At 33.9% G+C, this 144179-nt stretch overlaps 2 protein-coding genes across 2 annotated transcripts; both read left to right on the forward strand.

The window, feature by feature from the left end:
• The first annotated feature begins 5483 nt into the window (after positions 1–5483).
• LOC123557805 (platelet endothelial aggregation receptor 1-like) lies at positions 5484–38343 on the forward strand. Its single transcript, XM_053544736.1, has 22 exons — positions 5484–5614; positions 10117–10272; positions 15104–15313; positions 15665–15892; positions 16550–16696; positions 20506–20643; positions 21221–21370; positions 21803–21940; positions 22254–22400; positions 23903–24040; positions 24233–24364; positions 26825–26968; positions 27294–27425; positions 28529–28655; positions 29459–29607; positions 31464–31600; positions 32453–32540; positions 32749–32825; positions 33771–33807; positions 34143–34240; positions 35611–35668; positions 38336–38343. The coding sequence occupies exons 1-22, from the start codon at positions 5563–5565 to the stop codon at positions 38341–38343; spliced, it is 2691 nt and encodes an 896-aa protein (XP_053400711.1). The 5' UTR covers positions 5484–5562.
• A 972-nt stretch (positions 38344–39315) lies between these two features.
• On the forward strand, positions 39316–81675 carry LOC123557810 (multiple epidermal growth factor-like domains protein 10). Its single transcript, XM_053544739.1, has 31 exons — positions 39316–39320; positions 39828–40003; positions 45142–45363; positions 45692–45823; positions 47583–47834; positions 52447–52584; positions 55990–56130; positions 56341–56481; positions 58377–58517; positions 58898–59038; positions 60842–60982; positions 62887–63027; positions 63350–63490; positions 64823–64952; positions 65646–65848; positions 66039–66244; positions 66457–66544; positions 67068–67144; positions 67697–67733; positions 67881–67978; positions 68405–68530; positions 71010–71164; positions 71646–71781; positions 72181–72330; positions 72831–72948; positions 73378–73451; positions 74181–74309; positions 75060–75173; positions 76510–76670; positions 77559–77694; positions 78394–81675. Exons 1-31 carry the CDS (start codon positions 39316–39318, stop codon positions 78463–78465), a joined length of 4122 nt encoding a protein of 1373 aa, XP_053400714.1. The 3' UTR covers positions 78466–81675.
• The last annotated feature ends 62504 nt before the right edge of the window (positions 81676–144179 follow it).

Here is a 144179-nt window from a genome sequence, read left to right on the forward strand (position 1 = left end):
AAATTGAGAAAATACTGAAGTCGTTATTTACCTTAAGCAAGTCTTAACTGACCTTTGAAATTGCATTTAGGTAATACACGGTGTGCTTAGAACATTAGACTGACGTATATCTACATACCTGAATGATATACATTGGAGAGGGGCGAGAAATTGAGTAGTTGAGTCATAGTCCCCATTGAATAATAAATGGCGAGAAGGGGAGAACTAGGTTGTATGTTATATCTACATACGAGAATAATAAACGGCGGAGGGAAACAAAATTTAGTAGTATATTGATACCCGATATTAATTACATATCTGCATGATAGACAGTAAAGCGGAAACACTAAACTAATTTGTCCTTTCTCCCTAATTGTATATATCACCTTAATATGCACCTACTCTTTTATTTGTATCAGGTCTATATGGTCTATATATTTTTAAAAAATTCCTGTTTGCACACAAATTTTGTGGCAAGGTATATCTATGCACCTAAACGGCTCTGCTATTACTCTGACTAGACCTAAACATGTGTGCGGATACTATCTAATATATGTGCATGTTCAGAACACATATTTCTTGTACAGTTTAACTAATTTGTTAATAAAAAAATTGAGTACATTAATTACATCAAGATTAAACAAAACATAGACAATCATCCAGTAACGTCTCTTTCATTTAAATTACCACAGACAAACATGTAGATTAGAGAAGAAAGTATATGTACTTATAGAGTTTGGGACAATAAAGGCTCGACAACTCTTACTAAATTAATGTACAACATAAGTTTAGGTACAGTAGTGTCCCTTCCGATTAAACGTTTTTCTTAAAATAAAGTGTATCGACTTTTCTGTGTAAAAACACGTGCCCCCACCTCGAGCGCTAAGCACTTTCCGCGTCACATGTAGTCCATGGGCAAGTGTTTCCTATATCTACATCACTATAATCGACTATTTACTTAATATCCTCCACTTACACTTACTTGAATGATAGATGTGTACGGTGAATCAGTTAAATAGGTGGTTATCCTTCCCCTTTTTATACATCTACATACTTGTTAAATAGGTGGTGAATGGGTAATTTTATGGTACTGACTAGTTGTTTGTTCTTTCTTCACTATTTATATACCTGAATAATAATGCATTTCTTCCCGTTGAGTATATTTATAAATGCATACCTGAATAGTAGACAGTGGAGAGAGAAAGTAGCTTCTATATCTCAAAATATGCACATTTCTACTTACATGTTACTGATTAGTGGGGTAGCAACTTAATCCAGTTGTATGTATCAACATAGCTTAAAAAATAAAATGGAAATTTAATAAGTTCCCCTAGTATCTATATATCTACAAAACTGATAGTAGAAAGGAAAAAGAAAGAGTCTATGATTCACTCACTTGTATATATACATATTTACAAATCTGAATTAAGGAGAGTGAAGAGGGAAGAAACCAGCTTCTTAGTTCTGTCCCAGCCTCTAAAAGGCATTCAGCTGTTGCTGGTGACAGTTGAAGTAACTGACTCATTTGATTATGTCAACTCTAGTTTATACAAATGTACATACACCATGTACCTCTATATCTGTATAAAAGACTGTGAAAGTAAAAGAAACAAACTATTTTCTAGTTGTAAGTGGTGGTGGTTGTGTTAGAAATAATTGAAAATCTGAATAACGTATGAAGGCAGACGGTCCATGTACAGTCAGTGACAATTTACAACAAGGAATTATGCCTAGGAGTGTAAAATCTGGAACCAGGCCGGCTATAGGTAGACGGCACATTGTTCTGTTTCCACGAAGGGAAAATACATGATGCCACCTAAAATGTTTCATAAAATATATTATGGCCATGGACTGACGTATGCGTCGAGACAAATAGCTTCAACATCTGTTGCAATTGGAAAGTGCTTCCCTAATTAAAATACGATATGCAGCTTTCAGGTTTAAGTGCCTCAGTTTGAAACTTTCAATCATGACGGAGTTGTCCATATATGTAACTGATAATTGTAAAAATTCTAAAGGGCAGCTGTTCAAACACCAAATGGGGTGATTCTTTTTAGGCTTATGTTTTTTGACTACTAAACGAATTATATGCTTGCCAGGAACGATAACTGTGCGATGGTGATGTTTTTGTCAGAATTATGACCCTTTTAGTGCTTAGAAAGTAAGTATTTCATGGTTCTTACATTTTTAGAACAATTTTTCTTTTAAGTTATTACTTTAACAGCTTACGCTTTGAAATTTTACAAAAGTGTTTATTATCAGCAAGTGAGTAAGACTGATCAAGACCCATAGTCCGTTCATGTCCCTTGTAAGAATTTTGCGCTTAAATGTTTTGAAAATAGTTAGCGGTTTTCATGGAAATTTCACGTCTCATGTTATGTATCACATTTATCTATATATCTATCAATAAAATCTATAAAAATATCCATTGGGGGCATAGAATACAACAACATAAAATGAAAGCAGACTCTGTTTAACCGAGCATGTTCATGAGAGGAAATCGTAAGTGCAGCCCCCATGACCCCTCTCATCGCCTTAAGAAAAATACCTTTAAAATAGTAAATGAGTTTTCTTTAAATTTAGCTTAATATTAGTCACATTGTAAATAGTGTATGAAACTTTCAAAATAGCAAAACACGAAAATATAACTTTTATTCATCTAAGTAAGTCACAAAAATACGCATAATAATTATGTCTTTGGAAAACGAACAAAAGTGTAGGTATTAATTAATTCTTAATAGAAAATTGTAAAATACTTCACAACTACAAAAGGCTCTTTTCAGACGTTCATTTGTAATGTTATGTCAATGTATTTATCTTATCAGAATGGAAACCTAGTTCTACAACGATTTTGTCTGCTCGTCCGAACATTTCAGGTTGTGCATACATTTAAGACACATTTAGATAGTCAGCATTATTTTGTATTCTGTCATCCCTAATTGTATCATACCTTACATAATTCGGAATGTTTAACTCCTAAACTATACATATATTACTGCAGAATTGCACTTCAAATCATGTACTCTATAAACATGTTGAAAATATATATACAGATCAGCTCACGCGGAAACCCCACTTTCCGTTTTTCCTCGAAGGAAAAATCTTGTATAGCGAGGAATTCCTCCGAGTACTGCCTAATTCTGACTCGGAGTACCGACTGTTATAGTTTTATTACTTTAGCGGAATTTCGTCGAGTCACTCCGAGAAATTACTTGACGGAACTCCGAGTCGAAATTATACAGATAACACTATAATGATTTCCGGTATTTTATGGCCACTCCGCGCGACTCCGAGTCTGTAATAAACAATAATTCTGTCATTTCGAGTGCCGCGAGATGATTTGACGAAACTTCGAGGCAGTATTTCCTGACTTGGACGGATTTTTTTTTATATATAATTAGCTTGTTCTTTTAATTGTATGAAATTGGTGTGAATTTTGATATTGAAATAGTTTCTGATCATGCGAATTAGATTAAGAAGTACATTTATGTATAATAAACTAAATTATTAATCATACGAAATTAAACAAACTTTCATATCACCGCCGTTAAAGGAAAGTGATTTGTTAAATTTTGATATTTAAATAATTTCTGACTTTGCGAATTAAATTTAGGAAAAAAGTCGTGTAATAATTTATGCACTAAATTAAGAATAATTCATAACTAGATAAACTTTGAAATAACACTCGCTAAAAGTAAATTGTTTAGTATGATATTGAAATATATGCGAATTAGATTTAGAAGTAAATTTATGTAGAACGGACTAATTATTAATCATATATGATTAAACAAACTTCCAAATGACCGCCGTTAAAGGAAACTGCTTCGTTAAATTTTGATATAGGATTAATTTCTGATTTCGCGAATTTAATTTAGAAATAAACTCATAAAAAATGCACTAAATTACTTAATTATGAATATTTTATAACTAGATAAACTTTAAAAATACACCCGCTAGAAAGTATTAAGAATTATATAAAACTAAACAAACTTTCAAATAACTGCCGTTAAAGAATAGTGATTTGTTAAATATTATGTTGAAATAGTTTCTGACAGTGCAAATTAAATTTAGAAATAAACTGATGTAAAATGGACAAAATTATAAACTATATAAAACTAGATAAACGTTAAGATAATGGCCGTTGAAGAAAAGTTACTTTTATAAATTAATAAAAATTATAGGAGAAATGATCTATTTTATTCATTTTGAAGGAATTATAAATGGGATAAGAAATACTACTGCCGTATAAAGTGATAAAATATCATAAGTAAACAAAAAAATTTAGTTTATTTTAAAGTAAGATAAAAATACTACAGTATTATTTTTATTTACAAATACTGTGTTATTTCGCGTATCACTATCATAATGTAAAATATAATCACCCTGGTCCGAGTAATCTGAAATCTGTCCTCGAAGTTACTCGAAGGCCCATTAAAATTTGTATAGGTAATTATTTATTCGTCTCGGAGTGGAATTCCATTTTTGTTTTTTTGATATGCAATAATCACATTTCGGGGAGCATCGATTTTACCGATATTTTCTAGTTTTAATATTGATGTGAGTGTCATTATTTCCGCCGAATAAAATTGAAATGTCTTAAAATTTTGAAATAAGTGCTAAATAAGAGCTAGATAAAACGTTTTATACGATTGATATAAGGTTTCAAAATTAAATACATGATTTTTATTTTGTGAATTCAATTAAATGGCATCGCTATTTGAAATGCAGTGGTGTCAATGCAATGCCACATGTCCGCACAAAAATTATCTCCATATCATGAATAAAAGTGTTATATAAAAGACATAAGAATAATAACGTTTATTATGTCATATCATTTCTGGTATTATTATCAAATGTCAGCATTTAGTCTGATTACACTTTGATGAAAAGAAAACAGTTTAGTGAAAATATAAGCTGCAAAATAATACAGACCGCATTCTACATTTATAAAATGATACAAATGATACTGATACATCTTTAGTTTTTGTTGCGAAAGTGTAGTAAAAGTTCTATTTATAACTTTATACACTTGGTAAAATGAATGAAACGAGGACAAGATTTAATAGCACAAGCCATCTGCCAAGGACTCAACCATTCCTATCCCAAAATCCTGCAAAAGTGTATACAGGGATGTATAAAGGTTCGGATCTAAAACGTTTCAACGCAGCCTTCCCGATATGAAAACCAACATCAGTGCGTGCATTGATGTATAAAGGTTCGGTTTAAGATCTAAACAAATTTTAAAAGAAAGTAAGGACAGAATGTAACTTTTTTTCTTTTCGTTCTTAAACTGGTAATATCTGATAATAGTAACTAAATTCATTGTATCACATAATAATAGTAAAATTGTTGAAAGGAAGAGCTTTGAGAATATCAAATCTTCACTTGTGCACCATAATAAAGATGTTTATTGTATAAAATAACCAATACAGTGAAATGTTCTCACGTTCAATGCATCAGTAAGTTATCGACTATACATGACAAACTTGTTCATTAAATGCATTCTTTTACTTCCTCTTTCAAATAAGGAAAATCTGCACATGACTCTATGAAAAGAATGTGCTTTTGTTTGAAATAAAAAAGATGTATGGATTTATCATTTGTTTAAATATATGTAGTTTCATTTTTAAATCGAGTATGTATACGTTTAATTAATAACAAAATGTTAAAAACATCAAACGTGGATTATTGAAGAATTTCACAGCTGGAAAGAAAGGTACTGCTATTCCATTCACATGAATTATATCAAATGGGCGTAACTCATTTTTCGCTGCTCCTGTCACTTTAATACCTCGTTAAGGGCAAACATAATATAATTCAATAATATAAACTATCCGTATAACTGGAAAATATGCTGAAAGAAATCGATCAATGATAGGCGTCTTATGTAGAGGTACTTCTCTCAAACCTTTTTGAAATGTTTATTAATTAAGTTAAACCATACTAAAAATGACGTACGCTTGATAATTATATTCGCATGGCTATCGTGTAGTTACTTATTTCCGATCCATGTGCACAACAGAAACATAGCTGTTCGGACATTAAAATCAGTGGTTGTCGAACCTTATATACAGAAACGTGAAATTTTCACGTACCTTTTGCGTTAAATACGTAAGCTATACGTATGTTTACGAACTTTTAACTTTATATTTGCCCACCGACTTTCTTCTGTATAATTATGCAAACACCTTTCTTTGCACTAAACATTAATCGATATGATTTAAACTAACATAATACCTAACATCAATCGGTACTACCTTGCGAATAAAAATACCGGATTTCTGACGAAACATGTGGATTTCTTCGCACTTCTTCACAGTCCTGTCAAATGTGTAGTTTCGTAGATAGTTTCTTAAGTATACTAAAATATACACACTCAGTTGTGGTTGGTGAAATATCAGTGTGATTTAGTTAAATCAGAATATCAATATGCATTAGGATGAAGCTTGCTTACGGCTGGTCGGTGGTTCCACTCCAGTCCCAGCCATTTTCGGAAATAATGCGCAAAGGAGCACCTGAGGGTTTCCTTCACCATGAGAAAGTTGCCATATGACTTAAAACGCTGCGATAACCCCACCCATCCCACTCCCACCCCACGTCTAATCCACAACCAAACACTAATAAATAGAATGTCCATCACTCTGACAGAAATCATTAACAGACAGAAATTGTCACTTTAAATCTTAACATGCTACCAATGGAATAATTCATCAAATAGTTAAAGTATCATTATATAATATGATAAGGGTTTATTGTTAGCTTGTATCACAATGTATCTTGAAATAAATTGACGAGATATATACGTTTAAAATACTAAAATTATTGTGATATTCGTTAAAATGGACCTAAATCATTGTTATCGTAACTTCATAGTTGTTTAAGTGTCAAATTGAGAGTGGCTGTAAAAGCATTATAATTTTCTGAAAGCTCTTAATATACTGGTCAAAATGTCCCCCTCCCTTCCCCACCCCCTTCATAATATCATACATATTTGTAAAAACCAGTAATGCACGAAACAAGTATGACTAACTATTGCTGAAAGAAAACTTTTTTGTCATTCGAATGTTATTAGGTCTTACTAATAATTTTAATTGCAAAGGGGAATTTATTCTGCTAGTAAATCGTAAAAAGACGTATCACTCGCTGTGATTACAAAGTAGAGTGTCAAATTATTATCTTCTCGATACAATTAAAATGTACTTCATTTGCGACTATATTTTACACGTATTAGCTGACCTTCACAGAAACAATTACAGATCGCATTTCTGTTAGGGAAATGAAAAGAAGTAGATTCATGATAACTGTGTAAGTATCATCACAACATCTGTATATTATTCAATTTTAAATCAGGAAAGAGTTATTTTTATGCATGGATCATGTCTTAACTTAATGTAAACCATATGATGCCATCTAAATGACGCATGCGGTAAAAAGCTTTAATTTTGTCCAATAATACTTGGTAAAGTTAATAACTTAAAAGTTACTTCCTCGTTCAATATACAACAAATATCACTTGACAAGTTATATGGAGATGGCACAACATTGCTTTAAATTGAAATTGATATTATATGGATTGATTTTATGTAATACTATATATTCTTGTAGTTTTATTTCAAAATCGGGTATGTGCTTTCTAATTATTTGTAAATAGATAAAAACAAATCAATAAACACGGAAAATGTTTATTTCACGCTCATATTTTGGCAGACACATTCTTGTCTGTTCATTTTCACAGGTGATAAAAAAAAATGTAAAGCTAACAAACAAAAAGCAAACAGCGGTAAAATGTTTATTCATTTTGTATATTTTTAAAGCTTCCTGGATGTTTTACATGGAAATATACCAAAATGTGAAAATTGAAGGATTTGCTCTATAGCATTGTAAGGGAAAGTACATACGTTTCTTTTATAGCTTTGTAATAAAAGGATTCTCCGCTGTCAAACGAATTTTGACAGCTGATTTCTTTTGTACCGATTCTCTTGTTTATGCCCTTTTAGATACTACTAAATCGTGGGTGCATATATATTGGAATGCTCCAGCTGTAAAAAAAAGAATGTACTATGTCCCAACGATAATTTGATATTTACAAACATGACTATAAATAGGTTAAAATGGAACATAGGGAATTCAACATTTTTTCTAACATGTTACAATCTAAATATTTCTAGATTTTGTACCAAAATTAAAAATTAAATGCATGCACTTTAGCCATGCAAAATATGAACATACTTAATGTGTTATATAAAGACATATATACAAAAACAAACCATCAAAGAAAGAAACAAAAATACGGAAGCAAAAATGAAAACGAATAGGAAAAATCAAAAATAAAAACGAATAGGAAAACAAACAAAAAATCTGGAAAAAAAAACTCATGAGGATTCGAACCCACACAACGATTCGCTTATATCCAATTCTTGTCTGCATTTTACCCAACTGAGCTATGTTGCCATATACTAAGTGGATATTTAAAATGGAAGAAATACTAATATATTTGCTTGTCAAGTAATGTGAAAGCATTATGAATTGTTATTTCATCAGTTATCATGAATTAGACTCGTCCTCGCGTTTCGGCGGGAGTCACGTTATCATTGGGGATTAGTAATCTAATTATTGTTTGTACCTTTCTGCGCAAACATGGCGGGGTTTATAATATGCGATTTAACTTTGGGTGATACTACATGTTCGTGATGTATGCTTTATTTGATTACATTGTCCCGTAGCTTATGTTTATTACATGACATGCCGGTCAATAGTCAAACTATTGCCTAGGTATACTGTTAACTAATAACCGACAAGTCCTTCAAGAATATTTTATTACATACATGTAATACCATAAATAAGTTTCATATTTTTCTTCATGTTTTGACTTTAGCTTTAAGTTAGCAAAATTGAGTGTTGAACTATAGACAAGTCAACACGACAAACTATGGGCTGGCCATTTAAATAAGAAATCATGTAATAATATACACTTGTCTTGTCAGTCAGTAGTAAAAACTTTTGTCCCAGGTTCGAAAGAAAATGTATTGGCACAGTGACACAGTGTTGTAAGGCTGACTTTAATTTGAATTTAAACAAATAATGAGATAGCGCTTATTTTTGAACCATGCTAACTTAAAACATAAAAATAGAATAGTTACATAGATCAATAAGTGAAGTCTGCTTTTACTGATGATAAATTTGTTGAAAGTCACCCTTGCAATTCATAAAAATAACGCCTTAGTTTAATCAGCTGCTTACAAATTCCAGTTTGTAACTCTTTTTTCCGCACCTAAAGTGAATATTATTATTGACGAGGATGGTCAATTAATATGTAAGTTAGATTCTTGGACCTGTGAATATTTTCATATTCAATGATGGAGATTGCAAATGTTGACGAAAGGATAATGTTAATTCTTAAATTGAACAGATATCATTTAAGTTACGTTTCATGGGTATCATGTAGTCACTAGGTCGGGAAATTTAAGTTGTCTTACATATTTTTGTTATTTCATAGGTATTTTGTTATCATGAACAAATGTACAATTTCGCCCGCCGAACGTCGCTTCGACAAATGACTCCCTGCTAAAAGTAGTTATGGCGCCCCGCCGAAAGTCACCAAGCGTTGTCCTGGAGCGACAGTTAGCGGGGCGACGTTCGGCGAGGCGATTTTAGCGGGCTACCATACCGATGTTTGGCGAAGCGATGTTCGGCGGGTCGACGTTTGGCCGGGCGCCATACCAATGTTCATTGTTGTTTCGCTGCGACAGAATGAAATGGCACTAAACAGCCATCATAGATTGAGTTAGGCTTGGCATCTGTTTGCTACTCCTGCGATTTTATTTTTGTAGTCATATGTGTTTATTTAAACATGCGCTTAGTCACGTTGTACATGCATCCAAACTATACTGTTTCCCTGTTGCTTTCTTTGACTGTCGTTTTCCCGTTTAATGTCTTTTTGGTTTTATTGGGGTTTTTTTTCATGTCGAGACAAAATTAGTTCATAGGACAGAATGTGAATAATTCCGAGTTTAAATCAATGCCAGATGAGTACTTTTCAATTCAAAAATGTTTGCTCCTTCTTTATGATAATAACAAATTTCGGTAAATGCTTTGGTGACTGAAAAGTCTTTAATTATTGCAATACTCTTTTTCTAGATGCTCTATGTAGTACAACTTCAAATGGCACCAAGCGTTACGGAACAGACTGCAAATATAACTGTCACTGCATTAACAATGAACAATGTGACGCTGTAACTGGAGACTGTTCATCAGGGTGTGACTTTGAATGGGTAGGACCTGGTTGCCAGTTCAGTAAGTATGATAAGACTTGATGCAATTATATCATTATAATTAACTTATGATAAAGTTAAGCTTTCTGCGACGGAAAGAGAAATGTAGTCCTTGGAATCACGAACTATTCAAGACTTAGTGTTTCTGCCCTTTTATGTATCACTCCGATTTGGGTTCTTTCAAATTATGTCTGTAATCATGATCTAAATTCACAGATCTGATTTTGTTCCCATACAATTAGAAAATAAATAAGAAACAAAACTGAAAGGTACAAACTATCACAAACCAATGAAATAAAATAAATAAGTTCGTCTCTCGGACGGATGTATTGATCACCGGTATTGTCGCCTCGATCAAATGTATGCTTGACTTCCTATTTTATTTTATTGCCTACAATTCATATGATGAGCAAGTATATGAACAATTTATGTAAATTGTACGTTTCTTAAAGAAGTCTCTCATGTTCATGAGAGCATTTTCTTCCTTACATTATATTTTGCATTTCACACCAGGGTTTTATTTGCGTTTCCAAAGGTGTTTTTCTATCAATTTTAGCTCACACACGAACCGAAGCTTTAGGATGAAATATAAATGCAGGTAGATAATCTGTTGTCCAGCATCCACAGTTGGTTTAATTATAATGAAGATGTCACAGTTTGGGTCAATCGTAATGCAACTTAGTTAGATTTTGTATCTTAATAACAATCGCGGAAAAATACTTGAAACATGGTCGGTTTATGGAATCTAGGCCAAATTTGAGACTGGGTTATCTCAGGTCAAAATCTAGGTCAGTGGGTCAAGTCATAAAAAAAATAGTGTTAATACTCTAGAAATCGTACTTTCCAATTGATCTGTATAAAGATGAGAATCGTTGTCTTTGATAATTCAAGGTTGAAACTAAATCATCTTAAGTAAATTGAACTTTGCAAGATCATGAAAAAGCATTGTTAACATTCTTGAAGCCATATTTACTACTGGTAGACGGATTTTTTGTCTTTATGAAAACTAGGCTTAATGTGAAACTGGATTATCCTTGGTCAAAAATTGTGTCAAATGATATGAAAACCTTGTAAAAATTCAAGAGGCTATATAATCTACCTGATGTATCAGAATCTTGGTTTGGTCAGAATGTCTGTCTTTCTATAATCTAGGTGTCGACTATAAACTCACGTCATAGGAGGTCATAAACTAGATCATTGAGTCTAATAACAAATACTCATTTGTTTGTCTTTCATGTAGGCGAAGTTCGTTGAAACTTGGTCATCTGTGTGAATATATTGTTAATCTGTTTTCGTCAAGACATATATTCAAGGTTAAACAGTGAAGCGCTAGTGCCACTAAACATTTACCTTATTAATAACGTTAGTTTCCTAAAGTTGGCTAATTTTTCCTTACTTCTTAACATTTGTCTACTCTTTTGTCAAATGCCATTTTTACTCTAGCATCGTCATTCAATATTAGTATCTTTTTATTGAGCTATACTTTTAAAAATATTAAGATTGATAAGATTGATTTTCCATCATGACTTTTTTTAGTACTAACCGATTTTCATGTACCAATCAATAATGCTCTATACAGTTTGCGACTTTTTATTTGAGAGAACAGAGTATCGTTTTGCTCTTCACATTTCTTTGTTTAAACTAACGGGAAGTACAACGTACGCGTCTCTCAAAAGTAAAGTCTACTTTTATAAGTGACGGCATAAAAAAGTTATTTGTTATTTGTATGTCGTTTAGATTTCTGTTATTTTCATCAAAATATCTACAAATGTAAAACGCTACATTTCACGGTTTTTGTTAATATGCAGACGAACTGTCTATTATGTTTTGGCGTATTTATCATCTTTGGTGTTTTGTAAAGTTACAACTATATATGTCATACGCTATTGCTGTTTATCTGCTTATTTTCATGTCCTTTTGATAAACTATAACATTTTGTTGTTTCATTGCAAAGCATTTGAAGCAGACATAACGTTTATGTCTAAAGCTGTTCTTACGACTGGGCATGATTTGTGAATTACAAATTATTATTTATGGAACAAAATGGTCATAACGTTTAAAACGATTACATTGGAAAAGTAAGAAGAGAACAAGTAATTTCCGTGGTCGAGACAGCCTATGGCTCGAATATTCTTTGCATTTACTTTAAAATAATCTAAATAGGATATGTTTATACTGAGTATTCATTGCCCTTTGCTCCAAAAATAGTGTGTTATTAAGTCTTTATTCCAATATGTGTTTTTATAACTGAAAATCTGTTACTTTATAATTGCTTGCAATATTAATTAAAAATCAATGTTTAGCAATGGAACCAGGCTTAGCTTTTTTTTTTCAAAGCCTGAATACAAAATAACACATGAAATACTAATATCATAATTACACATAGTGATGTCTATGGCAAGCCAATTGTCCAATAATTACGTGAACTCCAGTTCACGGTCGAAAAACTAGGATTAACGATCGATAAACTAGTTTTTTCGAACTTAAAACTAGGTTTTTCAAATTCTAACCAATATTTTCGAGCGAAAACATGATACCGGGCGTAAACCATAGTTTACGCTCGTGAACCCAGGTATACATTCGATAAACTAGGTTTCTCGATTGAACTATGAATTTCGGTCGTTATCCTAATTTTACGAGCGTGAACCTATATTTACGAGCGTAAACCTAGGTTCACGTTCGTGAACCATGATTTACGAACGTGAACCTATGTTAACGACCGTGAACTTGGGTTTATGACCATGAACATGGGTTTACGACCGTAAATATAGGTTCACGCTCGTGAACATAGGATAACGACCGAAATTCATAGTTCAAACGAAAAACCTAGTTTATCGAATGTAAACCTGGGTTCACGTTCGTAAACTATAGTTCACGCTCGTAAACCCAAGTTCACGGTCGTAAACATAGGTTCTCGCTCGTAAATATAGGTTCATATTCGTAAACTATGGTTCACTGCAAGCCAATTATCCAATAATTACGTTCTTGGTCAAAGAACTAGGATTATCGAATACTAACCTATATTTTCGAGCGAAAACATAGGATAACGGGCGTAAACCTTAGTTTACGCTCTTGAACCCAAGTTTACGTTCGATAAACTAGGTTTTTCGATGGAGCAAGAACCTATGTTTACGATCGTGAACCTGGGTTCACGAGCGTGAACCATACTTTACGAATGTGAATCTATGTTTACGACCGAAAATCATAGTTTTGTTTGTCGTAAACATAGGTTCACGTTCGCAAACATAGGTTCACGTTCGAAAACATAGGTTCACGTCCGTAAACTATGGTTCACGGTCGTAAACATAGGTTCACGTTCGTAAACTATGGTTCACGACCGTAAACCCATGTTCACGCCCGAAATTCATAGTTGATTTTATAATCCTAATATATTGACCGTAAACCATGGTTTACGTTTGATAAACTAGGTTTCTCGATTGACCTACGAATTTCGGTCGTTATCCTATCTTTACGATCGTTATCCTATGTTTACGCTCGTAAACCCCGGTTCACGCTCGTAAACCATAGTTTACGAACGTGAACTTACGTTTACGACCATGAACTTGGGTTTACAATCGTGAAACTACATTTACCAGCGTGAACTATGGTTCACTGCGTTATCCTATGTTTTCGCTCGAAAATATAGGTTAGTATTCGAAAAACCTGGTTTTACGTTCGAAAAACCTGGTTTATCGATCGTTAATCCTAGTTTTTCGGCCGTGAACTAGGGTTCACGTAATAATTGGACAATTGGCGTGCCATAGTAGTCTATGGCAGTTGCAAGTTACGTCATTACGAAGTCACTTTACGTGCATTATTATTGATAAATGCAAAATAAAAAACAAAGTGCCTCCCAAAGCCATGCAATTCATTTTTTATTTGTTAATAATGTTCCCTAATAATGATAAAATATTTCATCATATTTTCATTTTTGTGTTATCTATTTAAAGATAAAATCACAATAAATCTTTAAAACTTAGATATTAATAGTTGAAATCATTCACCAGTTACAGATTTCCAGACATCATCAAACTACATACCTCTTCATCCTCTTCAGATATATCATTTTAATGGCATGTAAAAGGCAACAGGCATGGTCATACCATAATGGCATTCATTGAAAGACTATCAATGACCATTTTTAGATTTTACTCTTGGTCAGGATTAGTTGAGATGAATGTATGACATTCAGTGAAAGTTTGCCCTTATTTATACATTTTTGGAACATTTGGCATCTTTCACTATATTTTATGGAGGTAGGCCACTTCTATACTTTACAGCACACGTATGTTGCAATATACATGCATTTAGAAGTTTTTTGTTTTATTTTACATTGTAGTAGTTGAATTTATATTGTATAAATAAGAATTTACAAACTCACATAAAATGTTGCTGTCAGAATCAAAGAAAGAAGAAATACTTATTTATTTTCAAATGTTGAATATTTAAGAAATTAGTATCTAGAATAAATTGTATTTTTCCAAGAAGAAAATATGAAATCAACCAAATTTCTGTAGCAGCAATACGTCAACATATCAGTATTTAAAATGACTGTTTTTACTGCGCCTATTTACTTCTCCATTTGGAACGAACTTTCCTTACACCCTCAGAATATTATTATGATTGACGGACGTTTTTAATATGTTACCATCTTACTTTGAAGAGGAAATTCAATATATTTTGTGAAAAATGTCCATAGGCGCGGAACATTTGTAACTCTTTTACGATTTTTGTAATACATTTGTATTAGAAATAATAATGTGTTGAAAGGTATCTCCGTTTATTCTTTTATATTAATTTTACCTATGTTTCAATTTGCACAGTGGTGAAAAGTATGAACGTTTCTATTTCAGAAAATATTGCATTTAAAGAAGACTCTCGCCATACTGATAACATACATCCTCCAATGTATTCAGATCTGGCTAATGATAATCATACATCTACATGTAGCTTTACTGGTACTGCTGGTACGACGAGAACGGTTGCACCTTGGTGGACACTTTGGTTGCCTTACTCCGCAACATTTAGAAAACTCGTGTTTGTCACAAAAGAGAAGTATTTACGTAAGATAATGTAAAATTACTATTCAAGAGTAACGAATTGATAATGTATCAAGCACATTGACGAAAAGACCGTGTTTGTATTGTCATGAGAACTATTTTTTTTTTTTTTTGGTTATGTGTATATCTAAAAAAGTGAAAGTAGTATTAAACATGATTTCAAGTCTAATAAATTATGATGCATTTTTATATAGACAATATATATTTCAATATATACGGACTATATCCGCATCGCCGTGATGATATTTAGATATTTATTACTTATATATGAAGTGTTCACAACTAAACAGCATTACGATTTGAAAAGCTCCTATACATGTGTTTGCACATAAATGCGAAACATTTGAATTTCAGCATATTTTTCGAATTTCAAACTAATTGTTCAGAACGTCTCAAACTCGGACTTCAAAAGCAAAGTATATAGTACCGACGGAGTGTTGTGTTATCAGCATGACGCCTCCATTACAAAAGAGACAACTGTGCAAGTCACATGTACCAGTGTACCTGTCGGGAATCTTATACGACTACAACTTGCTAATACGTCTACACAGCTCGTAATCTGTGATTTTAGAGTATATAAAGGTAGGCTGTTTAAGTACTGACATAGCATATGAGTGCTGTGAAATTATTTAATTTCTTGGACACGAAATGTTTTAGTTTTGCCTAGTGCAGCTAAATTCGTGGATTCTGACATTTCATCATAAAACGAAAGGAAAGTTAATTTTGTTTAATGGGATTAAATTTCGTGAATTGATCCAACCAGGAAATAAGGTCACTCAGGCATATAGATGATATTACAATATATCAATAAATTATTCAACAATAGTTGAGATCTACTAGTTACTATTAATACACTCTTTTTTTAAAAAAATCGTTATGTTATTGTTCAAAAAATGTACAAGTTAAACAATTAAATTTACTAAAATGTAAATCTACAGAACTTGAAACCTTTTGCAAAGGAAATCAAGCTCAAATGCTCTTGAAGTATACGTCAAGCTATTATCAACTGTGAATTTTAAATTATTTGAATTGCTTTGTAAATGTCAGAAATGGATCATCACAAAACAAAATACATGCCTGGCATATTGTAATGCTATATCTTAACTTGTGAAGCATATGTGCAACAAACACGAAGTTTCATTTACAATAACAGAATTACACTTTGAAATTCGGAGAAACTGACCAAAACACCTCTCTATATATTATACTGTTATAATTGATTTATAGTGCGATTTACAGGATGTGAGAGTGGTTTCTTTGGCTCAGACTGTAGAGAACATTGCAGTAGTACGTGTTACCCTTCAGGACAGTTTACTTGCGATAATATTGAAGGAGCATGTTTAAATGGCTGCGTTGCTGGATGGAAAGGCACTCAGTGTGGGAACGGTGAGATTTTTTTCAAAATAACAAAACATTGATATGATATGTGAGATAAAATATTAGTAATCGTACCATATAACGATATGTGAGATATGTGCCTCAATAAACAATGGAATAACTGATAGAAGCATCCCTTGAAGTACTGAGTACATCCCTATCATAGTAAACCAGGCTGTTCATGAGTGACATTGTATCAGATAAATATGACGGCGTACTTTATAAACGTATGAAAAAGATAAATGGGAATTGTAATGAAATCCAGGTAAAACTACAAGCATTAAAGCAACACAAGCTGTTCGGGAAAAATACAGGTTAAGAATACGGAAACGGCCTTAAAACGGTTGGAAACATGAGTTAAATACGCGTTTGTGACATGTCGACGTCGCACTTACATTTACCATCAATTTCAACATGATTGTCCAGACAGTGTAAGTTGAAAACCCTTACCAGAGCTGTTACGTAACTGATCTAGTACGTTGGAGTTTCAAAAAACAGATATATTTAATTCGAGGTACAACGGTGTACTAATTTTGTTTAGTTAGACGACAAAGAACCAATCCTTTTAAAGAATTGTAGGACAAACAAAGAAAAAGCTCCTTAACATATATTGCACTACTAAATAGGAAAGCCTAAAGTTTATTTGTATATGGATCAATGACCAAATATTATTTTTAGCTCGACTATTCAAAGAATAGTAGAGCTATTGGACTCACCCATGCGTCGGCGTCGGCGTCGGCGTCCCGATTTGGTTAAGGTTTTGTATGTAAGCTGGTATCTCAGTAACCACTTGTGGGAATGGATTGGAACTTCACACACTTATTCACTGTGATAAACTGACCTACATTGCACAGGTTCCATAACTCTATTTTGCTTTTTTACAAAATTATGCACCTTTTTCGACTTAGAAATTCTTGGTTAAGGTTTTGTATGTAAGCTGGTATCTCAGTAACCACTTGTGGGAATGGATTGAAACTTCACACACTTATTCACTGTGATAAACTTACCTAAATTGCACAGGTTCCACAACTCTATTTTGCTTTTTTACAAAATTGTGCCCCCTTTTCGACTTAGAAAATGTTGGTTAAGGTTTTGTATGTAAGCTGGTATCTCAGTAACCACTTGTGTGATTGGATTGAAACTTCACACACTTATTCACTGTGATAAACTGACCTACATTGCACAGGTTTCATAACTCTATTTTGCTTTTTACAAAATTATGCCCCTTTTTCGACTTAGAAATTTTTGGTTAAGGTTTTGTACGTAAGCTGGTATCCCAGTACCCACTAATGGGAATGGATTGAAACTTCGCACACTTGTTCACTGTCATGATCTGATAAGCACTGTGAAGGTTCCATAACCCTTTTCCCCATCTTTTTTACAAAATCATGCCCCTTTTTCGACTTCTGTATTAATTCAATTGACAAGGCTGTTGATAGTCGAGCGTTGCTGTCCTCCGACAGCTCTTGTTTATTATATACCTATATAAATTCTGTTGAAAGTACTGCTTACATTCACAAGTAAATATGAAAGGCAGAAAAAATCCGTATTGTACCTTTTGTATTGTGTGTTGCCGGACTATTTTCATTTAATATGCATGACCTGACAGTTCTATAAATAGCGCACACAAAAACTTCACTCATTTCTATTTTAACATCGACAAACAATGAAGATTTCGTTCGATAACAAAACAATAAACAAAAAGGTGGAGGTATATAATAAAAGGGTCATTACAACAGTAGCTCGATCTGGGATTTTGTATTCGGCTCTCGTGGATTTTGCAAAGACGAATCACATCTCGGATCTACTATTATAATAACCATATTGTATTAACGTTGTCTGAAAAATATTTTCTTTTTGTATTTTGTTATATTTGAATATTTGAATGATGTTTTCACCTCCTGTATCACATGTATATTACATCGCCACGGTGGTAGCAGCAAGTTTAAGTGTAGTAATGATAAAGAAAGACACTGCTGTTCAATACACTCATTAAACTAGTTGTTCCTGGTACTACTAAATTCACAGTGACACAAGGGCGTTATTATTTACAGTAACTGTAACGCATATCATAATCTCTTATATATGACTTCACCCAAAGGCTGTGCCAGAGGTAAGGTATAGGCATACAAGTTGTTGACATTTTCGTTATATCTATCCTGAACGATCTGATAAAACTTGGTCTGTTATCGCTTTGCTATGTTACTTTGTATTATTGCAAAGAAAAATGCTATTTTGTTAATAGCATTGAATTTCTTTAACTGATAAAAATAGTATTTTGTTAATTGTAATAGATTTTTGTATCTAATAAAAAATAAGCGATGCCCATCCATCGCTTGCAATAGCAGTAGCTATGTGTAACATCATTTTGTATAACAATGTATTTTTGTGTGTTAGGATGTTCGGATTAAAACTCAACCCTTGTTGTTGCTTCTCTGTTTATTGGTTTGTTTGTTTCTTGGCTTTGTTGGGTATATGGGTATAACGTCGCACCGTAACAGTTATAGGCCTTGTGGCGACGTTCAAGCTTTAATGGTGGAGGACGGCCCAGTTGCTCCTCTGTTCATTATTTGAGCCGTGCCATGAGAAAACCATCATAGTGGTTTTGCGACCAGCATGGATCCAGACCAGCCTACGCATCCGCGCAGTCTGGTCAGGATCCATGCTGTCCGCTTTCAAAGCCTATTGCAATTAGAGAAACTGTTAGCGAACAGCATGGATCCTGGCCAGACTGCGTGGATGCGCAGGCTGGTCTGGATCCATGCTGGTCCAAACCCACTATGTTGGTTTTCTCATGGCGCGGCTCATTTCATCACGGGCGAGCACCTTGGTAGAACCACTAACCTTCCGTAAGCCAGCTGGATGACTTCCACACATAACAATTCGACACCCCGAGTGAGGCTCAAACCCACATCGGTGAGGGGCAAGTGATTTGAAGTCAGTGACCTTAACCACTCGGCCACGGAGGCCCCTGTTTAATGGACCATACCAGATAATGCTACTAAAAACCTAGAATCCGGACCAGTAAAGGAACTTGAAACAGTAGGAATTGCAGAAGAATGTGGAAATAGAAAGATTAATCAAAATAATACAATTCCCGTACAGATACCAATGGCTTGTTTCTATAACTTATATGTAAGTATGGCATAAAACAAAACAAGTAAACGATCACATGTCTGTAAATTTGCTTTTTGAGAATTTTATACAATTTAGTGATGAATGTTAACTCACTCACATGCGCTAAATCATTGCCTACCTTTTGTGATAGGTTATTTAACGTTGTTCTGAACAATACGACTATATATTTAGTGTCTCCATTCACATTCGACAAATATATATACCTTTTTATTCTATGCTTATTTTTCTCATTTGAAAACAATCAGACGAACACGACCCCAGCTTAGAAACGCTGTGCTTTTGTAGAATATATTTTTATTTTAATTTACCAGTGTGCCTTACACTACAAGGATCATCGTTTTGTAGTCAGGAATAACCATTCTACTGCAAATGTTAATTTGTTTTGTCATATATTGTAGAAACAGATTTGTATTCGATATTTAAATGTATAGTTCGTTTTATGCTGATTTAATGTGTCCCTCACCGATGTAGGTTTGACCCTCGCTCGGTTAGTTAGATTTTTCAAGTGAGGCTTCTCCAGCAGGCTTATAGAAGGTCAATGATTCTACCCGGTTAGATAGTGCATATAGGCGTATCTGGGGGTTTCCTCTATCATCAAAATGTAGAACATCGCCATAATATAATTTTGTAAGTGTGACGTTAAGCTATCGTATATACTTTAACAATACATTATTTTACAGAATGTGAGCATGGTAAATGGGGCAGAGACTGTGCAGAAACATGTGGCAACTGTTTTTCTGCAACATGTAACAAAACAAATGGTCACTGTCCTAACGGGTGTGATGCTGGATTTAAATTGACAGACCTATGCACTGAAAGTGAGAATCATATTTTGTTGCAAACTGCTCAGTTTTTGAAGGTTGTTAACATGTATTTGAAAATTAAATATATTTGCATATCTGTCGTCTTAAGCAATGGTTATAGTTCTCCGCAAATATTCATAATAATTACTCAAGATCTTAGCGAATAAAATGTTACTTTGATGTCTTAGTTTTTCCCTTTCATTCTTTGAAGGTAAAATGTTTCTTTTACGATATGATACTGTCTTTTGTCTTCGAAATTTGTGACTTTAAATATTGTGAATCTCTTTATTTGTTTGTTTGCTTTAGCTTTAACGCCGTTTGTCAACAGTATTTCAATTATGTAAAGGCGGGATGAACGCTATAAGACATATACGATATGAATTCGGATACATTTATGGTGCATTTCTTTGTTATAAATGTCCGCAATGCATGTAATTATTCATAAATACAGTGTGACACGTGCCTTTATGATGTCATTTTAAAAGATAGCTCCGGCTGGAGTATAAAGATAAAATATGTGATCCCAAGACATTTCTTTTTCTTATTTTATCTATTTCTGAAATAAACTTAAAGAAGTTATCTTGCTTCACAGAATGCAGTAATGGTTATTATGGGAAAAATTGTAAGCACCAATGCAGCAGCACTTGTTCCCTTTCCTCGGGATCAGTCATCTGTGATTATATAAATGGAACTTGTTTAAATGGCTGCAAAGTTGGTTGGAAAGGTCTCAAGTGTGAAAGCGGTAAGACACGTTAAAAGTCACATAATGTAGATTGAAAAGTAAAGAAGATTTCATTGTAATTCAATAAGCGCTGTGCTAAATTTATAGTTTAGTAAAACTGTTTAATTTTATAAAACGTCTTTACTTTGCAAGTTCTGTAGATCAGAATGCAATCTATAGACTGTTTATCCTGATTTGGTTAAGAGGATAAAAATTCAAATTCTAGTATGTTCTTTATTCATTAGTGCTTTATTGAAAGACATAATCTTATACAGGACAAACAGGTGTAGGTACACTTTTAAATTTTTTTAAAGTTCTTCACTTTTAAGTTCGATATACATAGTTTTCAAACAGCTGTTTTAAAACACCCTATTGTTATTTGAAGTTACTCAATTTACTAGCTATTTGCTATGTTTCGTTTGGTTAATGCTCAATTATATCTTAATCATATAGAATGTGAAGATGGTAAATGGGGCCCTGGCTGTGCAGCAAATTGTGGTAACTGCTATTCAGCAACATGTAACCATGTAAATGGCGAATGTCCAGATGGATGTGCTGCTGGATTCAAACCAACAACGTTATGTACCGAAAGTGAGGATAATACGATTGTTGAAAGTTACAATTTGAGTTGTTTAAAATTTGATGTATTTATATTTGACATATAAGTTTGCAGATTTATCGGTTGTTTAAATGTTTACAAAACATTACAGTAAGAATGTCGATTCCAGGTTATAAATACATTTCAGACATTTGCAGGTACATGTATGTGAAATTGTTACTAATGTAGTCTCACATTAACTTTGCTAGCTTACATGTTTTCAATGTAAACGTCAATATCATGTATGACGCACCACTACGCATTTGGTATTAATAACATATAACAGGACTTTACTGTGTTTTATAGTGTGCAATAATGGGTTCTACGGGAAAGACTGTAAACACAACTGCAGCCGCACGTGTTCTCTTTCGGGATCAGTCATCTGTGATAATATAGATGGAAGTTGTTCAAATGGTTGCAAGGACGGATGGGAAGGTATCCAGTGCGAAAAAAGTAAGCATTTTTCAAAGTCATAGACATTGATTAGAGCATTGTATTAGAAATCTAAGGCATCCATCTTTTAAGTCTTAAATAAATATTACTCTACAATTTACAAACTGTTAAGTTTCAAAACATGTTTGTATCCGAAGGAAATTCAGCAATTGTAAATGGATCGTGTGCTTTATGTCTTGTTAGAGAGATTTAAAAACACTGGTTAATTGACCACAATGGGCTTCTATTGGAACATCGCATTTGTTGATGTGAATTTTCACATGCTGAAAAGGTTCTACAATGTATATTTCTATGAAGCTATTCATACTTGTTGATTTACTTTTATAAAGGATTTTAGGACATTTGCTTAATATTGTGACATAGTTACAATGTTAAGAAAACAAATGTAACGTCGCTACTTACTTTAAACAATATCTAACTATATCGATATACCGTATATCAGTCATCGGTGTAAAATGTATTGTTTAAATGCTGGTTGGTAAGGTCTCCAATGTAAAAGTAGTAAGACACTTTAAAAGTCACATAACGTAGGGAAATAAGTTAAAATGATTCACTGTAATTCTATTTGTACTATGCTATTTTCGTAGTTTAGTGCACTCCGTAATTTATGGAAAGTCGTTTTCACACGTACTATAAAATAGAAAAAGTGGAAACTCCACAGATCGCTCAACACAATAAAAACGAAAATGTTGCAGGCTCGGTTTGATTGAGCCTGTTCATGGACGGTAGTGGAAATGCATGCTACCGTCCACGCCCTCTAGCCCCGGGTTGAGCAGAACTCAACATTTACACATGTTAAAGGTACAAAAAGCAATTTAGAGACATCCGCAGATGTATTCAAACGGCGGTGAACATGGAACCTTCAATGATACACGTGTTGAGGCGTGTAATTCCATGAAGAGCGGCGTTTGGTCCCCAGATAAAATAAAGGGTTTGCCCCAAACGAGAAAACAATGGGCAGAACTAAACAAACTGGAATTTAAGAAGGGGATCTGAGGTTATGGAGCCTGCGTATCACAGGAACTGTCAAAAGACAAAATTAAAAAGCAGGCACCATATCCAAAGGGGTGATTAAACAATACCCAAGGCTATGAAAGCGGGAGTATTGGAACCACCCAGGCCGAAATGGTCATGTTGAGAAACTAAACAGTACCAAAAACACGACATAAAAGTCGTGCCGAACGATCTGAGAAGATCACACACACGTTCTATAAGACGACCTGGAATGCAGTTTACAATTATTTTATACCGGTCTTCTTCAGAGGATACTATTTCAATTTTATTATTGTTCATTAGATCATATAAAAGAATTTTTGTCGATGGCTTTCAATTATTCTTAACCTGAATTATCCACAGATAAATCCTTGCTTTGCGTAGTTAAAGGATACTGAACATATATATGAATAAATGTTGTTGATGGATATTGAAGTTCTTGTTGTTGACAGTGTTTTTAAGTCTGTTGGCTTACATTCATGCTGCTTAAATACCGTTTCATTACTTAGAATGTGAAGAGGGCAAATGGGGCAATGGCTGTGCAAACAAGTGTGGTAACTGCTCCTTTACAACATGCAACAATGAAAATGGTGAATGTCCAAACGGATGTGCCTGGGGATTCAAATCAACAAAATTTTGTGATAAAGGTAAACATAATTACCGAATATCCATTTACAAATTATGACATTCTACAAAAATTGATGAGATTCGTTTTTGATTTAAAAGCGTTCTGCTTTATATGAATAAATGGCGTGTAAATGATATCGTTATGAACATCTGTAAAATTGTGTAGGTATTTCCTAGTTTTGTTGAAACAATTGTGTTGTATATTTTTACAGAATGTGACAGTGGAACTTATGGAGTAAACTGTTCCAGCATTTGCAGTGCTAATTGTAACAGTGTTTGCGATAAGGTCAAAGGAACATGTTCGCCATGTAAAGCTGGCTGGAAGGGAACAAATTGCATAACAGGTTCTCTTGTTGTTGTTTTATAATAATTTGATAAAATCTTCAAGAAAATTAGTTGAATGCACAGAACGCAACCAAGTAAAAATAATAGCAGTCTCGGGTAGATTTAATCTTTTTCCCTCTTGAAAAGACAAAATTACCCACGTTTATAAGGCGGACTGGTATCAAACTTTCTTTGATAATAAGCGTTTTAAGTAAAAAGAAAAGAATTAACAATAGCTTGATGCTTCTAATAATCAGGTCTAGATGTTCACCAACTTATGAAATATAAAGTTTATAATGTTGGCCTGAATGCTTCCTGGACTACTCTAGCTCAATGTTTACAGAGATGTACATGAGGCATTTAACATGTGTATGCATGCAATGATCGTACTGTTTTGAATCGTTATCAGTGCATGCACAGATTTGTTTTGTCAACCGTGCTCTAAAATGTGGCTTACTAATTCACGAAGAAAGTAATCATTCCAAAGCAAATAACCCTCCTAATAATATAAGTGCGGTTACACAGAGAACTAATAATTCCGATACTTAGAAAGAGGCATGGTTCACTTTCTGGATACTCTGATCCAAGAGAAAGCGCGTAATCTGGCCACAGACTTGGGCATGGATGACTTCAAGGCCTCAAACGGTTGGCTGGAGAAATTCAGGAAGAGAAGTAATACTGTGTTTAAAACTGTCAGTGGTGAAAGAGGGGACGTTAATCTTAGTGTTGTTGAGAATTGGAAGGAACGTTTACCGACAGTGTGCCAGGATTATGAACCTAAAGACATTTTCAATATGGATGAGACTGGTTTATTTTACAAACAGAGGAAATCTACAACATTCTGTGTTGCTGGCTCAGATCTGGCTGGTGGTAAAAGAGCCAAAGACAGGATTACTGTTGCGTTGTGTGCATCTATGACTGGTGAAAAACTTAAGCCATTGGTGATTGGGAAGTCGCGAAAGCCGTGGTGTTTCAGTAGGGTAAATGTTGATTCTCTGCCGGTAACTTACTGCTTCAACAAGAAATGTTGGATGAACAGTGGATTGTTCGAGGAATGGTTTAGTAGTGTTAATCAGATGAAACGTAAAACAAGGAATATTCTGTTTTTCGTAGACAACGCGCCTTCTCATCCAAACATTCAGTTGAGCAATTTGAAAGTTGTGTTCCTCCCTTCAAACACGACATCAGTAGCACAGCCTATGGATTAGGATATCATTCAAACCATGAAACTTAAATTCTATCAGCAACAGAGTCAGAATATAATTAATGAGATGGAGAAATCTACTCAAAGTGGTAGTGAACTGCTGAAACAGATATCTGTGTTGGACACTATCTTCTGGATTAATCGAGCTTGGAAAGCTGTTGTCGCAACCACAATAATGAAGTGTTTTGACAAGTGTGGGTTCGAAAAAGTACGACAGACACCGATTGAGATTGGGAGTCATGGTGACTGTGATTCGGATGATGATATTCCGCTCATAGAGCTTGCACGTAGTCAGAGTATATATGGTACAGACATCCGTGAAATTATCAATGATGATATTCCGACTTTTGACAACAGTGAAATAGATTGGTATCTACCTACAACAGAACTGTTAAATGTCAATATAGACAGTGATAGTGATTCAGAACATGAGGAAAATGAACCTGAAAATGACTCAAAACAGAAAGTTTGTTCAATCCTTGAAGCTAGGGAATGCGTTGAAAAATTAAGGAACTTCATATGTGACAAGTGTAATGCAAAACTTCTCAGTTGTGTGATGGAAGTATCATCAATTGTGTCAGACATGAACTTTAAGACAATGACTGTGCAACCTAAAATTAGTGACTTTTTTAAGTCATGAACACTGTTATACAGTAGCATACCAGTGATGTGTGTAAATGTAAAAATGTAATGTTCAGTATAGTTTACATTAATATTCTTAGATAACATGTATTCCACTAGTCAAAGACATGAACTTTATTTATGATAAAGAATTACATGTATTGAAGAGTATGACATTTTACACGTAAAAAGATAAAAAAAAAAGTCATGAACACTGTTATACAGTAGCATACCAGTGATGTTTGTAAATGTAATGTTCAGTAAAACTTTATTTGTGATAAATATTTATTGAAGAGTATGACATTTTACATGTAAAAAATAAAAAATAAAATAGAATAAGTAAAGCATTTTCAGCCCAGTAATTATAGATTACTTAATAAAAGCTTATAAATGTTCACCTATTGTTTATTTCCATTTGTTACACATATATTACAATAGATACCAAAACGGCTAGAACTGACTTATCACCTCTGACCAACAACCTACGAACAACAACACCTCTCTAGAGCAACCAGATCTTATGACTCCATCAGATGTTGCTCTGCAGAGGTTATACTGTATTTATAAACAAAGTAGTGACTAAAATATTAATCTTGGTTTTCATAACATACCTGTTGATATGTTTGTTAAGTTCAATTAAGTTCATATTACACAGAATGTGAACCTGGTAAATGGGGTATTAGCTGTGCTGAGGATTGCGGCAAGTGCAAAAATGAAAGTGCATGTAACAGGTCTAATGGAACCTGCTTTGGAGGAGGGTGCATGCCGGGTTATAAACTTACAGAGAGGTGTGATGAAGGTAAAATATGATATTTATTTATTTAACATACAACTGTATTGATATAAGCTCCCCTGGGCCAGAACCATTTGTTGATATCGCAGGAGTATTATGTTCAGATCTTCTTTCATGTTTGCATTTACATTAGTACATTTCGACTTCTGACTAGAATAAACTAGTTTACTCGTTAGTCTGGACATAAAGGATTGAAGTACTTTTATGAAAGGCATTTTCAGCTAAACTAAACATATTGTCCAACCGTCCTTAGTTATTTTTACTCGTACGACTGAAAAGGAGTGATAGGGCTGTGGACATAAAATACTGGTTTAATTTGGTGTCAATACAGAATGTGATGTTGGGACATATGGTGTTGCCTGTAAACAAAACTGCAGTGAAAGTTGTGCAGAGATATGCAGCATTTTCGATGGGAAGTGTGGTCGTTGCCATACAGGATGGACAGGAGATCTATGTGCCCTACGTAAGCCAAGCGCGTCAGCAAAATGAATTCTTTTATGGGTTTATTGAATGCATAGGATCCTGACCAATCAATTATTACTTACATTACGAAGCTATTAAACATATTCTGCGAGTCATTAACCTAGAAAAACAGTAGAATTTATATTATCTTGTTGATATTCAGGAATTATTGGAATAATGTGACTGGGTTAAATTGGCATTTAATGCATATTTTATTTGTATCATCGGGCTAAATATTTGTTTTAAAATTTAATATTTGCAATTATTTCAACTTTTACCCATTGATAGTCAAGAATAAGTGTATTTAATATTTTGTTTGTAAATTACAATACATTCGTAGTTAAAGACAAATCTGACAGTTTTCTATATGTATATAGGCAAAAATTTTATTAAGACAGAATTTCTAAAAACTATGTGTACTGACTGAGAATCAAGTACGTATCAAAAATCATAGGTACCGGTGCTTGATCTTGAATTATCTGCCCTTGAAAATCAGAAAATACTAAAAAGTCAAATTTTCAAGGGCAGATAATTCAAGATTAAGGCAAGGGAACTGTGCATTTTAGGTTATTTTTATGTTTTAGTCATCATTTGCATTCAGTATACAAAGTTTAAAGAAATTCGGGAAAGACCAGGACTTTTTAGAGGTATCATTTTGTTATGTTCACAGTCAAGGACATTTGCCACAGCGTAACAGTGACAGAATTTCTTCTTTAAAGTGTGTTTACTGACAGAGAATAAACTAAAAAAACAGAAATATAAAATAAAGCGAATCATAGGTACCCAGCCTTTGTCGTGAATTGTTTGCCCCTGAAAGTCGGAAAATACTGAAAAAATCTATTTTCAAGGGCAGATAATTCAAGATCAGGAAACGGTACCTACGATATTTAATATTTTAATACATATTTCCGTTTTATACTTGATTCGCAGTCAGTACACAAAGTATCAATAAATTTTGTCTGTAGGAACATTTTTGCCTATATACATATAGAAAACTGTCAGATGTGTCTTTAAATGCAAGTACATTCGTTATGTGATAGAAATAGCAATGTCAACCTGTGTTTATCTGTGATGGTAAATATCAAACTGTTATCATGATTGCAGAAGTTACAAAACCCCCAGATGATTCGAGTCCCGTCGCTTCAGTTGCTGGTGGTATATCCGGAGCTGTCGTAGTAGCCATTATTGCTGTTGGTCTCGTATTATTTGTTAAATTGAGACGAAAACAACAGTAAGCTTAACCTTTTGTTCAATGTGAATTGATTTTCCCAGTGCTTCAGGTATGGAAGTAAACATATGTTCAATCGTATTTGCTAATATTAAATTTTACGTTAATAATCTGGGGTTTTTTTGTGGAAAAATTAATTATTAATATTACATCTATATTAAAAAGAAAGATTCAGTGTTTACGGACAATTTGTTTATTAATCTATAATTGTCTTGAGGACAAATGTTTACAGAATGTGCAAAAGTTGGTAATCAAAACTTATTTGTAATCGTTTGCTTTAATGGTGTATGTCTGAACTTTAATTATGAATATTAGACGAATGCCTATGGAAGAAATTTCCAGTAATAATTATAAAAAAACAATAGTATGTTTTCAAGTTTACATTTTTGAACATGATTGTTAATCTCTTTTTTTGGAAATTTTAGCGTAGGAATGGAAATCATACGTTGTCAAAAGCGGAAAATTTAACTTTCTCTCTTAATACTTTCTTGTGGCCAAATAAGTTATTACTCACATGTGATTAGAAAGAAGGCGGGTAATGGACATTTTACTGTTGTTTTTTTTTTTCAACTTTTAAATGCGCTGAAGAAATGATTCAATTGGCTAATTTAGTACCAAATGATTCCGATAGAAACAGAAGTAAAAGGTTTGATTTGGGAATGATAAACAAACATTTAGAGTGCCTTTTGTTAATCAGATGACGACAATGTATCCACTGAAAGGCTTACCAAAATATAAATATAAGTTTTACGTAATGAAATTTTATCCATTTACCTCTTAAAATTGCAATAATCATTTTAATCCAGAAAACCACTAGTGAACAACGACGCTGAATTCAGCCATGCTTTGAATGATGAAAATCCCGAACTTATTAATGAGCAGCCAGATTCCGGCAATATCTATGTAAATTCTTCAAACTTACACAACGTAAAAGAGACTCCAAATAAATCACAAGGTCAGTTCTTTAACTGTTAGTAAATCGAGTCCAATTACTCTTTTATTACCCTTTCTGATTGTGTAGCCGTTACGCAATAGTGATCGTAATCGTAGGTATTTGTCTTTATTCAAATCTTAATAGCTCGACTTTGCCAGAATGAGGTTGAATTTAAACAATGCAATTTTTCTCTAAGGCCACACCAAATTAATTTCTTGGTCATCGGATTTTTTCCAAAAAATTTAGGAGCGAGCGAGCGAAATAAAAATAAAAATATTTGTTTTTAGATTTCACCTACTTTTGGAGCGGGCGAGGAGCGATTTGAAGAAAAAAAAATAAAACACCTTGTCACAAAAGTCAACAAGCACTACAAAAACATATCAAAATGGCTTGAAAATACATAAAAGGACCAAAGATCTTTAAATGTAGAAGGTTTAATTACAAACTGTTCCCAAAATACATTACAAATATTTAGACATTTAAACAAACTGGAGGGACAACAGGCGGATACAAGAAAATCTGGCAATTTGACCGTATTTCTAGTGTATAGAACTAATGTGTTTGCTAAGTTTTATCCTAGGCAAGCCAGTACCCTGGCCACATAAAGGGTTTTGCCTTAGATTCTATGTCACTACATAAGAATAAGCTGTTACTCTCATGTAGTGTATAGCAGAAATCATTATATATATGGAAAATACTGCAATCACCTCACCAGTACATTAGGTATACTCATGACCTATATATCATAGTGCCTGTAAACTTTCAATGCAATTTCACAAGATACCAGGACATCCATCATCAACTGATGGCCAAATTCACTTAAATAACAAATTTTGATCTTTCTGTTGTTCTTTGATTTCACACTTAACTTTGGCAGATAAGGAAAGGTGATGCAAGTCTTAACAATAACTGCATTATCATCTTCAGTTTCTGTTTGATAAATAGATCTGATGGCACTCATTAAACTAATCTGAATAAGGATCTATAAACAGTTATATAATATTCTTGTTTTTCAACTCTACTTGAAAAATAAAAAAGAAAGCCTTTAATGCATGTTTCCTTGGATTGTGAGTTTGTAAGCTCTTTAGGATTCCTTTGCCCTAATAAAGTTCCATGTGCGTACCCCTTCTCCGCAAGAAAATTGTGTTCATTTTACATAGCTGATAGAAGCAATGTTCCAGTCCTTAAAATCAAAGTTATTTCAATAATACTTTATTTATGATGTAACACTGTATGTGAAGTCCAAACTGAATTATACCGCCTGTTCATCATTTAAGTACTAACAAATTACTGCTGATATATGTGTATAACTTTAAGGATTGCAGCAAAACGTTGTTTTAATCACCAGCCATTATTAAATGACACTGTTTTAAATAATGAGATATTGATGTTCATCTTGAGAAAAAAAATGTTCTGCGGAAACTCTTTCCAATGATCTTTCAAGGATTTATTTTCACAATCTGTCATTTCGGCTGTCAGTTTTGTAAACTGGGGCAACATAGAGCCTCAAATATGTTCTTCTGGTGTTTTAATGGACAATTATGATTAAAAGTATTAAATATTATGAATTACTGTTGCTTCACAGTGATAATAAGGCCCCTAAACAGCGAAAAACGCCCGCTCTGAAATTTTGAAATCGGTCTGCAAAAACTGAAGCGAGCGGAAGCTGATTTTCAAAAAAAAATATTTGTTTTTGATTTTGGAAAAAAATGGAGCGGGAAATCCGTTGACCAAGTAATCAATTTGGTGTGGCCTAAGTACATTCTCGTAGGTAGTATATCAGAAGCTGAAATGCTTTATTCTTAGATAGTTATGTTGTTTAAAACACATATGCGCTAACCTTTACATTAGTATAAAACCAACCTGTTTTTATCTAGGCCTATCTTCAGACGACCAGGAGCAAGAGTCAGACTACTATAACGCACAATCTCGACACGAAGTCCTTCTGTCCGAACTCGAATCATACGTCAAAACAGGGTTAGCAAACAAAGAATATTTCATCACCCAGTTTAAAGTAAATATCACGTTTTTCATACACTTACATAACCTTATTCATAACGTTCATACATTTGTGCAAATAAAGTATGTATTTTGTTAAAAAACGTGTTCTATGCATGAAACTGTCAATCTTAAAGATTAACAACTTTATCTTAAAATAACCTAGAACCCAGGCCAACCCAAAACTATTATTTCAGTTAATATACATTTAAACAGATTTCCATAATAAGAACAACAAATTGAAACATATTATTCACCGTTTATCATAAAAGTGGATATAAAATGAGTTATATTTTACATATAAAATGTTCATTAAATAATGACTGAAATTGACAAGTTAAAATTCACCAGTCCTTAATTGTCGTGACAATAACATTTTATGTCGCCAAGAATATTCACCAAGTTCAATAACTGACTATGACTATCATGATTCTTTTTGCTTTGTAATTTCAAAGTTATAGGTATATGTATATAAATGTAACAATAACTATAGTGCAATATTACTTATAAGTATGTACAATATCATCTTGCGAAACATAAATATATAATGAGAAATAGGATTTTACATGTTACATGCATTTAATTGTTGACACACACTTAATGAAATCATGACTATTTTTCAGCACAACAGTTTACCCTGTCATCTTAATAAGAAAATAATCTTAATTGATTTATTGTTAATTCATTATCTATTTAAGTTTAAAAGAATATCAATTAAGTTAGTTCTTTATTCGTGATAACCTTAATTATAAGTTTCATGCAATTATTACTTCAACAATTTGAAAACTAGTTGTATAAAACTGCTTGCTGCTTTTTGTACAGTACGGACCGTAGAAGAATCTAAGTGTTTACCTTTTTGTATTTTCAGCAAATACCGTACGGTATGCAGTATCCAGCCAATGTTGCAACCAAGCCAGGACATTATGGCAAGAATAGATACAAATCCATGTATGCATGTAAGTTCTGTAGGACTTCATGCCAAACTGAATACGTTCATTGTATTTTTCACAGTAAACTGACATATAGAGAATAGTTTTTTTACCATATAATCTTACCATATGATGTATTTTACGTGTTCTATATTTATTTATCCTGTGCATTTTTATGCAACAATCTGGTACGTGTTTTATTTATATTGGGACATCTTTTACTTTTAACTTTCAGATGACCATTCCAGAGTTATATTGAAAGCTTTGCCAGATCTTCCTGACTCGGACTACATAAATGCTACTTATATAATGGTAATTATACAACATATGTTATACATATCTAATCTTCATTTTGAGATCTTTTGCCATGAATAGTAAAGCATTATTTTCAGATATTTGACATGAATATATATTTATTTAGAAGAAATGATTTCGCAGTTCCTGTCTGAAAGATAAACTACAAATATTTAAACATATATGAAGTAAACTGTCAAAATTAAAACATAAATTTAATGTTTAAAACTTTCAGTTCTTATATTTACTGTTGCAAATTCAGAATTTGTCGCTTTGATAGCGATGACAACGAAAGTGCATCAGTGCTAGGTATGACTTATTTAATCTTCTTTCGAGAATATTACTCAAAATTCTACTTTTATTTCGAAATTGCGAGATGGATGAGTCGAAATTTCGATTTGTATATCTAAATTTAGAGATTACTAATTATCACACAATTTCGATAAATAACATACACATGACACTTATGCTGTACAATAGATACCCTGCCACACCACATGTATATCATGATTTATAAAGTATCTTAAAAGTTGCCTTTAATAAAAGGATAGGTTGTGCATTTGTAATACTTTTATCTAAACAGTTTGATAAATAACATGATAAGAAAAAATATTTTTTTAGATAAAATGAAAAGATAAACGTGTAATGATCCTTTAATTGCTTTTTAGCCTTTTCTTTGAATTTTCTTTTTTAAGCCGCATAGAAAAATTGACGTCAGCACTAAAGAGTTATTACACTGCTGTAGTACTAAAAGTATAAGGTGACTTTAATTTATGACGTCAGACATATGATAATTTATCATAAAATTGGTACATACAATACAAAGCCGCAGTTTTGTTTAAAAATTGTTATGATTTTCAAAAAAAAAATAATCTTACTGCACACGTTGCACTCAAAATTAATTTGATACGCCTTTTAACGTTCCTTTTTTTAGAAAGTTTATGTCAAAATTTCGTTTTTCAGGGATGTTCTGGCGGTAATGACTATATCGCAGCTCAAGGTATTATTTTATTAAAACACTATCCGTTATTTATGATACATAAATTTGATAAGCACAACCCTTAACTATGTAGTGCACTATATAACAGGCAAATTCAATATTGAAATCACTATTTACACAAACTTATCGGAATGTGTGTATGTACGAATCATTTCTATACAAATGGGGCAAGTAAAATTGCACCCTTTTGACTATATGCCGTCTTTGTCATTTTATGCCTAATTGATTGCTGTTAATTCTTTAACATTAACAGATGATTACACACCTTTTAAGACTCTAATTGGTTATGCATGTTCATTATTTTGTTCTTCCACAAACGTATTGTTATGCGATAGGGCCTATTTCAAACACGCTCGAAGACTTTTGGAGAATGATATGGGAACAGAACATCAAAACAGTTGTAATGGCTACAAACCTCTCTGAAGAAGGCAAGGTTCGTACGACCAGGAATTTTTGAGAATGTCTTACATTTATTCCTGTAAAACGTAAGAACTTGTCTATGAAATCGTATGACTTTTTATTATGTTAACCTTTAGAAAGTTGAATGCATTTACATCTGTTTAATAGGATGCACACTTTCAAGGCTCAGGAAAATGTATAGTACGAGGGGTGTTCAATAAATACCCGGAAAAGTGGTGCTCTCATTTCTTTATTTCTAGTCTCATTTTGCTAAAATTTGAAAATACGACGGATATGAACACACTGAATTTAAATACCTAAATCACAGATTTCAGAACATGCACAATATTTATTTGTCGTCTCCTAGGCAACGCCATCACCTCAAAAGCGGCCCAACGTCATTATCATGCTGTCATATCACACTCAATTAATCAATACTACTCGTGATTACCATTGATTCAATGTTTATCACCATCAAATGCATTTTACACCTTCCTAAGAATAAATAAATACTCAGCTTCATATGATGTTCCTGTCGTTATGAAGAAATTGGACACTTAACTGATGGCCCTATCAAGGAGCTCTTTAATTTATTAAATGTGACTGAATGTTATTTTTCATGTCTGTAACACAAGTCGTCAGCAATATTCTCCTGGCCACTTTTAAACGTCACGTCCCACTAATAAAAATTTGTTTTCTTAAACCTTTTTCAGCATAGCATTTGTCTCTTTCCTTGATTTTCGATTCAAAACACAAAATGTTATCTCACATCTCCATTCAACACTGATTTTCAAGCGACGACCAACTCAATATGCCTGCCAAAAGTTTTAAAGATGTCACATTCATAATATGACGTTATTGGCGTAACGCTTACTTTTCACATCACATGACGTTGCCATGGGGACTCACATTTACTTATTATTTATCCAAAGACAATCTAATTTTGACATATCAACTCAGTATTCCCTAGTCTACATTTTGTAGCATTTTCATTTATTTTCGATGATACATGAAGAATTGAGAGCACTTTTCCGGGTATTTATTGAACGCCCCTCGTAGATTATTTACAAGCAATGTAGGGCCAATCATTTGGATAAAAAATGCAATATCTAAATCTAGACGAAATATGTAAATTAGGGAATTACTCTTCATAATGGTAATGTGGCAGTCAAGGAACAAAAAGCTGTACATTAAATTTATCTCAACTGTCCTAACAATATTATTAAATTCTAAGGCCAACAACTTTTCAGACAGATCAGTTTAAATGATACTGTGATAAAAGAAAATAATGTTAGCAACAGTTTTAATTCACATAAATATTAGAAGAATGTTGTGTTACAGTTATAATAACTCTATTACATCTATACGGATACAAGTACCAAAATAAATGATGTAAACTTTCAGATGAAGTGCATACAGTATTGGCCAGAAGCAGGCAAAAGTGTGCGCGCGGTGTCCATGCGTACGTGCGTCCGTGCGTGCGTGCATCCGTAAACTTTTGCTTGTGACCACTCTAGAGGTCACATTTTTTGTGGGATCTCCATGAAAGTTGGTCAGAATGTTCATCTTGATGATATCTAGGTCAAGTTCGAAACTGGGTCACGTGCCCTCAAAAACTAGGTCAGTAGGTCTAAAAATAGAAAAACCTTGTGACCTCTCTAGAGGCCATATATTTCATAAGATCTTCATGAAAATTGGTCAGAATTTTCACCTTGATGATATCTAGGTCAAGTTTGAAACTGGGTCACGTGCTTTCAAAAACTAGGTCAGTAGGTCTAAAAATAGAAAAACCTTGTGACCTCTCTAGAGGCCATATATTTCATAAGATCTTCATGAAAATTGGTCAGAACGTTTACCTTGATGATATCTAGGTCAAGTTTGAAACTGGTTCACGTGCCTTAAAAAACTAGGTCAGTAGGTCAAATGAAAGAAAAACCTTGTGACCTCTCTAAAGGCCATATTTTTCATGGGATCTGTATGAAAGTTGGTCTGAATGTTCATTTTGATGATATCTAGGTCAAGTTCGAAACTGGGTCACGTGCGGTCAAAAATTAGGTCAGTAGGTCTAAAAATAGAAAAACCTTGTGACCTCTCTAGAGGCCATATATTTCATAAGACCTTCATGAAAATTGGTCAGAATGTTCACCTTGATGATATCTAGGTCATGTTCGAAAGTGGGTCACGTGCCCTCAAAAACTAGGTGAGTAGGTCAAATAATAGAAAAACCTTGTGACCTCTCTAGAGGCCATGTTTTTCATGGGATCTGTATGAAAATTGGTCTGAATGTTCATCTTGATGATATCTAGGTCAAGATCGAAAGTGGGTCACGTGCCTTCAAAAACTAGGTCAGTAGGTCAAATAATAGAAAAACCTTGTGACCTCTCTAGAGGCCATATTTTTCATGGGATCTGTATGAAAGTTGGTCTGATTGTTTATCTTGATGATATATAGGTCAAGTTTGAAACTGGGTCAACTGCGATCAAAAACTAGGTCAGTAGATCTTGAAATAGAAAAACCTTGTGACCTCTCAAGAGGCCATACCCTTGAATGGATCTTCATGAAAATTGGTCAGAATGTTCACCTTGATGATATCTAGGTCAAAAATGAAACTGGGTCACGTGCCTTAAAAAACTAGGTCAGTAGGTCAAATAATAAAAAAAACTTGTGACCTCTCTAGAGGCCATACTTTTCATGGGATCGGTATGAAAATTGGTCTGAATGTTCATCTTGATGATATCTAGGTCAAGTTTGAAAGTGGGTCACATGCGGTCAAAAACTAGGTCAGTAGGTCTAAAATTAGAAAAATCTTTTGGCCTCTCTAGAGGCCATATTTTTCAATGGATCTTCATGAAAATTTATCTGAATGTTCACCTTGATGATATCTAGGTCAGTGTCGAAACTGGGTCACGTGCTGGAAAAAACTAGGCCAGTAAGTATGAAAATAGAAAAACCTTGTGACCTCTCTAGAGGCCATATTTTTCATGAGATCTTCGTGAAAAATAGTGAGAATGTTCACCTTGATGATATCTAGGTAAAGTTCAAAACAGGGTCACGTACCTTCGAAAACTAGGTCAATAGGTCAAATAATAGAAAAACCATATTTTTCAATGGATCTTCATGAAAATTGGTCAGAATTTTTATCTTGATAATATCTAGGTCAACTTCAAAACTGGGTCACATGAGCTCAAAAACTAGGTCACTCTGTCAAATAATAGAAAAAACGACGTCATACTCAAAACTGGGTCATGTGGGAAGAGGTGAGCGATTCAGGACCATCATGGTCTTCTTGTTTACACTACAAACGATGCGCAAATTTAAGACTGTGTCATTATTTAACCATTTAATATATAGTTATCAGACCGGATGACTTCCTTACATGAAGAATTCAACGCCCCAAGTGAGGCTAGAGCTGAAGTCAGCGACCTTAACCACTCAGCCACGGATATTGCGTTGTTGAAGGTAATGGCGCCACTTAGTAAATTATTCACACCTGCCATTGATGTTTAAGAGTAATTGGACGAGCGAAATTCATAATAAGACTTCACACTTTACCTTACCATAGTGTCAATTAACAACAATTATCAGTTGGTCTGTCATATTGTTTATTTAACAAGATCATAAGCCATGCAGGCAGATCATGGTCTGCACTCTTCGCTATTCAGTCTGTAAATTTTCGGTGAACACTCCTTTGATTAATAAGTGGTACTGCCCAAATTGAATGATAGACCATTTTAGAAATTTAGCAGGCTAAAGGTTAAGTAACAGGTGGTACATGATAGTGACACGTGCAATGCTGGCAATTTCTAAAAAAGACATTTATTTTTTAAAAAATCTTTCTTAAATTGAAAATGCGCCAATTAAAGCCCACATGAAACTGTCTTTTTTGTCGTTTGCGCGAAATTTCATGCCAGCGAATTTAAATGATTTCACAGTATGACACTGAAAAATGATAAACTGGGTGAAAATAAAAGTTAGATATTGGAAAAAATGCAAGAAGAATGTAAATTTTATGCATTGTTTCAAAAACGTTACAATGGTTTACTACCTTCTGTACAATATTTTTGGTTATTTATAAGGATACGTTGCAAAAATCTTATATCAATAAGTTTGTTCCACTTGTCACTTTCAGAGTACTGACTTTTTATGCTTTTTAGAGAAAAAATTATTTATTTTTCACATAAAATGTGTGGGTTAGTCCCTTTAAAATAAGCACATTCTAAGCACTGTGAAATCATTCATATTCATAATAGTAGTTGTTTCACTCCACAAAATTTAATCCAAAAGAACAAGAAAAATTCCTTATTAATGTTCATTTTATCTTGATAGGGGGAAATGCACAAAATAGCTGTTAAGGGCAAAACCATGAAATTTTATGCATAGGAAATTAGATGATTTCACAGGATACTGTTCATTAACAAAATCAGTAATAATAATGGTCACTCATAACTTACTGGTATTTATAATGATAGATAGACAACTTTGTTATTCACAGTCTTAATCTCTCTGTGTAACAGTATATGCTTACTAATCTAGAGGGGCTGCCTCAGTAGCCTAGTGGTTGAGTGCGTGCTTTGAATGGGGGAGGTTGTGGATTCGCTCCCTGAGCGTGTCATACCTAAGATTTGAAAATGGGTACTAGCAGCTTCCTCACTTGGTGCTCAGCATTAAGATGATAGTGCTAGGACTGTTTAGCCCGGTGTGAGTATAATGTGAATGAGTGAGGTATCCTGTCATGTGTCTATATGGAGTGGTTTCCAGTGAGGCAGCACTGTAAAATAGGGCATTTTGCTCACTGCTGCAAGTAGACATGGTCAGTATGGCTGAAAATTGTTAATGAAAAAGACGCTAACCCAAGGACACACATGCACACAATTTAGAGGATGATATATTATTAGAACATTACTATTGAACCTTTGTCCTTGATAATATTTTGATGATATCCGGCAGTAGTGTTCTTGTATCCTTTTTGGATGTTTCTTCATCCAAAATTTTGAAGACATCATAACTCATGCCACCCCAGACATTTTAAGTTTCTTTTTTTTGTAAATGAGAAAGCATCCCAGTATGCCAAAAAAAGAAACTTTTTAAACAAATATTTAGCCTTTAAAGATGATGTAAGACCCCAGGACCAACTTCCATTGTCTGGTAATCAGTTTCGTGGTTGCTTCTGATGAATTTGATGGCGCTCCCATGCACAACATGTCAGCCAATGAAATCCATTGATACATATTACTGGTTCCCATTCTGCTTTTTGCACTGTGACCTGAAGATTTAGGTAGTAGTGAGACACCGATCAGGCTGCACCTTGAGCCAGTGCACAAGTATGACTTCACACACACTTCTGTTGCTACAAATCTTGTGTGAATGGAAGTGGAGACAGATGTCTAGAAAGGCATTGTTCAGTATAATTTTACCTCTGGATAAAGACCCTTTTTTAACTGTTTTTCAAAGATGGTCTTTATAGACAAATTTGTCTCTACTGCTTTACTGTGCATTAAAATGTAACATTAGCTTTTTGATGTTGTTATATTGTGTTATGTACATCTGGATGTGTTCCCGTACTAATAGAGAGAAATGTTAGGTATATGCAAACCCGAAACAATTTATGATTATGATTTCAGGCAGTTTGGTCAGTTTGATTACAGTAGCCAGAGCAGTAACTATGGAATGGATACCAGTTACGCAGGCCATCAAACTCCCGGTTATAACCCGTCCATTCTCACGCCAGACACTTCACAAGCTTTCTCAGCACCACCAGGGGGAGATAACTATGATGATGAGCCACCTTTGATGGAAGGTAAGATTACTGTCATCACAAATATCAATTGACAATTAAAATTGTGTGGCTGTTGCAAAGAAACTCAAACGTTACTTTTAAATTTTCATTTTCTTTTTTTTTTTAGATACCAAAAGTATGAGCCGTACTTGTTGCGAATTTTTAAGGGGAGACCACTTAAACTATAGGAGAATGTTACTGATGTAGTAGTTGTCTCACTTGTGCCAACTAACCGAAATTTCTATTTGCATGAAGTCTTTCTCCTTTGATTGTAGAAGTCAGTAGCTTATGATATCTGAGTGATAAGGCTAATGTAGATGATAAGCCATGATAGTAGAAAACAAAATGACAAAAGTATTCTTGATTTTCAAGCTGCAACGAGATGTTTTGTTATGTGTTGGGTTTAATGTCAAATCGACACAATTAAAGGTCATATGGTGACTTTCCACCTTTTTATGGTAGAGGGAGACCCCTGAGTGGCCCCTCTGTATATTATTTCATCACAGGCAGCTGGCCTGAGATTATAAAGGGAAGCAGCTCTTGTCCTTGTTTACAATGGCTTGGTTTAGATTAACTCCCTTTAATTAAGATTCATTTACATACCGAGATATTTTCAGTAAAAAATGAACTTACGGAAATCAAAATCCATATTGCACTTGGTGGAAACTCATTCTGTATCATGCCTGTATCTTTCATTTATATTCATGACCCAGTACAAAGAATATTCTTTGTTACACAAAACGACTTTATAATTATATTTGTTGATGATTAAAACAAAAAATAGGCGGAGGTGTATCATAAAAGGTCATTATAACAGTAGCTTGATCTGGGTTATGTTCTGTTTCCATGGTTTTTGTGAGGTAGGATCAAACCAGGTGCCTTTTTGCTTTGTATGATCTAGGCCTTGCAAACTACATTCAAGCTGAATAAAACATTCCAGGTCAAGTACTGTTATGAATACCCTATTATATCCAATACTCATGTATGTGGGATACAGCACTGGATCCTTTTTATTTTATTTTTTTTCAGAACTTGGCATCAATTTTGACCATATTGTACAGAAGGTAAGTCCTTTAAAGAGTTTGTGCTTTTAGTGCTTTCATGTATGGTTAGTGTCCTCTCCAAATTGGATTGCTAAAGCTACTAATGAACAGACTTTTGTCTTCTTGTCAAAAACCTGGTATGTAGAGAATTTGAGTTAGAAAGGCAAGAATTGTGTTACTGTCAGCATACAGTTGCTGATTGCAAAGAAATTGCAACTTCTGCTTTCTGCTGTTTACTTGTTCACATATTTTTGTCCTACATTTCTACATACTCTTAGTGCTGTTATTTTGATATATATATATATATATATATATATATATATATATATATATATATATATATATATATATATATATATATATATATATATATATATAACTTTACTATACCGTAGAAGTGGGCAGATATACGTTTCATCATTAGATTCAATCCGTAAAGGACCGTAGAAGTGGGCAGATGTACCCGTAAAAGTGGGCAGACTAACGGTACTGGAATTGAAAAGAATCTGCCCAGATTTACGGGCTTGGTGATTTATATATATATATATATATATATATATATATATATATATATACACATATATATATATATTTTTTTTTTTTTTTTCAATGCATAAGCTATATGAAAAATCCTTCATGTCTTCTTTTATATCTTTTCATCACTTACGTTAAGATATGGGTCTGCAGGGCATAGTCAGAAGTAGAGGGAAAATTGCAGTAAAGTAGTTGGCATCTTTACATTAGGAAGCACTGAATATGTCTGTATATAATTGTAAATTCTTGCTTTCACCATTCAGTGTATAGTTTATTGTTATGCCACTTCAAGTAAAAACTTCTCGGAAACATGTTTTTTTAAGCTTTTCAGTCTATGAAGATTATTCTTACACCACTTTGAGCTAAAACATCCAGACATATTATTAAGAAAATCTACAGTTTGTTAGACATCTGTAAAAAGCCATTACGAAAGTCATCTTCAAAATAGGTTTTATGGTATGAAATTGAAGTTGGAGACGAGTAAGAGTTTCAAAATTATGGTTTGAAACAACCAGTCTGGTCCCATGTTCGCAGAACATTTTCCAGACTTGGCTGAGTTCGAGATTGAAATTCTGATAGCAGATTTTACTAGAAGTTCAAGATTAAATTTCAGTGGAGACTGGCCACCAGTACTGAATAGTAATTAACTTAAAATTTAATTTTAAACATGCAATTTAGATATAAATGACAGCTAAAATTTCATTATCAGACTCAGCTGAGACAGAAAGTGTTATGTGAACACGAGGCCTGGTTTCTTAAGTCTTAGACTAGTCTCTGTGGAAAAGATAGTTGAGCCGTGCCATGGGAAAACCAACATAGTGGGTGTGCGACCAGCATGGATCCAGACCAGCCTGCGCATCCGCGCAGTCTGGTCAGGATCCATGCTGTTCGCTAACAGTTTCTCCAATTCCAATAGGCTTTAAAAGCGAACAGCATGGAGCCTGACCAGACTGCGTGGATGCGCAGGCTGGTCTGGATCCATGCTGGTCGCACACCCTGTACGAAGTTTTCACCCGGAATCCACCCGGATTCCACCAGGAATCCTGGCGGAATCCGGGTGGAATGACTAAATTCCAGACGGACAAGAGGCGGACATGGAATCTCAGTAAAATTCCGTACGGACATTTGTATTTGTCCAGGCGGACTTTTCAAAGATTCCAGGTGGACAGACTAAATTCCGTGCGGACTTTTGAGATATCTGTTATATAGAAAAATTTCCAGCTGGACATTTTGTACTTAAACACTACGACCTCATGGAAAATTCATACTTTATAATTACATATTCCTAGAAACCGTACACCTGTAACCTTTAAATATACACTTCATGGAGAAACCTTAAAACCAGTACCAAATGCAAAATATCTATATACTTCTAAAGACTTTTCTTGGAACACACACATCAATACACTCAGCACAACAGGCAACAAAACATTGTGGTTCATCCGCAGAAACATTGTTACTAAAATGAAATGTCCGATCTCATGCTTATAAAATCCTTATTCGTCCTCAAATTGTGTAGGCATCAACCGTCCCACTAAAACACATGCAATACGATGAGTAAAAATGATTACTCAACTTATTCCAGTATTTCCCAAGTGCAATAATGTTTAGGTTTGAGGTCCTTTGAACACTGTAGAAATGATGCTATGTTTATTACATTTTAGAAGATTTACAACGCCTTGGTTGCTGAACAACGTTCCCCCTTATCTCCAGCCTCCGGTACCCGCCTTATGCACCCTTATTGTCTCTGCCAGGTTCATGTTGACACAAATTAATTTTTTTTCCCAACACTCTGGAATGGTGTACCTCATCATATTGCGGTCATGCCTAGCATGGAATCCTTCAAGCAGGTTGTCTCAAGATTAAACTATTAGGTTAACAACGGATGCTTTTAACAGTTTTAACTTTCTCTTATTTTTATCTTACTTTACAGCTAACATGTTACGTGTTTTATTTCAAATTCTCACAAAAATATTTCTAGTACGGTTTTAATATTTCCCTTCTCTAACCATGACAAGCATTCATGTCCAGGAGTGGCGTGACAATAAACGATATGATTGGCATTTCTTCTCTATTTTCTATCTGCGTCAACCATGCACTAACACATTTTGTTCAATATTGGTGGAGATCGGATGAGAACTGTTCGACTTAGAGCGCGGACATCAGTGTACATAGCGATTTTTGGTAATTCAATGGCCATAATTCCGACGTGCCTGTGCCGATTTGGCCAGTTATCTAACTTGACCGAGGACTTATTGTCAAACACATTTTGATCAAGATTGGTGAAGATCGGATGAGAACTGTTCGACTTAGAGCGCGCATGAAATTTGTGACAGACAGATATACACAAAAACGCGCACGCACACACACACACGGACACACAGACAGGCGTAAATCAATATGTCTCCCACACAGCTTTGTGGTGCGAGACATAATTACAACTATAACGACAATTTCTAAAGTAGACAGATATACTTTGAGGTGCTGGTAATGTGTGTTGTGTAATTTATACTGCATTTGTATTTTCTTTGTAATAAGTTTGAAGCGATCCAACGATTAAATGAAGTTTCGCTTTATCGGTTAGTATTACTACGTTTATCAAGGAAAGGGTTTTAACTTTATTCATGGAATAGAAATTCTACTTTTTATTTCAGAAAACATAGTGCTAAATGAAACTGGTGTAATAGCTAAACACAAAAACAATATTAGTCCAAATCAATTTGCTTATCTGGCAGTTGACAAGAGCTTATCAACATGTAGTATGACCCAAAATACCAGAAAGCCTTGGTGGAGACTATGGCTCCCTTCGAAATACAATATCTTGAATATTTCTATTGCTACCGAAAGAACTTACGTAGGTAAGAGAGACGGGCCTTGTTACTTCATAAAATATTTTTATCTTCTGTCTGTTATATGTCTTATTTACAATATCAACAACCATAATCTGATATATTGTATATATAATACGTTCATCTAACAAAAATACGACCATTAAGAACACTTTTGCTTTACTTTCATAATTTTGAAAGTGGACCTAATGGCAAATGTATATTATCAATAGCGTTCAAATGGTAACAAATTTTGTAAAACATAAACAAATAGTAATATGTTTTAGTATTGACTTTCAAACGTATATCGTGAACATAATTCCGTTTGAAGCTTTTAATAAGCTTTTTAGCTTTTAATAAACAAGATTACTTTTTACATTTAGCAAAATAGTTGAACATTTGTTATAAAAAGTTTTCAAAATTTTGTTGTTGTTTCTGTTCGTTTTTTTTTTTTTTTTTTTTATTTATTTTATTTTTTTTTTTTTTTTTTTTTTTCATTTCTCGATTTTATGTAATCATGAGCGGTAGCAAATATGGACTAAAAACCATTTTTGAGTGATTGGTCGATAAGTGAATATGGATGTATATATTTCTAGACATTAAATGGAAAATATAAGTTAACATAATATTTATTTTACATATCTTAAATTTTAACTTACGCTCAACCTGACTTTTTAAGGTTTGTGTCTGAAAAGAAATATATAACGAAATGTATATAGGCTTTTTATTACTAAATTATTTACACAATTTTCAGATGATTTCAAGGAATTTCAAGTGATGATTGAAAATAATACAAAAAGTTGGAGTAACTACAATTATTCGGACAGAGATATATGTTATAAACACAATAACGCTGCACCAGTGTCAACGAGCTTTAATATAACATGCAACAAAACTTTGTTCGGCAATCAGGTCAGAATTCTGCTCACAACCAATTCCGCACAACTTGTTTTGTGTGATGTCAGAATTTATGGAGGTAATTTATTGATCTTTTATAAATACATTTAAGGCATTATATATTTCTTAGTACTAGTATATGCTCATACAATAATCATATTGCCAACGAAATCTGTAAAAGGATCCCTTGGAAGCATAGAATGCAACCAACAAAGAATAGTAGCAGATTCGGTTGATTCAGTCTGTTCATGAGAGGCAATAAAATGTACAACACCTCTCCTGTCCCCTAACAGAATTAAGATAACAAAACCATGTTATATCGATTGTGCAAACGTTACTTTTCGTACAACCCAATCACAATTCACCAATTTTGTCATGTTTATAAACCTGAGTTTTGCTTGCCGTAGAATGTGATGATGGAACATTTGGTGCAAGTTGTACAAATAAATGTGGTACTCACTGCAAAGGTATATGTGATAAAGATAATGGAACCTGCGAATCATGTGAGCCTGGATGGACGGAAAGTCGTTGCACAAAAGGTATCACTTGACTGTGTGATCTTTCTTTTACTGAAATATTGATTATCATTAAATAGCAAATAGGAACTTCAGTTAGCAATATCATTTCTTTGTTAATAATAATAATATAAGTCATTTGAAATCGCTATGCCTTATATACTGGTATAGTATACTCAAACACACGATTAAAATCACTGACTTCGAATCACTTGCCCCTCATCGCTGTGGGTTCGACATTTCGTTTGATATGTTGACATGAAAGAAAGCCATACATCTGGGATGGTAGTACCCACGTACCCGCTTGTGTGTGATAAAATAAGGCAAATGGCTTGTTAATACAACACAATTTGTTCCTTAACAACATAAAAGGAACTGAATATCGTCTCTTGATAGACGTGCTTTCTCGGGCAAATCCAACGGTATGGAAGAAGGTCCATTGGATGGCATTGCATGAAATGCAACAAAACAAAGAAACAATATCAGGTTCGGTTTGATTGAGACCGTTCATTAGAGGTAATGAAATGCCTAAAACTTATCTGGCCCCTAACACCGGTTAAGGCGGACATATAATATTAAATGAACTCCATAATAACACTCATTTTAACTACGGGGATATATTTTACGGCTGTCACATACATTTGAGGATAACGAAACGATCACCTTTCATATCCCCTAGTACCGTCTTCGTCGGAAATCTATTACATATGAATACTTACATATTTGTCTTTCACGGTCTGTCGTGCTCTGAAGCATCAATATACATCGTCAATTAAGGTATTGGTCCAAGCGTAATAGAGTGCCTCCTTTTTGAATAGTATTCAATTCCTACGATAAACCTATTTTTACTGCAATTCTCAGGGGGGCGTAGGTTCAAGCCCAACTAGGACCAACTTTTTCTTCTTATTTTCCTTTTTTCTAGTAAGTTTTTACTTCTTTTAAGACTTATAATTGATTTATTGTACAAAAATGGGAAAAAAAATGATAAGCGATTTCTTGCTGTTCATCAAAGTGAATTTGCTACTTAAACAGAAGGGGTACAGTAACTGTTACTCATCTTTAAAAATATTGAGTGACCTGCAGTAAAAGTTCTCTATTTTGCCCTCACTCTTTAGATTATATATCGTGACATAAATTTAGGTAGGTTTTACGTCTGCCCCAATTTTTTTTTATGAAGTATGCAAAACAGAAACACAGGATTCGGCCTTAGTTTTTAAATGTTGGAGTAAGAATTCTGTCTCATTAAATCCGTTTACTTGAGGCACCCTACAAAAAATGATATTGACATTTTTATTTTGGAATTTATAATTGTTTACCAATAGTTTGATGTTCCTTTTATTATAATTAATGGTAAAATGAGTTCTCTGCAAACGTTTTGGATAGTGGCCATCACTTTGAAATTTGTCTCTACTGAGCTGAGTAAGTTATACAAAATTTATAAAAAAAAAAAAAAAACGGCACGGTAAAAGTTGTTTAAAAATTGCAAAACAGTGCGAAACACGGTCACCTTTAAGAATATACCAAGCAAATGCCATTTTGTAAACATTACTATAAGGATTTTAATACTTTAAAGAAAACCCGTTATTTATGATCTCCAATTCTTTGAAGGGAGGTTGTCCGTGTTGAAATAAAGGGAAAACATATTTTCGTGTAAATGACCACCACTGACATGTCTTTCTGAATACGCTAGTTTGTAACAATTGCATGTACTGCATTGCCATTTTACGTTACCTTTTCATTAGAATAAAAGATACATTCTTAAAGTGTGTTATTGTACTTCTAGAATGTTACGAAACGACTGCCGCTAACTACAACGGATCTCGAAATACAACTGTGGATGGTACTAAATGCCAGCGATGGGATGCTCATGTTCCTCATACACATATCTTAGACAGAACTGGAATATTTCCAGATGTATCCGCTACCGAAGCTTCAAACTACTGCCGCGATCCGGATGGTGAAGGATCACCATGGTGTTATACAACAGACCCTAATATCAGGTGGCAGTTTTGTGGAATTGACACATGCCATAGTGGTATTTATCCTTTTTTCCATATTGTTAGTTTTTATAACACCTGTATGTGTAGTTTTTCTTTTGCAAACTACTAATATGTTTAAAGCAAACGGCCTGGTATCAAAATATATATATATCCTGGTTTAGCAGTGAGAACATCTAAATATTTGAATGGAAACTTCTCAAAGATTCAAGATTCAGTTGCTACATGAAACTTCTTCCTCGACTTTCAAAACAATTGCAGTTAAAACTGATTATTTCTCAAACTTCTATGCTAAAATTGTACAAAAGAAAATAACAGTGTTTCAAAAATCTACATAACATAGTTTCAGAACCACAAAACAGCAATACAATAGCAGTTATATGCAATCTTAAAGCAGAACATTTGTTTAACACATTAATTAAGGTGGGTCGATACCTTATTCGTCAAATATGACATTTCTTCCGATTTTGATGAAACTTGGTCCAACTATAGCGCTAATGTTCCTTTTTTGTTTTTCAGTCGTCTTGGCAACAATAAATAATCAGTGATGATGTCACGAACGTCGCAACGTAGGGCGCCAAAATGCCAAAAACCCGCCGTAATAGGTCTTCTAAAATATTTAATCAAGATTTAAAATAAGCGAAATTTCACAATATCATACTTTAACTAATTTACATACGGACTAGTGTGTTTTAAGTGGTATCGCATCACATTACAACGGACATTTATAATTTTATTGAGCAACCCTCTTCCTTCTGATATAAAATTTTGACAAAATAAATCGGCAAATATACGCAAAAATGACATCTTTAAAAAACTACAAGCCCATTAAAAGTCTGATTTTCAGCACAAGTGATCAATTTGCAAATGAAATGTCAAATAAAAAAGGGAACTTTACGTTTTCAGTTTTTCACAATATTGTGTTGAAGACAAACTGTCCTTCCGAGTTTTGGTCGTAAAACGCAACGTTTTATCGACGTTGCTAATTGTTTGCATCGTTGCGCTTTGGACGTTTGCATTATATCTTAGGTCCATTTCATCTGTATTCATGAGCCAACAACTTTGGGAAATTATTATGCATCAGTCTTTCTAATATTGACGAACTACCAGCTATCTGGATTTCACGCAAGGACATTTTCCTTCCTTTTTAACTACAAGTCGCTACTTAACTGACCGCGATACACGGAACGTAATTTTGACATCACCGATCTAAGAAATACGATCTTTCCTTTTATTTATTTTCATTTAACATTAAGTTTGTTTTTTTTCTTTGTTGTTTTTTTTTTTTGTTTTTTTGTTGTTTTTTTTTTTTTTGTTGTTGTTTTTTTTGTCTCGTTCCCGCTGAATTTGCAGTCAGCGACTTTAATCCCGCCCTTCATTCGCACGTGTAAACTGTCTGGCACGTTGCGCGTATGAGTATCTTAGTAATGGCTGTTTCGCATACGCACCAAAAACTGAACCGGGGAAAAAAGAAATAGAATGTAGCTAAATGACATAGAGGCAGGCCAAAACGAAAACATTCGTGAATTGAGCATTTTTTTTCTTGCATGTAAATCACTTTTTCCTAATATTAGTCGAATTTTTACATGCTGCACGACTACTTAAAACAGGCGTACAGATTCATCGTGCAATTCCACACAAAATCGTATGTTGATAAACAATGCTAATGATTTCATTATCCAGTGCCGACAGAATTGTTATATCGTCATCATCGATATTAAGATCATATCTGCCTCAGGTATTTTGATATATTTGTGAAGCACTAGCCGATTCGGAAACCTTTTTTTCTAAAGCAAAATGTGTAAATCTCTAAGAAAACCGACAGTATAATATTCCCAGCAATTATTCCCGTTTATAATTATGTAAAGTCACTAATGTTGCCTACAATTACATTTACTACAGAGTTACGCAAATGTTTTCTCTTCTAATACGTGGCTTAACATGTATTTGAACTATATTTTTTTCAGTTAAATCGCTTATGCATTACTGCAAAGTTAAACTGTAAAAAATCGCGAACATCGGTTTCTTAAAATTACCTGCATGATTATCTGATTTGCAATATGAACTTACCTTCTGTTAGGTTCCAATCATATTTTGCCCCCAGATTAATGTAAATAATAGACAGACCTATCATAAATAAGTGCATTTTTGCAGTTAAAAGTGTTAATAACAAAGCCAGCATCGTAAAAGAAAACCTTTAAAAAACCTGTATTACGCTGAAGTAAAAAAAAATGTGACATGCAAAATATTTCACACCTTTTCCTAAATATAACCAGTCTTACATTATTTCCATTATAGATTAAACAGTATGTAGACAAAAAAATCACAAGATACTTTCACGTTTAGACATTTAAAGGCACTTGCCTCCAGATTTTCGCTTGAAGTTCAGTCATGTTTTGACCATTAGAACACGATTGTTTATTCCTAATCTGCCTTAAACTACCAAATCAGGAGAGAAGTTTTAAGCCCTTAAGAAATAGAGCAATAAATTTTTATATCTATCTTCTATCTTTTTTGTTGTCGTAGGATCTAGAGGCCAATGCCTTTAAAAGAAGTTTACTAAAACATGTACAGTGTGAAATCATTTTTTTAAAAAACGGATGACTGAATTTCCATAAATCATGACTGTTCAATAAATCACAAGTCTTGTCGGCGTCAGGGCAAGAAGGCATGATACATGCATGTTTTAATGACACAACATGATTCTTCCAATACATGTACCATATTTCAGTAGAAACTGTGCTAAATCACTATATAGATTTTCGGTCACTGTTCGGAAGATTTAAACGTCAAGCTGGAAACGTAATTGAAATTCGGCTTGAATATGCGTAAATATCGGGTCTTCTTGACAGGAAGGGAAGCAGACGTTTCTTCTTTGTATTTTGGCGGGAAAACAGCATGTGCCTTCCATAATGTCCCTTCGGTAATGACCGAATGCTTATAGACAATTACGTTTTGGCGTTATCATTTGGTGACTCTTAGACGTTTTTGAGAAAGGGAAAACGGTAAATTCCACAGACTCTCTATATGTTTCGATTTTGTACATTGACTAATTGTACGTGGTGGGAGTTAGTAGAAAGTTCATAATTATAGGTAGTGGGGTGGAGGAAAATAAAAAATCATGGGAAGTGGGGTTGGAGGAAAATAAAAAAAGGTATGGGTGGTGTTTTTTTATATTTTTTATTTTATTTTTTTTCAAAAATTGCCTTCCGACCCACCCATACAATTAATTCCAGAACTGTCCTTATAACATTCACCTACTTTTATCAACTATGCACGATACGATATCAAAGTTTACAATTGATTTACCTCTAGTTATATTTGCTTATTATGTTTATTATGTGATCTTCTCGTAGAACGAAGAACAAACACATGTATAGATAGCAAATTGCTATGGCGCGATGTACGTACATGGCATCTAACGTCAAAACGTTGAGTTGTACGTCCAAAAATCAGAAGGACAGTTTGTCTTCAACACAATATTGTGAAAAACTGAAAACATAAAGTTCCCTTTTTTATTTGACATTTCATTTGCAAATTGATCACTTGTGCCGAAATTCAGACTTTTAATGGGTCTGTAGATTTTTAAAGGTGTCATTTTCGCGTATATTTGCCGATTTTTTGTCAAAATTTTTTATCAGAAGGAAAATGGTTTGCTTGATCAAATGATAAATTTCCGTTGTAATATGGTGCGATACCACTTACAAACACGCTAGTCCTAATATAAATTAAATAAAGTTTCAAAGTGTACAGTTCCGCTGATTTTAAATCATAATTAGGCATTTTAGAGGACTCAAAACGGCAGTATTTCGACATTTTAGCGCCCTATGTTGTGACGTTAGTGACGTCATCACTGATAACGCATTGTTGCCAAGACGACGGAAAAATAGTTTAGAACCCTTGTGCTACAGTTGGACAAAGTTTCATCAAAATCGGAGGGAATGTCGTATTTGACGAATAAGGTATCGACCCACCTTAAACCTAGAGTTGGAATTGTTGAGCAGTGCATATTTTTGCTAACGTGCCAAATCAATATTATTATTGAGAATTATAGAACGCAACCAATCGAAATAACAGCAGACTCGGTAAGACAGAAATGATATGTGCAACATATTCTCACGCTCCCTAGCACCTGTTTTATATATTCCGTTCGTGGAATATAACAATGAGACTTGAAACGTGTTACTTTACACAACTGTTAAAAAATAAACATGCAGTTTTAACAGAACACTCATCATGCTTTCGCGCAAATACTGCAAGCTATTTAATGCCCTATGTGTAGGACCCATAGGTAGAATACAAAACTGTTATTTAGGATGTTTCAGCTCTGAACTTAATACATATGGCAAACTATATTGTGTCAAATTGACACAATACAGTTTGCCATGTGTATTAAATTCAGACAGAAGTAAATCTGGTTTCATTTGTTCTCCGAAGATTTATGCCGGTAAGTGGAAAACATATATTTGGATTGGAGCGAAATCAAAGACAGTCAGTCTGGAAGATTTTATACAAGCTGAATCTAGACAGTGTTTTATTTGATATTAAATAAAATATTTAAAGATAGGCTTTACGGACTCATCTTAAGTGTGCTCTCCGGTGTGTTCAACCATTACGGCAATAAAGTAGGTGTAATTATCCTTCTTAAAGAATGTAACGCTGGAACATTTGGTGATGAATGTACAAGGACATGTAGTAGACAGTGCAAGGATTCAGTATGTAGCAAATTGAATGGTGTTTGCAATGAGGGCTGTATACCGGGTTACAAAGGACGTCATTGTAATACCTGTAAGTGTAAACTTCTTAATACATAGTTTTATAAAAGTTATAAATAATAAAATTCAAATTAATTGTAAACTTAGAAGTTTCAAAAACTAAAATGATTAATTATGCCTTTGTGAAGATTTAAGGTAATGGACCCATAAAAGTGTACCTCCTTTTTGAAAAGTATTCAAATCCTAACATAAATCTACTTTAATTTTTCAGGAGGGCATAGGTTCAAGCACCACTGGTACCATACTGTTTTCTTTATTTTTTTTGTTAAACTGGTTTTGCAAGACTTATTATTGATTTAATGTACAAAAACCTTTTTGTTTCATTTGATAAGTCATTTTTTGCTGTTTAAAGTGATTTTACCTCTAAATCAGAAGGGTGCAGGGTGAGACATCTTTGAAAATATTGAGTTACATGCGATAGAAGTTCTTTATTTTGCCTTTCCTCTTTAGTTTACATATCGTTGAAGAAATGTAGGTAGGTTTTACTTCTGCCCAAGGTTACATTTTACATGTAGAGAGCAAAATTTGGAAGTCTCACAGGACTCGGCCATAATTTGTCAGTGTTGGAGCTAAATTTCTGTCCGATTAAATCCTTTTACTTGAGGCTCCCTAGAAAAAAAATGTTATCGGCAGTTTTATTTTGTGTTTTATAATTGATAACCAATACTTTTATGTTTCTTTTATCAAAATTATTGGTAAAATGGATAATCTGTAATCATTTTGTATAGTGGTTATCACTTTCTCTATTTGAGCTTGAGAAAATATCGTAAATATATAAAATTTTGAAAAAGAAACGTCACAGTTAAAATTGCAACACAGTGCAAAACAAGGTTAACAACTTTAAGACTTATCATCTTAATGCATTTTCTAAACATTACTATTACAGGTCCACTACAATGTACATAAACACAAACAACAAATTGCATCGAACACACTAAATTACTAATCTTACATCGCAAACAGAAATTAATAAAATGGATGGAATTTATTGATAAATAGCATTTGAAGACAATAATACAAACTATAGATTAACCAAGCACAAAAAAAACAGGTTTTACGGTAACTGTACATATTTATTGACAAACAGAAAAACTACCAATCAAGTTGATTTCCTAAGAGGGTTTAATTAATATTGACATATTGATATAGTGTATAAATTTTAAAACATAGCGATGTATGTCCAGATTAACACACATATTGAAAAACAATGACACGGATCCAATAGCAGTAGCAACGTTTCCAGAACGCAGTCTCCAAAATAAAAACCTCACATCAACGTATGCATGTTTTTGTAAATGATAAACATATACACAATAAACGACAGACATAAACACAATAGACGATAAACATATGCACAATAAATATAGACAAAGTAAAACATATATATAATAACGACAAAAGTACGTTACGAAGCAATGTGAATCACTACGTTTGAACCGTATGTGGCAAAAATTGGGAAGCTTAAACTGGTTAATTGAGCGCAATCCTAACAATGCCCTAAAGTTACAGGACAGTGAAAAGCAAAATTATCCCCTGGGCCATCAGATAAATCCCTGTATGGTAAAAAAAAAGCCACAATATGTAAAACTCACAATACTCGTTAATGATAATGAACGAAAACCTAAAGACCCAAATACGCACGTACTAGTATTCAATGCCATTGCGGAAAGCAGAGCAACAGAAAAATGTAATTTAGGACCCGACGAAACAAGCATGAAGACGAGTATTAAAATAGCTTAGTTGCAGTGGATTTTCAGATCTGTCTTCTAAAGTCCCGTTAGACAAAATCCAGGTGTAAAAGGGCTCAACCCTTAACATACGGCGTGTTTCAAAATAGTTTCATCATGACTTCTTTTAATCAAACTTTAAATAATTGTCCCAAAACACTTACGAATGTAGTAAATAACATCCACTTAAAAATCAAACACTTAAATATTTCTTAATACTTTTGAGTGTAAAATATTAACAACTATATCCGCCATTTATTTACATTGTAAGTAATTGCGTTTAGGATGCATATGATGAAAAACGAAAGAAAACATCCATCTCACTTTCATACATTATGAGACATTACATTAAAGAGAGAGCAAACAGGCAAGAAATAAAACAAAGTGGGGCACTACACAGGGACGGCTGGTGGGCATCTAACCTCATTCAAAGTAAAAGGAGAGGGGAGGTAAATGCAAGGGGGCGATGGGGATGAAGAAAGAAAAACTAACAACAAAACAAGACAGTATATGTAACATGAAATACAAAACAGACAAAAACAAGTTAAAAATAAAGGCACCGCCTTGAAACGGTCAGTAACCTATATTAAGGGAAATGCGGGTTAAACGCGTTGAAGGCATGCTAGCCTACCTCGCACTTACCCTTTGTAACAAGTTAGACAAGACAGTGTAAATAACATAACTCCCGACTGAGAAAGGCTCTAACATTTTTGACAAAATACCAGATTATAGAAAGTAAAACATATAAGTAGGATCAGTCTTTGGTATAATTACACCAGTGTACTCAATAAACTCGTCCCAAATCAGAGCGCCGAGAGTCTTACATTAAAGGGCATGACTAAGCAAGCTACAAGACAAAGTTCCACACCCTCCGACCGTAGGATTTTGCAAAAAAGCATCACGGAGTCTTCTCTTTATTAGTCGTCACACTATCAAACAGGAAAGCATAGCGACTAACTGCAGAGGTGTCAATCACTAAACATGCACTGTGCTTAACGATTTTCGCATTGTATCCTCTTTTGACGAACTTTTTCACACATTTTGCAAGTATTTGATTGAAATTAGCATTATATTTAATTTTCCGAATTTTATAAACTACTTCCCATAGTATGCGGGGTGTGTAAGACCAAGTTTTAGAAGTGTTTTAAGGTTTTTGCTATATTTCTATAAAAGTTAAAAGTAAAAGTAGTAAAATTCAGAGAAACCCATCCGTAGCTTATGATATCGGTAACCCTGTTGTAAATACTTTTTGATAACATAAATAAAGATGTCTATCATTAAATCCATTAACTTTGATCAAGCGTTTGCAAAACGAATAAGTTGTGAAATATAGACATCGTATGATGTCGCTCCTGGGACATCACCATCAAGGTGGGGAATGTTGACAATTTCAAAATTGATATAGTCTCTTTCATGATTTTTGTTTCTAAATTACTATATTTCTAAATGTTAAATGTAAGTCCAAAAATGACGCTTCTAAATCTGAGTTATTACCTTCATTTTATACTTATGTATATGAATTAACTAATTTTAAAGCATGCGATTACGTCTACGTAGATGAAAAGTAGTAAACTGCGAACATCATGAGCATATTTTGCCACAATGATTTCAGAAAAGAAGATTTAAAATAAACATCCAAATATATATGTTATAATCTCTGCTTACCTAACGGAACAATTGATTCATTTTAGCGTGTAAAACTGGAACATATGGTGACAGCTGCAAGTTTAATTGCAGCGGAAACTGCAGAAATAATGAAGTATGTAGAAAGACCGATGGTGTTTGTGCGGGAGGATGTAGTCCTGGGTTTAAAGGAGCAAAATGCGATCAAAGTGAGAATATTGCACACAATGTTAAGAACCTTTTATTGACATGTTTGTAGTTTCGTCATTACGTTAGTTGCATACATAAATTATAACTTTGTATTAAAATGTATTTAATAATTATTCCGAATTCAGTCTATGTAATAGGACCTTTTCAAATCGTAATAATAACGTATATCGGAATTTAGTCGGCATTAAAGAAAGAAATTTTAACTGCAGTGTGTAAGGATGGAAAATATGGAGACAATTGTACACAGAGCTGCAGTGGATACTGCATAAATAGCACTGACTGTAGAAAGACAGATGGAATTTGTGTTGATGGATGTAGTCCAGGATATAGAGCAGACAAATGCGACCAAAGTGAGCATCATTTACAAATTTTGCGTGTGCTATATAGATTAGTAAATTATACATTATATTGGTAAGTCATGGATATGGATGCAGTTTGTATGTGTTTTTAGAATATTTATATCAACCTTTACGCTTGATGTCCTTCATTGTTTTATTAATGTTATGTAAAATTATGTTATCATTCGAATGTTTCGATTGCTATCAAGCATGCAATTACTTTATTTTTCAACAACATGTCCGTCTGGTTTCTACAGCATGAAATATAAGCTGAATTATAGTGCGTTTTGTTTCCAAAAGAGGTCAGGGTACTGCAATAATGTAAATGGTAGTTGTTTACATGGATGTCAGGCTGGGTGGCAAGGATTACACTGCGATAAAAGTAGTTAGTTCATCAAATGAGTCTACCTAGTATAACTCATCATAAGGTTAATTTTCAGTATATTCTGTGCGAATAGAACATCTAGCAATTGCATCTTAAATAAGACTTAGCTTGGAACCGGTAATGATTTTTAAATCCATTGTATTCTTTAAAGGTTATGCGTAAGGCTCGAGTTTCCTTCGTGTGTTAAAGTTTACATGCTTCACATGCGTTACTTGGACGTTTATTGTGATTTATTTAATTAGTACAATTTTCCCCCGAATTACTTCTTTGGTGTAACGTGTATTATACAAGTAAAGAAAATGTTCTTGACAATTTTAATACACAGACTGAATATGAGGGGTGTTCAATAAATACCCGGAAAAGTGCTCTCATTTCTTTATTTCTGGTTTCATTTTGCTAAAATTTGAAAATATGACGGATATGAACATACTGAAAGCAAATACCTAAATTACAGATTTCAGAACATGCACAATATTTATTTGTCGTCTCCTAGGCAACGCCATTACCTCAAAAGCGGCCCAACGTCATTATGATGCTGTCATATCACACTCAATTAATCAATACAACTCGTGATTGCCATTGATTCAATGTTTATCATCATTAAATGCATTTGTACACCTTCCTAAAAATAAATAAATACTGTTCATATGATGTTACTGTTGTATTGAAGAAATTGGACACTGAACTGATATACTATCAAGGAGCTCTTTAATTTATTAAATGTGACTGAGCGCGTTATTTTTCATGTCTGTAACACAAGTCGTCAGCAATATTCTCCTGACCACTTTTAAACGTCAAGTCCCACTAATAAAATTTTGTTTTCTTCAGGGCATTGTCCCTTAAACCTTTTTCAGCATAGCATTTGTCTCTTTCCTTGATTTTCGATTCAGAACACAAAATGTTATCTCACATCTCCGTTCAACACTGATTTTCAAGCGACGACCAACTCAGTATGCCTGTCAAATATTTTAATGATGTCACATTTATAATTTGACGTTATTGGCGTAACGCTTACTTTTCATATCAATATTCACCCAACTTAAGAAAAGGTAACTTGAAAAAATAGGCAAGTGGCAAGTAATGTTTTAGCGCATGTAAAATAGAAAAAGAGACAAAATTGGGCCGGATGACGTCACATGACGTTGCCATGGGGACTCGCATTTACTTATTATTTACCCAAAGACAATCTAATTTTGACATATCAACTCAGTATTCCCTAGTCTACATTTTGTAGCATTTTCATTTATTTTTGATGATACATGAAGAATTGAGAGCACTTTTCCGGGTATTTATTGAACGCCCCTCGTACGAAGGCTTTGAGTTTTCATCAACGATTAAGTTGTATCCAAGGAGACAGACGTAATATTCTTTATATTGCCATATGCAAGAATGTCATGTACAGCATTTGTTTGAATTTTTAAAGCCAAAGGTGATCCGAGTTAGGCTCTCTTTGATACAGAAATGTCGTGTTTATTTTGGGAATACTGCGTATCACTTACTGCGGTGGAAAATCTCTTTCCATAATGTGTTGACGGCAAGTATGGTAGAAACTGTGGCTTTAATTGTAGTGGTAACTGCAGAAATAATTCAGTATGCAATAAACTAGATGGTTCCTGTGCCAAGGGATGCAAAAAGGGTTACATAGGGAATAACTGCAACGAAAGTATATGGAATGTTTATTTTTCCCACCTATTAAATATTTACAATCTCAACCATAATGAAACATTGTTGTGCAAAATTTAGTAGTCAGTTATGACATAATATGATACATATACTTTTGCAATGGTTAACGTAAAACAGAATTTACATTATAGTAAATAATGTATCGTGGAAGACACTGTTCCGCTTTCAACTTCGATAATTGACTGCAAATAGAAATTAAAACTTCCGATGATCAATATCAAAATAACAGTAAGATTGAGATGTTATTGCTTTACTTCAATTGGTTGTTCTTTAAGTATAATTATCCTTAATTAAAAGAGTAAAAATAGCCATGATTTGAAATTAACAAAATCACTAATAATTCGGTATGTTTATCTTTAGAATGTCCGGATGGATTTTATGGAGCAAACTGTACTTCCAACTGCAGCACACATTGCTTAAATAACACAGTCTGTTTACATACGAATGGTACCTGTATCAACGGATGTGATCCTGGATGGATCGGTTACATCTGCAAGGATGGTATATATTCTTTGTCCACAGCATCTATTGCCACACTAAATCTCTGAGCATTTTGTTTCTGCTACAACACTATATGCAGTTTAATGTCTTTAAGGTGTTCAAGATTCTTAGTTGACCAAAGAGTGATAATAAAATCTATCAAAAACAATCCCTATGGATATTTGTCAAATATGCAAAGTCATCAAGGCAAATATTTCATTTATGTTTATTAACAGCTATAAAACCTCTAAACAAAAGACTGCAAGAAGGATTTGGGCCTTGACAGTGAAAGATGATAATACCAAAGTTCAGTTCACAATGCCTAAACACCTGTGTACATTTAATAAACACTCACACCAAAAATGCAAACTTTTGTACTCATATTTGAAATATAGTATGTTACCTTTTATCCAGAATTGTATTGATTACCTAAATAGATTCAGTATTTCAGCGTCTTCGGTCGAATTACAAACCGTTTTTGTCCGAACATTTCAAACACTATAAGCAACTGCCCAAGATGGCATTTTTTCTCTCGGTATAAGACTACAAAATTTCGTATTTCTGCTACATGCTACATGTAATAGTAAATAAATGTGTTTTGTTTTACAAATGGATACTCGTTAATGCAACCATTTCACAGCTATTTATTAATGACTATCAGAAAGTCATATCAGAACCACTCAAAAATAAGATTTTGAACTTGATAGAGCAAACACAAATTGAGCAATTTCGGACTACCTTAAGTAAACACATGGGCGCGCATGCAATAAATGCAATCGCACATGTTACAAACAAAACTTTTCTACTCAGCAATGTGTCATTAAAGCTCGGTTTTTCTTTGAACCGAAGTTGTACTAATAAAACAATCACATGACTTAAATTTCATTACAAAATATCTATCATGGAGTCTTATATTAAATAAAAATTGCTTACGTCAAACATATAACATGCCTGCAGCCACACAAATGTATAGAAAATTGGTGAGAACCGAAGAGAGGCAGATCGTCTCAAATCCTTAAATTATAATTTAAGGGGCCGTATTCATTAAAAGCATCTTAAGTATAAGTTTTGACTTAAGTTGAAGATTTTACTTAAGTTTGTGGTGATTTCAGCTTAAGCCTAAGTAAAAAACTTAAGTACAAATGTACTATTCATACAAAAGCTTAAACTTAAGATACGTAAGAAATGACTTAAGTCAGAAAACAAAATGGCGTCGTGAGTACGATTAAAGTGTTGTTTTTCAGATAAAAGCACTTTAAACATAATTGTGCATGTTGTATCTGTCTGAAATTAATGTTGTGTTTTTAACGTTTTCGTCCACAATAAAAGCCAAGAATTACTTATTAAGTTGTTTTATGAATAAAACAAATATACTTAAGTAAAATAAATTTCCTACCTAAGTAATACTTAGGTAAATAATCAGTATCTTATACTTATACTTAAGATGCTTTATGAATACGGCCCCAGGTCTCAAAACTAAGTATGGTCCCCCATAGCCGAGATATTAAGGTCACTGACTTTGAATCACTTGCCCAGTCACCGGTGTGGGTTCGAAACCTCGATTGGATTTTGTAAAATAAACACTCACACTCATTCTTCATGTACAGCTAGCTTACGTGTGACATGTGGTTCTACATAGGTACTTGCCGATGCCTGAACAGATCATAGGGGCATAGAACAGACCTTCCAACAATCGAAAGCTGAAAATGTCGCCATGTGACCTAAATTGTGTCCGTGTGACTCTAGTAACACAAATGAGAATATGATGAAACTGTTGTGCAAAAACTGGTGTCATCCATGAAAAACCAAAAGTTGTCTTTTTAGAATGTGAACATGGAATGTATGGGAAGGAATGTGCATCCAACTGCAGTTCAAATTGTTTCAATGGTTCAGTATGTATGCACACAAACGGTTCCTGTATAAATGGATGCCATCCAGGATGGACTGGAAAGAACTGTATGAAAGGTAAATACTAATCCCCAATGATAACGTGATTCCCGCCAAAACGCGAGGACGAGTCCATTTCATGATAACTGATATAGTAACAATTCATGCACAATGCTTGCACATGACTTGATAAGTAAATATTAGTATTTGTTTCATTTTAGCTATCCGCAAAGTATACGGCAACAATTTAGCTCAGATCGGTAAAATGCAGATAACAATTGGATAGAAGCATATCGTTTTGTGAGTTCGAATCCTTATGAGGAATTTTTTCCAGATTTTGTTTTTGTTGTTTTTTCCTATTCGTTTTCATTTTTGTTCCCATTTTTTCGTTTCTTTCTTTGATGTTTTGTATTTTATATAACATAATTATATTATGTTCATTATTCGCTTAAGTACATGTATTTAATTAATGTCATCTTTGATATGATGTTAAACCTTTCTGATCTGTAATATCGGCAATAGATATTTCTCTGTCGTGTTGTCACAGAGCACATGAAGGATCTAAATTTTTCATGCAAAAAGGAATGAAAATTAAACGATGCTGAGTTTCGAACCCACATGGCAAAAAGATCTGTTTTACATGGAAGAGTATACTTTACGTCTGAGCTAATTTGTAATTGGTACTGAAACTAGAAATATTTTAACATGTTAGAAAAATGTTGAATCCCTATGATCCATTTTAATCTATTTATAGATTTGTTTGTAAATATCAAGTTATCGTTGGGGCATAGTAGATCCAGTAAAATGACTTTTCAAATATATAGCGTAATTTGCAACGTAAGATAAAATGAAGTGTCCTTCGGAACCGAGCTGTTATGATCATCGATGGTCTTGTGGTCTAGTGGTAACACGCTTGACAGTCAATCCAGAGGTCCGTGGTTTGAATCATGATCCAGGCACGGTTTCTGAGATGCTCTTGGGTGTCTCCCACCTCCATAAGAGGCCTGAACTGGTTCTTCCCAGGAAAGACGGCCTCGCGTGTATCGGTGCTATACACAAATAGAACCAGACTGTCTATTGGCAAATAGCTAAGCTAAGTTAGCCGGACAAGCCTGTATTTAAAAAATATTTATCTCTATCTGTTCTGGGGGCTTTATCTCACTTTGTCCCTCTGGTCAGAACGCTCTGTGTCTGTACAAGTAGAGGATGAATTTTTGCGCCCTGTGTGGCTGCGTTTGCTATAATAATGTAAAGCGCTTTTGAACGTGTTTATCATGAAAAGGGCGCTGTATAAATCTGGTATAATAATAATAAATAATGAAAAGCGCTTACACTTGTTCCCAATGTTTTTGGGACTTGCAAGAGGCTGAATTATGCCTTAAAGGGAATCAATGAAACCAGTTTATCGATTGTCGATTGTTTAAAACGCCATCACAAGAGTTCCTGTATTAAAATATGCAATAAATAGAACGCCATTTGCGATGAACTGCAACCATCTCTGAACATGTTATGATGTCATAATAGTATTATTATGTCTCCCACCCCACAGTGGTGTGGGAGACGTATTGATTTACTCGTGTCTGTGTGTGTGTATGTGTGTCTGTCTGTCACAAAGCTAGTCCGCACTCTAAGTCAAACATTTCTCATCCGATCTCACCAACAAACTTAAACAAAATGTGTTTGCCAATAAGTCACCAGGCACTTCGGAATTATGGCCCTTGAAACTTGTTTTTGATAATCAAAGCACTCAAAGTCTGATAAGGCAGTTGAGGTCTTGGTGCATGGTTGACTCATGTACTACTATTCAGATGATTAGGCAGTTGTGGGAGACATGCGCTTTTCTCAAAAGCAGCTCTAATTATTATAATGGAAGTAAATATAGATTATTCGCAACAAACCGAGCCTTCAACATTTTCGTTTTTGTTTTGTTGAGCGGCCTGTGGAGTTTCCACTTTTTCTATTTTATTGTATTTAATTCATAGAGTGCCCGGCTGGAACATACGGACTTGACTGTAGTTTAAACTGTAGTGACCATTGCTTGAACACCTCTTTATGTAACTCTGTAAACGGATATTGTTCGTTGGGATGTGAGCAAGGCTGGATAGGAAAAACATGTGATAGCAGTAACTTTTATTATAATTTGCTAGTAGATTGCAGTCAAATGTATGTTTTGGAACATTTTTTTTATATATCTTAATTTACAATTCATGTTTTGCGTACATTTTACTTTAAACTTAAACCTGTTCTTAATACTTCAGTTCTCAACTGAGTTATGTAGGCATCGTATAAGTAGATACATAACTATTTGGTTAATGTATATTAATACTTCGTTTCCAAATTTGATAGCAAAAGATATGCATGTATAATTAGACTTTTTGTTCTCTTTTCTCGCAAGCTCCATTTGTACTGTTTTATTAAAGGTAAAACTATGCATACTATTTTAAGCGTGCCCAAATGGAACGTACGGTAAAGAATGTTCCTCCAACTGCAGCACAAATTGTTTGAAAGGGTCAGTATGCTTACATACAAATGGTTCCTGTGAATCTGGATGCGCTCCAGGTTGGGTAGGAGAAACCTGTCAACAAGGTAAATTATTTATTGAAATAGTAAAACTATATATCAGATTTAAAGACGTGTATTTGTTGGTATTCACTCTGAAGATGCTGATTTACGTACTGAATATTTTAATATTGAACAAAAAATTCTACGACAAACGCCTAAATAGAACACTAAGCTTAGGCTGAATGACACACATGCTGTTATTAAGATATTTCTGTTGTACTTTTGTACATGTAGTAGAGATAGTACCTAAGTTTTTCAAATCATAGGTTTGAAGTTAAAAAGCTTTGAAATGAAGACAAATGTCCATATATTTCTCAAAAACAGAAATATAGACAATATTTTAACCAGAAGTGCGGAGTTATGAGCATTTAATATTTTCATGATAACGAAAATTTTGTGATCAAGGACATGTAACTCTTCTTGAACATGGAGAGCATAAACATCAAAGGGACATAATATAGTCAATATTTTCTAATGGGGTGCATTTGATTTAACATTCAACTTTGATCTGGATTGCTAAATACTGATCCATGATACTGTGTGCTAAAAATTTAGAACACCTGGAACAGTCTATTAACAGAAAAACTATACTTTAGCAGAATCTAAATAGTTAAGCTCTAACTGGGACTCGAACCCAGGACCTCTCACACCTAAGGCAGACACTCTACCACTTCCCTATAACAGCAGTAGCTAATAGCTATGCAGTTTAATTGCTGGATTACATTGCGTGGACTGGAACAATAATCGGTGAACTCCGGATTATCGGCGTGTTCGCTTTGTTACCTAACGGCATTTTTTGTGTAAAGAAAAATATAATCTAATGCTGCCAACGTCATAATTGGTCAAATCTGCCCAAATTTCTCTGACGGGTTGTTCAGAGTATGAACTTACTAACTGGCAGTACCAGTGAAATATTACTTACGCTGAATATTTTATATTTGCCCTTTTTGCAGCTGCCGAACGGCAAAGACGATAAGATTTGTCCAAATATAAGTAATTATTTTACCAGTTTTGAGAGAATTTCAGTTAATGGGAAATTACAGTTACAAACTAAATACCTTTCTGCAACACATGGAGTCATTAGCATTCATTGTCAATCAGTATTATGACTAAGATCGACTGTCATTCATTCATTTCAAAGTTTCATAGACAGAGTCCGTTGTTTACTTTTTTATCGTAACCGGTGCACTTGTAAAAATCACTTTAGTTTGAAAAATCAAAGTATGCGAAGAGCTATGGTACGGTCTCTACATGTAGGTTCATACAGAAAATACATGTTAATGTAAAAATACATCTTTTTAAGTATAAAGTAATAAGATTGTAAATACTCATTTAAAAACCTCGTTTTATTTAAAGTTGAGAAACAAGTTGTAGTGGAAGGTGTCACAGAAGGAGTTTCTGCAGCTATTATTGCGGTTGTGGTTATTGTGATAGTAACTGTGATACTTGCAGTATTTTACATGAAGAGGAATACATTAGTTGAAAAGCAAGTATAAATTGTACTCTGATCTTAACAATTGCAAAACTATGAACTTGTGTGGTTGTATTTCAGTTTATAGTTGTGTTCTTTTTTATATTTTACAGGTTGAACCTTGATTTAGAATTTCATGTCTCAATATCATTTCCATTTGGTGTATTTAACAAGCCTTTACATTTATATCAAACTACTTTTGCGTCTCATTTGCTACATTTGCACAAATTTCAATATATTATTAAATTAGGGGACATCACAGTTTGTGGTTTGGCCATTATATAGGGATATGAATTCATGGATTTCAACCCTCAAACAAAAAAAAACGAATATTAATTGCACACGTACATGTTCTTTGGGATTTCAACAAAATTTAGTTCCACAAGATATCAATACATCACAGTGTTTTTAATTGAACTCTGTACAAGAATATATTATCGCACTAATCTGATTGAACTGTGTACATGTAAAATATGGTAAATAAGCAATATTAACCAGGCATCCGCCTTTGAAGACAATGTTATATATGAAGACTTAGGAAACATAGTTAGATTGTGAATTATGTAGTACATGTAAATTAGGTATTATGTATTTATTCTAAGAAATACAAACGGTATTTACAGATTGGTCCATAAATATATACATAATATCTAGGCATTCAGAGTATTTCATTGAAATAAGCGTTCTAATATTTCTTTTTCATCTTAGATTCCATTCACTTCAAGTCTTGTATCACAGTCAACAAAAACGAGATGAAAACTCCTTTCATAATGAGATGTTCATGCACGAACATGCTGAAATAGAAGGCTTTGCTTCCGGCTATGGTGAACTGATGACTGCTCAAAACACTGACCCAACGTATGCTAATACATCATTGGCAGATGCAGACAGTCAGCTGAAAAGAGTGAAAGGTATTTTGATCAGCCCATGCGCAATATCACGTAAATAGCTGTTGTAGAATTATGTAATATAAAATATATAAATACGCACGTATTAGATACCTAAAAGTCCCTATTTTGGATACATATCCATTATTACATCTATAACTGTACTAAATAGACGACCAAACATATTAAGAATTCTAAGATTGTTTTTCAAAAGGTAAAGACACCATTTCTTCGAGCAGACATCCGGGAGGTAATTCGTGCAGTGCCAAACAAACAAAGTGGTTTACAGGTCAAAATGACATGGAATATTACAATATCACGCCTATGAGGCGGACGGCGAATACAATTTATTTATCAGACCTGGAACAGTTTATGAAGGAAAAGTGTCTGATCGAAGGATATTTTCAATCTCAATTTGAGGTAAATATAATTGAATTCTTATGTAATACGGAATATATTAAATAAGAATTGCTTGTAATGTGTATACATTATTTATGAAAATTGTCCATACCACTGGGCCCCAGATGATGGTCCCAGATAACTGACATACTTTTACATGATCTTGTGTCAGTCTTTGTAATACCTTTAGTCCTCAGCTTTTTAAATAACTTTGATCATCTGTTTTTTAACAGACTATAGCTACGGGATTTCTTTATCCAACAACTGTTGCTTTAAAGCAAAGGAACTTACATAAAAACAGATTCAAGAAGATGTATCCATGTAAGTCAGTTTTATTTGTAATAAGACATTTAAACGTAATTTTAGTTAATCAATGGCATATGAATTATTTCAAAAAGCTGATTTTTTTTTTTAAATTCTGTACATATGTCAAATACATCTGATTCAGATCAGTACCTTACTGTGGATGAAATATCAATACCATTTCTATCAGGTTTGCCATTGAAAGGAATTGTAGAAAAGTATTTGCAAATAGAATATGCGATATACTGTTTATACTTGTATCAAATATAGATATAAGCAGATATGATATATTATATGTGTATCAACATCCAGCAAGGGTTCGACTTTAGGTACTTAAAATCACTCCCCAGCAAAATTTTAAAACTTTTTCGATGCAGTAATATTCTGGTTTTACATTACACATTCACCCTTTAAAACTATATACAAGTGTTCTAGATTTTTTAATTCATATTGATATTGTTGTACACAGATAACATTGTGGGGATGCAACCTCCCCACAGTCGAAACCCTTTTGATTGCTTTATAACTTTTATGACCGTAGATGATCACTCTCGCGTAAAGCTGAAAGTACTACCAGGACAACCTGACTCCGACTATATAAATGCCAGCTTCATAAAGGTATGCATTATTTATTTTTGTATGATTTTGTACTTGGTACAGATGGAATAATACCACCATTCTTGTAAGGTGTTGTTAAAATTCCTTTGTTTTTTCTGTCTATATTGTAATAATTGCTCTAACGCTCTATGACTGTTCTTGTTTACTGAATTTAATCTATGTACCATAAGAAAAAACTTGCAAAGAGTTTGTTTATTTAACCGAAATGGTGACACGTTTGGCTTTAAATCTTGTCAAGTGGCGCTTGAATGAGATTTTAGCTTAAGGTTATATGCCTAATTATTGCTCACGTGTCTCTTTCTGTCCAACGAAATGAGATAGATTTGACATCGGCTCCGGTATAAGCATAGCTACGGCATAAATAGAAAATCTATTTACTAAACTATTTTGTTTTCCTTTAAGGAGTCTGTAAGTAAAGTTTTATGTGTATACATTATATTCCAATGGCGGTTGGAGATTTAGATTTTTAAATCATTTAACAGAAGTTTCTTTTCATTTTTATACTATCTGCATATGCATGTGTTAAACGATGTAAAATATTTGTCGTTTCAGGGTCAAAGGAAAGACCAGGCATACATTGCTGCACAAGGTAATTATAACACTTTTAATAAACGAAGCAGTAAAGCAATCAATTACATGTACTCTGTTTGAATGTTATATCAACTTGTTAAACGAATTTTGTATTAACTTTCATAGTAATAATACTTATTTGTTTTGTTGTTGTTTTAATAATTAGGCCCTGTGAGTGAAAACGTCAATGAATTTTGGAGAATGATATGGGAGATTGACGTTAGGACTGTGATTATTGTAACTAACTTTGCAGAGAATGGAAAGGTACAATTTAATCTGAACACAAACTGAATCAAGAAAATGATATGTATAAGTTAAGAAATTTTGCTGATTTGTCTGATTTATTATAACTCTTAACTTATTCAACAATGGCGAATGCTAAGGTTTTCATAAGATTTATAACACTTAATCCATTTTCTTGAAGTATTATACATGTACCAGCTAAATTGAGGAAGGGTGTGTGTCTGCCTGAATAATTTCCGGTGGAGCTGAAAAGGGTCTTGTGTTATCTGTAAAGTCACCTGTTGTGTCAATACAATTTCAAAGACAACAAAACAAACATATTAACCCTGTGTACATGATTGATTGAAACCCTACCTCAAATTTCGAATTATATTTGATTATTAAATTAACGTCAATTTAACTACGTAATATACGAGTTCCCGTTTTAACATGTTTAAACAATTGCAGATGAAATGCATTCAATATTGGGAAAATAAGGATGAGGCCGTGATATATGGTCAGATAAATGTAACATTGAAAACTGAAAAGATATTTGCTGAATTTACCATCAGAGAATTCAGTGTCTTCCACCAGGTTTGTTGCTATGATGTTTTTTGAGAGTATTCAGACTTTATTTTATAAGTAGTTTATGCCTGTAATAAGTGTATTCTTTTCAGTGGTACAGTATCTATTCACTGTCATATGACTAAAAATATATCATGGTTCCTTTTCTTATTAGTCCCCTACTGGTTGAAAACCAGTTTCGGGGCCTATAGGAATGCGCTTTTCCGTCATTCCGTCTTTCCGTCATTCTGTCATTCCGTCATTCCGTCCGTCCGCAATTTCGTGTCCGGTCCATAACTCTTTTATCCATGAAGGGATTTTATCATTACTTGGTACAAATGTTCCCCATGATGAGATGACGTGTCATGCGCAAAACCCGGACCCCTAGCTTAAAGGTCAAGGTCACAATTGGAGGTCAAAGGTCAACAGGGCTTTTTTCCTGTCCGGTCCATAGCTCTCCCATCCATGAAGGGATTTTAATATCACTTGGCACAATTGTACCTCATAATAAGATGATGTGTCATGCACAACTTTCAGACCCCTAGCTCAAAGGTCAAGGTCACACTTAGTAGTCAAATGTTAACATGGCATGAACAGGGTCTGTTTCGTGTCCGGTCCATAACTCTTTCATCCATAAAGGGATTTTAATATCACTCGACACAAATGTTCCCCATGATGAGACGACGTGTCTTGCGCAAAACCCTCACCCCTGACACAAAGGTCAAGGTCACAATTGGAGGTCAAAGGTCAACAGGGCTTTTTTCCTGTCCGGTCCATAACTCTCTCATCCATGAAGGGATTTTAATATCAATTTGCACAGTTGTACGTCATAATAAGACGATGTGTCATGCACATCTTTCACAACCCCTAGCTCAAAGGTCAAGGTCACACTTAGTAGTCAGATATTAACATGGCATGAACAGGGTCTGTTTCGTGTCCGGTCCATAACTCTGTCATTCATTAAGGGATTTCAATGTAACTTGGCACAGATTTTCTCCATGATGAGACAACGTGTCATGCGCAAATCCCGGAGCCCTTGCTCAAAGGTTAAGGTCACAATTAGGGGTCAAAGGGCAATAGGGCTTTTTTCCTGTCCGGTCCATAACTCTGCCATCAATGAAGGGATTTTGATATTACTTGGCACAAATGTTCCCAATGATGAGACAACGTGTCGTGCGCTAAACCGGGACCCCTAGCTCAAAGGTCAAGGTCACAATTGGAGGCCAAAAGTCAATAGGGTTTTTTTCCTGTCCGGTCCAGAACTCTGTCATCCATCAATATACTTACAGTATAACTTGGCATAAATGTTCCCCATGATGAGACGACGTGTCATGCTTAACACCCAGAACCCTAGCTTAAAGGTCAAGGTCACAATTTGAGATCAAAGGTCAATCGGATTTTTTTCCTGTCGGGTCTGTAACTTCATGATGCAAAACAGGATTTAAATACCAGTTGGCACATTACCCTGGATGAGACAACATGTTGTGCGCAAAGCCCGGGCCCTAGGTCTAAGGTCAAGGTCATACTTAGAGGTCAAAGGTCAAATTCTAGAATGACTTTGTCTGGAGCATTTCTTCTTTATGCATGGAGGGATTTTAATGTAACTTGGCACAAATGTTTACCACCATGAGACGAATTGTCTTGCGCCAGAACCAGGTCCCTAGGTCTAAGCTCAAGGTCATACTTAGAGGTCAAAAGTTAAATTTAAAGATGACTTTGTCCGGACCATTTCTTCTTCATGCATGGAGAGATTTTGATGTAACTTGGCACAAATGTTCACCACCATGACGCACACTTTTTTAGAATTACGTCCATTTGATGTTACTATAAATAGATTATATTGTAACTTCTTTATTACTGGCCGTAGGGAAAATTCGAGACCACTTTTCTGTGGTACAACATGCATGTTACATCCAATATTTAGGTGTATTTTGATCTATCTCTACTTGGTAAAGATTTTCTTTTGGACTTACATTATATAGATTTTTTTTTTAGGATTAATTTCACTTTGTTGTTACTATAAATAACTTTTATGATTACTTTTTGTATAATTGGCCAGAAAAATTCCAAATGAAAACAACTGTACGTTTCTATATATGCAAATTTTAATCCAAGTGCTTTGTTATATTATATTGTATATATAGTACAATATTGTTTATACATCATTGACAGATATCAGTTCATTATGTTATACTGCAGTAGAGAAAATTAGGTGCCTTCCAGTAGGGGACTTTGTATTGCATGGCAATACTTCATTCACTTGTTGTCAAAGAAGTTTCTTAAAAATGTTATATATTTAGTTCGACTTTGATGAAAATAAATGATCATTATTCTTTGTTTTACATCAACTTTTATTTTTTGAACATCATGTTGTTATACTTTTTAGGTATTTTTGGATCGTGGAATGCATATAGTAAATATGTGTATTAGACTAATCATACCTGAAATTGTTGTGGCATTTGTTTCATGCAATAGCGATACATTTAGATTTTTGTGTTTTTCTATGAAGGAAGACGTGCTGATGAAACGAGATATTACTCAGTTCCATTTCACAGCTTGGCCAGACAAAAGTGTTCCAAAAACAATTCCAAGTTTGTTGCATTTTTGGCGAAAAGTGAGACAAAATGATGAAAATAAAGCACGTACATGGCTCATTCATTGCAGGTAATTTTATGTCAATATTATCAAGTGACATATATAGTATCGTTCTACTTCCATGTATAATATATGTAAAATTGAAGTAATTCTGAAACAGCAGAATTAACTTGAAAAAGTTTTAGCTTTATATATTTTTACCTAGAAGTTTGCATGATATTAGCAGTGGACATATTGTGGCTTTGTGAGCATATTTCTAGAAAAATAGCTTAAACAATGTCCTGTTACAAACGCGTTTGGATCCAATCACAACCGATATTATGTTTTACACATCGGTAAGAACCCTAGACGTCTTTGTCTAATAAGTAAAGAGAATTAAAACTACCATATCTAATGCTGTTTAATAATGCATCTTTTATCATCGTAAACTGTTGTCGATATCATCTACTGGTCAGTTCGTACCAATATTTCTTGATCCAACTCCGTTGTTTGTTTATTAATTATTAAACACCTTACTAGTATACATCATTATGATATTCAATATTTTTAGTGCTGGAGTTGGCCGTACTGGTACATTTATTGCCCTGGATATATTGTTTGAACAAGCAGAACAGATGGGATTCATTGATGTGTACCAGTGCGTCAAAGATTTGCGAGAACAACGAGTTAATCTAGTCCAAACACATGTAAACATAAATTGTTTTTAAATAAAACTTACAAATTTAAAGCATTAACATATTTGTATGATCTGTTTAAAGACAAAGCTCGAGGTGTTTCATTTTTGAAACAAAAATCAATCTTTTCAAGTGAATTGTAACCCTTTGTTGTTGTATAAAAGAGTGTAATGTAATGAATATGATAAAAAAGAAACAAATTTGTTCCTGATAAATATGAAATGGAGTGGAGATAATATTTTTCAATAGTTCAGTTGCTATAAAAACATCACTGATGTCAAGAGATTTTACAAACAACTGACGTTGTATCAAAAAGTGTTTTTTCTTTCTATTAAAACCCTTCATCGTTTATTACGAAGATTGTTGTAGGGGTGTATTGGAAACCTATTGCCTTTTTTAATTACTTATTAGGAACAGTATGTATGCCTCTACAAGGTAATGCTAGAACTATTCTGCCTACCTTTCAAGCCGGTAAATGTAGATGTATTCATGACAAAGTACCATCAGCTATTAGAGAAAGACAACAAGTCAAAAAAGTTAAAATTACTATTGGAGTACGAGGTAAATTACTTGTATAACCCTTTCTGTACAGTCCATTGAAGCAAGTGTTTAAATACATCAACACGCAGGTAAAACTGTGTAAAATTTGTTAGTCTAGTATTTTCTCAGGTATATAATGCTGCTTGTCACGGAATAGCGATTTACCCAAGCCATTCAATTTCATTGAAGATAATTGATTTCTTTTAGTGTAATATCAAAATTTATTTCGTCCTCTGAACACTATATTCATTATTTGTACGAGTGACAAATATGTTCACGCCTGAATGATATTTTAATCAAACAATCTTTCTTTTTATCTAATGTTTCAACTAAATTCTACCCATTTTGTTGTTTCTTACCGGTGACAATACTAGATACATTTCGCTTATATATTCAAAACCTTTAATACACTTTAATATTACATTTTATTATTTAATATTTAAGATTTTTAAATTACATTTAATATATTGGTAAATAGTTACGTAGTGATAAAATCTGATCATTCAAAACATATTTTACAGTCATTAGAAAATGCCAAGATATGGCTGAAAGCAAATAACAGAAGACGCGAAAGCAGAGAAGAACCGACGGACAAACTGACCAAAAAGAACACGTTCGGATATATCGACAATATTGAAAGTAATACTTTCTAGCCTTTTACTTTTTAATTCTGTCTTTGTTGTTGATATTGACCTTTGGTATATAGTCAATTTGATAAACTCTAACCGAATCTATATGACAATCCATCGGAAGCTAAAACGTAACCAAGCAACAAAACAATAGCAGACTCAGTTGGACTAAGTCTATTCATGAGAGGTAATATAATGTGCAAAGCCCTTCATATCACCTAGTACCTGTCCAGGTGGTGGAAAGTCTTTTATTCAGAAATTGAATAGCTACATGAACGAAAGTGTTAATATATTTTTTAATGCATTCTACATTGGCCTGCGTTCTTTTTACACATCTTAGTATACTCGCAATATAACCCAATAGTGTCACACAAAGCCGCGGTTAAAGCTTATTAATACAATACTCGTTGTAAGGACTTTATTTTTAAATACATTGCAGGTGGTGAATTTAGGCCCATTTTATCAACGTATGTGCCTGGCTGTACAAACTCTATAAAAGCTGTCTATGTACCGGTAGGTTGTCTCTGCAGATACGCCATAGTCGTTTTAAACTGTTCAATCTTTTACGCAAGTATATCACACAATGATTTATGCTTTAGATTTCCTGATTCTTAATATTTCGGAGAAAGAGAATTTCTTGGCCCCCAGTTTTCAAATGTTGTGTATTATTTCATGTACAGGATAGTACCACCGACCTTCTGAAAGCATTTGTTTATAGACGTCACATCGTCATATTGTCGGTGGCGTAACGATATAGCTGTTGCAATAGCTATTGTTACCAGACGAGTTCTTCCTGTTATATTAGATTTAAAACAACTCTGAAACAGAAATCAAATCTAAGACAATTTTAAACTTTTAGAGGTTTTGGAAGATTTTATTCGGTCATAAATTATGTATTTTTGTTAAAGCGCACAACAGTGCGTTTTTGATAAAAGTCAATGTAATTCATATCCTTTGTACCGATTTAATACCATATTGATATAAAATATCTTTTAGGCAATCGCTGAACACCATCACGGCGTCTGTTTTTTGCACAATATTTTTGCACCGAAGCGTTCTCTAAGTGATGATGATCAGTAACTTTGGTAAATACGTTTACAGGTGTTAACTTATAAATTGTGTATTGGAAAGTGTTAATTGATGTCAAACTTGATTAAAACACAAAAACTGGACAACAAAAGGTCTAAATAGGGATCAAAATCTAAAATTGCAAACAACTGATAATTTCATTTCTACTTATAGAGCTATTTCGACCTACATGAGTATATCATCGTACAGTGTCATCCTCAATATAAAATGGAAACATGTCGCCTGATTATCGAGAAGGACGTAGGTCTTGTTGTTACATTTCCCACAGACATAAAAACTACCGTGAGTTTTCGTTTTATGTTTTACGCATCCCCTACCTGCACCTATATGTTAAATTGTTTATATTAAAGATAAAAGACACCTTGTTGATAGGCAATAGAACTCGTTGGCGGCTATGTTTTTCAGTCATGGTGTCAATTTACAAGATGACCTGCTTTCCTGTGGTTAAATTAGGTTGCGTTTGCTATACTGAGTTCTTCAAAAGAAGATGATACCCGTACCTTTTTTTGTATTTTGTAAAGTAAATCTGTAAAACTGCAGATGAACGCTTTGAATTATGTCTGAGCTATGTACAATTAAATGACAATAGATTGTAAAAATGCAAGATATAAGAAGCACACAAACAAAAGAGCAATATTTGCTGTGTGTCATTTCTACAATTGCAGTTCTTTATGGGAACAGTTTAGCAGTTCTGGACTTTTAAACACAATGTATAAAAAGTTTTTTGTTCCCATTCCTGTATCTTTTATATACGAAGTATGTAGCATGTGTTTGTTGAAGGTGCTGGCCAGTACAGTTTCTTTTTTGTTGCTCCCCAAGAGGGCGTGGAGAGTGACATTTCTATCACCGTCGTGTTGGGTAATCTGTGTTTTTTCTCACTTTTTCTGTTTCGTCACGGTGTGTGACCCTTGCTATATTTATTGTGTTCCTTTTTATCATATGTATCTATAAACATGATAACTAGTAAACATATTAGCTGGTATGTTAAAAAATATTAGATCATTTTGTTCATATAAACTGATTTCATTAAAGGCTTTCTTCGAGCTTTCTGCTTCGGAAAACGACCCGTTTGTTGTGCTCTGCCAGTCACAGATACAAACAGGAGAATACACAATTAAAGACCATGTTTTACAGAGTCCAAACAAGGTACAATATATAGATAAAAAGTCACACATTTTCTCTTAAAGGTATCCCATCCCCATCTTGTACTAACATATTTTACCTTTAAATATTGATTCAGATGTAGAAAACCTCATCAAGTGTATTTAACTTTACTAAATATGTAAATTAATTATGTATGTAGAATAACATTGATATCGAAATGCCGTTTAGTAAGAAAACTGGTTTATTACGTAAAAACAAATTATGCTGGGTGTTACTACACATGAACACAGTTTGTACTATTTTAATCATAATGGAAAGTACTGTTAGTATACATGAACTTATTAATTTTAAGTTTAAATAAACTGTATGTAGTAATTGTTTCTATTCTTAGAACTAATTTATTTATTTGGGTCTAGTATACTTTTAATCATAGAATTCAGCTTTAGCTAGTGGTAAAACACGCGGGATGGGTGTTACACATTTTACTACTGTTCATGAGCAGATTCAATCAAACTGTCTCAGCTTTTCTTTTCTTTGCTGCAGACTATGCTTCCGAATAAGTTGATTCAGATTTGACTTGCTACATTGATATTAGTATGCTTCAATAGTATAGATTCCTTTAGTATGATTGCAAGTCTTGAAAAGCTTCCTGAATGACACAGCTGATGAATGTTTTAATTTAAAATCAGCATATTTTATTATACTACTGGCTCTGAACCCGCCCGCTTATAAAGTGAAACAAACATATTAGATAATCACTTACATTGTAAAAATAAAAAAAACTGGTGTTATACCATTCCTCCAGTAATCACAGAGTAATCAAAAGTAATTATAATTTCAGTAGAACATTCACTGTAATTGATTAAATTTCGTTACATGTAATCAGGTTGATTTGAGTAATCAAATACATTTGAAAACTTGTATTTAAGTAATCAATTACCGGTGATTACACTTACTGTATTCGATTACCCCAAGCCTGCCTGATTAAATGCTATATAGTACAGAAAATAATTGATGTCAGTGTGCGTAAACCGTTTATACGAAATGAAAAACCCGCCCGCTTAGCTCAATAGGGAGAGCGCAGATCTACGGATCTCGGGGTCGCGAGTTCAATCACCGGACAGGGCGTACGTTCTCCGTGACGATTTGATAAAAGACATTGTATCTGACATAATTCGTCCTACATCTCGGATTCATATGGGGAAGTTGAACAGGTTTCTACTGGTACAGAATCCAGAAACACCGGTTAGGTTAACTGCCCGTCGTTACATAACTGAAATACTGTTGAAAAACGGCGTTAAACCTAAAACAAATAAATTACTGGCTCTGATAACTTGAATCTTTATTTGAAAGATCCTTCTTTCGTCCATCATTTCAGAAACATTGTTTCAAAGAAATTGTTTTCGAATGTTGGTCGTCAAAGAGTATTGTACCAGACAGCCCTCAATCAATGCTAAATTTAGCCACAGAAATAAACCTTCAAGGGCAACAAGTATCGGACTTACCTCACGGAAGAAAGTATATTCTTTTCCAATGCTCGTGAGTATTCCTTATTTCTTTTAATAATTACGTGAATATATTTAATTCAACTTTGCTGAACGTAATTTTATTATACATTGTTTTCTAGATAGATTATGACGTGTGAATTTTGAATGTATGTGCATACAAAAAAGAGATAAAAAAATAACACTAACTATATGACAGCATTCAAAGTTTATTTGCATAGTTGTTTAAAATTCGAAAATCTGTTTGAATATCCTCAGTGCCATAATACTTCTAATTGTCAGTTATATGAAAAAAAAAATGATTAGTTACTAGAGAGAATGAACTTAGTTTGATGCCATATCTTGATTCGCAGAGGTTTCAAAATTTCTTCAAATTTCTTTTATGAATGTATATAAGATAGATTCTGTGTTTAATTATTACTATTTTTGCTTTTAGTGATGTTTAGTGTTATTTTTCTCTTTTAGATTCATACTGACGATTGTAATTTTAAGTTGTATTTTCATACCAACGTAGTGCTTTTACCAAGCGGTTTATAGAAATTTTCAGTTGATGCTTTCACGAAGTAAACGTATTTTAAAAATACGTTAATTGATATCATTGCTTAATCTTAGCAATGGTGTAGAGATATAAGAAGTTTCTCACGTAAGCGTATTGAAATGAATGTACTTAGAAACAATGAATAAATGAAAGTTTAGTAAGTAAGCAAAGGTTTGCCGTTTATACAAAGCGATTTGGTTGATCGCCCCAGCTTAGAGTTCGATTTTGTTTGAGTTTGATCTTTTTAAAATAGCAATCGTTTAGATAGTGATTGTTTAGTGAAGATTTATCAATATTGTAAAACAAGAATAAACTTACTATATATAATAGTTAATTAGTGACTTTACCCCTAATAGTTTGTATGTATTCAATGTTGTAAACTAGGAACGGCGTTGACAGATCAGGGTTGGTGGCTGTGTTATTGAATGTGTTGAATCGAACACGTTTCGATAATGAAGTGTCGATCCCACAGGTCATACAAAGATTAAGGCACAACAGAAGAGAAATTATACCAAATTTTGTAAGTATAAGATGAAAAAGGTGCTATGTATGTGAATATCAGTGACGGCCATTTATCATATACGCTAGTCAACGATTTCATACATCAACGGTCAGGTGCAGTGTCGCTTCTTCTCCTTAACTACTGGTCCTTTCATAAAATAAATTACCAGAAATGTTTACTGGACGGCCGACTTCCAGAGTGTACACATTATTGATTATTGATTTATTTTCTCCTTATAGTATGTTTATAGTGGATACGTTAAAAGTCTTCTTGTCAGAAACTTCTGGCACATTGGGATAACTTTTCATAAACGAGCCTCTACCAAGACGTTTAGATTCATGATTCCGTTTTGTCAAAGAAACATGACCGCTAGAAGACGTTGTTGAAACCTCTCCTTAACCAGTGGTTCGATTTTTAAACAGTAAAACAGAAATGGTCATTAGCATTAGGTGCTAAATGTCAAAAGTCATCCTGATTTGTCAGACAAAAACAAGAATGCCAGTGATGATTTAATTTGTACTTTATGGCTATATAACAAAACTTTGTAAATGTTCTTCTCTCAATCTACAGGCCAGTGTTCAAAGTAATTTGAAATACATGTTTCTTCTTATACCTATTTCAGTTGTGAACCTGTGACAAATGGTATAGTGTCAACATGGCCTCATGTTGTTTGTGGGATAACATTTTAGATGTGAAAGAACAATATTTTTATTTCAGAAACAATACAAGTTCTGTTATGACGTGTTGTGCTGTCACCTGGAAAGCAACGCCACATATGCGAATGTGTAATACATTTACACGATTGCATGAACTTACAATGAACTGCGAATCGCAAAACAAAACTGATATGAGCACTTACATTGATGGTGTCCATGGCTGTCGGCCGAATACTTAGATTTCGATACAAGTACTTGTACACGTATGTGTTGAATACCCGTGCGCCTGTGAGTTAACTGATTTGTTCGTTACAAATAGAGTACACGTGCGCGTTCAAGTATGAAATCGCAAATGTTTCTGAACATGTACCTTGCAATGTCAACTTTTTGATGAAATATAGCAATACATTGTACATAATTGTATACAATCTGCTTATGAATATATTTTTAGGAAAGGTTTATCACATTTCTCGGGAATTAATTTTAGTTTGGAATAAGTCACATTTTAAAGAGATACAAATACTATGACCCGGATCAATTCTTATCAACAAATTAACAATAGAACTCGAATCTAAACACATCATAACAGAAAAGAAAAGAAAAATGTTTGATCGACTTTAGTAGTGTGCTCCTTATTTATACACTTAAAAAAATTCAAGTTCAAAACTATATATTCTAAACAAAATAATACATACACATTTAAACAAAGTAAAGAAGGAATTAGGTATATATTGATATAGTCTATACAAAATTATGTAATGCATACAAATTAGTATTTTAAAGCAAAGAAGATACAGGAATATATCAAGTGTCGCATATTATATAATGTCATTTTCAATATTAAAGTTGTGTAAAAGGTTTGTTCCTATTTTAACTCTTAAAGGCACTCGCTACAGTTTTTCCGGACGGGTTGATATTTACCCCAACACCGTGCCAATTTGGTTTCGATGTAGCTCACTGCAGTGTTGGTGCGGTCTTCTGCGCATGCCCGGAAGTGATTATCTAATGTCGCGTACGGCAAAAAATCGCAAATTATTGTATGTTCGCATGCATTTAATGTACAAAATGTATAATATGCTGAGTAAAGGTTAGGGTAAGTATCACCATGGTTACAAAATATATACATTTAAAGTACTTTTAGTTCAGATTGCTTCAATCCGACATATCGAGGGCTGACCGGGAAACTATTGTATCTGACATTTTGACCAAAAATGGTTTTATTGCATTTTCTTAAGCCTTTTATTGTCATACATCTACTGCAAAAATATTATAAAAACTTTCCAATAATTTCTTGTTCTTTTTTTAATAATGTGAAAATATTGTATCTGCAACCATCAACTTCTTAAAAGTTCTTTGACCGGGAAACTATTGTATCTGCCTCCTAAGCACATGCAATAGTTTCCCGGTAACTTTTCCTGTTACAGTCTCAATTTGAAAAAACATTATTTGTGACATTATGGTCTGTAATTTAAACACCAAACAAGGAGAAAACTTGTTACTGTTGTTCAGGTTTTATGTGAATATTAAAGAACTAAAATAAATAATAGTTTACATTAACATTTTCACATAATGTGATACAGATACAATAGTTTCACGGTAACTGCAAACACACTGGTTATGAAATAAAATGTTGTATGTGCAAACTTGTATGGTGGTGTCAGGTCTTGATTTACTTAGAACAAGTGAATCCTTCATGCAAACAGTGAAGTCCCTAATCATACGTCACATTCTGTTGCGTCTGAGGTTGGTCTTCAGCGTTTGCCAAAGTCCTCACTCGCAGATTGCTAGGCATGAATTGTTTAAACAAAACCTGTCCAGAAATGTTTGTGAGGTGACCCTCTACCAAGATGCTTCTACCAAGATATTTCAAGCTGTTCTTAAAATCACTTCTTTTACATACACTTATGTAGGAAAAGATTTGAAAATATTATCTAGTCTAAAATCAAGAAGCCAAGAGCTTTAATATACATTTGGTAAATTGGTATCACTGAGGTGAGAGTTTCACGACTCTGTAGATCCTCATGTTATTTTTATTGTTGGAAAATTGTTACAATTTTTTCAGAAAGAACTCGGCTTGTAAGCTTCAAAGCCAATTTCCCCCAAAAAAATTAATGCTGAATACTATTACATAATTGAGCCATGTCATGCAAAAAAGTGTCTTCATGACTGAGTAAATTTCTGTCAAGACTTTTCTGTGCTTTTAGTTTGTTGAAATAGGATCAGAAAATTGCTTCTTGAAAAAGTTTAATAGGTCTTTTGTTACTTAGCAAACAGTGTGGGCCCTGATCAGACTGATCTGGGCCCACAGTGTTTGCAAAGTCCTAAAGATTACCAAAGGCAGTTGTTAGTGTGACGTGGCTCTATTATAACCATGTTAATTCATACAGTCATGGCTTACACTTTAATGGCTATGGACTTAATTTTGTACATACTTTTATGAAAATATAGAAGACGGAGTTAGCCATATGTCATTCTGTTATGTGACATAATGGCTTATCTTGTTGCTTTTTCTTGTCCTTTACTTTTGAAAATGGCAGCATGACCAAATTAGGTCAATGATGCATTACCTTAGTTTCCTTTGTGACTCCTCTCGGATTATGCTGTTCTGTCACATGGGAGGGTTGTATGCTTCGGAGAGGGTAAGGACATGACAAAATGCCTAAGTTTTTATTTATTTATTGCACATGCGTGTGGTCATGTGCTTGCTTTCTGGCTTTTCATTTTGCTGTCTGTCATTTTTGAAATTTTAGCCTCAAATATTGATAAAGGTGATTAAGTTATTGTAATAAACTGAAGTTCTGTTAAAAACATCTTGTCGATTTTGTCCTTTTTTATTTGTACTATAACGATTTAAATTTTTGAGTGTATATGAATACCTTTGTCCAAAAAAGAAAAAGAGACAGTGTCATGTAGAAATCTCTGTTTTCAGCAATTTTTTAAAATGATTCTTGATAATATTCTGTCTTTACCAAAGTTTCACTATACTACTGTAGCTGGAACACAGGTGATACAGAGAACAAAATCACATATTAAATTGTTCACATAAAGGTAAATTAGGCCTTAATTTTTTTTTGTTTTCGGTAGCATGCACAAAATAAATTAGGGTAGGTAGGTTGGAAAATGTTTTTTGTTTGTTTAAAATTATTGAGACTTTTCGGAAATTATTTTTATGTCAAGAAATGAATACAAATAAGGAGGTTATGTCTTTAGAGCACCAATAAGTTCCTTTCTAACATCAATGACAATGTTTAAAGCATAAAAAGTGCAGTTCTGCATTTTTTATTAAATATTTGAAAAAAAAATTCGTTAAGGCCATAAAAACATTAAAATTTTAGGGTCGGACCAACCATTTTGGGTAGGTCGGAATACTGTAAACAAACAATGGAAACAAACAATTTTTTTATGCCTTACCCAGTCACTTCAAAAGCAACAGAACTCTGTAAACATGCCACTGCACATCAATGTTGGCTATAAGTTAAAACACAAAAGTGCTGTACCATTACTGAAATAATGACAGTGGAATTCACGGACTGTCCTGAAAAATTAAGTTCTTGTTGAATATTTGGGAGGGGTGAAAACGGTCCAAATTAAACAAACATAGCTGTGCATCTGCACAGTCTGGTCAGGATCCATACTGTTTACTTTCAAACCCTATTGCAATTAGAGAAACTTACAACAGTTAGCAAGCAGTAAAGATTCTGACCAGACTGCACAGATGCACAGGCTGGTCTGGATCCACATTCACTGGTCATAAATGCTCTATGTTGGTTTTCTCATGCTGCAGCTCATTTCCCCCTTGTATAGCTTCATTTTAACATAAATTAATTTCTTGATTTCTTGTATGAAATTTATATCCGGATGTAATGAAATGTGTACAGTCAAGTATTAATGCATACGCTTGCAAAAAAAAAAAAAAATAATAATAATAATCAAAATAATTTAAGGTAATGATAAACATATTTTTATTTTATTTGACCATTATTACTGGCTTAAGGTATTGTTCAGTTTAATTCATTTACCAATTTATCAATGGAAATACAAAAATATAAATACAGATAAGCGATAATTCAATGAAATAATAATAAAAAATGAAAAAATAATTCAAGTGCAGATACAATAGTTTCCCGGTCATCAGAAAGAAAATACTATATCTAACACTATTTTCATTGTATATTTGTAATTTATGTTATTTATAAGTAAAACAATAATTCTATGCTTAAAGCAATATGAATTTTATAAATAATATTTAATGAATAATGCAGATACAATAGTTTCACGGTAATTTTTTAAATTCAATAACGTCATTTTGAACGTGAAACTATTGTATCTGACACTTTTTGCTAAATCTTAAAAATAAATTATTTGAGTACATTTTAAAAGCCAACATATTATTTCTTATTTCAATTGATATTGATTTACTAAGAATGGTAATACTAAGCTGTGTTTTTTAAGAAAATATTCAGTTTTTTCTTTCTCCTGTAAAATTTACAAAAATGCAGATACAATAGTTTCCCGGTCAGCCCTCGATATACTGGAGTCTGTTATTTATACCAACGCTCCAACAGTGAGTCACAGCTGTTTCTAATCCCGTACCGTACATTCGTAAACTATAGGTTTTGTTAAAAAAATGGCGGAAACTTTCACCGTTCTATGCCATCAAAATGCTTCAGAAACACCTTAAAATCCGATTATTAAGAAATCTGCCGTTTGATAATTTTATATATACATTTCTAAGTCATTTGCTCTAACACTGAAAGAGTATTTCGTGCCAACCTGCGTTGTATAAATGCCCGCAACACCCCACCTCGTTGTAATTTGATTTAAGCGAAATCTAATATGGTGACCTATCAATTTTCTTTTTGTTTTAGATTAGGTAGACATAACCAAAGGTATGTGCAGAGTTTGATTAAATTCTATTATGTGAAACTAGATAAAATAGCAGAAGCACCAACTTAAAACTGACAAAAATATGCAAACATAGCCCTTGGGTCTGCTGAACAAGTATTCCTTTCTTTACAAAATCATGTTCTTTTGATTTCTCTGAGCATGTTTCAAATAGATATAATGTTTTCCATTATAAAAATGCTTAGATAATCAAATTCATGCTGATTATTGTACTTTACTGAAATATATTTTAGGATTACAGAAATTTTGAAAAATGTTTAAAATAGCACCATATCTAGGGGCAAATTAAATTGAAACAAAGCTGGTGACCTAGTATTTTTATTTCATTTTTCAATACATCATAACATGATCTTTTAATACAAAACATTTCATCAAAATCTATCATTGAGAAAAAAAAATACGAAACTGTAGCGAGCGTCCTTAAGCTTATTTTAATGTAATAGGTATGCAGTGCTACATTTTGAGATTAAGTAGATGAGACATATCAACGATATGAAATCAAATATTAAATACTGTTTGAAGGTTTATACTTTCATACGTTCAACCGTTTTAAAATAAAGTGCTTTTGCAGGTCTGGGCTTGTGAAAATTTGACTGTTGTGTAAACTTAACAGTGAAGTATGCCAACATTTCTGTACGAGCCTGTTTTTTTATTATATGTGTATATGTATTTTAAGGTATATTTTTGAAGCATCAACTTTATGATTTCAGAAGCGATGCAATCATATATGATTTTGTCCAAAATGACGGTGTTCGAAATGCGTATATTGTTCAGATGACATGATTGACACCGGATGACAAAATTGAACAATATTGCACAATTATACATTATGATATAGGATGTTATAAATTCATTTCAAAGTATAATTACCTAAACATCATATGTACCTGAAAACAAAACTGTAGAAACGGACTTTTTGCATATCCTTTATATTTAATAAAGATCACAATTTTGGCATGTACACAGCTTTTACTGATTCTAGTGATTTCTGCAGGAATATGAATAATTTGCAGTTGTAAAACATGATAGTGAATAGAAAACACAATTAAATATCACAATATAATTATTTCCCCTCCTTCGTCATTCAATGGCATGATAATGAATAAGAATAATGCAGTCACCTGAGTTTAGTAAAATTATAAATTGATTGATACATATTGCGGCCATCCGTGAATGCAATGATGGCCTTGACTTATTTATCTCGTGGTGCGTCTTTATTCGTCGAAGTATTGTCAGTTCAGCTCGCCTGTATAAAGTTTTATTTTTGAATTAGAAAGTAATTTTATTCCAATTATATTGGTTTAGTCATGCAATAATACTGGTTTTGAATTTAAAATAATTATCCTACCTTTACAGCACGTGGTACTGTACACAAATAACGTCCCTGTATAAAGTTTTATATTTGAATTAGAAAGTAATTTTATTCCAATTATATTGGTTTAGTCATGCAATAATACTGGTTTTGAATTTAAAATAATTATCCTACCTTTACATCACGTGGTACTGTACACAAATAACGTCAAGCTATGATATGTGATATCTTACAGGTTTTGTTGTAGAAAATTCGTATTGTTATGTACATCTGGATATATACTTATTTAAAATACTTATATTTATGCATGCAAACCTTAAGACCATCCACAACATAATGTCATTGAATTATTTTACTCCCACATAATGTTGTATTACAGCTATTTTGCAAAATGACAGGTAGACATTTAAGTGCCCCTTCCCGAAATATTGTGTTTTTACAACTAAATTTCTAATACCATTTTTGTTTTTAATATATTTATTCCTTACTCTATAGAAATAAAATGTGGCCTAACCTAAATTAAATACATCAAGTATTCTGCATACTGCTACAGTAAATCAATAAAATGTTGGAATAATAAACACTTTATCTTGGCCCCCTAAATGTATGATAATTTGTAGCTGTACAAAGTCGATATTTGTATTTCTCAGTTTTTGTTTTCGCTAAAATTCGAAACTATTAAGAATGTGTTGTCTTGGTAATTTTAAATCCTTCAGCTGTATAATTACCATCCGGAAAACACAAAAATACAGTTATTTTGCGACGGGCTTTAAAATCGTTGGAACAAAAAAAGTCAATACTCGGCATAAAATAGTCACGTTTTGCAAATTCTGTATGTATACGTAAATACAGATTCATGAGTCCCGTTAGTATTATTTATTTTACCAGATTTGTATAGCGCCCTTTCAATGAGAAATATGTTCAAAGGCGCTTTACATATTATCTCACATATTCTGTGAAACTACAGTTATTTTGCTTTCAAAAATCGTCGGATGAATGCAGTGTCTTTCCAAAAATTAAAACTGGATTGCGACAGTCATTATACCGCATTTTTTTTCTTGTTTCTATCACAAAATTAGTTACAAATGTTCGCATGCATATTGGCCATGTATTTGTTAATATAGTAAAGAAAGTTACTTAATTGCTATTGGTTTGTTTATAATATATAATGTTTATTGGTTGCTTTACTATACGCTTATCAAACTTTCATAACCCTTTATTTATATGCAGGTTTAAAAATATGGTTGTTTTAATTCAGACGATACATTCTTGTAATTCACTTACATTAGATTTTACATTTAATATACATAATTTATATTTGTACTGAAATATGATTTCATGTCTAGCTCTATGTACTATGTGTAAATGAGATCATTTTTGTGGATTCTATTGGAACGGGGATGATAGATTGTATTAATAAACAAGCCTCAGTGTGCCGCGTACCCCTATTACTGAAATCCATTATACATTAATGTTGTTTTTAAAGGCTAATATGTAATGTTTATTCAAGACAATTTCTATTGGTTGAAGTATTGAAATGAATAAATTTATATGATGGCATAGATTTTTTCATGTAATCAACAACATATTGCTCTAAGCGTACGCTCAATTTAAATAAAACTACTTTGAATTGTTTGTAACACATAAGCAAACTAATAAATGACGCGTTAGCTGTTTTATTCAGTATATGTTATTATTAAGGGCTCAAAAGTTTGTCATGTTATCAATTATTTAGAATATATTGCCTTATGTTTATATGTATATATATAACAGTTTGCATGTCAGTTGACGCAGGATATTAAAGATAGAAGCTTAAAATATTGTTGGGTACCTGTAGCTGTAAAATGTGACAACGGTATTACATCAATACATATGCTAACGTGATAGAAGAACCGTTTAAAGTCTATGTATTACATAAACGTTTCATGTTTCTGACCAAATACTTGTAACGTTTTAATGTATATAATCGACATAATTACAAATATTTCAACAAATGAATGCAAATCTGGATCCTGCGATAATTCAAATGGTATTCAAGCTAGGTTCATAAAACTTGGTATGAAGGCAATATGTAGATTATGCACGTACATGACTTATGTTTGTATGTCAAACGTCAATGTCACTATTGATGGTCAAGTGAAAATTGCTTCTCCTCAATAACTTTTATATGCATTGATGGATTATCTTGGTGCTACACACAAACGTTCCCCATGATGAGACAATGTGTCAACGTATGATCTTTGCTGGTCGGTGAAAGGTCAAGGTCACTTCTCAGAATTTTTGTTTGGTTTGAAACGGTGATAATTTCAAATATGATACAACTAACGTTGTTGATAAAATAACGGGAAATATTCGATAAATATTAGAGTCCCCAGAGTGGTGTGATGTTTTAATGCGTACTTCTTTCTGATGATTAATGTTCGTTTTTATATCCGTCTTATGTCAATCACTAAACCTGCCGAAAGGGAACATGAATTTTATGAGCGTTTGCTCTCGGTTTAGTCTGTTTTATGCGTGTATGTATTAAACCCCAATGTGAACGGTTTGTATAATAAAATATATGTAAATATATGCTTTAATGACAGATATTGCACTTAACATTGTCCTTCATGAGTCAGATAGTATTTGGTTTGGTTGTGTTTTATGCTTTCAAAGAATCTTTTTATACATTTATTTATGAAGTGTAAATGTGTGAGCTTTTGGTTATGTTTAATGTTTCCTGTTTACCTACCGTTTATTCAGCTTCAGAAGTGGTCTTGAAATAGCAGCCCTACATAGTCGACTTTGAGTTACCTTCCGCACAGCACTGAAAGTTTTTTTTATAAAAATGGAAAACCACAGGTCGCAAAACACGACATAAACGAAAATGCTGCAGGCTCGGTTTGGTTGAGCCTGTTTATGGACCGCAGTGGAAATGCAAGGTACCGTCCACGCCATCTATTCCCGGGTGGAACAGACCACATTTACACATGTTATAAGTACTAGAATATAATTTAGAGACATCCGCAGATGTATTCATACGGCGGTGCACATGGAACCATCAATTCCATGAAACGCGTCGTTTCGTCCCAAGATAAAATAATGGGTTTGCTCTAAACGTTAAAAACAATGGGCAGAACCCAAATAAAAAACTGGAATTTAAGCCATTCTCGGTGCCAAATTGAATTTGCGTTCGTGTAAGGAAACACAAGCCGTTTTGTATTATAATTGTAATTCTAGATATACCTCATTTATTTCCTGTGTTTAAGCTTGATGTGGTATTGTAGATCTTATTTAATCATTAAGACAGAAAAAGCCAGTATATCAATGTATTATTGAAGGTTCCATGTACACCGTTGTATGTTGACATCTGTGCAAGTCTCTTAAGTTTATTTTTAAAATTAGTACTTGTAATATGTGCCGGTTTCAGATCCTCCTCAACCCGGGGCTGGGTGGCGGTAGCATGGATATTCACTTCCGTGCATAGATCAATCAATCTACTTACTTTAATGGTAGTGGAGCGAGTTCGATCTCAACAAATTTCTCACTTAAGCTACGGTAAAACTTGTTTGTAACGACCACCCTTGTGAATAAAGAAAGTGGTATTGTTGACAAGTGGTTTCCCTAAGCAGCTTAGTCGACACTATTATGGATAAATGGGAGAGAAAATAACGGTCTTTATATGACGGTTATACAGTTGTGGCCTTTATTCGGAGATGGTTTTGAATACCGATCGGACTGTTAACATTTAAGAATAGCATGACTTAATTATTCATTATACTTTATTCAATAACCATTTTACAAAAATGTATAATAACGACAATTGAGCTAGAAACAACATTTATTATATACCTATATACATTCTGTCGAAAATACTGCTTGTAAATAGGAACAGGCAGAAAAAATCCGTATTACACATTTTGTATTGTATGTTGCCGGACTATTTTCATTTAATATCAGTTCTAATATGAAATAAGGCACTGCCTCAATCGGGAATCGATCAGACTTCAACTCGTCCCTATAACATTTAAAAAACAAGAGCTGTCACTAATGGTGACAAATGCCCCCGCAGAGCCTTACCTTTGACCTAGTGACCTTGACCTTTGACCTGGTGACCCCAAAGTCAATAGGGGTCGTGAACTCAATAAGTTCTATTAGCATGTGAAGATTGAAGGTCCTGGGTGCAGTGGTTCACGAGTAAAGTGCCTTCATGCAAAAAGTTAACGTTGCGTTCATGCAAAAAGTTAACATTGTGACGAATGGACGGACAGTTGAAAACTAATATGCCTCCCTTCGGGGACATAAAAAAACTGTCTACTAGGGTGTTAACAGGCAAATTGTTAAGAAGCACAATGACAGACTTAGGGCGATCACAACAGCTCACATTGTGCTCAGGTGAGCTAAAAGTCATACAAACTGAAAAGTTCCTAGACTGCAACTCCCTGTTAACAAGATTGTAACAGACAGACACACATGTGCAAATCTATTTGCATCACGGCAGGTTAAGAGCTCAGACTAGGCAGACATATTAGCCTTCTTGTGCAGGCTTGATTTTTTTCTGTTTGTGTTTATTGTAATTCTGAAATTACTCGCTCTTAGTACCATGCTTTGTAAAACAAATCCTAATTTTGCTTTAATATACACATTACAAAGACTTGCATCACACTTTATTTATTGAATAAACTGTCCACATGTTTAAGTTTTATCTATATACACATTTATAATGATCACAGCTCACATAATTTGTTTTATCCATACATGAAATAAAGCTGGACTGTGAATAACAACTTTTACTAACAGTACTGGATGCTTTTGTCAGGCTTGAAATAAGTATTATCAAAATAAAGAAAATGTGACTTGCTTTAATCTGAATTGTACAATGTACCATTTCTCTTGCAAAAAAAACAAATAAACAAAAGGGCCATGAAGGCCCTGTATCGCTCACCTGACCTTTTGACCTAAAGATCATCAAGATTAACATTCTGACCAAGTTTCATTAAGATATGGTCATAAATATGGCCTCTAGAGTGTTAACAATCTTTTCCTTTGATTTGACTTGGTGACCTAGTTTTTGACCCCACCTGACCCAGATTTAAACTTGACCTAAAGATCATCAACATTAACATTCTGACCAAGTTTCATTAAGATACGGCCATAAATGTGGCTTATACAATGTTAACTAGCTTTTCCTTTGATTTGACCTGGTGACCTAGCTTTTGGCCCCATCTGACCCAGATTTAAATCTGACCTAAAGATCATCAAGATTAACATTCTGACCAAGTTTCATTAAGATATGGTCTTAAATGTGGCCTCTAAAGTGCTAACTAATTTTTCCTTTGATATGACCCGGTGACATAGTTTTTGACCCCACATGACCCAGATTCGAACTTGACCTAAAAATCATCAAGATTAACATTCTGACTAAGATTCATGAAAAAAAGTCATAAATGTTGTCTCTAGAGTGTTAACAAGCTTTTCATTTGATTTGACCAAGTGACCTAGTTTTTGATCCCACCTGACTTAGATTTGAACTTGACCTATAAATCATCAAGATTAACATTCTGGCCAAGTTTCATTAAGATATGGTCATAAATGTGACCTCTAGAGAGTTAACTAGCTGTTCCTTTGATTTGACCTGGTGACCTAGTTTTTGATCCTACATGACCCAGGTTCAAACTGGACCTGAAGATCATCAAGGTTAACATTCTGACGAAGTTTCATGAAGATACAGTCATAAATGTGGCCTCTACAATGTTAACAAGCTTTTCCTCTGATTTGACCTGGTGTTTCATTAAGGTTGGGCCAAAACTGTGACCTCTAGAATGTTAACAAGCTTTCCTTTGGTTTGACCTGGTGACCTAGTTTTTGAACCCAGATGACCCAGTATCAAAATCATCCAAGATTTCATCGCGGGTAACATTCTGACTAAGTTTCATTAAGATTGGGCCAAAATTGTGACCTCTAGAGTGTTAACAAGCTTTTCCTTTGATTTGACCTGGTGACCTAGTTTTTGATCCCAGATGACCCAATATCGTCCAAGATTTTATTGAGGGTAACATTCTGACCTAGATTGATTAAGATTGGGCCAAAATTGTGACCTCTAGAGTGTTAACAGTCAAATTATTGACGACGGACGGACGGACGGACGGACGACGGACACAGGGCGATCACAAAAGCGCACCTTGAGCACTTCGTGCTCAGGTGAGCTAAAAACTAGAGTTGTCACAGGAGTAACGAATTATACCTCCACAATATGGCCTTTTCACAGAACTAAGCCAATGTCAAAGCAGCACTTTCTTGAGCTTTGACCTACTGACCTCAAATTCAATACAGATCATCTGCTGGTCCAGATCAATCTCCATATGAAGTTTCATGATCCTCTGCCCAAGTGTTCTCAAGTTGTTGTATGGAAAAGGTTTAAATGTTCCAGGTCATACTGACCTTTGGCACTCAAAATCAATACGGGTCATCTGCTGGTCAAGACCAACCTTGTACCAAATTTTGTGATCCTCGTCCCAAGCATTCTGAAGTTATTGTCCGAAAACCGTTTTAAAGACCTGTGACCTACTGACCTCAAAATCAAAAGGGGTCACCTGCTGGTCATAATCAACCTCCCTAACAATTTTCATAATCCTAGGCTCAAGCATTTTCAAATTATAATCGATTATCCGAAAACCGTTTCACTGTTTTGCGTTACTGTGACCTTGACCTTTGACTGTCTAACCTCAAAGTCGAACTTGATCTGTATTTCATGATGTCACACCTGTGTACCAAAATTTATCATCCTAGGCCAAAGCGTTCACAAGTTATCATCCGGAAACCGTTTAACTGTGCAGGGTTATTGTGACCTTGACCTTTGACCTACGGACCTAAAAGTCGAACTTGAGCTGTATTTCATGATATTACACCTGTGTACCAAACTGTATTATCCTAGGCTCAAGGTCTCAAGTTATACGGAAACGGTTCAACTGTTCAGGGTCACTGTTACCTTGACCTTTGATCTACTGACCTCAAAGTCAAACGACCTGTATTCTATCATGATACACCTGTGTCATGATACACCTGTGTTACAAAACCTATGATCCTAGGTCAAAGCGTTCTCAAGTTATCATTTGGAAACCATTTAACTGTTCAGGGTCACTGTGACCTCGACCTTTGACCCCAAAATCGAACTTGACCTGTATTTTCTGATGTTACACCTGTGTACCAAACAATATTTAAATCGGTCAAGCTTTTCATGAGTTATCATCCGGAAACCATGAAATCCAAGGGACTGAAAGACAGACAAACTTACTACCCCTTAAACTTTGTTTTGTGAGGGTATAACAAAACATTCTCTTTAAAATTTCATGGAAAATATTACTTAAATATAATTATGTTAATTAATAGACAACCTTTGTAAAATAAACCAGAAAACAATTATCTAAAATAAGATTAATGAAACTTTAGTATGTTTTATGAGCATAACAAAACCAATGTGATAATAGTACTTTATCTCTTAAAGTAACACTGCTGTTCTCAAAATAAATTTAGTTTCCAAGTATATCCTGAATTCCTATCTTTAAAAGTTTTTTTTTTTATTCAAGTTCCCTTGTTCTTCTGTCTTTTCATATTTCCTGGTGTTTCTTTCTTGCTTTTCAAGAACACTGGTTTTGTTGACCTTCCATTTTGTAGCTGCCTGCTCTCAAGAATTAAGCCTGTATAACACAAATCAAACATTGTAAATTGATAAAAAGAGACCCCAACCAAAAGACATGTTTTCATACTCAAAGCTTTCAGAAAGCAGGCAAACTAAAACAAATATATATAAAATTCCTATTACAAATTGGACATTATTCTGAACAATTTGAAATATTTTCAGCTGTTTCAATACAGAGTTGGCCAAAGTTTTTCCTAAATAAGTCTATGTAAACCATATGACCAAAGGGCAGGGCCATACTTGACCCAAGGGGGATAATCTGAACTAACTTGGTAGAGGAACTTGCTTTTAACCGAAACAGAATGGCTAAGGCATTTCCATAAAATATTTTTGAAATCCGGCTAACAATTTCTGACAAGAAATCATTTTCAAAGTTTTTCTTTTTGGTTGCCATGGCAACCAGAGTTCTATATGGAATCAAATTCTTTGGGCAATTTTGAAAGAGGACCACCCAATGATCATTCCTGTGAGGTTTGGTGTAAATCTGCCCAGTGGTTCTGAAGAAAAAGATTTTCACAAAAGCTCACCTTAAATTGTCACTGTGACAGGTGAGCTAATAATTGTTTAAATTTGCATACATGTATAAAATTTTATGGTTTTGTCCAGAAATGCTTTTTCATTCAGATATCATATCATGGATTTTCACATCAAGAAAATGAAATGGAGTCTTTACTTTTTCCTTGATCATGTTGATATTTGATTCTGTGCACTGACGCAACCACAAAAATCTATCCACACAAATACTAATGATTTTACAGTATACCATGCTTTTTGAATGATTGAAACTGCTTCCTACAGCTGCAACTATAAAAAAAAGAAAGATAGAAATAAATAATTCCTTATGAACTGCAAGTAAGTGGTTTCCGTCTGTCAACAAGCACATTGGAGCACTCTCAGCAGTACAACAATACTCTGTATAATAGACCATATCTATTACCCCAGTGTTCATTTTAGGGAAAAAGCATTCTGTGACCGAGATGCCTGAAAATAGTGAAAAGTGAGCAAATTAAGAAAACATGGACAACCAACTGTTTTGAAATTTCTAAGGTCTAAGGGCTAACATCTTTTTGGCAAAAGCTGTTTTTTTTTTCAATTTTCATGCCAATAAGATGAACCCAATTATAACGATGGCATGGCGAAGAAATTCGTTAAATAATTTTTTTTTTTCAATGAAAATAAAACAGTAGCAAATTTTGTCAAAATATATAATGAAACAATGTAAATGCGTTAAAAAATTTCAGTTTTGAAAAAAATCACTGTAAGGGTTTGTTTACACGAATGGCCAGCCAGAACGGCCAAACATTACTTTATCCCAGTGAATTCCATGCACCGTTTTGACTTGGTGGTCTGTGACCTTCAGTTAATGCTCAATTTGAATATCATTAAAAGGCAAAAACAGACTGGTAAAGTAGCTAGAAGAATTTGTTCTGCCTTCCTCAGTTTAGTATGAACATAGGAGCCATAATTCATAAACGTATAACTTTAAAGGTTTTTGAGTATGCGTGCAGTGTACGAAATTCCGATTTCAACTAGACCGTTCTGGCAACCAGATAGAAAATTTTCCAAGTGTGACACCAATTTCACATGCCTAAACTTAAGCACCATAAAATATCTAAATTTTTCACCATAAAACAACCGGTTTCATACCCTCAAAATATTTCAAGAAATTCATCATATTGTTTAGGGCATGCTCGATTGGGAATTCCTAGGAGAACAGGAACTGAATGCATCGGAACAGTCTTCCAAGTAATGTGAGCGGCTTCGGTTTGCATTTGCAGAGCTCAAATTTAACTTTTTTGACCAATTGCAAATTTTAGCACGTAGCTTTTTTTCTTGTTGCTAAATCTGAAAATCTACTTGCAAATTTAGACTTTCAATTAAAAATGTTAGAATATCCTAAAAAATCATGCTAGAACATCAATATTGCTTGCATGGTTTTCCTTGACGTACAGTTTTGTGCGTTATAGCTCAAAATGACCCTCAAAGTAATTCGGAACGCATCATTGATGACGTAACTTAACTACTGGCTGAAACTACGGCAACACAAATTTTCGTACCCAATATTATAAGTAAGTACCGATTCAACCGTATGTACGAAGTAGTAAGGAAGTGCATTCTAGATTTAATTATCAGATAGACCTCTACATCTCTTTATTCAGTAAACCATTCAACAAACAAAAGCACCGCCAAGCGGGCAATATACGCCCGAAGGGTTACATCAGACAATGGGAGCAAAATTTAAGGAACTTTAGTGTTGAAATTTCTAAGTCCACAAAAATTTTTACCAGGTAAAGTTATGTCAAAATATATCTAAAAATTGGATGTACCATCCATCATGTCCATGTTGTACGACAGAAAAGTGGTCTCGGTTTTTTCCTACTATTTTCCTAAAGTTTCAAAATAAGCTAATTATAGTAACAAAACAAGAGCTGTCCGTAAGACAGTGCGCTCGACTTTTCTCAGTGCTTGACTCTGAATTTGAGCTTTGCCAGTAAAAAAAAATCCAAGTTAAAAAGGGGCATAACTGAATTCAAATTATAGTTATGAGAATTGTGTCTCCGTGTGTAGACTTTGATAGTAAATAACTATTTTGAGTTTCAAGTCAAAAGCTTTAATAGTAACAGAGATATTTGACTTTATCAAAAAAAATAACGAAAATTCTAAGTTAAAAAGGGGCATAATTCTGTCAAAATTCAAACAGAGTTATGGGAATTGTTTCTCCTGGTGTAGACTTTGATAGTAAATAAGTATTTAAAGTTTCAAGTCAATAGCTTTGATAGTAACAGAGATATTTGACTTTATCAAAAACTTTAACCAAAAATTCTAAGTTAAAAAGGGACATAATTCTGTCAAAATTCAAATCAGAGTTATGGGGATTGTTTCTCCTGGTGTAGACTTTGATAGTTAATAAGTATTTTAAGTTTCAAGTCAATAGCTTTGATAGTAACAGAGTTATTTGACTTTATCAAAAACTTTAACCAACGGCGACGCCGACGCCGGGGCGAGTGCAATAGCTCTACATTTTCTTCGAAAAGTCGAGCTAAATAGGGAAGTAATTCAAAAAAAACAATATTGTAAAAGAACAAAAAGGGATCTGCCAAATAAATACAAAGAGCACTGCAATGCAGAGCAATATACACAAAGCAAAGTCATATATGACCTTTGACCCTAAGTGTGACCTTGGCGTTGAAGCGAGTCATCCAAAACATGCGCTCTGCACGTCGCCTCAGTCTGGTAAACATTTGTGCCAGGTTTCTTTGAAATTATTCAAGCAGTTCAAGAGTTACAGAGCGGACATGAAAAACACTCATATGACCTTTCAATCCTAAGTGTGACCTTAACCTTGAAGCTAGTCATCCGAAACAAGTGTTCTGCATGTCGTCTCAGTGTTGTGAACATTTGTGCCAAGTTTCTTTGAAATCCTTCAAGAGTTACAGAGCGGACGCGAAACACACTCATATAAGCTTTGACCCTAAGTGTGACCTTGACCTTGAAAGGACACATCCAAAACATGCGCTCTGCATGTCCTCTTGGTGTAGTGAACATTTGTGTCAAGTTTCTTTGAAATCCTTCAAGGGGTTTAAGAGTTACAAGCGGACACGAAATTGCTAACGGACGGACGGACAGACGGACACCGGGACCATAACATATACCTCCCTTCGGGCATATAAAAATGACTAACCAACAAAAGATGTCGTGTTTTCTGTTATCTGCAAGTGGGGAAAACACTGTCACTGCCTTGTCCTCAATGAAAGCGAATCTACAAACATTAACAAAAACTGCAACAATTTTGACTATTATTTGTATTTGCAAAAATAAATCGTGTGAAATTTCTGTCTACTCGCATTACATGAAATCGACTCGCATTTAGCGAGTGCAAAATTTGAGCCCTGTGATTTGTGAAAGTATTTACATCTTCTGCATGACTGTGGTTCGAATCTGATTAACTCTTTAACTCTTGTTAAAAGCATTTATGGAACAGTTTGAATTCAATTCCCTCATAATTCTGACCAACTAATCGAGCATGCTCATACAGTTTCAATAAATCAATAAGTGTTCCTCAACCTGTACATTGTGCGATGCATTCTTGGAAAAATAATTAAATAAATAAATAAGTTTTATAAATGGAGATCATATTAAATCACCATGAATTACGCATTTTACTAGCATGCTTTTTTAAATCACATTAGGAAAAAAATGGTAGCTTGGTCGAGGTTGTATCTGCGGCAAATCAGTAGCACGAGCTGAAATTCTGTAGTCATTGGCTATTGAATTACCTCTAATTTCGAACACTGTGCATTCTCGTAAAAGCATGTATATGCCTGGGACTCACGGACCTATTTTTAATCAGATGTGCAAAATTACTGGTTTAAATTATTTCTTATAGAAAAGCTCATTAACGAGGTCAAGTCTGTGTCCAGTCATGAAAAATAATGCAGTACATGCAAAATTCTGAGAACATGAAGAACACCTTTTAAAATCTGTATTTTTTTCTATGTTATGTGCATGTTTTGCTTACAAATATACATAAATGGGAACACAGCAAAACATTGAAGTGCACTGCAAAACAATGAAGTGTCACACGTGCTGCCCCACCCGCAACCGTTAGTAACAGGATCAGTTTCTTTTTTTTTTTTTTTTTGTATATTTCCTCATCAGTCCAAAATTAGAGCTAAAATATTACAGCTGTCAAGGACCGATCTCTGAGCTGAAACGAATCCCGTATTGAAACTTAACCAAAAATCGTTGCAGATTTAGTCGGTCATGTTAAATTATTGAAAACTAAATGCCATCGACTCGCCTTTTACTTAAAAATATTTCTTGTCCATTTTTCTTTGATCCGACATAAAATAAACCATACAACACTACCATAATATTTTTTTTGCATGTTACAGGAAACAAAGAATTTTTTTTAGGCCTAAGTACACCAAAATCTGCAAGACGTCGATTCCTATATACATTCACACAGTACAGCTCATGGGCAACTTAATTACTGTGTATGCAGTGAGCCATAAGAAATAGTAATCTAAAGAGCCCATCTCGAATTTATAAATAAATAAAAATGTATAATACAGAATTTCTATCCTTTTACGGGTGGGGTATTTGTTTCCATAGGAAAATTAATTACTCACGTTTCTAAAAATGTCAACAGGTACAACCACATGCACATGCTGTACTTGAGTGCCGTCCATATTCTATATAAAAGTAGAATAATTCCATCAATCAGTCAATGAGTCATGCATGCAAGTAAAAATCACGTACTTCTTAAAATTCAATATTTGTGACTGTGAGTAACAGACAAGTTCCACGAAATTAAAGTACCGGAAAGGAATTAAAATACAAATTGAAAAGCGACACAAAGGTGAATCTATTCTGTCATTGCCCGAACAGAAGAACTCGTTGGAGATTTTGTTTATTCAAATTTTCAAAATGTCGGCGGCAGTAAATCAGTCTCTACTGTAAATCAATGTAAAGATAAACATGTTCAAGACATAGGCGGCGTTTAAAAATGCTACTCAGTAATGAATAGAACATGTTTGTATTACAATACCATTTAGTCATGTTAGCGGCTGATTAACTTATGACACAACAAACTTAACAGCTTACTGAATATTCTTTCGTGTCGCAGACATCTTATTGTGCGGATATTGCGTTTGGCCAACTGATCCGACGGACGCTTATTAACATTAACGAAGAACGTGATATCCCGAATTTCATTGGGGTCGTCGCACGCCCATGGTCTAAACCGGAACTCCATATTTTTTTATTTGGAAAGTATGTGTTGTTTGGATTACCTCGTATATTACCGTAGTGGGATTCGATCCGATTTTCGTCGCGCACACAAAAGCTTTAAAACTCAAACTTCAAAAGATTTCGTTCGATAACAAAACAACAAACAAAAAGATGGAGGTTTATAATAAAAGGGTCATAACAGCAATAGCTCGATCTGGAATAGTATAAGGCTCTCGTGGATTTTGCAAGGACGCAGCACACTCGGCGCTTGAACGCCTCGTGAGATCCAATCTGGCATAATCCACTCGAGCCGAATACAGCATTCTAGATCGAGCTACTACGGTATTCCGTTAGGGCCATCGTGATCCTAAGGACGAAATCGCGAAAACACGATGCATTGACAGAATGTGATAAAGCGAAAACACGATGCCAAAAATATCACGTTTTCGCGGCGCTATTAATATCGTGTTTTCGCGTTTTCGCCCTCCATCTGCCATCGTGTTTTCGTGTTTTCGCCTTCTCGATCAGTGGCCCCAAGGTCAAATTGTCCCCACCTCAGGAGTAACTTAGTGCTACATAGGCTTATATGAGAAAACACTTGTCTCCTTATTGTTTAAATGCAGTAAGCTGCATTTGCTCAGTTGAGCGCAGGAACAGTTGGGCCTCTTTTTTATTTATTGCCTGGCGTTTATTCTTTCAGATAAACCGGAGTCTGGAGCTGTTTTATGCTGTTTTTAAGGTATATCGCTTTTTAGCTTAAACGTCCTATATAGTCTAAACACCTCAAATAATGTAGAGGTGATGACTATAATGTTCATTTTTGAAGTGTTTGGACGAAGTAGGAAGTCAAAAAGAGACATATCATCAGAAACAGCATGAAATAGCTCAAGAATAGGACATGTCTGAAAGAAATTTAAAAAAAACGCCAAGAAACAAAAATACTGCTTTTACCTCTGTGTATTTCGGTTTCTGTATCTGTGAATCTTAATCACGTGATCCCATGTCCAGTCAAATACAAGAGGAGAATATTTGTTGTTTGATCTTAATCAGCTGATATTCCTAGACAGAAGACAAACGGGATCCGGTTTGCAGATTTAATGAACTAAAATTTTCTAATTAAAATTTATCATTGCTCTGCTAAATCCATACATTTGCGTCAGTGTTTTAACGTATGCATATACAGTCAAACCTGTGTTAACGACCACCTCTGAACAGAGACCACCTGGCTCTAAAGACCACATGTTTAGTTTCCCATTTTAACATTTACAGTGTATTTTAACCTGTGAATAAAGACCAACTCCCAAAAAAGAACGCATTTGGCTTTCCCAAGGGCGGTCTTTATAGACAGGTTTGACTGTACAGTACTGATTTATATGTTATTTAAACGTCTTTACACAGTATATAAACCGCGGAAGTTAGGCAAAATATCTCAAGATCTCTGGAAGAGAACACGAAAAAACGGCTGAAAAATACTCCCTGATACGCCTGTCTAATTTGTCTTCCATGTTTACGCATTTCCAACTAGAAGGCGAAAGTGCGATATTAAAATATCGTGTTTTCGCGTTTTCGCCCTCGATCTACCATCGTCTTTTCGTGTTTTCGACTTCTCGGTCAGTAGGGCGAGAATGCGAAACCACGATACAAGATCGCGAAAACACGATCCGAAAAATATCGCGTTTTCGCGCTATGGATATCGTGTATTCTCGTTTTCGGCCTACTAACCTCGAAGGCGAAAACACGAAAACACGATATGAGATCGAGGGCGAAAACGTAAAAACACGATATTAGTAGCGCGAAAACGCGATATTTTTAGCATCGTGTTTTCGCCCCATCGCATCGTGTTTTCGCGTCAATGCATCGTGTTTTCGCGATTTCGCCTTTAGGACGACAGGGCGAAACTACGATGGCCCTAACGGAACACCGTGAGCTACTAGTATAATAACACTGTTGTATTATATATCTGTAGAAATTCTGTATACGACGAGTTGTATTTCACAAAACAATACGAAGAAATGGAACACACATTTCGTTTTGTACTATATTGGAATCCAATCCCATATCATTTGTGTATCCGGGCTTTTTGCATTACTAACCATGACCTGGTTTTGTATAAAAAAAACTAGAAGATCACGACCCTTTAAAAATAATATCGCAAACTACCGTTAATGACATTATTATTTTACTTATTTTAAACATTTTATTACACGTTTCGGGAAGTAAATATCATATGAAAAAACAAAGCGCTAAACGGGGAGTCCAAGGATTATGCCATGATGTTTCAAACGTGACTAAATGAAAGTATTTATATTTAAACCATCATCTGTTACGTTGCAGTGTTCTTTTCTATATATTCTTTTAATACGCAGGTATATTACAAAAGGAATTTTACAACAATATTTTGCGCGTCTCGGGTTATCCAGGTCTGACAAAATCCAGTCGATCCAAATATCCTAGTGAAAAACCCTATTTTATTAGTATAATTATTAGGATTTACTTCTGTCCATTACTATGTGTTTGTACATAAAAATAAAATAAGGCACTATATTTTTTGACGTTTTATACATAAAACGTTTTAACAAAGACTCAATAGTAACAACATTTAGTGTTTTGGTGAGTTTGACAATCGAAACTTTGGTCTGACTTTTCATTTGGTTATAAGTAGCATACAAACGTGTGTTGTTCAAATCCAGCATGATGTTATATACAAGTTGTCAGCAATTTTGAAAGCTCGAATCTCCCATCAATTTCAGCTTTAGTTACATAAAATGAGGTTTCGGCTATTGGCTCATGGCGTTTTCTGGCAAACAGTGAATTTTTTCTGCAAACTTTCAATCGAAGTAAGGGTCTTGTCGCTGATTCAGGATCTTTGATTTTCAGCAAAACATCTTGATTGAAAAACATTATGTTCTTACCCTTTACAGTTTCTGAAGACATCTTAACAACTTTATTTGAAAGCGTCATATATACTTTCACGAATATGTGCATATCTTTTTGGTAGCATGGTTCTTTGTCTAATATATTTATCCCTTCAATAGTTACCTTTAGTTGTTTTGACAAATCTAGGAACTCTATTGAGGCATTCATACTACCAACAATTCGAGACCCATTTGTGGTTTTTTTAACGCCATTTAAACAGGGTTTAGACCTAGCATTTGAATATTTGCCTGCGAGTTCTTTTGTATCACTTTCTCTTGTTACCCGTGGGGTGTGGTTCGGATCAATGGCAGAATTGAAGTCTTCTCTTTCCTTCTGTTCCTGTTTAACGTCAAGCTCTTCATTCAATTTACTATCAATTGTGGGTAGTTGGGGAAATGTATTGTCAAAAGAGCCTAGAGTAGATAAGCTAACATCCTGATTTCTTGTTGAGTGAAAATTGAACGTATGCTCCAAGTCTTCACGATGTAAGGTCTGAAACAGCCTTGAATCTGAAGTTCTTATTTGCGCTCCATCCAATGTCGGCAACATGTTTTTTCGGCTTATAAGATCGGAGTTCGATTTCAGGAATTTTATTTTTTGTTTCCTTTGTTGATATAGTCCTGGTGTACCTTTAGGCGATAATTGCCCGCTTGAAGATACCCAACGTTTTGTTTTGTCACCGATGCTATCAAATGAAAGATCTTTACTTGCAACACCGTTAAGATTCATTAAAGAACATGGTCTGTTCATTTGGCCATTTGGTATTGATTTAATTTCTAAAGCTGAATCTTGATTTAAACAGATTTGTGTGTTTTGTTTAACAACACTTTCTTGAAAAAGGTTTTCATCTTTCGACGTGTCTTCGTCATTCTCGGAGCAAACCGCAGACCTTTCGAATGTAGACTTTAAGTTGTTTGAATATAATTCACGATATCTCCTTCTCATACTTCTTCTTCTTACATCCCTGTTATTAGAACTAGAGTGTAGTTTTCTCTTGATGTCACTTATGGCGTCTTCTTTTCTTTCAACAAGATCGTTTAGAAATTCCGACACTGAAGTCCTGGCTCCCGATATAAAGCTATCCATAGAACTTGCCATACTACTTCTTCGATCTCCCAAAGATCTGTCTGATTTCCTTCGACATATATTTGTTCGTATGATATTTGGCGACTTGATTTGTTCAAATATTTCATACGCACTTTCAGCCCTTTTTCGTACCTTTCCACCAAAGGTATCCATCGCAAATGTACTTACGTAAAACAGAATTTTAAACCGCCTTTTTAATATTAGCCTTACAGTGTTATACAACTTATCGTCGCCGAGGTAAGTAATTTATAGTGTGCCTACAACGTTGATATACGTCAACATTCTTGCACGCATGCTTGTTGTCTTGTATATCAAGAGGAAGGGTTATAATTATCACTATGATGCTCTGTACATGCGGCCTACTCCGCCAATATTGCTAATAGGAGAGAGTCCAAGTGGGTAATTTACAATACTAAATACCAATTAACTACACTAAGGCCTAAAAAAAAATTCTTTGTTTCCGGTAACATGCTCAAAAAAATTAGGGTAGGTAGGTCGGAATTTTTTTTTTTTTTTGGAATTTTTTTTTATTAAGGCAGACTTTTCGGAAATTTTTTTTGTCAAAAATGATTACAAATAAGGGGGTTATGCCTTTAGAGCATCAGTAAGTTGATTTCTAACATCACTGGCCATGTTTAATGCATAAAAAGTGCAGTTTTGCATCTTTTTGTTAAAAAGTTGAAAAAAATATTCTCCAAGGCCATAAAAACATTTAGGGTCGGGCCAAAAATTTAGGGTAGGTCGGGATACCGGGAACAAACAATTTTTTTTTTACGTCTAACAGTTATTCGGGCCTTCCTCAAGGGTCTGTTTAGGTACATTAGTTTATTACACTTTATCAATGGCGGCATGACCTTAATAAAGCGTTATATGCCGATGACTTTAATTTTTATCAGCTGTCTGAAATTCAAGACACTTTACAACAAATCTTTAACTAAGTCAATAAAATGGTGCATTCTAATCATCGCATTGAAAGTGTTGACAGCAAGGGGCTCATTGCCGATCATGGATGTCAGTTGGGCAAATGTATACACTCAGTAGTACCAGCCTATTAAGTACCACCATTAAAGTCAGATACATTATAAATCCCTCACTGTTTTGTTGGTTTTGTTGGTGCCAGATTTCAACACACCTTCAGTAAGAACCAGTAGGGTGAGTCACGACTCTTGTATCTTTCTCACATAAACAGGTCAATGGCCAAGCGTACTTCATTAGCGTGAGTAACAGAGATAGGCTCCGCAGAGCTGAACGCAGTAGAAGGAGATATCAATATCTTACTTTAGTCCATGATGTCTAACTGTTGAATGTTGATAATTATTACCACTGATGCGCAAGACCATGACTAAGACATGATCACTTGTAATTACAAACTTACAGAAAAATCAGATTAACATAAAAGCTATCCGACAAAATCAACTATTATACTAACTGTACAATAATAACAACGAGGAGATGACTACTAAATAATTAAAATCTCGACAACTTGCTTCCAGTGCTTTGTCATAATCTTTGAGACACTTCTGAAGAGGAACCCCGGAATATTGTTTTCGAAAGGATTTTTTTTACAAATCCGAAACTTGCACAGAAACACAAATGGCCCATATTGGCTTTTTTGTTATATATATTGTAATAATATTGGCTAATTGTATATAAATCATTTCAAAACAATAATTAACTCTTTTATCACTAGGGGAAAGATTATAGATATTTTTTTCAAAGTCGGAATTGAAACTGATTTCATTTGTAGTCTGTTCCACTGATCTGTCTTAGCAATACAGTCAAGGGACAGTATATTTGACAATTCCACGGATCTGCGTTGATACCAGTGCGAAAAAATCATTAAAAGTATAATTTTGAGAAATTCCCGGAAGGTGTTGCATATATTTAACACTTCATAATGTGAAATTTTCAGCCTGCCGATTCCGTTGTTTCTATGATAAAACCGAGTAAAACTCCGGTTTCAGGACAATACATTTTGAGGCAAAAATGACCCAAAATGCACACTTTGCGCGACCTGTGACTGACCTAAATCATGTGTATATTTTTAAAGCATGTGACCAGATGAAAATAATGGTGGAAAAAAGTGTCTCGTTACCGTTTACTGTTTCCGCAAATTTGAGCTGAATCTGGATGGATGGATGACCGTTTCTTTTCTTTTTCTGACTTCCGTTACTTCAGGTAAGTTTTTAGACGCCTACAGGAAATTCGATTCAAGCCATTTATTCATTTATTTTACACAATAATTACTCGTACGCAGGAATCCTTAGTTATATAAATACCATAAATAACCAGTTGAATATAAAGGCCTTTAAAGTACATCTACCTATTTTATTTAAAAAACGTACCCGGGCCAAATGCGAAACTGTCCCCTGCCACTTAACAAACCAATTACAATTAAGCGTACATATTTCTTAGACTCCTATTTCAGAAGTAAATAAATTAAGTCTGTAAGGCAAGGGAAGTAACACAGTCTTCTGAATCATATCAATACCATGATCCACCGATTAGAATGCTAATCTAAAAAAAGCCAGGCTTTATCTAAGAGAAATGTAGAACAATATAAACCTAGGTATTGAATGGTCATAGACAATTGTCTTAATCCTCAAAAGCAAAGAACTTGACTTGCGTATCGTCAATTAACAAACATAACATGTAAAACCTACAACTATGAAGGTTTAAACAATACACAACTGATAAGAGCAGATGATTCCATTGGAAGCGTCTTACTCCATTTGATTAATCAATAAGCATTGTCCCGTACAGTTTACGCGTGATAGGCATGATTCCATTTGTTGATGGTCGCTTTCGCGTAGGAAGACATTTTTTAAATTCTGTAATTACAATATTTTAACAGCGAATTTCTCTTGGGTGAATTCTGTTGTATAAGTAATATTACTTCAAATCCATTTTTAGCTAATATCATAATGCTTACCGCTGCTTTCTTTTTGTTAAGCAAGGACTAATATCTTCATGCGAATTTGGCGGTTCAAATCTAAGGGTTTTCATCGATTGTCTTCGGATTTAGCCCAACAAAAGCATGTTCTTACACCAAAAGAAATCGAAATGTATGATAATCGGTTCTTCAAGGAAGGTAAAGAAATGCGATACTCTAAAATTACAATAAATGACACAGAGCAACAGAAAATTAAAGTTCAAAATATTAGGCATTTATGTAGATAGTGCACTCCATAACAAAACCGAGGTATAAAATTAGTTTTGTTACATGTGATATGTACCCCACTATGGAAAATATCTGTAAAAAGTAAGATTAAACAATTTTTCTGGCGTTTTGCTTATGTTTAAGCCCACAAGATTTTCTCTTATAAAACAGGAAAATGTCATTCTTCACAAGAAATTGCTGTAAAATACTTTAAAAAAAATGTTTTACTTCTGTTTTCATTTAGCTATTTATCTATCACTGATCTATTGTCATTTCCCGTTCCTTTATTCATGCATTTTTTTTTCCGTTTTTGTTATAGTAAATGTAACACGAAGGTTCGGTAAAAGAAAAGTAAACGTAAAGAGAAATCTTGAATATTTTACTCATTTTTTATTTAGACAGTACTGTATTCAACTATGAATTACCTTTTTAGTCAAAGATGGTCCTACTATTACATTTCCATAGCAAAAGATCAATGTAGTGCAATTGAAATAAAATAAATATTCATAAGAAAGACAATATATTGAATATCATCACATCGTTTGCAAGCTAAAATACCTACAATGCTTTTTTCTGTAAGTTTAAATAAAATTCAGCAGTCCTTCTTTGCGCTATATGAAATATTTTCACTCGTGCGAAAAATCTATGGTTCTAATTCTCCAATACGTTGATGAATTCTTTAAAAGCTTAGTAATCTGTATCTAGTCAGCAGTTGTTTCTTATTAATTTCAGTTTTCTAGGTGAAGAAGAAGATTGTCTTTTTTTAGCGTTTTGTGGGTAAGTTTAGGTTTTTTTTCGTTATCGAAAAGACTCGAACATTCTCGTATATGTCTGTCAGTTCTTACGGAATGTAAGTACCCTAACGGTTAAGACTGAATTCTTCTCACCGGCCTAACTGTACACATGTACGGCTTTAGAAATTAGTGGACGCTCCATAATCTGATTTTGTTTACAGTCAATATTCAATTTTAAACAGCTTGAGGATCGAAATTCAAAATTTTATAAAGAAGATTTTCGAATTTTGATTTGACTCGAAGCTCAAAACTGAAGTGTTTCAGCGCGTCTGTCGAAAAATGGAAATCTAAGGAACTGATTTTGAGCTTGAATTAAATTTCATGGTGTAAGAAGAAAAACCTTATAAGTTTCAAAAATATTTTGGGCATGTTAAAATATCAAAATTCAAATTTTTGAAAAGATGACGTTGAATTTCGCTGACATTGAATTTCGAACAAACTCGGAAATCGAAATAAAAATGTGAAAAAAGCACCGAATTTGGAGGTAGAATTGATAATAGAGCCAGCTGGAAAATCGAAATTCAAATATTTGAAAAATATAGCTAGCATGAATTTCCAGTCAATAGACATTTTGAAAATTTGAAAGCGATCTTCAAGCTGGCTCAAATTTCAATACCTGCTTTCTTGCTTATTCAAAGTGAAAATTTGACTTTTTATTTTTGAGCTGGTTTGACATGTAGTGCAAAACTTTCGAAACGTCGAGCGGGCTCGAAAATAAATTCAACTCAAGATCGAAATTCAGCTGTTTCAAAATTAGTTTCACATTCAATCCTAGATTTAAATCCGATTGTTTTGTATTTCGAGTATGCTTGAAATATAATACGGGAATTAAAACTTTGAATTATGATGTTGAACAAATCCCAGTTTCAGCATTAAATTGAAATTCAGCTTTTCAAGTACTTTTTTCGAGCTGGCTCGACACTCATTGCTAGCGTGATATTCAGCTTTAAAAATTCAGTATCAATCTCTGAACAGGTTGTGAAGTCAATACAAGGTCGAAATTCGGCTTTTGGAATATTATGAATTTCGATCATTTAGCTAGCTGACTCGAATTTAAATGCTGTTTGAAATTAGACGTTTTAAAATATGAATTTCGATCTTCAGGGGTAGCTTGGGATCAAACTTCGACAAGTTATAAAGTTGAATTTTGATCTTCGAGCTTGCAAAAGATTCTAAACTAGTAAGAAATCGAAAATAGTGTCACGGCTCACCACATAAAAGTAATTGTGAAGTTATTTGAATACACACAAAACAATTTAAAAGCTTTATTTCATAATCATGATTATCAAACAAAGTATTATAATTGCGAGCTTCTATCTGATTTAAAGATTGTAGAAATTATTTTTGCAAAGTGACTAGTAGTGATTATGTTTGTTGAGAATACCATTATAAAAGTGTTCTGATTATTCTACAAAATAACATTTAGGTTCCGATTGGGAGACCAATTTATGTTCTCATTTATCTTTGCAGCCACTGTAAAGTAGACTTTATAGCATTTCTTTGATCATACTACATTGGGGAAGAAGGGATTACGTATTTAACATCAGCCGCAAATAACTACCGAACTGTCTTGATATCCGATTTACCTGGCCAGAATTATTATTGGCATTTGTGTTTATTCACGATGGGTCTGATTTTCCCATATGACCATTCGTGTCCACAATATGTTACATTTTTGCATGTGGCTGAGCCACTTTTAAAATATTGTATTCAGGTTTCACTCAGTGAAGGATATTCTCTTCTACACTGACAAAAGAGAAAAATCATCCATATATAATAATAATCATTATAATAATAATTATAATAATGATAATAAATAATATTACATCTAGATAATATATGCAGGTGAAATGCTGTTGACCTAACAGCCAGACCTGGGAACACAATCTGGAAGATATCATTCTTACCAAAATGCAACAACGGTATTAATAGATTTGAAAACTAATTATCTTTGTATTACAATTGATTAAGCTATACTGTAGACACCTGACCTCATCATCAGACAAGGTAACATTATCCAAGAGAACAGAAAAATGAAAATCAGACCACATGAAATACAATATTTCTCGAGAGAAAAATATATTCATGAACATAATAGGTTTCTCTATACAGAAATTACTGTAAATCATTGAAAATAGTAACTATTATCTGTGAAGACATATGCAAGCTCACCTGATACAGTACTGAGAAGTGAAGAAACCGATCATCTTTCAACAACTGGTTATTAAGCGATATGCACTATAAACAGCCAATAATTTAATCCGTGTTAACAACATTTAAGTCTGACAATTTTACAAAATAGCAAAACTTTTGAAGGTTGTTAGTCAGATAAGTACACAATCTGCTTGGAATTATAAATTATTTACACACATATGATATGGCACAACTACTAAACCACAGATCGCACGCAAAAAATTAGTTAATTGCATGTCGAGGGCTTAGAGCGAAACTGGTCTATCTGTTTCTATTTCTATATACAGATAGACCAGTTCCGCTTTAAGCCCTCGATGTGGTCAAATAGTTATATAGTGAAATTGTTACACCAAAACAAGTTTTAATTGATACAGTGCTGATTTGTGAGTGATGAAACTCTTTGAATTTAAAATATTACAATGCTGCTTCAAAAGCAAAAGCAACCAGGCCGGATTGCCACACAGAAGGGTTTTTGACGTAAATAATAGACTTTTAAATCACTAAGTCTCATGTTTTATCTTAGCTTTTGCTTATTTGTTTCTTGAATAGTAATTTAAAACAGTTCCCTTTTGCACAAATGTCTTGCCACCACATCACCACTACGTTTCTGTAAGGCAGTCTGACTGTGTATTTGAATTGACAAGCATTGACCAAAGATTCATTAGGCGCTGCATTAATTTTATGATGCAAAGAGTGCTTCATGTAATTAGATGTTATGGCCATTATAAACACCGCTAAACGATAGATCAATTACAGCTGTTTAGAAGTTTGATGTTTTTGACAGCAGTCTTGTTACGAATCGTCAGAATTTGGTAAAATGAAATAGAGAATATTTGTTTGTTTCTGTATCTTTCACCGAGTGTACGTTCACGAGTGCCTTATTGCTATTTTATATTTGACATAATTATAATAATGTACGATAATAACAGTAGCATTGTCAGAAAAAAATATATTTTATACAAAGCATATTGATACGTGCCGAAACGCACGATAGGAATACTTTCAAACCCATACCTACCTATGTGTTAATGAAACAAATGATATTTCCAAGGTAACTTAGACGTAGGCAATTCTTTAAATTAGCACATTTCTTCTTGTTCGTCAGCTACTGTCGAAATGATTTATATATTAACATGTACCAAAGAGTGGGCAACGTTCTGACTCTGTCACATTGCTTAGAACTTGTCTGAAATCTGTGCTAATGCAAAACTCAGCTTGATTTTTATATTTGCGTTAACGACTACCATGTGTCTTATATAAGATCTAGTTGTGGGTTGTAGTTTTGTTCATAAGTTCAAAACGAATCAATTTCTAAGTGGCAGTTACACAGTTCACATTTTTAATTAAAATGGTTTATTTTTAAACACTAACTTTAAATGTAAAATGTATCTAACAACGAACTGTGTTTGTAGAGCTTTATTCACAGTCATATTGCATGTACAATAGTCATTATTATTAATAAAAATCAAATTTTAGTGATAGTTTATATTTTAACTGTGCCTAATACATACAAGGTATGTAATATCTTAAATCTGACACACAGTGTTGTTTATACTCATATTAATTTTAGGTATACACAAATATTATAAAGGAATTATTGTTGCTTTCATAAATGTTTATGGGTCTTATACATCATAGGGGTATAATGTTGCCAAAGTATTTGCAAACAATATGACACTTGGACACTTGCGTATAGTTAGAATATTTTGTGAAGCGGTTTATAAGAAATTTGCTTACATACAAGATGTTATTAGATGCCTCTGTTTGCAAGACGTATGCTGTTTAAAAACATATATAAGCCAGAAATCTATTGACATGGAAAACCAAAATAATGTAACCTTTCCTGTGCGCTCATCTTAAGACGTTATCGTAAGCTAACGAAATGTTGTAAATGGCATTTCAAAATTCTAAGAAAAGATCCCTATACCCAATCGTATAAATTGATTCATATTCCGACTTAACATATTTTGGAAAAGCCACAAACATCGGCTATGTCAAGATTTTACAAAAAAAAAAGCGAAAAATGATTTGAGGAAAGAAAATAAGTACAAAAACAATTATAAAGAGTGTCGTTGTCTTGCATTTTTTTTTGAAGTTCCATATTGTTGTGGTATTTGTTTTTCTTTATTCTGTTCCCCTAACATCTGTATTCTTATAAATAATAATCACTCTTTTTTCAAAACTTTTATATTCATTACTGTACTTTTTTATGAATGGGGTGAGTGGGTTTATGTATAAACGTTAAATTATTGCGTGTTTCGATATTTTTGTAGTTTACTTATGTTTTAATAACATGTTCTAAAGACATAGTAGTTTCAGTACTTTTAAGATAATGACTAGAACTAAAGAGCAGAAAACCTGCATTAATTATAAACATTTTTGACGCGGACGACGACGCTAACGCCAAAGATAATAATAAATGTTATAAGATAATGTTATAATGAATGCAAACGTTTCAGCAAAATGAACAAATAAACCAAGCAAACTCATGAAAAAAAAATCGCAATGCCAGTGATGGCGGTATTTTAAAGTACCTTTGAGAGGAAGGACAGGAAATTGCCTTTTTGAAATAAAAGATGAGAAAAAAAATCTAAGATTTAGGGTCATTCTAATTAAAATGCATGAATCAGTGATATAATATAAACCCTTTGTATATATGGTTTGTACATGTTTCTATGTTATTTAATGTAAACACACTTTCTTTCACTGTTGCGGTACGTCTGCATGTTTTGAACAAATTATTACTACAAATTAATGTAGATTTTGACTAGAAACTAAGATAAAATTTCAAACAGGAAAAGCCACGTTCTCATGGCATATTCCTCCAATCAGTGCTAAAGTGCCAAGTGTACTTTCTCGTGTAAGTCATGCATCATATTATAACTGGCCTATCTGGTAAGAACATAATCAGTCCCACGTACAGAGTTGTCAATTATTAACTTGCACCTAATCCACGTAATCCCAATCTTGTTCAAAACTTCAGAATGTAAAATAAGATTGTTCTTAGCATCATCCGCCTTCAATACGCCACGGCAATTGCAGATGTCTGCCACATTTACAAAATGAACAATTTTGTATGAGAAAAAAAAGTGCGGTGTCCATATAACAGAGGAGTACATCTCTAAGTTCTAAATGATTTTACCGTGGGGCGAGGCATTAAGTTGTGAATCCATGTCCAACAGAAGCTGTCGCGTAAAATACGAAAAAAATCAATAGAATTTTATATTTTGTTTGTTATTAGATTTTTTAAATTATTTACAGTATACTTAACAAAACAGCTAACCCGTTACTTTGTCAATATTTTAAGCATAATTAATAGTACTTCTTTGAAACTCAAATTTCAATTTATCCATTTATCTTTTCTACTATTTTTGACATTTATCCACTTATCTTTACTACTATTTTTGAAATGTCATAAAAATACACTAAAATGTCCATAATCTACAAATTTGCGAAAAACTTATTTAGTACAGTGGTATGTTTAGGACATGCAGTTATTTTTTTTAAGATTTATTTATTTCGCGCGAACGACATCATATTTTGAGCGCTCGACATCTTATCTCTTGCGCACGACATCTTATCTCGAACGTTTGACATCATATCTCGTATCCAAGACATCTTATTTCGAGCGCTCGAAATCTTATCTCGTTCGCACGACATCTTATCTCGAGCGAATAACATTTTATCTCGTGCGCATAACATATTTTTTCGAGCGCACGACATCTTATCTGTTAAGCAAATGTATGCAATAGACAACGAGACATAACATTCATACTACCACATCGATTTACAGATCAGCTTATATTTGATTTCAACATTGCCATTCTCTTAACATTGTCTTACTAATATCTCTTATACCGATGAAAGTAATACAAATGTTTTAACAATTCTATATATATACTATAAAAATATATAGAAATTACTTAAAATATAGGTATGATTTTTTTATGAAATAGTCTTAGAATTGGTCACTCTCTGAACCACTGATGATATTTTTTCAGACAGCCGAAATACACTTAACATGGATCCAATGTGGTATAACCTAATGACCTTTTCAACAAACACAATCATTAAAAAACCTTAAGCAGTTCTTATACACTATAAACATGTGCAAAACTATTATAGCGTACTCTATATTTTCTAACAACTAATTGTTATTTCATATTTCGAATAATTATAATAGAATGTAAAGTACAATGTAATAACACAGTAGCATGGTCAGGAAAAAAACATATTTTATACTACGTATACTGATACGATCTGACTACGTGCCGAAACGCATAATAGGAATACTTTCAAACCCATCTACTTATGTGTTAATGAAATAAATTTGATATTACCAAGGTAACTTAAACGTACGTAATTTTTTAAATTAGCAACTTTCGTCTTGTACTTCAGCTACCGTCGAAATCATTTATCAAACAGTGGTCAACGTTCTGACACTGTCACATTGCTTCAAACGTATTTGAAAAAGTGTCAGTTTAAACAGCAAATATACATCAGCTTGATATTTAGTTTTGTCTTATAAGATCCAGTTATGGGATGCAGTTTTGTCAAGTTCAATGCAAAACAATTTTTAAGTGACAGTTACCTAGTTCACATCTTTAATTAAAATGGTTTATTTTCAAACACTAACTTTAAATGTAAAATATATCTAACTTTACTAAATGTATTAACGAACTGTTTGTGGAGCTTTATTCATAATCATATTGCATATACAATAGTCATTATTATGGATAAAAATAATTTTAACATAATCTGAGGGAAGCGGTGGTCTAGTGGATAAGGTGTCGGCCGCTCAATCCAGGGGTCGTGGGTTCGAGCCTCCCTAGGGACCATGACTTCTCAGATGACACATGTACTAGTTTTTCAAGGAAGCGGACTCGAGAGTGGTTCCAATAAGCTTGAAGCCTTCATCACAGTCGAGCTAACACAAATTAGTATAAACTTAACTAAAATGTTGGACGTTTCACACTTTCATTTAGTAGAATATACGCCTAAATTGAAGAATCCTTAACAATAAACAAGCTGTGCGATAGGGAGAAAAGTTACACCCTTTACATTAGTAGAATACAAATTCTTCAGATTTACAAAAGGGAGGAACATTCCTTCCTATTAATAGTACGATATACGTCTTATTTTGGTCAATTATGTAGACATGAATGTACAGGTTTCGCAATAGGGAGGAACCTTCCAACATTTCAAGTATGGAAAATACGCCTTGGGGGTAGTTATCAAGTTTTGCAAACTGGAGGAACGTTCCACCATTTTCATCACTACAATATATGACTGTCTAAAGGTAGGAATATTCCTCCATTCAGATAAAAATTTGAAATAAAAACTGTTTAGACATGAATTCTCATCTTTTGCAAAAGGAGGAACGTTCCACCATTTTCGTAAGTACAGTATACGCCCTATTTGTAAAAATAAATATGTATTGTTGAAAGTTTCACAGAAGGGAGGAATGTTCCACCCTTTTCATTAGTACAATATATGCCTGTTTGTAAAAAAAAACATGTTGCAATGTCTAAGGAAGGAATATTTCTCCTGTCAGAATAATTTGTTTATCTGATACATTGATAACGTAACACATAAGCACAGATAGTGCTTGACTCTCTTTTCATGCTATCATTGCTATATTAAAGCAAGTACCCATTGTGAAAAACTATGTACAGATTTGGACAAATCAGAAACAAGTACTATAAATAGCACCAGTCAAAGTTCACGTCTGTTAAGGTATAAATAGGTGGATGGGTGACAGAGAATTCATTCTGTATCCAGCGACCGAAGAAGACACATCGAAGATTCAACTAATAATATATCCCAGTACCTTTGTAAGGAAGTTATTGCAACTACACTGTCAGGGCGGATAAATTATTGAAAAGAAAACGTTTGAAGGTCGACTAAATTAGAGTTGCAGAATTTCAACAAGGTTTCGAGCTATAGGGCCAGTGCATAGGGATTTTACCTTAACGGTAGTTGGATGCTATAGACGATAGCAAATGTAGGCTGAGCATCGGAAAGCTGAGGCAGAGACATAGGTTTTAGTGATCTACCAAGACAGTAGGAGAGTATCAGTTTATAGACGAGGTTCAGCGTTCTTGGCGAAGTACAGCCAAGGCATTGGGGTTATACTTGTATGGTAGTTGAATTCTATATGTGATAGCATATAGGCGCTGAGCATCCAGGAGTCAGGGCAATCTTAGTGAATTACAGCTTCAATTAAAAGGACATAGGCTGAGCATCTATGCGATAGGACACATATGTTGTTGATTCAAAGACATTGTCTGACGGGAACTTCAACAAAAATATACTGTCAAGTATAGTATCTCCAGCCTATAAGAGTTTGAGCTGATTATCGTTAATTGAAGATTGTTAGCTTGAAACATTTAGCAATTTGCCTGATCCCTGAAATTATTTAATCCTAATAGAAAGCATTTACGAATCATTGGTACACGAATCATTAAGGCAAGGTAGCCAAAATTTTATATATGCGATATATGGTCTCATCAGCTATACGTTTTAACAAAGGACAGCTAGTCTAAGACATAGTAACATTGGACCCATTTCATTGCTCAAGATACTAAAGGCGTAGGCTCTTCCTTGGATCATATAACTCTTATCCTGTCATCTCCCTTTCGAAAGAATTGTGAAGACATGAATTCTCAAGTTTTGCAAAAGGGAGGAACGTTCCACCCTTTTTAGTACAGTCTTCGCCTTATTTGTAGAAAATATGTATTGCTAAAAGTTTCATAAAAGGGAGGAACGTTCCATCCTCTCGTTAGTATAATATATGCCAGATTCGTAAAACCATGTGCCGTCTAAAGGGAGGAATATTCCTCTCTTTCGAAAAAATGTGTAATAAAAAGATGTTTAGACATGATTTCCCAAGTTTTGCAAAAGGGAGGAACGTACCATCTTTTTTGTAAGTATAGTATACACCTGTAAAAATACGTATGTATTGGTGAAAGTTTCACCAAAGCGAGGAACGTTCCAGCCTTTTCATTAGTACAATATATGCCTGTTTTGTAAAAACATGTATTGTCTAAGGGGAGGAATATTCCTCTCGAAAAGAAATTGTGACGACATGAATTTTCAAGTTTCACAAAGGGAGGAACGTTCCATCCTTTCCGTTAGTACAATATGTGCCTGATTTGTAAAAGCATGTACCGTCTAAGAATATTCATCCCTTTCGAAAAATTTGAATTTAAAACTGTTTACACATGAATTCTGAAGTTTTCCAAAAGGGAGGAACGTTTCGTTAGTACAGAATACGCCTTATTTCTAAAAATATATACTGTTGAAATATTCACAATAAGGAGGACCGTTCCACCCTTTTCATTAGTACAGTATACGAATTATTTGGAAACCATGTATAATTTCAGAATGGGATGGAAAGTCCTCCCTTTTAAAATAATTCTCTAGTTTCGGAAAAAAGGAAAAACGTTCAACCGTTTTCGCCAGTAGAATATACGCCTTATTTGTAAATTAATGTATTGTTGAAAGTTTCACGAAAGGGAGGAACGTTACACCCTTTTCATTAGTACAGTATATCCATTTGTTTAGAAAGCAAGTATAAGTCAGAAAGGGAGGTTTGAAATAGTTCTGGAATGAATATTACTTAGGCATAAAGAGTTGCTAAAGGAAGGAACGTTTCACCCTTTCCAGTAATAGAATATACACCTTATTTGAAAAAGTAACTATATAAGGATAGCATTTTCTATATTTCGAAACAACTGGTATAAATCTGGAGGCGTGCAGCGTCCAGATATTGGGGAATGTTATATATTCAGTTCCTTGTGGATTCTAAAATAACTGTTTCGTTTTTTTTTTTGTTTGATACGACCGTTTGTTATATATTTTATTATATCCATTATTTTATCATTCGAAAAACACAACACAAAAAATACTAAACATGTTTATTTTTAAGTAAGCTTTACAGACATAATGTTTATAAATCATGAAATGAATAGAACATTTAAGTGTGGGAATTTTAGGCCACTTAATGTTAAAACTTTGACAGGGTATGCCGAAGCAACTGTCTTGAAACTAAGTATTAAAATCCTATCAGCCGAGAGTAGACCAAAGCTATAAACTTTAAGTGACGATCGAAGTACAAACATTCCAAAGCTATAAAATTAAGCGAATAGGAGACACTGTTGTGAATAATGAAAGCAAACGGCAACACTGTTACGAGAAAGGCTATTTTGACTTGAATCGTAACACGTCGAGCAGTTTGGCAAGCGTAACAGTAATAAGAAAGAACCTCATGGGCAAAACCTAGAAACGCAACATGGAAAACTTGGCAAGCGCATCAGTAACGCCAAAATAATACTAGGTATACTACTAAAATCTGGAATTATTTGTAAAGAAATAAACGGTCATATATGCCCCTTAACCCACGAGAATGAAATCGGTCTCGAGAAAATAATATAACCGACTGATAATTTAGTAAGTTTGATGATCTACTCTCAGCTGTCAGAATCTTTTCGCTGGTTAAGTGACATTTAAACTATTCTTTCAGCTAACATAATTATGCAAAAGTATCCAGGAAAAAGACAAAACTGAGATATAAAACCATACTGAGAGATTTAGTAATTTACTTTGAATGTCCTGTTATGACAATAAAGCCTATAAACTAGCCAGCACAACTAATATAGAGTCTACATCAAAACAGCTCCAAGGAGCACCAAATGTTAACTGAACGAGTTCATGTAACGACTGTACCCAACACCAGTGCGCGCTGAACTAGCCATGCTCTGTCTCAAAGCGTTTTGCCAAGTCCACAGTGGCAACAGCGATAACAATACTGAAAAACACAAAAGAGCACAGCAGCTGCACAATTGAAATGACGCTCATTTTATAGCTAAGATGCTAATTAGACAATTACGACTAACGAAGTTGCTAACAGTTACAATGAAAAAATGAAAACTCGGGCGGACGGATGGGTAAGGTTTATATCGTTGCTGAACACTGTGGGCGCGTTCGGCATACATACTCGAGCTAACCCGAGTCACCCTGGGTATTACTCGAGTATAACTCGTGTAACCCGGGCGATAGTAGTTGTGTCACCCGAATTCTACCCACCTCCTGAAGCTGGAAAAGGCGGGTGATCGTATCCGAATATATTTAACACTTTAAACATGCCGTCGTTGGTAGACTGGTAAACTTTTGGGTGCAATTACTATCAAGGTTTTATCTCAATACCCACAGATGATATTGAAATGAAACTTCAAACAAGTCTTTCCATTCATCAGACCTACCAAAATAATCTATTTAGATAGCTCTTGAACGAATCTTATGTAAAGTATGGGTCTCATGTATAGACATTTGCTTTGAAACCAATTTTTACTTTTGAAGGTCATTAACTAACAGCAGATGATCAAGTCCCATTACTCTAATATGTATTTTGACAAAATCATGCCCCGTTTGGACTTAGAAAATGCAGTTTTAAGTTTTACATGAAAGTTAGTACTTTTTTGGGTTAAAGTTTTGCAAGCAAGTTATCTTTTTTTAAACTCATGCAGATACTGGATTTAAATTTCACACAAGTGTCCCATGTTGTAAAGGACATGGCATCAACTTCCATAACTCTTACTTGAACTCTAGCCAAGTTACGTCCCACTGTTTAAACCTAGAAAAAGCTGGTTAAAGTTTTGCATGCAAGTTACTATCTCGGAAACTAATGCATACCAGTATATTGGATTGAAACTTACATACATGTCTTCAGTGACGCAAAGAAAGGTCAAAGCATCAATTCCCATAACCTTAAATTTGGACAAGTTATGCCCTCTTTCTTGTGCATAAATATTGTTGTGTTTGCATGCAAGTTGCTATCTCCATATCTAATGGGTGCATTGGGTTGACATTTCCCATATGTCTTCAGGGTTGTAAAGCGAGGTAAAAGCATCAAGTCCCATAGCACTTACTTTAATTTTGGCAAAGTTATTTCCCTTTTTTGTAGTAAGAAAATGACGGTTAAAATTTTAACATCAAGTTGCTCTTGTCAAAACTAAGGGCGGTACTGGGTTGAAAACTTCTTATATCTATTCAGGGTTTTAGAATAAAGTCAAAAAATCATTGAATCATTATTTCAGTTCTAGAACCGGAAATCATTCATATTGACAATTGCCATCGAATAGTGGAGCGTGCTGTCATTGTTCTTATAAAACCTTTTATTTTCTTCTAAAGGCAGAGTGACTTTGAAATGCTCTTTTGGCATTCATGCCCCCATCTGTAAATACTGCTGAATAGGACAGAGGTTGAGAAATCTGCTTCTTACAGCACCATCCATGTCAAGCATATTTCGAGGGATCTCGATCTGATTCTTAAAGCTTGTAAGTTTTCTTTCTAGGTTCACAAGGGAAAAACATCTGGGATTAAGAACACATAATGAGTGATAAGGACAAATACTAGTAATCCACAAAAGAAGCCAGAAAAATCAACCTCCCTACTTGCCGACTTTCCACAGATACATAGTTAGCTCAGTAGTTGATGCACTGTACTGCTAGTCCAAAGGCCGCGGGTTTGATTTAGTTAGTGAAGAAATTCCTTCCATAGTCATTTGCAATCTACCTCAGTTCATACGAATGTAGAATTGTCAGTTCCTTATGAAAGTGTTCTGGTAAGACACTTAGGTTGCTAAGCTTGCCAGAGAGTGTGAACAGTTGTTACCATTAGTGACTGTCAGTCAAATATGGCAATAAGATTGTTGGAAATGGTGTTGGACCCAATTGAGCAACATAAATAACTGATACTTGGTCTTTTAAAAGTCCAACTAGCATTTAGTACATTTCACAGCTGTACTACATACAAAGTTTGAAAAAAACATACTGTTTGTTATGTGCTATTTGTGAGCATGGTGAATTCAGTTATGTCATTTTAAAGAAAGACATTTTTATTAAAAAAAGAAAAGAAATTCATTAGCATGGGGGAATAGAGACAGCAGACTTGAGCTTATTCATGTTCGTAACATATTTCTTCAATGGACATGGCTAAAGGATATCAACGTCTCTGGCTAAAGGGTGTGGATTCGATCACCTGTTAAGATATACAAAAGTAGTTGAAAATGGTAAATGTATCAGCAACTGTCCCTGACATTCAGCTCAAATGTGGAAAATGGATTCGCTCACACCTGCGTGGCAATGGTTACCGTCCAGATTGATTATTATGCCCAATGTCCTATAAATTGATCTTGGCAAACAGTGCAGATTAAACACCGCAAAACAGAGCATATGATCAGGGTTTACACTGTTTTCTTAAATTAATTTCAGTCACAACAATGAAAACTCAAAGAGCTATAAAAATAAATTCTGTGTATTTTACAGTTCTTTGGAAAAAAGAAGAAATAATTATACCAAACACCCTTTAATTTAAATGGTTCTGGGTAATAGAGTCATGTGTAGACATAAGAGGATTAATATAAGTTGTAGTTCTTGCTTCAGAAATGATTTAAAGTATAAACTAACATAAAATAGAAATTTCTAGTCTATCATACATTATGGGCTGAACATTTTTTTTCTACGTGTTACTTGATAGTCGATTGATAATAATCCAGTCTGATTTTTCACTCTGACAGAAGTCGTACCAATTCATCTCTATCAACGATACCAGACTGTCTGTCCTTACTATTGTAATCAAACATATCTATATTAGGTTCTTCACAAAAATCATTTATTTCATTTTCATTGAAAATGCAAACATTAGGTAAGATACACGCAGCGGCAATGCAATCAACTAACGGCACTATACCGCATACATAAAACATATACATGTAGTCCACTAATTCAATTTCTGATACGCGGGATACTGTCCCGTCTGATCAGCTGTTTATTTTGGAAAATGAAGTCATTATGTGTCAAAAGTAGCAACCATTCTTTATTATTGTTACAGCTCAGAAGCAATTGAACTGTTAGCATATAGGTAACGTTCTCCATCATTTTTAGTTACTCGATAAGCGTTCGGACTACAATTGTTACTCGTGTCACTCAGGTTAACTCGGGTGATCTAGTCAGAGTTACACGGGTTTGTATGCCAATAAATGTAGCTGTGTATCGGTTGAAAGCAGAATGAGAGATTTGCACGCGGTTTTCAGGCTTAAATACCGTTACCCGCAATAGAGTTGTTCCCTGGCTTAATCGAACTAAATGAATATATACGGCTTGCTTGATTGGGACCAATCTCGGGCAAGGTAAAAGAAAAAATGTATCCAAATGCATAGTAACTATTTAGAGGGGTTCCGAATCGCATGTCAACGACGTAGCAACGTTTTATGCTATACATGTTTTCCCTAACTGTTGTTAACAAATGACTTTTAATAAACACGACGAAAGGGTTACAAATTCCTTTAGAGACAAACAAAAAGGCGACAGATGTTGAACTTAAAGTTACTAGATAGGAGTTGTACTGTTGCCTCGTCATGTTTTTCGTAGTCATTCAACCTATTTTAAACTTTACAAATACCAATTACATGTATCTAATCTAAATAAGGCATGCAAACCGTTACCTATACCAAACAAATGTATATTTCAATCAGGTGTATTACTTGTGCTACCAAATAAAGTTAAAAGTAACTTCTATAAAACAGTATTAATATAATTTTGTTATATTGATAAAATGAACGTTTTGACGAAATATACTTCATTACTTGTAAAAACATTTTTCTTCGAAATATCTTTGTACAAGGGAAAGAACTCTTACTATTTCAAACCTCAGACATTCTATTGTTGCTTCCTATCTGTTGTGTTTGTAACCAAACAATCTATTCTCCTGTTACACTCCCTATATTTACGAGAAGAACAGAGGAACGGTCGCTAAGCTTTTACCATCGAAACTTCGCACTTCGCCATCGTAGACTCGCGCTTTGCTATCGTAGCTTTGCACTTCACGTTTTTAATAGTGAGCACGAGTTTGTCCTGACGGAGCAATACACGAAACCAACAGCTAATACTAGAATTATTATTATATAACAATCACCAGCTGTTAGCTATGAGAATGAGTTAAAATGAAAGGGAATTTCACATGTAAGGAATCCATGTATTTCATCTTCATAGAGGTATATATTGTTACAAATAAAGTCATTCTGATGATAATTGCATTTTCACAGAGGTATATTTATTGTTACAAATAAAACCATTCTGCTGTATCAGTTTACCGTAAATATACCCGAGATAATTTGGACACTATAATAATTCTTCCAATACATATTCGTAACACGGTGCAAACCATAAACAATTTTTCTAAAAAATAAATATTAGAGACTACTTAGTAAAACAACCACGTCTTCAATTGTTTTCACCAGTATATAAATCATTCCTGAAAGAGTAACATCAGTATAAATAGAACCTTCCGTGAAAATTGTGAATAAAAAATGTCGTTTTAAACAAAGTAATTGTCAGCAATTCGATTAATAAAGAAATATTACGTTTTGCTAATATTTTCTGCTTCGATATGATATAGATATTTCTTTACGTATATTTAATTCTGTGTCGGCTAACAAAACTCGGTGTTGTTTTTATTGCTGGTCGTTTTAGATGAATGCTACTTGATAATACTCGCTTGGAGTGTAGAAATCTTTCAGGCGAAGAAGCTATCCAAGATGTAACTGCGGCGCCGTTAAAATAACACTACTCCTGAGAAAAAGACTTAATTAAAGATATAAACGACACTTTCACAAAACATAAGTTTGTAAGATGACTTTTTTTTTGCAATCTTTAGGACTGAAACGTAAATAATTTCTGGGAATCGTTTTTTTAGTATCGTAATTTAGTACCGTCTATTATTCATATTATCAGGTTAGAGAATACTCTAGCTGGTACTGAAAATATGTATAAAGACTGTGAGAAAATGTTGATAATGACCTTGTGAAAGATAAACCGCAAACATATTACAGGAGTCTGAATTGCGTAAACGGCAACATTGCAATCATACAACTATCGCTCCTACAAATAGCCAAGGAGGGAACGAATAACGGACAAATATTACGTTGAAATTATAATACATTACTGTGCCATGCGTTTTAATAGCTATACCAAGAGGAAATCGTAGTGATTATGCTAAGTTTAGATGTAATACAGCTCCTTAAGATATGAAACGGGCCGATCTGAACAATTAGACCTAGAGTAAAGAAACAGAAATCTCATGCAATATTAAAATGCCCTTTATATAATCTGAGAGAAGTTGTTTATTACAGTATGTAACGAGGATCAAACGTTTATGATTAGATAAAACTGATACGTTTTCACATTTGTTAGGTTCACACAAAACAGCCATTTTCTGCAATCATGTGGTCATGAGGCGGCGTAGTTTTAACTTTTATTCTGTATTATTTCTTCTATAATTATATTCAAGAGAGGCTACTGTGATACATATTTTGGTATTAAATATGTTTGTTTACCTTCCCTTGTATATAACGCCTTGCTATTAAGGTCTACGTTTACAGTTTGTCAGCCGTTTTACTAAGTAGTCTCTAATATTTATTTTTTAGAAAAGTTTTTTTTTATGGTTTGCACCGTGTTATGAATATGTATTGGAAGAATTATTATAGTGTCCAAATTATCTCGGGTATATTTACAGTAAACTGATACAGCAGAATGGTTTTATTTGTAACAATAAACATACCTCTGTGAAAATGCAATTATCATCAGAATGACTTTATTTGTAACAATATATACCTCTGTGAAGATGAAATACATGGATTCCTTACATGTGAAATTCCCTTTCATTTTAACTCATTCTCATAGCTAAAAGAAATTAATTGTTAGATATCTTCTTTTTCACATTTGTTGGGTAACGTTTTTGACATGTCTTGCTTTTCATAATTATTGTCCTAATGTCTGAGTATTGAAACTTTTGTTGTTTTCCTTGTGATCTGTGTCTTTATTTTCATTCTCTTTATTTATTTTTGTCATCTTCTGGCACTTAATACAAGTATTGTTAAGTGCATTGAATGGTGTCACTCTATTACACAGTTTTGATCTTAAAATTCTGCTGTTAGTTCCAGCTGATGTCCAGTTTTCAAGAATATGAAATCTTGTCATTATCATATTTTTCGTCACTGGCACTCCTTCACATAATTGTACTTTTCTGGCAGCAGTTATTACTTTTTTTTACTCCTTCTGTGTTTGACTGATATGTATTTGATATCTGAACCTGGTCCAGATCAACATTTTGGTCACTGATTACTAATTTCCACTCACCGGAATCTGTAAAAGTTATTACTTTCATTATAGAATTACCATTACTTTCGCATGATGTTTCTAGGCTGCACATTAACGTATTTGAGATTTCTTCCACAATTTTAATATCACTTACACATTTCGTAAGAACGTCCTTTACTGAAATCAAATTCCCATTCACAGGTATATTCATATCAGCAGGTACTGTACTTATTCCCGTGTACAGTGTCAAAGTTGATTTCCGTAATTTCTGGACTCTTTTCTTTTCAGCAGTCGGGTAGACTTTAGTAATGTGGTCGACAAACACACGTTTTGAGGCAATGTTTTTACGCATTGAAGAGTTTATTGACCTCCACACTTCCACTTGTGTCTTCTTTGACTCTGGTCAAAAGCCTGAAATGAAGGATATTCATTTTTTATAAATATATTAACATTCTGTAGTTTTTTACTATATACCCTCATTAAAGTCCCAATTTTCTTGCTTTCCAATATTTATAAGGGCTTCAATTTTATTATATAAAAAATGGTAATTTACTGCATACCAGCCACAAATAAAAACTTTGTTTTTCTATATATATTGATCTGTAAATGTATGAAATTGATATAGTTTAGTGTCAGAATACAAAATATAAAATCTGGTATAATTATGACTCTCACTTTTGGCTTTATTATTAAGTGAAGATTGGTACTAAACACATTTATAAGAATCAGAACATTTATATGAGGGTATATGGTACATGTCTGGATTCCAGCAATAAATAAAATTAAAAATAGTAATTTACACATATAAGTAAACTATTCAAGGGACAGTACTCGGCTGGCTTTATTAACAAAATGTTTGCAGTGCTTAAATAAAGTTATTTCCCATACACTGATGACTGTATATAGGCATGTTGTTTAGAACAATTGTGAATTATTAAGATTCTTGCAGAACACTAAAACAAGTTGGTGAAGCAAATAAAGTTTGCCATGTATACAATATCTATGGGTCATGTCTTGTGCACAAAAACTGAGGGGGCGGGGTGGGGGTGCAAATGTGACACATACAAACAATTCTAAGAGAAAATGCTAAGTGCAAACATTTCAAACAACATTTTAACATGTTTTTCCATACACAGATAGTCAAGGAAAATAACTTCTGCTGAAACTTAATGACATGCATTCTCTTTTTGTGTTATGTTTAACATCACAATGACACAGTGCAGGTCATATGACTACCCGCTAGCTTTTTATGATGGTGGAAGACACTAGGTGCCCCTCCCGGTATTTCATCACAGGTGTGCACCTATATAAAACAATGTGTCCTTACATGAAGAATTCTATGCCTAAAGGGCAGCTTGAACCAACATGGGTGACGGGCAATTTATTTGAAGTCAACAACCTTAACCACTCAGCCGCATAGGCCCAATGTCAATATCTTTACAGCTCTCATTCACCTCAAAAGAATCTTCATCAATAAAAAAAAAATACATAAAACGTTTAATGTAATTAAAGTAAAATTTAATGTACTGAAACAATTATGAAAAATATTACCAAACTTTCCAATTGGATTTTGGTTGGGCATGGGCATTAGAAGGTTTAATTACTATATATGAGCATAGTGCTAGTTAGTAAACATGTGTATGAAACACAAGTTTCAAAACCTAGATTTTTTAATTTATATATAATATATAAAGTGTCATAATGAGAATTCCTTGAAAACTGTGTGATAATGGCAAATTTGCAGGTAACAGTCACATGTGCTTTTGATAGATGCAGTTTGCTGATTTTCAGACAAAACATTTAGTATATAGTCAATAGCTATTAACGGTTGTTCTGCTATGCTAATTGCCAAATGCTAAATGACTAACATTTGATAAATGGCATTTATTGTTTTGCATTTCTCAATTAAGGTTTGAAAATAATTGTTTGACAGTAAATATTTGACATTCAGCATTGAATTTTGTCAAATACCATTTGCCATAATTATATATCATTTAGAATTTGGCAAATAGGATGGTACACCGGCCTTCCTTACTTTAATTAATAAATGTAATATATAATTTATTGAAAATGTTCAATGTTCTGCCAGTCTTATTTAAATCAATACTGGTCATTGCAACATGGAACTGAAGCTGTTAAGGCCTGAAAAAAATAACTATTTGTTTCCGGTAACATGCTAAAAAAAATTGATAATTTATACAAGTAAAAGTTGTTTTTTTATAAGTGGGACTATAAGGAAAGCATTTTTGTGTCATGAAAATGAATACAAATGAGAGGGTTCTGCCTTTAAAATATCAGTAAGTTGATTTCTGACATCACTGAGCATGTTAAAAGCATAAAAAGGTCAGATTGCAACTTCTGTAAAATCTCAAAGGACGTAAAAACATTTAGGGTCAGGCCAGAAATGTAGGGAAGGTTAGGATGCCAGAAACAAACATTTATTTTAGACCTTATCCCAAATACTTTTAGAATAAAATATTTTAACAGACAGAATTAGGTAAAGTCAAATAACTATTTGAGCCGCGCCATGAGAAAACCTACATAGTGCATTTGCATAGCATTGATCCAGACCAACCTGCGCATCTGGGCAGTCTGGTCATGATCAGTGCTGTTCACTTACAGTTTCTGTAATTAAAATAGGCTTTGAAAGCAAACAGCATGGATCCTGACCAGACTGTGCGGATGCGCAGGTTGGTCTGGATCCATGCTTGTCGCAAAGCCACTGTATTGGTTTTCTCATTGCCTGGCTCATTTAAAGTAAGCATTCATCTATTGATATATATTCAGTCCTGTATCTGAATAAGCACTTCACACTTTAAAGCATTTGGCAGTCAGTATTAGACAGTAAGCATTTGGCATAACTTATTTGGCTATTATTATGGTACAACGGCCTTCCATAGATCAATCCTATTTAACTGACAGCATTTGATGTTAAACATCTCACAAACCTTATAGAGCATTCTTAATCTCCATAATTCAAAATTCTTTGTTCTGACTTAAAGAAAAGAATATTTTATTTTTTATATAATATTAATAATTGAAATTTCACAAATTCTGATCATGGTGATTACTCTGAAGTCAAATTCTGATATTTTTAAGAAATGGCTCGCTTTCTTATTTAGTTTATTATGTCGATTGTGAAGGAAGTTCTAAAATTTATGTTAATCACTTTCAACACTTCATTCCTGATGGAATCCATTCCATCGCCATGAGGGTATTAGTGAAGAGGCCAGTTTACCATTTTTTTAAAGCTACTGTTGCCATTTTTCACATTTTTGGTAGCACCAGGAATCAAACCCACGGCCTCCTGCACTCAAAGTGGACACCCTACTGTTAGGCTATCGGGGCAGTCCTGTTAAGTGTGTATAATTATGTGCCCATAAGTGTCAAAATCTATTATACCCTAAAGTACAAGAAATGATAGACTTTCATTACTTAGCAATACTTCAATATTAAAATGTTGAATAATATCTTCACATTTCAGGCTAGAAGAACCTGCTGACATGTCTGCAGATTACTTTACTTTTGATGAGCTGTTAATGATTGATGAAGCTGTTGAACTCGATGAACAAGAAAATACTGAGGAATTTGACAGTGACTTTGATGAAGTTATTACCCTGATAACTGGAACACAAAGTGAGTCAGTAGATCATCCAACAGATTTAAAAGTAATTTTAAGTGGCAATAAATGCAAAATTGTGAAAACCCCCATGCAGTGCAATACCAACAAGATCATATCAGAAATTGATCATGAGAAATACACAGAGTTCTGTAAAAATGAATATGCAAAATTGTCAACTTTTGTTGAGGAGTTAAATGTAGATCCTTCAAAATCTGTGTCAAGTAAGTTGCAGACTGAATTTTATACTAAAGTACATGCTTATCAAATAAGTGCTGAGTTCAAAATGAATTGCCTAACTTTATTTGATAACATGCAATTTACTGAAGACCACCTACACATTTGTTTAAATATATCAAATCAGATTAGGGCAGTCCTCTTAAAAAAGAAGGCTGAACTGTTTCCTGTAGGAAATCGAAAAAACTTCTGACAGAAGTGTTACAAATGCTTCCGAAGCACGTGTGAGATATGTAGGTGGCTATTGTATAGCTAAAGTACGATTTAAGTACATGCAAAAGTAAAAGAGCAATATGTACAAAGTAGATGAAAGCAGCCAAGCCACGTATAATGAGTCTTTGCAAGCAGTGAATATACTAAATTCTCTAAAAGTTGAAGAATACTATATATTAGCTACTATTACAAAACGAGAGTCCCTCTTAGATGTTAGTAGAAAGCAGGGACTGAATAGATCACTTACCAATATACCTGATGATCTTTTCCAGTTCTTCCAGATACTGACTGAAAAATGTCTACAACTTTCAGTTGATGAAAACATGAATAAATATGGAAGCAGCCTTTTTGAGGAGCTTAGACTAAAATTTTGGAAAATTGTGAATTGTATGAACTATTTTGCAGTGTTGTACACAAGTGCAGGGTAACTAATCAAGAGCTTGATGAAAAACATGCTACTCAACACTCTGATTACAATCAAACAGTGGTTCAAATTATCTTCAAAAAATTATCAAATTGTTTTTGATGGTGATGTTGAATCAGTTTTGAAAAGATATTTTGGAAGCATTTAGTATACAAAAAATGGCTCATAGGAAACAAGTGAGGGTGTCTTAAAAATCAAAAGGAAAAGCTAACGTTAGATCTCAAAAAGATGATGGTGAAAGGCCAACATCTTCAAAAGACACAAGTTTTATCACAAGTGATATCCAGGAACCTACATGTAGCTCATCAAAGACGAAACGAAAAAGAAAAAGTACTAAAAAGAGTGAAAATTTAGACACATTAAGTAGTGAAAGTAGTGACTAAAATGTAAATCTTGACATTCAAGTTGAAAAGACAAAAGATCCGGATTTTAACGTTGAACCAATGGAAGATGCTGATGAAGATGATGAAGTACCATGTCAAGTTTGTAATTTCAATCAGAATCAAGCTCCTGCACAAACAGAATGGATTAAATGTGACAGTTGTAATGGTTGGTTACACCGAAAATGTGCTGGGCCTCAGCATCATCTCAGATAAAAAAAAATTAACCGGAAGGGTGTACATTTCTTCTGTCAACAATGTGAATAAATAAAATAAATCCAGACAGCTACATTTTTCTAAAGAGTACTATATCAGAAAACATTGAAGACTGAAATCTGTAGAAAAAAAAAAGATGAAAATTAAAAATCATTACCAAGTTACAACAGACATTTTCAGGCTAGACGATCTCACACAACGTAATCTGAGAGTAGCAGATTTAGTCGAAATCAGAGAAAACAATGTTTTACGGAAAAAAAATTCTACTGTTTACATTCGGCGTGTTTGAATATTCCGCCAATCTTTGTACCGGCGCACATAATATACTTACGTTAAAGGCAGTGAAAGCCGGGCCCAGACACACTTCCGCCGCTGACCAATGAGACGTCGTCTTACAAAAACTCCCGAAGCATGCGCGTTGGATTAGCATGGCTGCTGCAGGACGATTGAAAACACATCGCGAAGAAAACAGGTTCGTTTTATTGGGTTTAATAGATTTATAGAGGCTTTTAGTGTGGAGCGTGATTTTATTTGATGTACTTGAAATAATTGTTGCCGAAAAGTGTGCATTTATTACGATTTGACTGTGTTATACACGTGATAGTTTTAGCAAACCGGTGCAATCAGATCTCTGCCTAGTGTGTTTTAAGAGTATAAAAATTTTGCTGGTCCATATAATTGACTTTTGTCATTAGTTATGGTGTTTGGATGATGTTTAATAGATTTCAGAATGCATTTGATGTGTACAAGGGTTTTGGGGGGAGGGGGGGTTGTAGATGGGGAGGGGGTAGTAGTTTAATTCATGGCCACGCGCCGTGCACTTGTGAGCGTATTTTAATAACATCTAGTGAGCTTCTTCGAAAAGTTTTTTTTTCATCAAGTTTTATAAATACACGGTATATACATTTGCTGATTTTATAAACGTTATCAATATAATCATGATAATATTGATGTAAAAATAGTTTGAACGCTTTTAACTAAATCTAAGTGGAAGTGTGTGAATGGAGAATATTTGTTTGTTTTGAGTGAATATGGAATATATCTCACTGATAAGTGAGAAAAATTCAAATATTTTCACAAGCGTGTTGCGCAAGTGAAAATGTGAAAATTTTCTCACCCCGAGGTGAAATTTATTCCATATTTACTCAAAACAAATTTTCTTTTATTTTATGCTTAATTATGTTGAGATGTGCATTTTGAAATAGATTTTAATCTCAGCGCGGCAAACAGACATGCATAAACAGACTTGACGTCAGACGTGTTGTGATTAACCCAATATAAATTCAACTATTCTTAAAATAAAAGTTCAGTACATGTTTTCAGATACATGACAATCTAGACAATGACCAGATATCTTATCAGAGGCTAATCCAATGAAATTAAAGCATTTCAGATGGAAAACAGTGGCCTAGGGCCAATGCACATGGATGCACACAAAACACAATAAAACTGACAAAGGGAGGTAACCCTAATTTTTAAATACTGCTATCCAAACCCTTAAAATCAGGACTGCCACACACTTCCCCTGCCTGAGAAATGACGTCCCGTCGTTCGTCTGTCAAACCTTATGCTATCATTACACTAACGTACTACTATCTGTAATATAGAGACACTACATACTCCTACAAAACTGACAAAGGCTATCTTCAAAATAACCCTCAAATTTCCCATTTCTAAATGATAAAGCAATTATATACTTGTTTCTCAAACAAAATTATGCAAAATTAGTTTGATTTACGGAGTCGTCTCCCCCTCTCAAAACTTTGTGGCCTCACAATTGTCCAGATACATGATCGTGAAAAATAGCAAAATATCTTTGTTAAAACAATAAAAACACAATATTACAATTGATATATGTTATTATACAATAAAGGTGCATATACTTTCATTTCAAAATTTAAAATTTACAGTACCTTTAATCTGTATATCAGTAGTTCAGTACCCTTATACATTAAATTTCATTCTAAAGATACTAGTAGATCAATCTGTAGTTAATTCAAACTTATTGCGTTTCAGCATTTTTAACTTTTTCACAACTCATGAATTCATGTCATTGAAAACTCCAGAATTTACTAAAACATCTAATGATTGCAGTCTGTAGTTTGAAGGCTGTGTCACTATTGTGTTCATTTCATAGTCCTTAAATTTTGGTGGGAGCTTTTTGTCTCTTACTGACTTCCATAAAGGTTCCTTTTGAACTTGTTTCAACCTTTCCCTTCACTTTCCTATAGTTTGTTCTAGTTTATTCTCTTCTGTTTCATTATTTGTATCTTTTTCATTTGTTTGATTCCTTGGAATCAATCACATGTATTGACTTTTTTGTAAATTTCTTTCTAATGGCTCCTTCTCTGAGTCCGACTTCTTTATCAATTTCTCTCCTTTCTGTATGTTCTGAATTTATCTCTTTAGGATTTATACTTTCAGTAGTATCAGCCACTTCCTCTGCTTCTATCTCTGTTTCTTTTGTATTCCCTGTATCTGTACCAGTATGTGTAGAAACGTCTGTTAAGATTTCTTCTGGAGGTTCTTCTGTTGTAGCTAGTTCAAGGTCGTCTGTTTGACCACCTTTTGCTTTGTCTCCTTTATCTTCTTCTTAAACAGTTGGTATTTTATCTTCTTGGTCATCTTCTTCTATCTTTTCTCTTACATCTGCCTCTTCAGAATGAAGTATATCTCCATCACTGCTAGCTATCTTTTCATCTACCTTCTTTATTTCATCACACTTTTCAGATATATGGGCGTCCCCACTCTTATATATGCTTGGCATATACTCATCATCTGAATCACTTGTGACATCACCTGTTTCTATCTCTATTCCTTTTATCTCTTTAGGTATAACTGTAGTTTCACCTTTTGCTTCACTGGATATATCCTTTCTCTGTTTGTCTACTGATCTCTTAATCATGACCTTATCTGTCTCATTTCTAATTTCTAGTGTCCCTATTGGTAACAGATGGTTTCTATGTAGTGTTCTCACCACTCAAGATGTCGATCTGAGTTTGAATACTGGTATTTCATCTCGTGGCTGTTCAATCACCTCATACACATCCTCTTCAAATTTATCTGCTATTTTATGTTTTCCTTCGAACGCAAGTATCTTAACTAGTACCTTGTCGCCTACTACTATTCTTGATGCTGTTGCTTTCTTATCATACTGTTTCTTTTGCTTTTCTCTGGCCTTATCTGTGTATTTCTTTGCAATGTCTTGTGTTGTTTTCATTCTATTCTTCAAATCTTGTATATACTCTCTTGCTGTTTTGTTTGTTGGTTCTTCTATTTCAGATGTCTCGAACAAGGAATCTATTGGTAGCTTGGGTTTTCTACCAAACATGAGTTCAAATGGAGATGTGTTCGTGCTCTCATGCCTTGTGCAGTTATATGCATACACTAGTGATGGTATGTAGTTCTTCCAGTCTGCTTTCTGGGATGGCTCTAAAGTACCTAACATATTCAACAATGTTCTGTTCCATCTTTCAGTACAGCCGTTACCCATGGTGTGATATGATGCTGTCCTTGTTTTCTTCATCCCCATTATATTACACAGTTCTTTGATAAGTTCTGATTCAAAGTTGGTACCCTGGTCTGTATGTAGCTTTGTTGGTATCCTATAATTTACTATAAAGTTGTTGTAAAAAGCCTCTGCTGTTGTTTGTTTTGGCTGTCTGATTTCTGGTTGGTACTGCAAGAGCATACTTAGTAAAGTGGTCTATGATGACTAGAATGTTGCCATGTCCTCTAGATGGTTCAAGAGTTAGGTAGTCCATAGATACCAATTCCAATGGGTATGTTGTCACAATGTTGACTAATTCTGTTTTTATGTTTGTGGATGACTTCCTTCTGATATATCTCTCACAGTTGGAAACCCAGTTTTCCACATCTGACGACATGCCAGGCCAGAAGTATCTTTCTCTAAGCAGAGATAATGTTCGGTCACGCCTGGGGTGTCCAATGTCGTTATGCAATCCTTGAAGTAACATTTCCCTATAACATTCAGGTATGACAAGCTGGTTGATTGTATTTTCTCATTTCATCTCAGTGTATAATATCTCTCTCACTAACTTAAAGTTGTTGAAATTCTTTCTCATAAATAGGTCTTCTTTTGTTCTACATTGGTTTCTGTCTGGAAGGTATTTGTCGATAACTGCTCGTCGCAATCTTTCGATCAATCTATCTTGTCGCTGACTTCTTCTTATCTCTCTTATTTCGAGTTGTGCCATAGGAATGCCTGGAGATTCTGTTGCCTCTACTATGTTGATGTTGGCTGCTGGTATTACCTCTATATATGGTGGCACTGAGATATTGCTACATATAGCTTTAACAGTACTGTCTTCTATCTTGATTACATTTTCTCCTCCATCTTGAAGTCTTTCATAGGGGTATCTGGACATAGCGTCCGCATCTGTGTTACGTAAACCTGGTCTGTACAAAATGTCAAAGTTGAATTCACCTAACGCGGAAGCCCATCGCTGTCCGGTTGCGTCTAATTTCGCTGAAGTTAGTATATCAGTTAACAGGTTGTTGTCGGTTAACACAGTAAAATGATTGAGCGCAAGGTAATCCGCAAACTTCTCTGTAACGGCCCATTTTAAAGCTAGAAATTCTAACTTGTATGCAGAGTAATTTCTTTCAGACTTGGTAAGTGACCTACTGGCATATGCTATTACTCTCTTGTCTTGGTATAAGACTGCACCAAGGGCTTTAGTAGACGCATCCGTGTGAAACTCTTTCGAAAAATCTGAGAAGGCAAGTATTGGAGGTGATGTCAACGTCTTTTTCAGTTCTTCGAATATGTACTGTTCTGCACCTGTCCAAGTCCATTCTTTATGTTCTTTCTTAGAGTGTTTCTTTGTTGGTGTTCCAGGAATTATATCAGTTAGCGGTTTGGTAATCTTCGAAAAGTCTTTTATGAATCTGCGATAGTAGCTCGCGAAAGAAACGAAGGATTTTAATTCGTCAGTATTTCTCGGTGTAGGCCAATTCCTAATCTTTTCTATCTTTACAGGATCTGTTTCTATTCCATCTTTGCTGATGACATGTCCAAGGAAATTCACTTTCTCTCGTATGAAATAACACTTTTCTGGTGACAATTTAAGCTGACATTCTTTAAGTCTAGTTAGAACTTTATTGAGTCGGTCCAGATGTTCTTCGAAGGTATTGGCGAAAATAATCAGGTCATCCAAATAGATAACGCATATGGTCATGTTGTAGTCGCCAAGACACTCTTCCAACAACCTTTGGTATGTCGCTGGTGAGTTTGCTAAACCAAATGGCATGTTGACCCATTCGTAAAATCCAAGTGGTCCTAATGTAAATGCAGTCCGCTCTCTATATGTCTCTTCAATTTCAACTTGATGGTATCCAGCTTTCATATCTAATGTAGAAAAATATCTTGAGCCATTTAATACGTCAAAGACTTCTTCGATTCTGGGCAGAGCATATGAATCTCTAACTGACTTAAGGTTCAACTGCCTATAATCTACACAAATTCTAAGAAAATTATTTTTCTTTCTGACCAGTACGATATTTGATGCCCATGGTGACTTGGATTTCTGAATAACTCCTGCAGATAATAACTGTTCAATGTGTTTTCAAAATTCTTCTATCATATTTGGTGGTATTCTTCTGTGTCGTTGCTTGAATGGGACGTCATCAATTAAGTCTATTCGGTGTTTAATCTTGGTACAATTTCCAATGTCAGTAACATCTTTTGAAAAAATATCTATATGTTTGTGTAGTAAGTCTGTAAATTGTACATTTTGTTTTTCTGTCAGGTTATTGTTGTCATCTATGTTTATCTTATTAATAATTTCTTCTTCAGCATTCAATTTGTCTATATGGTCCATCAGTTCTTGTTCTATTTTATCTGGCTGTAATTCACAAATGACTGCTTTGGGAGATATGACCACACTATTTGTAGTTAAGTTTGATAATGTCACAACAAGCTGTCTATTCTCCTTATATTCATAATTCACAATTCCAGGTGTAATTTCAATATAATCAGGCAATAAACTGTCTTCTGATTCATGTATGATAGCTGTAGTCTGTCCATATTCAAGTTCTTTATCTGTCTCAGCTTATATGTCTTTTGATTCATTTGGACCCAATATTATCTTTGATGATTCCGCACATCTTACTACTGCAACCTTATTCTTATTACGCTTTAATTCTTTTTCTCTGTATGTGATACACCGAAATGCCAAGAACCAAGGGGTATGTAACTCTGCCTTCTGTATAAATTGTTGACCCAAATTGTCTTTACATTCTTGAAGTAGTTCTGTTAATATGTTGGTACCAATGATGACTGGAGTTCTGTATGAGTAATTTGTATCCGGTGTAATCAAAAACAGGCATTGATGTGGTGAAGCATTGGGTAGACCATGTGTGATGCTTAGTTCTGTTTCTATGTAGCCAATATATGAAAGCTTCTGTCCATCTGCTCATTCTATTCTTAAGTGTACTATATCTTGCAGAGGTTTAAATGGTGCTGTATTTGATAAATTCTGTTCCCAAAAAGATTGAGAGATAGCACTGATGCAGCTGCCACAATCTAATAATGCTGTAGTTTCTGTATTTTCCACTGTGACGTTAACTTCATTTGTTTCTTCTATTAATTTTGGATCTTGTTTCTGACTGTGAGTGCCTTTGTTCGACCTAACAACAGAGGCACTTATTCTTTTGGGCAATTTCTTGCAATGTGTCCTTTCTCATTACAGTTGAAGCATGTTGGCTGGAATGTACCAGTACCTGTAGGTCGCTGCGGCTTATATTCTCCTCTGCCTCTAGCTCCGCCATTAATATTTCCTCTAAAGTACCTTCTACCTCCTCTGTTGCCTCTAAATGATCCTCTGTCTCTCTAACCTCTGTTATATGACTGATGGAACTGACTATCTGACTTTTCACTTTTTTCTTTCTCTAACTTGTCTATCCTATCATTCAGTTTTAAAAGTAATTCTTCAGTCCTGTTTAGTTTCTTCAGTAATTCATCATTTGTACTTTTCTCTAAATTCACTGCAGCATGGCACTTTTTAGTTTCTGCTTGTTCAGTTTTCATGTTGGCTTCTATCTTTCTTAATTCTATTTTAAATCTATCATAGTCTGAGATTGTATCATATTTGTATCCAGCCTGTTGTTTAAGTTCTATTCTTAAACCCCTATATAAAACACTCTTTAATTTTGATTCATCACTTTTGTTCATTCCACCTAATGCAACAGCTTGGGTGAATATTTCTTCCAATGTAGAAGCATAGTTGGTAATGCTTTCATTTAATTTCTGATGGCTTGAATAAAATTTCTCAAGTATACTTTCTCGCGTCTCTATTCCCGAATGTTCCTTCAAGTTTTCTCATGACTTGGGTTATATCAACCCCAGTACCTAAACGTCTCACTCTATCACTTGCATCCCCCTTAACTGCTCTTCTTAGTCCTAGTAAAATCTGTTCATGACTAAATACTTTCTCCTCCAACAAAGATTCTACTTCAAATTTAAATGTTTGCCAGTTCACTTCCCCTTTATTGTCCTTACCATAAAATGTTCATAGTTTCGGGTAATGGTGACTGGTACTCGTTGAAGTCATTTTTGGTCTTGCTCCTAAATCCATAATACTGGGTTTCTTCTCTACAGAAGTAGTTTCAGTTTCCTTTTTAATCTCATCTCCCATATGTTTCATATATGACACTAAGTCTTCAGGCTTCTCTATTTTTGGCGGCTTTACCCTTAATCCATGAAAAGCTTCCAGTATCTTCAGATCCTCGGCTGAGACTTCCACTTTTCCTCCTTCAGCTCCTTCTGTCTCACTCATTTTGACTATGTATTTCTTATATCAATAGAACACTGTATTTATGTAATTTTAATAATATCTGTCAAAATTCAGACTATTTTACATAAATGTGTACACTTTCTTCAGATAATTCAGTTCTGCATCCACCTTTCAATAGATAACACCTTTTTTCACTAGGTGTTTATCAGTTTGTGTTATATATTCAGTCTCCAATAACCAAACTATTCAATCAATCAGCTTTCAATATAATACTGTCTATACTCTTCATTTAGTCAGTTCTGTTCTTCACTAATCAATTCATTCAATTAAGTTTAACTTCAACAAAAGCATTCACTTATCCCAAGCAAAAACAGTTCAATTCAGTTCAATTCTCTATATCATTGACTTAATTCACTTTTGCATTCACTTGACAATATTACTTTAATAGTTCACTTTGTATTACTAAGCTTCATTCGCTTTAATTCACTAATCTTTGACTATTATGCTTAGTCTAACTGATAGTAGCACATGTCAATTTCAGCTACTTAATTCAATATGCCTTTGAACTTCTGATTCAATTACTTTCTTTTAACGCTAAGTCAAGTTCAAGTTTCAACACAACTAGTTAACTCTGTATAGTATTAAATGTAATACACGCAAGTCATAACATCTTACATCTCAGTTCAACTCCATGTGAAACTCAAATCACTTCATCAAGTTCAAAAAAATAATATTCAGTATCACTAAAAAATCAAGAAGTCAAATATCAGGGATGATATTGCTTAAGTTTATTCAATTACTTAAGTTCAAGCCTTTCTGCACTAAATCATTTATTAAAGTGCACTCACTTTTGTACTGACTGTAGGGTTTGCTTATGCCTTTATGCACTAACTATCAGCTGACCAAATTCAAAGTATTCAAGTACTCAAGTACTTAAGTCTATCCAATCAAGTCTATTTCCACTTTCAATAAGTATGCATACTTTCAACTTTCAAGTCACAACACAATCACAATTAATCTTTGGCCTCAATACTCATCAATTATAATTCATCAACTTTAATTCTGTCTATATATAGCAGTATTCTATTCAATTACTAATCCCTTCAACCTATTGTTCATTCAACTGTGAAAAACCAATAACAACTTTCATCAAAATCAAATTTTTTCCAAGTGTCAAATTCAACAATATATTTCAATCAATAATTGCTTTCCACTCTATTGCACCTTAATACCTTTCACAATTCTATTTATGCACATCAATACATTTATCAATATTCAATTAAATCAATATTTGTAATTATAAGGCTTTCTTTTAAATCTATATCAAATATGATATTACAATAGATATAACAAAATGTCTGATTATACCAACAATATATAGATATTTAAATGCTTGAGCTCAAGTTTGTTTTACTTTCTGCCATCAATTTAATTTCTATTAAATCAATTTCAGAAATTTGTATTGAAAAAGAAAGAAATTAAATTTAATCTCGAACTTTTTCAAGTATTTGTACTATGTAATTCAGTTTATTTGCTTTATCCCACACTGGACACAGTATTCATATATAAAATTCTAATTATAGATTAATACAAATGTCAACAATATCAAATACCAATATAGAAACTTACCTATATTTACTGTGCTAGTTATCAATTTTAAACCCTGAAATAGCCTTTCACAGTTCACTGCTACTATCTACATTCTAGTACTAGGTTACTAGGCAACCATGTCACATGACCTGTCTTGTAGTCTGTAAAGTGGCAATGTCAACCAAATCAGCCAATGAGAATTGTGATCACCTGGAGGTAAACTAATGTAACAGGTAAAAATGGTCACATGATCTGAATGTGTAATGTCAACAGAAGTAGATCCTATGCAGAACACATCAATAGCTGTGACAAAATAGGTTTTACTGATCTCTGTTCAATTTCTACACCAAGTTTAAAGAAACTGCTCAACCTTGACAGTTCAACTTCAAAATCCTGACAGATTTGGGTATGAAAATAGTTCCAGTACACTAAATCAGCTGGGGTCAATATTGAGTTCAACCTAGTCTCATAAAATGTTTACAAATCAAATCCTTTAGAAATGTCTCTAAATGGCAGTTCAAAGAGAATTGAGATATCAGTTAGACTGTTATTAGTAGAAACACTAGTTATAGAAGACTAGAATAAAGGATGATGAATAGAGAGCATTTTACCAAGAAAGATCTGTTAGTGTGCAATGTGACAGCACTCTCACTGACAATAGGCACTTCCGCATGTATATACAAAAACTGCAGTTATTCCAATTTAATGCACAAAATTAATCTGTGCAAACTATATATATTACAAATGTGTTGAAATGTCAACACTGACTTTAAAAATTACTGGCTAACTGCAATTTCTGCATATGAAATATTTATAACTCACCAGTCAGTTGATAACTGTACTTTACTGTAAAATTCTTGACTTAACTGTAAAATACTGTAAAATGTCTATGCCACTATCACCACAAAACTATCCACTGTCTTAAATTGTAAATTTCACTTAGTTCCTTGTTTCAGGTTCTAAATTTAAGTTTTAATTTATTCCACTGTAACTGTCACTGTTCTCCCTGTTTTTCAAATAAATCTCACTGTCAATTATCCCTATCACTGTTCTCTCCTCCGGCTGTCGAAATGAAAAGTGGTAACACTTTTCAAACTCCAAAACGTAACAATTTATAAATCTAAATCACTGTCTAAAATTTAACTGTTTTTATTCCACTGTTCTGTAACTATTTTTATTCCACTGTTCCGTAACTGTTTTTATTCCACTGTTTTAAACTGTTATTTAGGTAAAACGATGGTTTACTTCCGTCAAAATGTGAATCCAGAAAACATTGTGAATTAAAAATATCCGTATTAATGGAAATACCACAAATTTCCATAATTTTATTTAAAAATTCAAGGTAAAATTCAAAATCACTGATTAAAAGTTCCTATCTCCTGGTTGCTGACTGAGTTCATCACTGTTATGTAACAATGGCTCGTTATCACAAAATTCACGTTGGGCGCCAATTGTCACTCTATATATTAGCTACTATTACAAAACTAGAGTCCTTGTTAGATGTTAGTAGAAAGCAGGGACTGAATAGATCACTTACCAATATACCTGATGATCTTTTCCAGTTCTTCCAGATACTGACTGAAAAATGTCTACAACTTTCAGTTGATGAAAACATGAATAAATATTGAAGCAGACTTTTTGAGGAGCTTAGACTAAAATTTTGGAAAACTGTGAATTGTATGAACTATTTTGCAGTGTTGTACACAAGTGCAGGGTAACTAATCAAGAGCTTGATGAAAAACATGCTACTCAACACTCTGATTACAATCAGACAGTGGTTCAAATTATCTTCAAAAAATTATCAAATTGTTTTTGATGGTGATGGTGAATCAGTTTAGAAAAGATATTTTGGAAGCATTTAGTATACAAAAATGGCTCATAGGAAACTGGTGAGGGTGTCTGAAAAATCAAAAGGAAAAGCAAAAGTTAGATCTCAAAAAGATGATGGTGAAAGGCCGGCTTCTTCAAAAGACACAAGTTTTGTCACAAGTGATATCCAGGAACCTACATGTAGCTCATCAAAGCCAAAACGAAAAAGAAAAAGTACTAAAAAGAGTGAAAATTTAGACACATTAAGTAGTGAAAGTAGTGACGAAAATGTAAATCTTGACATTCAAGTTGAAAAGACAAAAGATCCGGATTTTAACGTTGAACCAATGGAAGATGCTGATGAAGATGATGAAGTATCATGTCAAGTTTGTAATTTAAATCAGAATCAAGCTCCTGCACAAACAGAATGGATTAAATGTGACAGTTGTAATGGTTGGTTACACCGAAAATGTAAAATGTGCAGTTCTTCTGTCAACAATGGGAATAAATAAAATAAATCCAGACAGCTACATTTTTCTAAAGAGTACTATATCAGAAAACATTGAAGACTGACATCTGAAAAAAAAAAGATGAAAATAAACTGTTTTAAAAGTTATTAAAAGCCATTACCAAGTTACAACAGACATTTTCAGGCTAGACGATCTCACACAACGTAATCTGAGAGTAGCAGATTTAGTCGAAATCAGAGAAAACAATGTTTTACGAAAACAATAATTCTACTGTTTACATTCAGCGTGTTTGAATATTCCGCCAATCTTTGTACCGGCGCACATAATATACTTACGTTAAAGGCAGTGAACGCCGGGCCCAGACACACCTCCGCCGCTGACCAATGAGACGTCGTCTTACAAAAACTCCCGAAACATGCGCGTTGGATTAGCATGGCCGCTGCAGGACGATTGAAAACACATCGCGAAGAAAACAGGTTCGTTTTATTGTGTTTAATAGATTTATAGAGACTCTTAGTGTGGAGCGTGATTTTATTTGAAGGACTTGAAATAATTGTTGCCGAAAAGTGTGCATTAATTACGATTTGACTATGTTATACACGTGATAGTTTTAGCAACCGGTGCAATCAGATCTCTGCCTAGTGTCATTTTTGACAGTTTGAGGTTAAATATTTCTGGCGACGTGTAATTATAGGAGTTGGCAGTAATTTTTCCTTAAAGAGTATTTATTTCTCTAAGAACTGACACCAAGATTGTTAAGATCGGTGAATAATTGATGGTTTTATGTGATGAAACATGAGATGACTGTATTTTTCCCATAGACAATGAATGTAGAGTCAAATACCTTGTGTTTTAAGAGTATAAAATTTTTGCTGGTCCATATAATTGACTTTTATCATTAGTTATGGTGTTTGGATGATGTTTAATAGATTTTAGAATATATTTGATGTGTACAAGGGTTTTTTTTTTGGGGGGGGGGGGGTATGTAGATGGGGAGGGGGTAGTAATTTAATTCATGGCCACGCGCCGTGCACCTGTGAGCGCATTTTAATAACATCTAGTGAGCTTTCTTCGAAAAGTTTTTTTTCTCATCAACTTTTATAAATACAGGGTATATACATTTGCTGATTATATAAACTTTATCAATATAATCATGATAATATTGATGTAAAAATAGTTTGAACACTTTTAACTAGATCTAAATGGAAGTGTGTGAATGGAGGATATTTGTTTCTTTTTAGTGAATATGGAATATATCTCAATGATATGTGAGAAAAATTCAAATATTTTCACAAGCGTGTTGCGCAAGTGAAAATGTAAAAATTTTCTCACTCCGAGGTGAAATTTATTCCATATTTACTCAAAACAAATCCTCTTTTTATTTTATGCTTAATTATGTTGAGATGTGCATTTTGCAATAGATTTTAATCTCAGCGCGGGAAGCAGACATGCATAAACGGACGTCAGACGTGTTGTGATGTTATAAAAACACACGTGACATAAAGTTCCATTTTACTTTATTTTACTTTATTTCTTGCTGCATAACGTTATGAAATTCTCGTTTAGTTAAATAATTTGAATCGAGAAATATACTATGAAGAACAAAGTGCGACTACAATTTTCATCCTGTTTTAAGCAAATAATTCAAAATTCATACATAATGTACTAGTATACCGGCATAAAACAGTGAGTGATAACAGTGAGTAATATGGATTATATCTCACTGATAGAATCCAGTATTTCATCAGTAAGCATGAAATAAATATTGCTAAAAAGTTTGAGGATCTGGAAATTTATAAGTTATATATTTGTAGAGTTGATGGGATTATGTTTTAAACTTGTAAGGCTTCTTGGGATTTGTATATTATTGATTATGTTTGTTAAAATCACAGTCTCATAATCTTTATTTCATAGATTTCATTGGTAATAATTATTTTTTTATTAACTTTAATATTTCTTTTTTACAGTACTGATGAATACAGAAACCATGACAGGGTAATTCTAGACTGGTATTATGATTGTGCTGTTCCAAGAGACGCCATGTTTTGACTAAGACAATTTACTCTCGGTATATGAAACCGAAGGCAAGTATCTCAACCATTATGCTTAAAGCAGCTTTTAGACTTAAACTTATTTATTATAATCATCATGATCAGTCTTGTCTTTTGATGTTACCAGGAAATGTTGCAATGTTATGTTTATTTTTCTTATTTTATTTATTTTTACATTAATTTCATTTTTATCACCTTTCCTGAAAGCCCAGCATTCCTACAAATATCAGACATGAAACTGCTGAATTGTCTCAGGCCAAGAGGTTTACTAGTGAACCATGTGTTTGTAAAGTCAGGGTTCTCCAATGCTAGTTTGTTTACCTGCAACGATACATAAATGAACTGGGTTATAATATGCAAAATCTGAGCGACAACCATATTTACTGTTATTAGTTGTAAGTGCAATTTTAAAACATTTAAAAGTAATTTTGATTTGAAATTTTCGTATTCAACTGTCTCAATTTTTTGGTCAAGGAGGCGAGAAACGCACATTTTGACCTTATGAAAATATCATAGAATTTTGAATAGCAGATGTCATTTTTATTAGCTCACCTGAGCAATGCTGCTCATGTGAGTTTTTGTGATCGCTCAATGTCCGGCGTCCGTCGTCTGGCCTCTGTCGTCTGTCTGTCTGTCTGTCAACATTTAGCTTGTGTATGCGATAGAGGTTGTATTGTTCAACTGATCTTCATGACATTTTGTCAGAATGATCACCTTGATGAAATCTAGGCCGAGTTCGAAAATGGGTCATCTAGGGTCAAAAACTAGGTCACTAGGTCAAATCAAAGAAAAACATTGTGTGTGCGAAAGAGGCTGTATTTTTCAATTCATCTTCATGAATTTTGGTCAGAATAATTACCTTGATATAATCTAGGTCGAGTTTGAAAATGGATCAGCTGGGGCCAAAAAAATAGGTCACTAGGTCAAATCGAAGAAAAACCTTGTGTATGCGATAGAGGCTGTATTTTTCAGTTAGTCTTCATGAATTTTAGTCAGAATACTCATCTTGATGAAATCTAGGCCGAGTTTGAAAATGGATCATCTGGAGTCAAAAACTAGATCACTAAGTCAAATCAAAGAAAAACCTTGTGTATGCGATAGAGGCTGTATTTTTCAATTAATCTTCATAAATTTTGGTTAGAATGATTGCCTAGGTAAAATCTAGGTCAAGTTTGAATATGGGTTATTTGGGTCAAAATTAGGTCACTAGGTCAAATCAAAGAAAAACCTTGTGTATGCGATAGAAGCTGTATTTTTTAAATTGATCTTCATGAAATTTGGTCAGAATGATTGCATTGATGAGAAATCTAGGTCAAGTTCGAATATGGGTCATCTGGGGTCAAAAAGTAGGTCATTATGTCAAATCAAATAAAAACTTTGTGCATGCGATAGAGAATATATTTTTCAATTGATCTTCATGAAATTAAGTCAGAATGATTGTCTTGATGAAATCTAGGTCAAGTTCGAATATGGGTCAGTTTGGGTCAAAAACTAGGTCACTAGGTCAAATCAAAGGAAAACCTTGTGTATGTGATAGAGGCTGTATTTTTCAATTGATCTTTATGAAATTTGAGTTTGATTATGTTTTATCTGGGGTCAAAAAGTAGGTCACTAGGTCAAATCAAAGAAAAACCTCGTGTATGTGATAGAGGCTGTATTTTTCAACTGATCTTCATGAAGTTTTGTCAGAATGATAGCCTTGATGAAATCTAAGCCGAGTTTGAATATTGGTCATCTGGGTTCAAAAACTAGGCCACTAGGTCAAATCAAGGCAAAACCTTGTGTATGCAATAGGGGCTGCATTTTACACTGGCTTTTCATGAAATTTAGTCAGAATGGTTGCCTTGGTGAAATCTAGGTCAAGTTCGAATATGGATTGTCTAGTGTCAAAAACTAGGTCACTAAGTCAAATCAAAGAAAAACCTTGTGTATGCGACAGAGGCTGTATTTTTTCAATGATAGCCTTGATGAAATCTAGGTTAGGTTCCAATATGGATCATCTTGGATCAAAAACTAGGTCACTAGGTCAAATCAAAGAAAATACTTGTTTATACTCAAGGTTTTTGCTCCGATTTTAATGATTATTGGTCAGAATATTTTTTTCCATGAAATCACTAGGTCAAACATGTTTACACTGTTATGGTGT

Source organism: Mercenaria mercenaria, chromosome 5 (assembly GCF_021730395.1).
Source record: "Mercenaria mercenaria strain notata chromosome 5, MADL_Memer_1, whole genome shotgun sequence".
NCBI classification, from domain to species: domain Eukaryota; kingdom Metazoa; phylum Mollusca; class Bivalvia; order Venerida; family Veneridae; genus Mercenaria; species Mercenaria mercenaria.

Bases quoted from the DNA above. Each gene is read 5' to 3' on its own strand.
- LOC123557805 (XM_053544736.1), top strand. From the start codon at position 5,563: ATGTATGGATTTATCATTTGTTTAAATATATGTAGTTTCATTTTTAAA. The intron at 24,041-24,232 runs GTAAACATAATT...ATATTTTTACAG, and splicing joins AACAAAATTTTGTGATAAAG to AATGTGACAGTGGAACTTAT. The intron at 28,656-29,458 runs GTAAGCTTAACC...ATTTTAATCCAG, and splicing joins AAATTGAGACGAAAACAACA to AAAACCACTAGTGAACAACG.
- LOC123557810 (XM_053544739.1), top strand. The intron at 56,131-56,340 runs GTGAGAATATTG...TTTTAACTGCAG, and splicing joins AGGAGCAAAATGCGATCAAA to TGTGTAAGGATGGAAAATAT. The intron at 77,695-78,393 runs GTAAGTATAAGA...TTTTTATTTCAG, and splicing joins GAGAAATTATACCAAATTTT to AAACAATACAAGTTCTGTTA.